A 144,179-nucleotide genomic window follows, 5' to 3' on the forward strand; every position below is an offset into this window, starting at 1 on the left:
AAGAGCTATCTTATGCTGGGCCTCATGGCCTCATTCCAAGCCTGAACTGAGGCTCTGGGACTTACTCTAGGTTTATACAAGCCAGGTACACTGCAGACTGCTTCTCACTGGGACTTGGGCCTCACTGAAGAGTTTCACTAGGGTTTGGAACTTAAAGTGATGGACATGGAGTGCTCTGCTGTTGTCTTAGGTGGGGTCTCAGGGTCTCAAAGTTGCCTTGGGCCCAGGTTCAGAACCTGGACCAGTAGGTGAAATGTAGGTGGCTTTTACTCCTTAGTGTGCAATTTTGCTACAAGGAGCAAATCCCCTCTTATCACAGTGAAATAGACCCTCTCTGCCTACCTTTCAAGCTGATTTTTGCAGGAGAGTTTCTTCACTTTGTCCCACTGTTGGTTCTGTTCTGGTACTGCTACTCCAGTATTCATTTTGAGGTATTATTTTAAGATTGGTTCGAAGGGATTCTCAGAGTGGTTCTATCTTTCCGTGCTACTCTGCCATTTCGGCTCTGCCCCTTCTTACTAATTAACTTATATTGAGATTTAGAGTAAGGTTTATTTCATGTTATCATATTAGCAATAACAGTATGTAGAAACTTATTTAAAAATAATCTTTTTTAGTTCCACTGAAAATATTAAGAAACTATTTCTCTGATCTAAAAACTCAGCTAGTATGACAGACTTTGGAGAAGAGGGAAAGCCTAACTTAGAAATATGAGTTATAGATAAGTCTTTTTCTTAAAGAAATGGTTAAGTTTAGAAACTGAAGCTTTATGAAACAGGACCTCATCTTAAATTCCTTGCTTTCCCCATACATAGAAGTATTGGGCTATGACCCATATTAATTTAGAAAGGCTCAATCCCTGTGGGGAGTTGACCAGAAAGACACTGAGTAGAGATGATTACAGTTTTGGAATGTTAACACAAAGCTATATCTTAAAATACGATCTTATCCTTGTTCAAGATTCCTATAAATGTTACCTCAAATCTTCTCAGGTATTGTGGAACTTGGCCAATTTGGATGTCTCTCTAATAAAGAAAAGGCTTAGGTACTGTTAATAATGGGAAATTAAGTAACTTCTGGATGATGTATTGGGTACAATATTTATGTATTTTTTCCTAGGTGGTAGTTTCATTGAGTCTGGATCCAAGACACTGATATTCATGAGCTTCTTATAATTCCCCCTCTCAGAATTTCCTCTCATTTTAGAGCTTAGGAGACCTTATTCTTTCCTTTTCCGCTCTCCACTTCTACTAGATTAGAGTGATAATACTGCCCAAGCAAATACATAGGTGTGCCAAATTTTGGGAAGAAGTTGTTAACAACAGAATCAGTGGCCATTCTGGTACTTCCTCTATTTTCTAGTTTCTCAAGAAGTTTTGAAATATTAGGGAAATCCTTTAGCAAGAAGGATGAATCACACACAAAAATGGCATTGAAAATATGAATATGGGTCTGTGAGAAAGGAAGGCCCACGATGCAGGTGGTACTGCCTTGTCATGTATTCCCTCCTGTGTCTCTCTAAGCATTTTGCTTTGTTGCTATGGTAGCTCTCCATGGCAAGGCTTTCATTTGCTTTCTGAAGAGTGAGCATGCTCAGTGGGCTCTGTGTGCAGAGACTGGCACTTGTTTTCCTGTTAAGAATCAGCTAGTATGACAGCAACTTGAACACTAGCTCCTGAAGTTTTCATAGGACAGGAACAGCTAGCCATCTGTTCCTCGTGCTTCTCCCTGGGTAGCTGAAATCCACTGCAATCCAAGTTGAGCTATGGAAGATGCCAAGATATCCCAGCCAGGCAAGAGAATGGAATTAGCTGTCCTATTTAGAACTCTAAAGCATCCAAAGCCACTCTTCTGTCTCCACTGATACAGTCCTGTGGCTAATACAGGCCTTCTAAATTTCCTAATTGTTGATCACTTCCTCATCTATGAAAGGGAAGTGGGTGGAAGATACTATCCCAAAGGAAGGAAATAGATCTCTTCAAGGTGACATGTCAGACTTTGCTAAACTATCAGTTTGGGGACACAATTCAGTATGGTGAAATATCCTGAATTATTTTAATAAGAAAATGTACCCTTCAGGTAATGGCAGCCCTCATTTTTGAAGGATAGGCTAGAAAGAACAGCTCCTTGGGAAGTTAATTTTCCTTCCGGACTGAAGAACTCCATTTAAGATTGCTGCAGTCTAAATGAGATTAGGTCATTTTTCTACAGGGGTTGATGGAGGAGCAGCTAATGGTGCCAATAAGGAAACATGTGGATATTTATTTTCTAGTCTCTGATCAATAGGGACAGAGCTAGGAAGCACAAAGGGGGTCAGAGTGAAGACAATTAAGCAGAATTGCTACACTGTACTATAATTTATGTGGAAAGAAGAAAAATAAAAAAAATCAAATCAAAATATTTCTTCAGTGATTCTAAAATGGTTCTAACTGTATTCATCTAGTAAATACATTTAGCAGTCAATCAAGTGCACAATAGAAAATAACATAAGGTTTTTTATTTTCAGTTTTCAGATACAAAGTGAGCCATATTTTTTCTTTCCCCATCTCCTTGCCTCTATAAATGCAATGGGAAGTAATATAGCCAGGAAATCCTAAATGAACTCAAAGGCTTGGTTTCCTTGTTTTCAAAGGTAACAAAAGCACAGATTAGTGCTTTATTATAAATTTAGGAGCTGAATCTGGAATAAAATACTCCACATCAAATCAATGGATTTAACTACTTTCTCTAAACTAAAGATATTCCTGGCTACTTAGTACAAAAACAGTCTCATTCTTCATCTCTTTGACAGGACAAAGAGGGAAGGGAAGAGACAGACAGACAGACAGAGAAACAGAGAGAAAGAAAAAGGAGAGACAGAGAGAGAGAAAGAGGAGACAGAGATAGAGAGGAGACAGAGACAAAGAGAGGAGAGACAGAGACAGAAAGACAGAGATGTATAGGTCATTCAGAGAAAGAGTTAAGTATATTAGTTTGGCACAGTGAATGGAGGTCTGGCCTTGTTGTCAAAAAGACATGATTTCAAATCCTGCCTCTGACACATACAGGCTATGTGACCATATACAAGTCATTTAACAATAGCTCAACATCCCAGGCAACAATCCCAACTAAAACTGTAAATTATAGGTGAGTTGTTGTCAAGATCAACATGATCTTTATGGTAGAAAAAGTTCCAAAGAGAGAGTTTCCTATATTAGTACCATCATTAATCCATATTAAACACACATATTATCATTCACACATTTACCCATACACACCCATACACTCACATAGTTACATACTCACAGATAAACATATACATACATGTACATAAACATATTTACACATTCACATATACAAAAATATATACATATGAGGCAGCTAGTGGCTCAGTGGACAGAGAGCCAAGCCTAGAAAGAGGAGGTCCTGGGTTCAAATGTGACCTCAGACATTACCTAGCTGTATGAGCTTGGTCAAATCACTTAAACCCAATTGCCTAGTCCTTACCACTCTTTTGACTTAGAAGTAGAACTTAGTATGGATTCTAAGAAAGAAGGCAAGGATTAAAAAAAATACATACATACAATCACTTAAATATGTATTATACAGAAAAACATACACGTTCATATACATACACAGCCATATATTAAATCCTTTAATAAAAATTAAGTGGCAATTTCCAGGTCAGGGAATGGAACAAAAGGATATGCAGTGTTTTGTTTTTCTGGGAAATCATGCTAACTTACCTTCATTTCTATCTCCTTTCCAAAGAAGCCTTTTTTTCTGAAATTTCAGCACTAAACATGTACTAAGCTTTGAAAATTATAGGAAGAAAAAAATTAAAATAAGGAAATCATCAGTGGCAGAAGGGAAAAAACATGAGAAAGATTGAGGAGATGTATTTCTTTTCTTTCTCAGCTTTTATGCACTTAAAGCTCAGTTCTGGTATGGATGGGGTTCATTTTTACCATATAGCTAAACAATAAAGTGACTTGCCACTAAGTTTTTTGATACTTGAACTGTGATGTCCACAGTGTCAGAAGACCTTCCTAAATTGAAACTCCTCTAAGTATTTCCAAGTTACATTTTTTTCTTCCATGTTTCAGAATACATGGGAGAAAAAAATTATAGTTTGGTGTCACTAGAGGGTTATATCAAAAAGTACTATTCTATGCCCCCATATTAATAATGGAAATTTATAAGATTATCAGACATTTGTGCTTTGTTTTATAACATTAAAAATCTATGATGGGGGCAGCTGGGTAGCTCAGTGGAGTGAGAGTCAGGTCTAGAGACAGGAGGTCCTAGGTTCAAACCCGTCCTCAGTCACTTCCCAGCTGAGTGACCCTGGGCAAGTCACTTGACCCCCATTGCCCACCCTTACCAATCTTCCACCTATGAGACAATACACTGAAGTACAAGGGTTTAAAAAAAAATCTATGATAATCAGAAAATAAACATTTTAAAATAACAGTCGAAAGAAGAGAATAATTACATATAATTCAAATTAAAGAATTTTGAATTCTACTTAAGTAAAGTAGCACTCAAGAGCTGTTTTCTTGCATTCACAATTAGTCAACATGACATTTTCTGTGTAAAGCACCAGTAATTGAAAATTTCTAATTAAGAATCTCCTCTTTGAAAAAAGAAAAGGGAGTCTGCAGAGTCCCCAGAGAGGACTTATGAGCTATTGTTTTAGAAGGGCGCCCCCCTTAGTTGCATACCACCATCACCATCACCCTCAGTATAAGATTGCCCCTGGAATCCAAGTTAGCATTTAACCTGAGGTAAAGTACAAATTAAATTGGGGAGAATAATCCAACAAGGATGTTGTTGCTCATTAAATGCCTTTTATATATAAGGTCCTTGTTAATAGCCAGTGGTAAGGGCTAGGGATGCCAGAAAAACAGACAGTACCTGCCTTCAAGTCAAGGAGCTTACAGACTAATGGGAGAGAACAATACACAGAAGGAAACTGAAAAAGGGAACAAGATGGCTGCAGTGGGAGCTATGTGGAGTAGAAGACAAACAGAGCTGCTAGTGGGAAATAGATTTACTTGGAAGATTGTGAGCCTCCCCACTACAGACCTCCCTTCAGAAGGGAGAGGCAACTGAAGGTTACTTGAGGTGTTGAGTATCAAAAAAGAAATCAATTCACATGGTGATATGATTTCAGGTAATCAGTTTATACTGGTTTGGGGCATGGTGTTCCAATGGAGTCAAGCCAAGCAGAGATGTTGCTGGAAAACATAATTTTATGAAAAAAAGAAGCATTAAAATTTTTTCTCTCAAACTAAATCAAAGGATAGTATTTAAAGGATGTTGTGTTTTTTTCTGTAGTGAAATTCCCAAGTGTGCTATTCTGAAAAGCAGTCAGAGAAAGGTGAGAAAATTAAGGCAATTGTTTGGATTAGGATGGCAAGGGGTTAATTGTGGGAACTCAGTGAACCATCCTGACTCCAACTTGTAACTCAGTTCTTGGAGCTAGCTTAGTTTCTTTTCAGTTATGACTCTAGTCTAACTTCTATCTCATGAGAAAACGATTTAATTGTGAGAACTGGAAGAAAACCTTCTAGCATTGTTTCAGTCTCATTCTGTGTAGCTGGGAAGCTGGACCACATCTATCTGCTGCTTAGACACTTAACTAAGGACTTACAGTTATGCTGACCAGAAACCCAGTCAGATCCAAATATTAATGCAGATTTTTCTCAGTTGTATACATCTCAAGTAGCCCATATGTCTTATCTGAAAACTAGCCCCATACTGATCAATCAGTTATTCTTTCTATGTTTCTTTAATTGTTTACAGATTCTTGGGCAGGAATGGGATACTTCTTTTTCTGAATTCAGAGAATTATACCTGTTCACTCTCCCCCTCCCAACTTGGAAAGTACCTAATCTTCACTCCAATTAGAAATCAAGATTGCTAGATGTATTATTTTCTTTTAATTAATTAACCTTATTTGATTGTTTTTAATGTACAAAAATTGATCTCCTCCTGTATTTGGGATCCAACCTGAAGTTGAGAAAGGAGCCTGGTACCAATTTGTTGGGTAATTATCAAGCTTTGCTCAATAAATGAATATGCTTATAAGATCAAACCTTTGTTTTCACAGTCATTTCATCTTTCACCTGCCATGAAGGCAACTAGTATGGTGAAGCATTTCAAGATACTGTCATATGAGGACCAGATGAATCAACCATTTATAAATCAATTTAAAAAAAAATAAAAAAACAGGTGAGTGGAACATTAACCCTCCAAAATGGTGCATTTATTAAGCACCTACTATGTGCTTATAGATTAGTTATTACTATATATACACACATATCTCCACACATATACACATATATGTGTGTGTGTATATATATATATGCAAAATAAATGCAAAATAATTTGGGGGTGGGGAAAAGGGAAATAACAACTGGAAAGATATCTTGCAGTACTGACTCATAAAGAGAGCTAAGTATTTCAAGATGTGGAAGTGAAGAGGGAGAGTCTTCCATGTGTGGCTTGTGCTAAGGCATAGGGATGGGATAGGTGGTATGTTCTTTGAAGCAAACAGCTTGGCCAGAACAATGAGTGCATAAGATGTGTTAAGTGTGTAGTCACTCTGGAAATATAAATTGCAGACAGACTATGATGAGTTTTAAGTACTAAACAAGAGTTTTTATTTAATCCTAGGGGCACAAAGACCAAAAAGTTTGTGAACTTCTGTTTTAGGAATATTAGTTTGGTGTCTAGAGAGTGAAGCAGGAAAAGACTGGTTGCAAGGAGACAAATTATCAAACTATTACAGTAATGCAGATTAGGGATGAGAACTTGAAATAAGATGGTTGTGGCAGGGAGGAGAGATACAGGAGATTTTTGTGATGTAAAGGCAGTTCTTGCTTTATATAAATTTTTGCAAATTTGACTGTAGGTATAAATTTCTGAAAGAAATCAGCATTAAAAAAACCTATGGTAACTTTACTATATTGTACTGTGCTCTCTTTCTCTCTGCTCCTGTCCCTCAGTATCCAATGGCCTCCCATCCCACATCCTACCAAAACAAAACAAAAAACTCTCCAAGTGAAAGCAGAAGAAAGAATGCAGAGATGGCTATCATCACTACCTGTCTAGTCTCCAGCTGTGGAGACCTTTGAGCTACTTTGTCCACTGAACCACATAGCTGCAAATGCGTCAGACTTTTCTCTGTCATCACTTGGTGCTGTTTTAGTCCCTGGACCTTGAGTGTCACTTGTCTTTGCCTGTGTCAATGTCAGGCCCCCTGCCCTGACCTTCTGTCCTCTAGATTCGGATCAGGCCTCCATGTGACTGGCCTCACTCCACATGTTCCTCCTCCTGCTCTTAATTCTCTGTCCCTGGCTCCTGTTTCCTTGAACTCAAGTGTCCTCAAACCTTGTGCCAGTCCCCATTTCCTGCTTCCTTCCCTCCCTTCCTGGATTCCTTGGGGCAATAGCTTTAAGTGGAATTCTGAGGAAAGGTCCACTTAAACTAATTTAGGAAGAGATGTCTCTACTGTTGTGTCCATTTCTAGTGATAATGATACAGAAAACCCAAAAAGAACACAAATTAGCTTTCATGGAGATCACTAGAAAGAATTGGCATGTGGAAGTCATCCACTAAGAGAGTTTATATAGAATTTCAAGTAAGAATACAGGAATTAGTAAGATTAGTCTATGAAGTGGGATAATTTTATATTAAATATAAAATAGAATTTTATAACAAAACAAAATATTACCTTTTATCAAAAGTGATTAATTACTTCTAAAAGGTTCATCCATCCAAGGAACTAGGGATATTTAGTGTGGAGAAGAGAAAAATTTAGAGGGAACAACAGTTTTCAAGTATTTAAGGGTTGTCAATTGGAAAAAGGATCAGATTTGTTTAACTTAACCCTAGAGGAGAACTAGGAGTAATGGGCATAAGTTTCAAAAAGACCAATTTAGGTTTGATGGAAGAAAAAGCTTTCAAGCAATTATCTTATCCAAAAGTAGAATAAATTGCCTCAAAAGGTAGTGGATTCCCCTTAATGGGAAGGCTTTAAGCAAAAGTTTCATGACCATTTATTGGATACTTTTTAGAGGGATTCGTTTTTAAGCAATAATTGGAGTAGATTGCCTTTGAGGTCTCTTTCAACTGTAGATAGCTAGGTAGATATGAATATTACTTCACTCCTATTCTTGTCTAATAAGAGAGATCTGTTCCACTCTAGTACAGGTTTCTGGGAAAAACCTGTTTCTGGAACATTTATTTCAATCTTCCAAGTGCCCAAGTCATTCCTTGTTGCTAAATTAAGTCTTTTAGGAAAGCCATTCTCACTTTCCTGCAGTTGGTAGATAGAGGTGGCCAGTCCACAGACTGTAGTAATATCTAGAAACCTGAAATAATACATTTGCCTTTCTAAGCAACTAGAGAGAATAGTATTATCAGTAAAGCAGATCTAATAGTATTTTGCAAATGTAGAGTTTCATGAGCATCTATTACTCTTGTGAAGCAGTAAGCAGTGTCCTTCCTATTTTAAACATAGCACAGAGTCAGTGGTTGGATTAAACACCAGTAGCAGCTATTAGACTCTCCAAAGCTTTTGATAATCAGTTGTGAACCCAAATAAGTCATGGTTGGAGTCCACAACAACATCTGGATGAGGATGAAACCCTGCATACCTGCTCAGGCCATGAGGGTAGATGACTGAAAGGCCAGGTCCTTGCAGAGTGGTTTCAGTCCCAGTAGGGTTAGCAAAATAGGAATGGAGGTAGGTATTGGAAAAGGGTTGATGAAAAGCAGCATTTGCTAGAGACCAGAGCTCCTAATACCAAAATGTTTGCCCCAGTCCTCCATAGGCATCCTCCTATGTATGCTCTTATCATTCCTTCAAAAATGCGTTTCTCTTGGGGTCTCCCAAATAGTACAGAGAAGTGATGTGCCGGTAGTCAGTGGGTGCCATTCTTCCGTGAATCTGCACCCGACCTTTCCTTTTAGCTCCCTCGTCACCACATTCCCATCCATCTTGCGCCCCTCAGCACAGTCTCTTCATTTCTCCCAGTCCCAGCCCGCCATTCTCTCAGCTCCCCCGCCCCCTCTCCCTGCGCTTCTCGGGGCGAAGAGGAGGAAGGGGCGGGCAGGAGCTGCTGCTGCTGCTGCTCCGCTCCTGCTGCTGCCGCCGCTGCTGCTGCTCCCGCCGCCGCCGCCTCTGCCGCTGCCGCTGCTGCCGCTGCATCCACCGCCGCGCCAGGAAGGCAGGCAGGCTGGCAGGCAGGCGGGCGTTTCTCCTCCCACGGCCAGCGCTGTGAGCGTGGAGCTTCGGCCGTGGCCCCTTCGCGGGCTTCATTCTCTTGCACCAAGGCGGGCCAGGACAGGTGCCCCGAGAAGTACGGAGTCCAGACAGGGAGCCCCGGCCCCAAGGGTCAGGACTACCCCTGCCCGCAGCTACAAGCATCCTACCTATCCTACCGGGGCGCCGGCCACGATGCTGCCAGCGCCTGCGGCGGGAGCAGCCCCAGCCGAGCAGGGCTAACCTGATCTCCCTGGCCGGTCCACCCACCCTCTCTTACCCTCCTCCGGCCGCCCTGCAGCCCCCCAGCCCCAGCCATGGCGAAGCAGTACGATGTGCTTTTCAGGCTGCTTCTCATCGGGGATTCCGGGGTCGGCAAGACCTGCCTCCTGTGCCGCTTCACGGACAACGAGTTCCACTCCTCCCACATCTCCACCATCGGTAAGGGGCGGCGGCTGCGGGAGAGCGAGCAAGAGTGGGAGCGTATGGCAGGGGCAGCAGTGCCCCACTTAGGGGAGACGCCCCCCCCCCTAGGAGGGGCGATGAGGGGGCTGCTCCCTCTGCCGGGTAGCCCAGGAAGCGCTTCATCCGAATGAATGGATGGAAAGCTGGGTAGGCTCTTCCTCTCCTCCCCTCTCCCTGTGGTCAACTGTGATCAAACCCTTCTAGGACTGGAAAGCAGGAGGTTGGGTAAATAAATGTTTCAGGAATGGACTTTAGGGGCTGGTGAATCTGACCGTGTCTCCCTAGCTGGGCTCCTATGGAAAAGGAGGCAATGTGAGGAGCCCAAGAAAAATGGAAGGAAGTCAGTCTATAGCTTCCCTTTCCCCACTGATGGCCTGCTTTTAGAGGGCCCAGAACTTTATATTCCCCATAGTGGCTTTCACGGTGTATGTTTTTCTGGAGACCAAAGCAAGGGCGCAAAAGATGCTGCTGCTGCTCAGTTTGAGACTCTGGGTTGTTGGGAAAGTGTGGGATATCCAGTGCTTTGAAAGGTTTACTGAAAATCAATCCAAGGAGCATTAAGTGCCTCTTCTAAACCAAAGCACTTTATGAGGCCCTGGGTATACAAAGGAAAAAACAAAACAGTCTCTGCCCTCAAGGGGCGTTTCAAATTCTTTCAAAAGGGAACATATACACATAAAAGCATATACAAAATATATGCAAAATAAATACAAATAATTTGGGAGGGGCCCTTAACAGTTAGGGGCATTAGGACTGAAGGTCTCATGTAGAAGGTGATACATGCTCTGAGCATTGAAGGAAGCTAGGGATTCTAAAAGGTGAGAAGGAGTGCATTTCAGGCATTGAGGAGAGCCAGTGCAGAAGCAGGAAAATAGGAAATGGAGTACTGTTTGTGAGGAATAGCAGTAGGCAGTTGGTTGGAACAGAGCTTACATGAATGGGGGAGTAATGAGTAATAAGCCTAGAGCCAGATTATAAAGGGGTCTAAATGCCAAACCTAGACATTTGCATTTTAACCTAGAGGCAATTGGGAACTACTGGAGCTTTTCTGAGTAGGGAGATGACGTGGTCACACCTGTGCTGTAGGAATATCATTCTGGCAGCTATGTGGAACGTGGAGGTTGGATTACAGAGGGAAGGAAGGAAAGAAGTATTTATTTAGTACCTACTATGGGCCAGGTACTTTATAAATATTATCTTATTTGATCCTCAAAACAACCCTGGGAGGTAGGTGCTATTATTATCCCCATTTTACAGATGAAGAAATTGAGGCAAGTGACTTGGCCATAGGTCACATTAGTACATAAGGCTGGATTTGAATTCTATTCTTCCTGACTCCAGGTGTAACCCACCACCTAGAGGCTTGAAGCAAGAGACAAATAGTATAGGCAAGAGGTGAAAAATGGCCCCAAATAGAATACAGGTCATGTGAGGAGGGATTAAATTCAAGATATATTGTAGAGGTAGAACTGATAGTAATTGACAACTATTTGAAGGTAGGGCAGAATGAAGAAATGTGAAGAAGCAAGGATGACTGTAAGTTTCAAATGAGAGTGACTAGAAGGTCTGTGGTGTCCTCAACAGAAACAGAGAAATTAGAAAGAGGCATGTGTTTGGGGGAAATATGAATTGCTTTGGACGTGTTGAATTTCATATATCTATAGGATATGCATTTTAAAATGTCTAACAAGCAATGCTAATATTGTTTTGGGATTTTAGAACAAAAGAGAGATTAGTGCTAGACATATAATTTTGGGAGCCATCTGCATAGAGATGATATTTGAATCCACAGAACCTGATGAGATCACTGAGAAGGTACAGAGAAAGAAGAGAAGGTCCAGGACAGAGCTTGGGAGACATTCATGATTATGAAATAAGATAATGTTGATAAAACCAGCAAAGAAAACTGAACATGAGCAGTCAACTAGGCAAGAGATGAGCCAATACAGAAAAATAATCATGAAAACCGAGAAAAGAGAGAGTATGCAGTAGGTAATGGTAGTCACCTGAGTCAGGTAAAGTAGGATAAGAACTAAGAAAAGGTTGCACTTAAAGATATCTTTGGAAACCTGGGAGAGACCAGTTTTGTGTGGTTTAAAACAAGGGGTTGAGGAACAATCTTGGAGAAGTAAAAGCAATGTGACTAGAAAGCTTTTTCTAGACCTTTGAAAGAAAGAAGAGATACTCTTGTACCCTAGCTATAGGGAATTGTAAAGTCAACTAAAGGACTGGGTTGGAAGATTTGTGGAATAAAGATAGGACAAGAGAGAGGATTAGAATTCCCAGGATATACATGTTATTAAATTAAAATTTTTTTTCATTATTCTAAACATGACAAATACCAACAAACATGAAAAAATTCTTATGAAATGAAGAATAGAAAAAACACTGCATATGAGACACTAAATCTCTAAACAACTTTTAAAAAAAGGCTATAATAAATTCAGCATATTAGTTTCAAAACTGTTCAGTTTGTCTGTCCCCTCTGAACTACCTTCCGTTCTCTTCTGTGAATTTTTAAAAAACCTTTACTTTCTGTCTTAGTATTCTAAGAGAAGATTGGCAACCAGGGTTAAGTGATTTGCCCAAAGCTAGGAAGTGTCTATCGCTAAGGTTTCATTGAGAGGTTTCATTGGCCTCTCTTTCTCTCTCAATCTCTCTTCCCCTCCCCCCCATCTCCCTCTCTTCTTTCTCTCTCTTTGGCTTTCTTCTTTTCCCTCCCTCCCCTCCACCCCCAGCTTTTATCAGATAGAAGAGTATGATGTTTGTATCATGGATTGAGAGTTGGCCTTGAAGTCAGGAAGTTCTGCTTCTGACACATAATAACTCCATAAGCAAGTCACTTCAGAGAAGTTACTGGCCTGCATTGGTGCAAGGAGTTGAACTATTTTCTAATTGATGGGCATCTTCAGGTTTTGTTATAACAAAAAGTGTTGCTGTAAATATTGATCTGTTTGGAGAGTATAGATCTAGTAGTGATATGACTGCGTCAAAGTTTAGGGATACTTTAGTGACTTTTTGGATACAGTTCTGAATTACTTTCCAGAATGACTGAATGAGTTCATGGCTCCACCAATGGTGCATTAGCATTGCTTGTCCTCCCACAGCCTTTCCAACAATTGACATTTTCTTTTTTTTGTTATCTTTGCCAATCTGATGGGTGGGAGGTACAACCCTCAGAGCTGTTTTAAATTTGCATTTCATTTATTGGTTATTTGGAATATATTTTTCACATAGGCTGTTGATAGCTTGGATTTCTTTTGATAAGTACAGTTTGGCAGGGATTGTGCCAGGCACTGGGAACATAAGAAAGTTAAAAAACAAAACAGAGACAGTTAGGTAGCACAGTGGATGGAGAATGAGGTCTGGAGTCAGGTGGATCTGGGTTCAAATGTGGCCTCAGGTGCTTCCTAGCTGTGTAACCCTGGGCAAGTCACTTAAACTCCCATTGACTAGCCCTTGTGGCTTTTCTGTTATAGAATACAAACAGAAGGGTTTAAAACAAAACAAAACAAAAAACCAGTCCCTACTCTCAAAGAGTTCACAATCTAATGGAGAAGAAAACATGCAAAGAACTATGTACAAACAAGATATATACAGACTAGATTTGAGATAACCTCAGTGGGAAGGTATTAATATTAAGGAGGACTGAGAAAGACTTCTTGCAGAAGAAGGAAATTAAAATTGAAACTTGATAGAAGCCAGGGAATCCAGAAGGTTGAGATGAGGAGAGAGCATTCCAATTATAGGAGACAGCCAATGAAAACACTTGGAGTAGGGTGATGGGAGTATTGTGTTCTAGGAACAGTTTAGAGGCTAGTGTCACTGGCTTTGCAAGGTACATACGAAGCTGGGAGAAATATTTCTTACCTGGAAAGGTAGGAAGAGGCAAGGTTATAAAGGACTTCAAAGGCAAATAGAGAATTTTATATTTGATTCTAGAAGTGATAGGATATTGAATAGCAGTGATAGGGTCAGACCTATGTTTTAGGAAGTTTGATTTGACAGTTGAATGGAGGATGGACTACAGTGGGGAGAGACTTGAGGCAAAGAAACCAACTAGCAGAATATATTTCAATAGTCTAAAAGTGAGATGATAAAGGTCTACATTATGGTGGTGGTACTGTCAGAGGAGAGAAGAGGGTGTTTGGAACAGATGTTACAAAGGTAGAAACAATGCATCCAATCTAACTGATTGGAAATGGAGGAGAGGCTAATGAGAGATGGAGGAGTTGAGGATGATACTTAGGTTGTGAGTCTGTGTTACGGGCAAGATAGTTGTACCCTTCTCAATAACTGGGAAGAAAAATGAGAGGGATTTTTTTTGGAAAAGATAATGATATAACTGCCTTTTTTATCCAATGACCACATCTATTAGGAAATAGATCTTTTTCTATATTTGAATCTATTCCTCATACGATATGGATATTTAACCTTTATCATAGATAATTGCTAAATATTTTTCTCTAGTTAATTGTGCCTTATTGTTTATACAAAAGCTTTTCAATTCTATGTATTAAAAATCGCCAGCCTAACTGCCTGTGATCCTCTCTATCCATGTTTAGCCAAGAATTCCTTCCCAATTCATAATTGTGAAAGGTATCTTTCTCTTCTTCACTAATTAGTTATTGTTGTTTTTTTAAACCCTTACCTTCTGTCTTGGAGTCAATATTATGTATTGGCTCCAAGGCAGAAGAGTGGTAATTGGGGTTAAGTGACTTGCCCAGGGTCACACAGCTGGGGTGTGTCTCATACAAGTCTGAGGTCAGATTTGAACCTAGGACCTCCCATCTCTAGGCCTGGCTCTCAATCTCTTTCTTGTTCCTCCTACTGACTTTGGTTGGTAATATATAGAAAGAGTGATGATTTCTTTGGATTTCTTTTATATACTAATACTTTAATCAAATTATTTTATATACTATACTTTTATATACTAATTTAATATATACTTTTATATACTAATACTTTAATCAAATTATAATTTTTAGTTGACTCTGGGATTCTAGAACATCTTGTCATCTGCAAAATGCAAAGCCTCAAATTCTTTTTTTTATTGCTATAGCTAGCATTTCTATCACTATGTTCAATAATATTGGAGAGAATAGATCTATCTTTGATCATACTAAAAAGGCCTTTAGCTTATCTCCATTACTTATCATTGGCTTTCTGTTTTAGGTAGTATTTACCATATTAAATTAAGGTTTATTTATTACTATGTATTATTTTGGTATTTTGAACAAAAATGAGTATTGTATTTTATCAAGTCTTTTTTCATTTATTGATATAATCATGGTTTTTTTTTATTATTTTGATTATTAATATAGTACTCTACAGTTTTTAAAAAACTATTGAACCAACTTTGTATTCCTGGTATACATTCTACCTGGTTAAAAGCACAACCTTGCTAATCTCATTTTAAAATTTAACATTTTTCTGTTAATATTTATTAGAATATTGGTTTATAGTTTTCTTTCTTTGATTTGTCTCTACTTGGTTTAAGTATCAAGATCATATTTGGGGGGCAATTAGGTGGCTCAGTGGATTGAGAGTCTAGCCTAGAGACAGGTGGTCTTCAGTTCAAATATGGCCTCAGATATTTCCTTGCTGTGTGACTTGAGCAAGTCACTTAGCCCAATTGCCTACCCCTTAATGCTCTTCTACTTTGGAACTAATACTTAGTATTGCTTCTAAAACAGAAGGTAAGAGTTTAAAAAAGAGAGAGAGAGACTGTATTTGTAGATAGAATTTGATAGGGTCTTTTCTTTTCCTGTTTTTCAAGTTTGTGTAATGTTGGAATGAATTTTTTTTGAATATTTGGTCATATTCATTTGTAAATTCATATGGTTTGGAAGTTTTTTCCTTCAGCAATTCATTTATGTCTTGTTCAACATCTTTTTCTGAAATTGATATTCTGTGTTTGTTATTCGAATAATTGGAGTAGTTTGTGGTTTGTGAGTTTTTTTTTGTAATCTTTATCCCGTTCATTTAAATTGTTAGTTTTGTTGGCATAACATTCAACAAAATAGTAGAGCATGGTGGTGCATGCCTATAATCTATGCTTCTGGAGAGGCTGAAGCTGGAAAGTTGCTTGAACTTTGGCTAAGGCCAGTCAGGTGTCTATACCATATGGTTAACCCCTGGCAAACTGGCCCAGGTCAGGTTAATAACAGAGCTATGATAGAGTCAGGCCCATGAGGGGCCTCTGCTTTTTCCAGCATGGGCAAGATAGAGATTAATCAATCCTCTTCACCTCCCACTCCCCAATTCTGCAAAATATATATCTTCTATTTCTTCTTTAGTTATGGATTGTCCTCTTTAATTTTTAAAATTCACATTTTGATTTTGCTCTTTTAAAATCAGATAAGCTAATCATTTAATTCTTCTATTCTGTTTTATTTTTTGTTTAACTTTTTTTTTCTTTAAACCCCGGTATTTCGGAGTATTGTCTCATAGGTGGAAGATTGGTAAGGGTGGGTAATGGGGGTCAAGTGACTTGCCCAGGGTCACACAGCTGGGAAGTGGCTGAGGTCAGGTTTGAACCCAGGACCTCCTGTCTCTAGCCCAACTCTCACTCCACTGAGCTACCCAGCTGCCCCCTATTCTGTTTTATTTTGTTCTAAAAACCAGCTTCTCATTTTAGTTGTCATTAGTGGTGTTATTTCTTTTCAATTGTGTTAGTTTCATATTTGCTTTTCAGAATTTCTATTTCAGAGTTCTAAAATTTATTGGTTTTCTAGTTTTAAAATTTTTCATGTCCAATCCATTGATTCGTATTCTCTCTCTCTAAATATATGCATTTAGATCTCTAGATATTTTCATCAACAACAGAAACACACATTCATGTATATATTTGCTATTGTTGATGAAAATGTTTTCAGACAACAGATTATACATATACATTATATATACATATGTGTATAATGTTGATGTTCCTTGTATAGATTATACACATATATGTCTCTAGAGATAGATTTTGTATATATATATGTATAATCTGTAGTTGATTAAAATGTTTAGTGACTTCAGTTTTCTCCTCAGGATTACTTTGCATGCTAAAAATTTTGATATGTTATTTCATAGTTGTCATTTGATAAAATTTTTTATTTCTGTAATTTCTTTAATGACCTATGAATTCTTTAAGATTACATTATTTAATGCCCAATAAATTTAATCCTTTGTTTAAAGACCATTTATTGAATATAATTTTTATTACATTGTAGTCAGTATATGATGTTTCTCATTTCTGCTTTTCTTCATTTTTGTGAGGTTTGTGTCTTAACATATATGTATTTCTTTTTGTTACAATTCAGTAATTGTCAGAGATTTATCATATTTCATTTTGTCTAAAATTCCACTTAAGTTTTTAGCTTTTTTTCTGTTTATTTTTTGTTAGATTAATCTTTACCTGAAATAGATACGGTGAGATTCATACATATTGCAGAATAATTATTCATTTCCCCCTGTCTATTTGCTTTTAATTTAAGCTTTTGATGCATATATATTATATTACATGTAATGCATATTACATAAATATATATTAATACGTAACTCTCTAAAGTAATCTTCTAGTAATCAGATTAATATGCCATTGAACATGTAAATTAATCCAAGTAGTATTGTCATTTTCTATTGACATGACCAAACCATGAACAGTTACTATTTCTCCAGTATTATGTTCTTTACAAAAACACATCTGAATCATAAAGATTCACTGAGAGTTAACATGAGGGGCCAGAGAAGCATTTATTATGCTTTGAGTGAATTTAACAAAACAGAGGTAGCAAACATCATCTCGGACAAAGTTACAGGATAAATAGATTAAAATAAATAAAGGAATTGCATTATACTTACAGGCTCAATAGATAACAAAATAAAACAAATTCTCCTGTCTCAGATCATTATTGCTACCACTGCTTTTTTTTTTTTTTTAAACCCTTGTACTTCGGTGTATTGTCTCATAGGTAGAAGATTGGTAAGGGTGGGCAATGGGGGTCAAGTGACTTGCCCAGGGTCGCACAGCTGGGAAGTGGCTGAGGCCGGGTTTGAACCTAGGACCTCCTGTCTCTAGGCCTGACTCTCACTCCACTGAGCTACCCAGCTGCCCCCTTACCACTGCTTTTTTATGTGTGTTTTTTGTAAATAACATAATGTTGGAGAAATAGTAACTATTCATGGTTTGGTCATGCCAATAGAAAATAACAGTACTACTTGAATTAATTTACTTGTTCAATGAAATCAATCTGTACTACTAAAAGATTACTTTAGAGAATTAGAAAAAATAATAAAAATTTATCTGGAGAAACAAAGGATCAAGATTCTTTGTGAAGACCATGAAAAAAGTAGAAAGGATAGAGGCCTAGAAGTACCAGAAGTCAAATTATACTTCAAAGTAGTAATCATTAAAACTGTTTGGTACTGGATTTAAAAAAAACCAGATCAATAGAACATGACATACAGTAGTAACAAATTAACACAATAATTCTGAGTTAAACAAACCCCCAAACCCTAACTATATGAATAAGGACTCACTATTCAACAAAAACTGCTGGGAAACTTAGAAAGCAGTATGATAGTAAATGAGATCCAGACGAATGCATGAGCTAAATCTAAAAGGATCTTATCATAAAAAAAATTATAGGAGCAAGGAGGAATATAACTTTTCATTACTATGGCTAGGGAGTTTATAATCAGACAATTAATAGAGAGAAACATAGGAGATAAATTGGACAATTTCAATTACATGAAATTGAAAATATTTCCACAGACAAAAATCAATGTTTACCTGAGTTTATGCTAACTTTTCTGTCAGAATTCCTTTTCTAATGCCCACAGGATTCTGGCTGTCCTATTGTCCAGTCTTGGGTTGGATGAAGAAGTTTGCTATTGTTTTCTTTTGGATTTTTTTAATATCAAAAATTGATCTAGTAACCTTTTTAGCTTGTTGCTAGAGTATATATGGAAGATCTATAGGGAAAAATTTGAAAGGGCATCTCTATTACCCATCATGGAACCATTTTTTCCAGAAGTACCCAGGGCACCTAAAAATAACTAAATTTTAAACTTTACATTTTTCAAGGCACATTACATATATTATCTAATTTGATTCTCAAAAAAATTAAAAGTTAGGTGCTATTATCCTCATTTTATAGATGAGGAAACTGAGGCTGACAGACTAAAGTGATTTGTCCAAGGCCACACAGCTAATAAATTCTTGAGGAAGGATTCTAGTCTTTCTGACTCCAAGTCCGGCACTGAACTCACTATTCCACCTAGCTGTTTTCATATACTCAAAGGTATACCACAAGTAGGGAGATGGGGAGCAAAACATACACACAAAGTGAGAGAATAAATGAGAATGTGATTGTGAAAGTCGATTTTGAAGGAGAACAAGAAGAATGGTAGAGTCTCAGGAATATTTATCTGGTTTAGAGGATGTGGTGTCATGAAAAAATCTGTCCAATCTGCAAAAACATCACAGAGACAGAACTCTGAGCCAATAATCCTTTATTAAAGGGACCTGGCCCCCTTTAATGAATGGGACCTCAGATCTTCTTCACAATCTGATATACCCTTTTGCTACCCACTACAGATTTTATAACCCTCAGGTCCCAAACAGTCTAGATCAGTAATGGCAAATCTTTTAGAGACTATGTGCCATGCCCCACCCCCAACCCTCCCAAGACCAAGTACCATGCCATGCCCCCCCCAGACCAAGTGCCATATGCATCCGCCCTGCCCCCCATTAACGCACACAGGGGAGGGAGAAAGTGCTCCCATTGGGCTACTGGGCAGAGGTAAGGGTGATATGAAAAAAATGTCACCAGGCACAGTGGAGAGGGGGAAGGAGGCAGCTCTACCTGAATCCCTCTGCCTTTCTAGTAACAAACTCTGGAGGGCAACAGCACATGTGCCCACAAAGAGCTCTCTGCATGCCTTCTCTGGCACCTATGCCATAGTTTCACCTTCATGGGTCTAAATGGTACACCACAAAACACAAATTCTCATTGGTGGTCCTATAGTCACATTGGTGGTCCCAATGCAATGGGCATGCAGATTGCCACCCAAACCCTAGCAAAAGGCATAAGTTGGGCAGATGTCAAAAAGGCAGAATCCCACCCAGTGTTGGGCAATTGAGGGAAATAATAAAAGGTAGAGGGGCTCCTAAATTATGTTGGGGACTTTCCATGAGTGGTCACAAAAGGGGCCCACTCACAGGATGGGAAGGATGTACACCCATCATAGACTAAGGAGCCATAAGAGGCAATGGAATGCTTATCTCCCCAAGATGGGTGAGGGGAAAATGTCAGAAGGCAGAGATCCAGATGATCCTCTTCTTTTTTTTTCTTTAATCCTTCCCTTCCATCTCAGAATCAATACTGTATATTAGTTCCAAGGTAGAGGAGTGGTAAGGGCTAGACAATGGGAGTTAAGTAACTTGCCCAAGGTCATATGGCCAAGAAGTGTTCGAGGCCAGATTTGAACCCAGGAACTCTCCATCTCTAGGCTTGGTTCTCAATCCATTGAGCCACCTAGCTGCCCCTGAAGATCCTCTTCTTCATGTTGAAATTTACTCCTCAGGCCAGATGGGTGGAGGTCCTCTAGCTAAGACATTTTTGTGGTTAGGCAAGTGCACACATGACTTAGTACACAGTCTTCAGGCTTAAGAATGTGTACTGAGTCATGTGTGTACTTGTTTAACAGATTTGTACATATGTGTATGTATATATGTTATAAATTAGAATCCCTTTAACCTAATGTATGACATGGATCAATATCTATATGACCAAACGTGATTGTATATGAATATGGGTATATAGTGAACAATTGCTTATGTAATCACACTAAACTAAATAATGCTGATCAGAAATTAACTAGGGACAGACCACAACAGACTATGGATAGATCATTGGTCAATAAATTAATCAGTACATCAATTATTTTTCACAGTAGGTAGGAAAGATCCATCCCTGAGCTTTGTAAATCTGAGAAGAGGTTGTGTGGGTAGGGTAGAGATGATGATTGAATTTGACTTGACAAAGGATGTTCAGTTTGAAACTTCCAAAAGGTACTTGATAATGAGGGACCATAGCTCAAAGAAAGATTAGGGATCAAGAGCTATATCTATATCATCTGTATTTTTATTGCTATTCAGTGGTTTTCAGTTGAATCTGACTTTTTTTGATCCCATTTAGTGTTTTCTTAGCAAAGAAATGGAGTGGCTTACCATTTCCTCCTCTCACTTATTTTACAGATAAGGAAACTTGGGCAAATAGGGTTAAGTGACTTGCCCAGGGTCACACAGCTAGTATGTGTCTGAGGCCAGATTTGAACTCAGGAAGATGAGTCTTCCTGATTCCAGGCCTGGGCACTTTATTCACTGTACTACCTAACTTGCCCCATCATCCATATATCTATATCTAACATATACATATACATACACATATAGACATATAAATATAGCTGGGAATTCATATGTATAGAGATGATGGATTATTTCATTCTTTTAAACCTTTTAAGGGTATTATTATCCCCATTTTATAAATCATGAAAATGAGGCCAAATAACTTAAGTGAATATGACTAGTATGTACCTCAGATGATATTTGATTCCAGGTCCCTCTTGATTCAAAGACAAGTACTCTTTTCCATATGTCATATTTCTTCTCATCATAGTGAATATATGGACATCTTGAGAAAAGAGACCAAGCAGGCCATTTTGGAGTTGATCATTTCTTTAATCAAAATCCTTCCACCTTAACCTGTAGTTCCTAAACATCTCTCTTAACATTTCTGCTTCCTATCTCATTCTGCATATACCTCCATCCCCACTGCACTCTATCTAAATGTGTAAGTGGTTAGTGATCTTAAATATCACAAGAAAAATTGTAACTAGCTCTGTATATCTCCTCCTCCTTCTCCTTCCTCCATACTTTCTCTCTGACTGATGGATTTCTTCTTCTCCTGGTGTTATTTTCTACAGGAATGGAGAAAGTGAGGGGTAGGGTGAAAGATAATGAGTTCTCTTTTGGACATGAGTAAGATGTCATCCAAATTGAGATGTCTGAAAAGCAGTTGGAAATGTCAGATTGAAGGCCAGGGGAGAGTTTGGAACAGAAGAGATAAATATGAACTGATAGTATTAGTTCTTTCTGTTTTAAAACCCTTATCTTCCATCTTGGAATCAATACTAAATATTAGTTCCAAGGCAAAAGAGCAGTAAGAGTTAGGCAGTTGGGGTTAAGTGATTTGCCCAGGGTCACACAGCTAGGAAATATCTGAAACCAGATTTGAACCTGAATTTCCTGTTTCTAGGCCTGGTTCTCTATCCACTGAACTACCCAGCTTCCCCCTTAGTATCAATTCCAAGTTAGAAGGAAAGGAAAGAAGGCAGGAAGGAGGGAAGAAAGGAAGGAAGGAAGGAAAGAAGGAAGGAAGGAAGGAAGGAAGGAAGGAAGGAAGGAAGGAAGGAAGGAAAGAAGGAAAGAAGGAAAGAAGGAAAGGAAGGAAAGAAGGAAAGAAGGAAAAGAAGGAAAGAAGGAAAGGAAGGAGGGAGGGAGAGAGGGAAGGAAGAAAGAAGTATTTGAATATACAGTATTTGAAGTTTAATATGGTTATTGGTTCCAATCCAATGGAAATATGTAGAGTGAATTTGAATAATGTTGCTACTTCAGGAAAAATTCATTATGTGCACTAATTGGATGTAGCTGTTCAGACTCATATTGGTTTCTAAAACCTGTCACAATCTGGCTGCAGAATAACTTTCCAGGTTATTGCACATACCCTATACATTACATTTTGCCTAACTGTACTTTTTGTTGGCCAACTTATATAATGCCATTTGTCTGAGCCTGACTCACCAGCCTCTGGGGAGTTTCAATCCAAAATTGGAAGGAAATAAGATATTCATAATCTAATAGTTAACAAAAGGTTTACTTAGCCATAACAGGGGAAGGATATTCACTGCAAAGAAAAGATGTCTATCCATGATATCACAGTACAAGAACCAGGATATCACTTTCAAGGTCTCTCTGAAGAACTTTAGTATTGATTGTGAGACATAGGAGATGCTGGCAAAGGACCACCCAGCATTCCACGCCCACATCAAAGAAGGCACCATACTTTATAAGCACAACAGAATCATAATAGCACAAATGAAACATGAGATGGTCAAATCTAGAGACACCTTCATCCCAAATGTTCATATGGATTATTTGTGCCCAACCTCTGGTAGAACTTTCTGAGCTCATAGTGGACTGATCAGCCATCAATACAGACAGCATCATGGATTGATCCTCCTTGAGTAGGAATGATCAACTTCTATCTTGACTCAGGAGAGCTCTATCTACTTATATCTTGGCTGTTTTGTGCCCAAGTGACCAGGAAGTTATGTCAATAGAATGAGTCTTAGTCTCCTGAGTCAATTGAATACCAAGAACAGTGTTAATACCTTTTAAGGAAAAATGAACCTAAGGTTGTGTGGGGAGACACTTAGGGTATTGTGTCTGCCATGCCATATTTCTTGGTGGTAAGGTCCTAAAAGTCTTCTATAGGACTTTCTACCTTTGAAATGACTTTAGGGCTATTACTGGACAAGCTTGGCCTCAAGGGTGCAAGAACCCTGATTTAGATAGTGCTTTTTTAGAAGGAAATGAAAAGCTAAAAGACAGCAAAACCAAAGGAAAAGAAAGAATGAAATGGCCTCTAGCAGAAGCAATTGAATGTGGGAGAAAGAAGACCAGAAATCCTAGGCTTCACTTCCTTTCTTTTGAAAGACTAAATCCTTTATCCAAATGACCTCATCTCTGTGTGTGTGTAATGATGCCAAATCTTTGTATTTCACAATGTTTCTCTCACTCTTTTTTAAACCCTCACTTTCTGCTTTCTAATTGATACTAATGCTATTTTTTTTTTAATCCTGGGACTCCATTCTAGGAGCATAGGGCCACAACCAATAGGCAATGGGTCACTCAGGGTCACCCAGCTGGGAAGTGTCTGAGCCCGGACTTGAACCTAGGACCTTTCGTCTCTAGGCCTGGCTCTCAATCCACTGAGCTAGCCCAGCTGCCCCTACTTTAGGTTGCAGTTTCTTTAGCAGATGTAGTTTTTACAGGGTGGGGTTGCTAGCCCCACACCCAACCCTCCTCCTTTTTCATCCGGGCTAGGGACCATCCTTGGCCCAGGAGTGGTAAGGGTGGGCAATAGGGGTCAAGTGACTTGCCCAAGGTCACACAGCTGGAAGTGTCCGAGGCCGGACTTGAACCTAGGACCTCCAGTCTCTAGGCCTGGCTCTCAATCCACTGAGCCACCCAGCTGCCCCTACTAATGCTATGGATACTAAATATCGACTCTAAGGCAGAATGGTAAGGGCTATGCAATTGGGGCTAACTAACTTGCCCTGGGGTTGCATAGCTAGTAAGTGTCCCCGCTCCAAGATTGGTACTCTAGCCACTGTGTTGCCTAGTTTCCCTTCCCAATGAGTATCTCAATATAAAGAGACACCCATAAGCTAGAACAAACAACACCAGGAATATTGGGTTACAGAGAGGATTATGATACTTCCTATAGTCAGAGATCCTCTTCACAGGTTGGGAGTCTTCTGTAGAAGGATAAAGAAAGGATTCTTTTCCTCTTGTATAGAGACAGGTCCAATGCCAGATCTGAATCTGAAATTGCCTTCCTGATCTCCCTTGATGCCAGTGCCTTTTCTCTACTGATTATTTGTAGTATTTTCTATATAACTTATCTGTACATATCTGTTTGCATGTTGCCTCCCCCATTAACCTGGGAACTTCCTAAGAGTCTTTGCTTTTCTTTGTACCTCCAGCACTTTTAAGAGTGTTATGCACAATGTCGTTGTTTAGCCCTCTTCGATTCTTGGTGACTCCCTGTACCATATCATATTAATACTGTCCACCTGGGGTTTTCTTCAGCAAAGATACTGGAGTGGTTTGCCATTTCCTTCCTTAGTGGATTTAGGTAAACCGAGGCTAAGTCACTGGCCTATGGTCACACAGCTAGTAAGTATCTGAGGTTAAATTTGGTTTTCGGCTTTAATGTTTTGGTTTTCGGCTATAATTTTTTGGTTTTCCTTTTCAATCTGGTCATTTTTGGTCTTCAGTTGTCTTGTCTCACTTTCCAATTGCGAAATTCTGCCTTTTAAACTGTTATTTTCTTGCCAGATTTCTTCCATCTTCCTCAGCATTTCATTTTTAAACTCTTCCATAGCTTGTGACCAACTTTCATTTTGGGGGGAAGGTTTGGATTTTTGTTTTCCCTCCTCTGGTGTCTGGATTTTCTCTGTGTAGAAGTTGCTGAGTGTTCCAGAGTTTCTCTTGATAGTCTTTTTCTTCTGGACTTCCTTATTGCTGGCCATTGTTGGCCCCGCCCCTTTTCAGCTTTGTCTTTGCACTCAGGGTCTGCCTGGGCCTTGCAAGCTCCTTGTCCTCGGGGTCAGGCCTCCTGGTAGTTCCCGGTCTGCCCCTCTGCCGGAGGCTCCTTCAGCAGTCTTTGAGGCTGCTTCCACTGCTGCGCTTTGGTCAGCACCGGGTCCTCACTGGAGGTCCAAGCCTGGGCTGGAGATCGTTATTCAAGCCTAGGGCACTGCCTTTGCCTGCGCTGATGCTCTTAGGGCCCTGCCTTCACCCCCTGCAGAAGGTAGTGAAAGTCCGTGGGCTGGAGATCTTTATTCACACCTGAGGGGATGCCTTCAGGGCTTGGGAAAGGCTGTGTTTTAGGGGCCTTTGTCCCTGCTAGAGGTGGTGCCTTCACCCACGTGGAGGCTCAGGGAAAGTCCCTGCGCCCCCAGCCACCTGGGGTCCCTCCTCTTGCAGCACACAAGTACAAGCTCGGGGGCTGCCAGTGATTATCTGGTTGCCCCAGTCCTGTTTTCCCACTTGTGTGTTGGCGCTGAGCGAGGTGTGCGGTGTGGGGGGTGGGGGTGAGGGAGGGGCTTCTTCCTCTCACGTTTTAGTGAGAGCTGTTTCACCCCTTTATAGCGTGGAAATGCCCCGATTCTGCATACCTTCAATGCTGCACCCTGTTGTGGGGTTCTTTCGTTCCTCTGGACTCGTTTTTATTTCCCCTTGAGGAGTTCTGTATGCTTCGGTCAGGAGAGATCGAGCAGCTGCTCCTTACTCTGCTGCCATCTTAACCCGGAATTCACCTGAGGTTAAATTTGAACTCAGGTTTTCTTGATTCCAGACCTAGCACCCTATCCACTAAGTCATCCAGCTTCCTTCCAGGCAAACACAAATTAAATGACTTGCCCAGGGCCTCACAGCTAGTAAGTATTTGAGTCTGTTTTGAACTTGGGTCTTCCTGACTTCAGTACTCTGTTCACTGAGCCATCTAGGTGCCTTACCTTGCCCATATGTGTTTAATAAATGTTTGTTGACCAACTGAATGACTTAGCATTTCTTGACCCACTTTTCAAATACCATAGGGAATTGAGAAGGACCTTTGGCAGTCTTTGCCCCATTAGAGGCCTTTAAGGAATTCTCCTTATTCTACAGGGGTTAGACATTTTGATCTCTTTTCTTTTTTGATCTCTTTCTTGTCTCCAGAAAGCAAGCATCAAGCCCTCCCTGGGGAAAAGTGGTCCATTGACCACTGTGTACTATGGTGGCAATAAGGTGGGTGGACCAGTCAATTCCAGATTACAGTTAGAAAAGGGCTACCACCAACCTGACTTTATTATTGCCAATTTCTTTGCCAACTCTGCTAGGGCCTATGGCAGTGTTGATGAATCTATGGCACAGATACCAAAGATGGCATGCAGAGCACTCTCTGTGGGCACTCACCTCCCCCCAACCCCAGTTCACTACTAGAAAGGCACCCCCTCTCTACCAAGCCCTGACAACATTTTTTTCACATCCCCCACCCCTCTGCCCAGCAGCCCAATGGGAGTGCACAGAAGGTTCACAGGTGGCAGAGCTGGAGAGGAGTGGAGTGCTTGGGCCATTCCCCTCCCCCTCTTTACACTAGCTGAGGACGTTCCTCACCTCACCCACCCCTCTGTCCAGCAGCCCAATGGGAGAGCTTTTTCTGTGTAGGGTAAAAGGGGGGAAGGACATCAAGGCATATCTAGCATGTGGTGGTAGGGTGGGCATGGCACTTGGTCTGAGGGGAGGTAGGTCCCAGGACTCCATCTCCAAAAGGTTCACCATCATTAGCCTCTGGTAATTGCCTGCTACCATAATCATTGTGTTTCCAGCTAATTGCTCTTACCACCTGCCCACCTCTCCCATATTCAGACCAGTGCCTGAACATCACCCCAGTACACCTCACAAGTTCCTTCACCCTGCTGTGGAGGTGCTACTCTTTTTACCAGTGCTGAACTCCTTACTGCTGGTGCCATGAGCCTGGTATGACTGCCCCTGCCTAGGCCACCACATTCATGAATGACTTAGGGTCCTCCTGTCATTATCTTCTTTTTTGCAGGAACTCTCTCCTGCTGCCAGTTAGCTCCCACTAAGGTACAAAAGAGCTCCTCGCATCTCACATTCACAAGGGAAGAAGGGATAGAAGAATAGAGAGAAGGAGGAGGATGGAAAGATATAGAGATAAAGACAGAGAGAGGAAAGAAGGGAGGGAAGGGAAAGGAAAGTTCTCAATTCCAGAGCAAGAATAGATACTATCTTTAAATTTTTTTTAAATATGGTACAGCTCCATCCCATGTTGGAGACACATTTTTTCATATTGCTAATTTTAGGAAGGTCTAAGGACTGTGTATGCTATATTAAAATAAAACAAAACAAAAAAAAGCTCCAAACAGTTCCTTGAGCAGTTTTTGGACAAACCTAAAATTTAAGGGCCCCAGTTATAGACCACCTCCATAGGCTGAATATGCCCATATAAATAATAGGACAAGTAGGGCTAACCAGTTCGGGGAGGCTCCTAATCATACCATATATCTGTCTTGCTTTTCATTCTCTCATTGTTGGAGTTTTTCATGTCACCCTTCAGTTGAGAAACGCATGTTATTTTTATGCTGGTGCTTCTGGACTTTCTCCTATACAAACACAATCATGTTGGGCTTAGTTTCCTAGAACATTGTTGGGATCTTGAATTATGTTGAGAATAGAATAGGCAGGCAAGCAATGAGCTCAGTCAGTGCCAGACATGATGTTAGGTGTTGGGAATACAAAAAGACAATCTTTATTCTCAAGGACCTAATATTCTAATATGGAAAGACAGTTCACAAAAGGAAACTAAAGTGTATACAGAGGGAGGTATGGGTGGGAGCCCATGTGGTTGGGGGTAAGGAGGAGGTCGGTGAAGTCTGCAGAGTCAGAATGATAGCAAAGAGGGTAAAGGCCTCTTCCCAGAATGAAGACTACATGAAAAAATTCACCAATGGCAAAAAGGCGCTGGAGTCTCCCAGCATGCCATGGGGTGAGGTAGTTTTCTACTAAAAAAGCTTCTGCCATGATAGTTTATGATGATGTCCAGTGGAAAAAGAAGCCTAGGGAAAGGAAGAAGAGCTGATTAAAAAAAAAAAGTTTAGACAACATCTTTCAAGGGGTCATTTGCCCATTTTTTTTTTGTTTGCTTCATCTCCAAGACTAGAACCAGCCTGTTGAGCCTGTGGAGAAGGTGATTCCCATGGTGGGGTTGGAGAGGAGCTAAGTTTGAGGGGAGCATAGCTCACAGCATGGCACATAACTGGAGGGGAACAGAACTGGAAAGGAGCAGAGGACTGGGGCCACTTTCTTCCCCCTTTCCACATGCGCCTCTCATCACCTACTACTCTGCCTAGCAGCCCAAAGGGAGTACTTCCTCCCTCCCTTGTCTGAGGTAAAGGGGGGGCCCCATGGGGCAAGGTGTGTGTGGGGGTCACAGCACTTAGTCTCTAGGGGTGGTAGGGGCAGGGTCTGGTACTCCATCTCTAAAAGGTTCATCATCACTGACCTAGAGGGAAAAGGTAAGAACATTTAAGAATTCCAAATGAAAAGCCATTCTTTTAAACTATCTAGATACAAAGGTATTAAAATTACAATTTAGATAATGCCCTTAATACACTTAGTCTACTTATTCAGTAGGCTTATTCAGATTGACTATTAATGATACTAAGCTTTTGTTGGTTCTGGCTAGGTCTCATTCTTCATCCCTTGTCTTTTTTCTTGTTTATTTGTTTTTTACACAACAAAGGGATCACACAGCTAATAAATATCTGAGGCCAGATTTGTACTCAAGCCTTCCTGACTCCAGGTCTAATGTTCTATCAACTTCACCACCTAGTCCCCCTTGCCTTTTTTAGCCAGGAGAAAAGAAATTCCAAACTTCCTATCCCCCAAATCCAATTCCTATCTGCTGTTTCAAAGGTAAACTGAGTTCAGACTAGAGGGCCCAACACTAATTCAACTAGTTGTCCTAGAGATTACTAGTTTCCAAATAAAAAACTATTAAAAATTCAACCAATAACTGTTTATTGCAACTATCTTCAGAGTACAGTTCTCAAGAATAAAGAATATTAACATTGGTGTCTAGTTACTGAATTGCCACAGTTTAGTCATTAACTTCCTAGAGCAAAGGTAGGGCTACTGTAATGGACCACCGTTGCTGGAGGTAGTAGCAACAGACAAATGGTGGCCTCCTAGGGCTCATTTTCCTACAATGTATCGATCCCCCACCTACAAATGTCATAGGCTAGGCAGATTTTGGTTAGGCCTCTAGTAGTTTAGGTCTAAAATGGAAATGAATAAGAGACATCTGAAAGTTAACAGAATGTTTACCTAGCTAAGCAGGGAAGTGATGTTTGTCCAGTATAGCAATTGGCTTAGTTGTGTGTAGCTCTCCTATGAGGATATTGGTTTTCCTTATTTATATCTTAGTTATCTTATACTCAAGTAATCAGCTAGGTAGGTCAATGACCTGAGGCAATTAAATCTTGAGGACAGTTTCTTTTTTCTTTCTTTCAAATTTTAATTCTTTTGAGGACAGTTTCCAATACTTTTATTTTTAAAGGTGTCAACCTGAAAAAAAAAACCACAAAACTCCCAGTCATTATAATAGAACACATCTTTAATCAAGACAAGGGAGACAATGACCATCACACAGAGCCATCACATACCACAAAGAGCTCTGGGAACACTGTCCCTGGGAAAGACACAAATAATGGGAATTTCTACCCAACTAAAGAACTTTGTGTTATATTTATATCTTAGGGGGCATAATCAAGGAGGAACTAGTGACTGGTTACCTAGAGGCTTGGGAAAGAGGATGTTGCCAGAGGCTAGAATACTTGGGAGCTGCTGAGATACAATAACAAAAACTTAGAAGACAAAAATGGTACTTGGGCCTGTCTACGGTACCCAATGAGTGCTTGATGTTTGTTGTTCAGTCTAGGGGTTCCTTGAAAGCAAGTTCTCATGGAACAAGGGTAAATTTGGGGTTTCCAAAACAAGGTTGTCATTTCCCAATTCTGGTCATAGTGATTTCACCAGTGACCTTAGCAAAGGACAAGGTCACTGTGTCTGTGAGAGCCTAAGAGTTGCCTTCTGTTACCAGTGCTGGAAGGGAGACAAAGGACCCACAAAGACAGTTGATTTTGGGGGGAACTCCCCAGCAGCAGAGACACATTGACAGCCAGAAGTCAGACACTATTGTGGGAGAGCTCGAGATTAAACCCCAGGCTCAGGAAAAGTTGCTCCCTCAAGAATGACAGGCTCCACTGATTATCTTTAAAAATAGAGAAATTTATTAAGTTGAATGTAACTTGAATTTATTGAGTTGAATGACTGGGAGGCAAGTACAGGTAAGGGTCTACCCCCAGAAGAGCTGGGATTTGGGATTCTTGTACCCTTTTGACAACAGGGACTATGTGACCAGACATGGGGTGATGGGATGATGTGTTATGCCTCCAAGACAAGGGGGGTGGTAAACTGTGCAGTTCAGGGGATGATTAGATATCTGAGATATAAACAGATGCTTATCAGAAGAAAACTGGGAGGTGCATATCTGTGCTCCTCAAACAGCTAGGGGAGAGGCCAAAGGGAGTCTCTCTCAGCTCAGAGTCACCTTTCTTTGGCACTGCAGGAATGCAAGGGAAAAAGGAATTCCTTATGTACTTTTTGATCTGGGATATCTCTGGGGTTTGGGTGTCTCCAGGGGAAACCCATACCCTTATATCAACTCCACTTAGGCAAAATCTTAACAGAAAAAGCTACCCCATTTCCGACAGACTATCATGTCTTTCAAGTTGTGGGGAGTCTGAGGTTAACTTCAGTGAACTTTTGTTTCTTCTGTAGATGTCTCCTTTGCCATAGACAAGTTCTTAGGCAGTTTCATCACTGGAAAAAAAAAAACAGAAGTCTATAACCAAATTCTCAAATAGGAACTGACTGACTCTATAGATATTTGCTCATAAATATGTATAGGACTAAATTATGCCATCAGCCACACTAGACATAATTTGTGGACTGATTGAAATGTTCTGATGGTCCTTAAAAATTATTTTGTGCTTAGAACAATATTAAAAGGTAATCTCATTAGCTAGCTTTTAACAACATCTTATTACAATTCTGTTAAAATCCACTTATAGCAAGTAAAAACAGAGAAGCCATACTTACTAAGAAAATAAGTTTGTCCCCCAGATGAAAACTAAATTAGAAATACTAAAAATCAAGGGAGAAATTAATAAAATCAAAAGTAAAAGAACTATTGAATTAATAAATAAGACTAGAAGCTGGTATTTTGAAAAAACAGATAAAATAGACAAAGTACTGGTCAATCTAATAAAAAAAAGGAAAGAAGAAAACCAAATTGACAGTATTAAAGATGAAAAGGGAGACCTCACCTCTAATGAAGGGGAAATTAAGGCAATCATTAAAAACTATTTTGCCCAATTATATGGCAACAAATATAACAATTTAGGAGATATGGATGAATATTTACAAAAATATAAATTGCCTAGATTAACAGCAGAAGAAATAGAATACCTAAATAATCCCATATCAGAAATAGAAATTGAACAAGCCATCAAAGAACTTCCTAAGAAAAAATCACCAGGACCTGATGGATTCACAAGTGAATTCTATCAGACATTCAAAGAGCAGCTAATCCCAATACTATACAAATTATTTGATATGATAAGCAAAGAAGGAGTCCTACCAAATTCCTTTTATGACACAAATATGGTACTGATTCCAAAGCCAGGTAGACCAAAAACAGAGAAAGAAAACTATAGACCAATCTCCCTAATGAACATAGATGCAAAAATCTTAAATAGAATATTAGCAAAGAGACTCCAGCAAGTAATTAAGAAGATCATCCACCATGATCAGGTGGGATTTATACCAGGAATGCAAGGATGGTTCAACATTGGGAAGACCATCCACATAATTGACCACATCAACAGTCTAACAAACAAAAATCACATGATTATCTCAATAGATGCTGAAAAAGCATTTGACAAAATACAGCATCCATTCCTATTGAAAACACTGTAAAGTATAGGAATAGAAGGACCTTTCCTAAAAATAATAAACAGTATATACCTAAAACCACCAACAAGCATTATATGCAATGGGGATAAATTAGAAGCCTTCCCAATAAGATCAGGAGTGAAACAAGGATGCCCATTATCACCTCTATTATTCAACATAGTACTAGAAACACTAGCAGTAGCAATTAGAGAAGAAAAAGAAATTGAAGGTATCAAAATAGGAAAAGAGGAGACTAAGCTATCACTCTTTGCAGATGATATGATGGTCTACTTAAAAATCCTAGAGAATCAACTAGGAAGCTTGTAGAAATAATCAACAACTTTAGCAAAGTTGCAGGATACAAAATGAATGCACATAAATCATCAGCATTTCTATATATTTCCAACACATCACAGCAGCAAGAGGTAGAAAGAGAAACACCATTTAAAATCACCCTAGACAATATAAAATACTTGGGAATCTATCTACCAAAACAAACACAGGAATTATACGAAAACAACTACAAAACACTTTCCAAATAAATAGAACTGGATCTCAACAATTGGAAAGCCATTAATTGTTCATGGGTAGGATGAGCTAACATAATAAAAATGACCATTCTACCCAAATTAATATACCTATTTAGCGCCATACCTATCAAATTACCAAAAAACTTCTTTACTGAATTAGGAAAAACTATAACAAATTTCATTTGGAATAACAAAAGATCAAGAATATCAAGGGAAATAGTGAAAAAAAATGTAAAGGAAGGGGGCCTAGCAGTACCAGATATTAAACTATACTATAAAGCAGCAGTCATTGAAACAATATGGTACTGGCTAAGAGATAGAAGGGAGGATCAGTGGAATAGACTTGGGGTTAATGACATCAGCAAGACAGTGTTTGATAAACCAAAAGAGCCCAACTTTTGGGACATGAATCCACTATTTGACAAAAACTGCTGGGAAATTTGGAAAACAATATGGGAGAGATTAGGTTTAGATCAACATCTCACACCCTACACCAAGATAAATTCAGAATGGGTAAATGACTTGAATATAAAGAGGAAAACTATAAATAAGTTAAGTGAACACAAAATAGTATACCTGTCAGATCTCTGGGAAAGAAAAGATTTTATCTTTATATCGAAAAACTCTGACAGGGGTCTAATTACTCAAATATACAAGGAGTTAAATCAATTATATAAAAAAATCAAGCCATTCCCCAATTGATAAATGGGCAAGAGACATGAATAGGCAATTTTCAGGTAAAGAAATCAAAAGTATTAATAAGCACATGAGAAAGTGTTCTAAATCTCTAATAATTAGAGAAATGCAAATCAAAACAACTCTGAGGTATCACCTCACACCTAGCATATTGGCTAAAATGAAAGAAGGGGAGAGTAATGAATGCTGGAGAGGATGTGGCCAAATTGGAACATTAATGCATTGCTGGTGGAGTTGTGAACTGATCCAACCATTCTGGCTGGCAATTTGAAACTATGCTCAAAGGGCTATAAAAGACTGCCTGCCCTTTGATCCAGCCATAGCATTGTTGGGTTTGTACCCCAAAGAGATCATAAATAAACAGACTTGTATGAAAATATTTATAGCTGCGCTTTTTGTGGTGGCAACAAACTGGAAAAGGAGGGTATGTCCTTCAATTGGGGAATGGCTGAACAAACTGTGGTATATGCTGGTGATGGAATACTATTGTGCTAAAAGGACTAATAAACTAGAGGAGTTCCAGGTGAACTGGAGAGACCTCCAGGAACTGATGCAAACCGAAAGGAGCAGAGCCAGAAGAACATTGTATACAGAGACTGATATACTATGGTAAAATCGAATGTAATGGACTTCTGTACCAGCAGCAATGAGCCAGGACAATTCTGAGGGATTTATGGTAAAGAACGTTACCCACATTCAGAGCAAGAACTGCAGGAGAGGAATCATATATGAAAAACAAATGCTTGAACACATGGGCTGAGGAGGACATGATTGGGGATGTGGACTCAAAAATACCACACCAATGCAACTAACAACAATTTGGAAATAGGTCTTGAACAAGGACACATGATAAAACCAGTGGAAATGTGCATCGGCCATGGTTGGGGGAAGTGCGGGGGGGGGGGGGGAGGAAGGGGAAAGTAGGAGCATGAATCATGTAACCATGTTAAAAGTGAATATTAATAAATGATTAAAAATTTTAAAAAAAGAAAATAAGTTTGTCTAACAATACCATAGAAGTTGCATAGAAAAAGCAACATTTAAAAAATAGATACAAACCAAACTATAGGAATAAACATAAAAGGCTTGCCGAGGTTTATAAACCTGGAAATGATACTGAACACCATTTGTGGAAAGAAATAGAAAGAAATACCTGCTAATACTAAATAAAAATTCTAATTGAGTATTCTGGTATAAAACCAAATCAATATTTTATAAATGCCCACTCAGGTACATACAGATCACTATTGCCAGCTTCAAATGCTAAAATTACTTATGTGAAAATTTTAGTTTCAAAACAATTCAAAGTTAAATTCAAAATTAGTTCAAAAATTAAATTCAAACTTCTCAAACTTGTGGAGAATGATTTGCTAATTCAACATTCTCATTTCCCCCTTCTAGAGAATGAGATGCTGAGAATCTAAAAACAACACCCTTTAATTCACTCTAATTTATTTAACAACCATAACAATGCTCAAATGGATTGGACATTTCACTCACACTAACCACTATTTTAAAAAAAATTTTTTTACTTCAGATTGCTTTGAATTAATTACAAGTAAATATCACATCAAAGTGATTGGATTTCTGTTTGAGGTAACAAGGTCAGAGGTCATTCTTTTCTATTGATTGTTTGAATGCCTAAAATTCTCATGCCTCCATCTTCAATTCCTGTATGTTTCAGCATTGGCCTCTTTAGAACTTTATCACTTATCATGATTATAAAACACTTGCCATAACAGGAGAAAGTAAGGACATAACTAAAATAAGGGAGAAGTGCTTCCCTAATTTGGAGTATTAATTAATGTCAGGTGGAAGTTGGCAATGATACTGAGACATATATAGAACCTACAAGGTATAAAACTGAATTTTCATTGCAGGGAAGCCAGCCAAACACCCTTTCATTCAGCTTTCCCATGAAACAGAATTGAACCTGCAGCCAACAGAAGACATCCCATTGGGCTTCTTGCATCATTGACCAATTTATTCCATGGCATTTCTTCTCATTACATTTCCAGAGGGTAGCTGGGTAGTTTAGTGGGTTGAGAGCCAGGCCTAGAAACAGGAGGTCCTAGGTTCAAATCTAGCCTCAGACACTTCCTAGCTGTGTGACCCTGGGCAAGCCACTTAACCCCCATTGCCTAGCCCTTACCACTCTTCCTCCAACACACAGTATTGGTCCCAAGGCAGAAGATAAGGTTTTTGTGTGTGTGTGTATGTGTGTTTTTAATTGCATTCCCATACAATCTAACCTCAAATGGCAGTTGTATTCAATCATGTTTAGGATTGAATATAACTATCTCCTGTTGCTACAACAAGATCCACAAAAATTATCAGGCTCTACTTTTCTTTCCTAAATTCTTCTAACATCAAATTGAGAAATAATTACATTCTGCAATTCTACAAGGAGACTGAACCTAGGATAATTTATACAAACTTAGAAAAGCATTCTGGACAATTTGTTGTAAATCTCCACATGTGCAGATATTAAGTTATATTAAATTTCATAACAAAATAAAAATAACTGAATTAATCCCTTTTCTACTTTAGTTAACTGTAAGGACTAGCTTTTCTCTTTTCTTACTTCTCTAGTCTCAGGTTAGAATAATTGCCAGTCTTAAAGAGGCCTCATTCAGGGTAGGTACCACTACAATTCCCAGGGGAAAATAGTAAGGCCACATTCTCTAACTGGCCCAGGGACACATGTTGAAAGAAATCTAATGGACAATAAAAGGGAGAGCAAAGAGGATACCTAGGAGGAGAGTGTTGTACCTTAGGTTACTGATGCCAACCCACATGACATTTCATTACCTGGCATTTACTCCTCTTCACCTCTGCTTATTAGAATCTTTTAGCAACATTTTAGCAATATTTTTGAAAAATTAGCACTTTTCAAACTCACTTCCAAAAGAAGCCTATCTTGTCTCCCACAGTTGCTAATACCTTAATCCAAGAAGTTACTTAGTATATATATATTTAATTCATTATATACATAGTTTCCTTCCAGTGGATTGTATATAGCTTTTTAAGGGAAGAGACCACAGTATCTTGTCTCTGTATTTTCAGCACCAACAGTGCCTGCTGCAAAGTAGAAATTTAACTTAAGCCATTAACACCACACCAGTATAACACACGAGATATGCTACCAGTATGATCAATATGGCATGTCACTCCTTTTTTCTCTCTGGGTTGGCTGCACTCAAGCTGGCAGATGTTGGCTGGGATGGGGAGAGTTCTTAGAATTTGGAGCGAGTTTGGCATAAACACAATTTTGTGACTTCTATTCAATTATCGGGATCCTAGGAGTTATGCCAATGTGATGAGTATGGGTTCTAAGCTTCCACCAGTGTGCTTCCCATTTACACACAACTTTCAAAATGACACCACTAATGGGAAACATAAAATATTTACTAAAGGAGAAGGCGGATGCAGGGACAAATAAAACTTAGCTGTCTACTCATAAACTTAGGTCATATCCTTCCACCAATGTACATGGTGAGGAGTAGGTGGCATGCAAAGCCAACTATTTGTGCTAGTTTTTGCTAGCCTGCATAAGATGGTTGTGGAGATGCTCCCTAATCTCATCTCCCCCAGTAAGTTACTAGGGAAATTGAGGCAGCATTAATTTCCTGTCATAATTATGTGTTCCTTTATATGGAAGTTGCTTACTCCTATTTTTAAAAAAGCACTGCACAGTTTGAATTATGAGGCTAGTGTACCCAATGCTTACTGCTTTGCTTTGCTGAATAAAATCCTTTTAAACTTTTCCCAAGGTTGCCTTATTAATTCAAGGCAATTAATTCAGGTCACAGCCTGAACACAGGCATACACATACAGAAACCTATCAAGGAGGTAATAATTAGAGAATTCAACATATCTGGGAAAACTCACATCTCTGGACTTCAGGCTAGATACAATGTTCTCTTTTGAGAAACAATATATACCATGTGCCATCTGCTTCTGAGTCTCTCTGCTTGCTTCTTCTCTGGTTCTTTTAGTTTGCTGGGATAGTGTTAAAATAATTTTACTAAAGGATGTTCAGGAAGCACCTGTGGTGCAAGGACTCGCTGAGCCCTTTCAAGCCTGCTCAAATGAGCTTGGGTAAGCTTGGGCTTACCTTTCACCCAACTCTCATCCATGACTCCAAAAGCTGTAGCATGTACAGCAGACACATAAGCAATAAAACTCTCTTAGGGGAATGTCTGCCCCAAGCATGTGAAGACATCTCCCATCAAATGAGAACAATTTGTTCAACATCCATGAAGGCAGTTGAAGCAGGTATTATGAATGTCATCCAGTGAATCCTGGTTGGCCACTGCCACTCATCCTGACTTTTATCTTACTATTTGACTCTGATGACTTTAGGAGAGAGAGTATGATGACTTTGTGCAATTCTGCCTCATTTAAATCCAAATCTCTCATGATGCCACTGGTCCTCTTCAAAAGAAAGGACAAACAACAAATTTCTTTTAGCAAAACAAAAACAAGCATTACTTTCTTTCAGTGAAACATCTGCGTCAGGCATCAAGTCTGCAACTTTCCAGGTCTACTCTCTTGGCTAAGCCTTGAAAGAGGTGTTAAGGTAAAGTTCAGTGAGCAGAAATTCCCTTAAGCCAGAAAATTACCAACTTCCTTAGACAAGCCCTCTGAACCCTTGAGTTCTTCTCTCTCAAATGGGCAATGCTTTAAGGGGATTTCCTCAAAGAGCAATAAAGCCCAGCCAGCTCTTTAGTGGAAGGATTCTGTTTACTCTGATCAGCTTTCAGCAATTATAGTCTTCTCCTCCAGTTAAGTATCTCTGACTGTTGGCTGTGTACCCAGTTCAGATCTCCTGTCTTCTAGCTTCTTTCTTCTGAAAGCAACTTTTCTGGTTGCTTTCTCTGTATTTCTGTCCTGGCTTTTTCAAACTTTTGATCTTAACCCCTATTTTATTCTATGCTTAGCTTTTGATTGAATTTCCTTCTTTAAAACAGGTTGTTGCTGTTCAGTTGTATCTGACCCTTTCATGATCCCATTTGGGGCTTTCTTGGCAAAGAGCCTGGAGAGCTTGCCATTCCATCTTCAGTTCATTTTACAGTTGATGAAACAGGCAAACAGGGTTAAGAAACTCGCCCAGAGTCACATAGTAAGTATAGAAGGCCAAATCTGAATACACAAAGATGAGCCTTCCTGACTTCAGGCCCACTACTCTAGCCACTGGTGTCATCTAGCTACAGGACCTCCTTTATTTAGTGACTCATTTCTACATTATGATGAGAAATGTAAAAAACCCACCTTTTGAAAACGTATGACCTCAAAAAGTACCTGTCTTATACCTGTCCAGTTATCTCTAAAAAGTTACTGGACTTGTAGTTTCTCAGCTACATCTTCCAAAACTCCCCAAAACAGCCATAGGTAAAAGAACTGATGGACAATAGTATATTGAAGCAATCCTCATCCTCAGTGATCTTTGTTTGAGACTGTTTTCTAACCCCCCTTTTAAAATTAATTAATTAATTACTTCAGTTATATGTAGAAACAAATTTTTGGAAGGATTCTCAGAGTGGTTTCAGCTTTTATTGCTATCAAGCCACCATCTTGGCTCCATCCCTTCTAGAAACAATTTTTGACAATTGTTTTCTGACATTTTAAGATTTAGATTTTCTCTCCTCTTCTCTCCTTTCCCTCCCCTTGCCCCAGGCAGTAAATTTCAGGTAATGCATATTTCCATATTGCTCAAGTCATGATAGAAGTCACACATCACATATACAATAAAAATCTCATGAAGGAAATAAAGTGGAAGATTGCATGCTTTGGTCTGCACTACCAACAGTTTCTTCTTTGTCTATGGACAGCATTTTCATCATGAGTCCCTTTATCTTGGAAACTTGCTTTGCTGATAATGGTTTAGTCCTTCACAACTAATTATCATATAATATTTGTTTAAAGTATACATTATTCTCCTTGTTTTGCTCACATCAATTTGCATGAGTTCATAAAAGTTTTTCCAGGTTTTTCTTAACTCATCCCATTTGTCATTACTTGTGGTACAATACTATTCTACTATAACCATATACCACAACATGTTCATCCAATCCCCAAGTGATAGACAACCCCTCAATTCCCAATTCTTTGCCACTACAAAAAGAGCTGCTAAAAATATTTAGGTACAGATAGGTCCTTTTCTTTTATCTGATTTCTTCAGGATACAGACTTAGTAGTGGTATTTCTGAATTAAAAGACATACATAGTTTTATGAGCCTAGTTCCACATTGCTCTCCAGAATGGCTGCATGTATTTGCAGTTCCACCAGCAATGTATTAGTACCTGTTTGGGGCTGGTTTCAAATAGGTCTCCTTGTTACATTTATCAAAGGGGTAGTATTCTCTTTGGTCCTCTGAATTGTCCTAAGCTGCTTTTCTTACAATTTCATTACAATTTTCTTAAAATTCATTACAGTGAATATCCTTTTTACCCCTTGATCCTTTGGATTGATAAAATGTCCATATGTGAAATGCTTAGTACCCTACAATGCCCTTGGAAGTGGCAACCTAAAAAAAAATCCAGCTACCAAAGTAATAATGATAATGGGTCTTTAATCAAGGCAAGAAGATTATAATCTGGGATGTCACACAGAGCCATAGCACTGGAGTATCCAATGAGATACAGATAGAGAGGTGATTAAATGGTCTTTTAGAGGAAGGGACAACAACAGCCAGTATATATACAGTATATATACAGAACAGTGTGGGTTCACCAAAGCTTGGGCAAGATACAATATTCAGAGGCTAGGGTAGTTGGAAATGGGTTTCTTGTTCTTTAGATTTGATTAAACTCTTTATATTTAGTCTTCAGGCTAATGGGACTAGTTTCTAGGAAAGAGGCAAGACCAATTCATAATTCAGTCATTATCTGTCTTTTGAGTTCTTTTTTTAATAGTCTGGGAAAGATTCAAAAGATTCTCTGCAAATAAGGTTCTTATAAGGTAGATAAGATGAGGAAACTTGGTCTCTACAATTTTAAGGAGTCCTTGGCCTGAAAGCAGTTGTCCTCCAAATTTCCCTTTTGTTTAGTTTCTAGCCTCTGGTCATATGGATTGGGGAAGACCTTTCTTTCAGTCCTAATAAGTCCCCCTTATAAAGCTGCTCAGAGTAAATAATTACTAATTTTATATCCACTGTTCCTAGTCTTGCTCTGCTCAGTTTAGTCCAGGCCAGACCTATACCTTATACCCCACTATAGCCTAGAGTCAGTCCCCATGATGCTTCAGGAAGCATTCTTAGCACTAATACTCTATGACTCAGACCAGGGTCCTTCTCCATGCTTCTCCCTTCCTGGGACCCAGAGCTTCACTAGGGAAACTAGGAGACCCAACAGACAGAGTGCCAGGTCTAGGGTCAGGAAGACTTATCTTCCTGAGTTCATATCTGACTTCCAACACTTGCTAGGTGTGTGACTCTGGGCAGTCACTTAATCCTGTTTGCTTCAGTTTCCTCATCCATAAAATGAACTGGAGAAGGAAATGGCAAACTATTCCAGAATCTCTAAGAAAAGTCCAAATGGGATCACAAAGAGTCAGACATGACTAAAAACAACTGAACAAAAACAGAGCTTCACATGTGTGTGAGTTATGAGGGACTTCCTTGATCCAGAAATATATTTTGCATTTATGAACTTATTCCTATTGATTGCCCTCTATGCTGTTCTTTCACCTAAAGCAGTGTTCTTAGAACCACTGTTAGGTAAAATATGCCTCTGCTCTACCCATCCCTTGAACTTTAATGAGTTTTGGCCTCTGATATGTTTGGGAAAACAAGAAAAACTTCTTTTTCTTTAAATTGATTTTTGCCTTGCTTTTTTGAATGTTCAGAAGCTTCCAGTATGGAAAAGGGCTTGTAATGTTCACTCTCCTTTGGTGTGTTTTCTAAGTTTAAATGAGACTTGGGAGGAAAGCACCTAGAGAGCAAAGCCCAAGTTTTACCCTTTAATGGCAGGAGATTGTATTCCATAGCTGTTATAAAGTAAATTCATAAGAAGTCAGGAGAGACCAGTGGGAAGATAAAAGAAACTAAGGCACAGATTAAGGAGCCAGGGCAATGAATAATAACTATTTATATTCTATTAGGAAAGGGTATTGTAGACAAAGCCTTGAACTTGGGATCAGAAGTCTCTCTTGGTGTGACCTCAGGTAAATTATCACTCTGGACATCCATTTCCTTATTTCATCTGTAAAACAAGGATTATTTTTGCCTTGTTAACCTCACAAGATTATTGTGGAGACCAAATGAGTCAAGGTGTACAAAGAAGAAAAACAAAAACTTTGAACACCAACATGTAATGTACACAATGGACGCTCTCTTTATAATCACTGTCTACAAATATAATCACCTTTCCCAGACTGGGAAGTCGAGGTTTCCCAAAGAGGAATGAGTGTCCTTGCCCTAGAATTGGAATTTTGAACCTTGATATAAGTAAAGATCCTGTGACTCCTGATTTTAGTGCCCTGTGACAAAAACTCCCTCATCACAAGAAAAATCCATTGGAGAGTCAAGACAAGGTTTGGAATTATGCGGACAGCTTTCTAATTCTGACATCTTCATTCTTTTCTATCTCTTATAACCACTTTAGGAACATGAGAAATAATCTAAGTCCAGGCTAACTAGGGTAAGATCTGGCCAGAGATCAGATGATAAGATAGTTCCAGAGAATCCATGGTACTCTTCTTTCTACACTCTTCTCTCCTTTCTGTTCCAGACAGATGACTAGTGTGACTATACAGTCATGGAAGTTTCCAGTGCATTTCTTTTTTGAGATGTCTGAATTAGCCAGGTAGGTGAGGAAGTCCATGGTTGGTGCAAAGATGGTTAGGTTGATGCCCTTGTGTCCTCTGTCCTCTTTCCTGTGCCTTGGACAGTGCTGTTCTAGACCATTCAACAACTATTTGTTGAGTACTGTGGGAAATATAAGTAAAGGTAATGGGGTCACCAGGGATATTATAAATAAACTAAGTGGTTTGTGGGAACACACACACTGGGATTTATGAGAGACTGGACCAGGATGGAAAGACCAGAGTTTACTGGATTCCCACAGGAATGGCAGTTGATCTTAACTGTCACTCAGCTTCCTCTAGGCCAGAGTCTAGAAATAGGCTGACAAAGTAAAAGGGACTTAACAGCTTTAATTATGTTTGACTAAAAGGTGGAAAAGGGATTTCTATGCTTAAAATCTAAAGGATAAGACCACAGGGCAATGGGAGGACTTATTCTACTCTTGTCTAAGTGATCTAAAACTAACAGGGCCCAAGGAGCTGTAAATGGAGTCTCTGGGTGACTGCCTCAGATCTGGAACCTGCCAGGCTTGAGTACAGCTAGGGCTTTTGTGGCTTTGGGATTCTCACTGCAATCCACTGATGATCTCTGGATGTCAGGAGCTAAGGTTATCTTAGGAACCAAGTAGAGAAGGTGTGCTCATGACTCTGTCCACCGGATCTCAAAACTTCCTCCTCTTCCTTGATACAGGACTGTTGATCTTCTCCTTTTACTAGATGCCACCACTCAGGATCCCAGGGGAAAATCAGGAGACAGGATGTCCTTTTACTCTGAGTGCTCCCAGGGCTAACCACAGTTTGTGTTAACCCCAATGGAGTCTCAGAGCACAAGTCACTTCTTCCTGCTCCTTCATTCCAACCTGGAATTCCCAGCTCCAGCTCCTTCCTGCTATGTACAACTTAATTCCTAATCACTAGCTAATCTAATCTTCCTCACAACAGTACCTACAACGTGCAAAGCATTGTATTGTTGCCTTCAATGAGTTTGTAATCTAGTTGGGGAGACATGGTTCAGGAAAAGTTAAATACCACAAGAAATAATAAGAGCACAAGAATTATCTTAGGGTATTGGCTGATAAAGCACTTGGACTTGTGATAGGCTTTGAAAGACAGATAGAGGAGAAGGGGGTGGGTATTATAGATTGGGGAACAGAATGAACAAAGACAAAGATCTGGGAATTAATGTGGCATATTCAGGAGATAAAAATAGATCAGTATGGCTGGGACATTGGTTTTGTGTGGTAGAGTGGGAGGAGATCAAGTTGGAAAGGAAGTTTGAAATCAGAATATGGACAATCTAAAATGGAATTGAGGTTTTATCCTGTAGGGTTGGACTAGATGGTTGTCAAGGTCCCTAATTCCCTTTCATAAGATCAATGTGGCTTCAAACACTGCCCAGCTGTGTGACCCTGGGCAATTCACTTAACTCCAAGTACTAACCCTTACCACTCTTCTGCCTTGGAACCAATACTTACCATCACTTCTAAGATAGTAAGGTAAGGGTTTTTAAAAAAGAAAAGAAAGATTTATGCAGTTTATAGGGATTTTGGTTCTTTTCAATTTTGAAAGAACTGCAATACTTTCCTGAGGAATAGAGAGAATGGCAAAGAACTGGAGCAGCAGCAGAATGATTAACAAATGGGACATTAATGAATGAATAGCAATTAGAAAGGCAATCTGGGAAGAGATGCTTGAAAGATACTACCTGGGGCAGGGAAGAGGAAGTCCTAGGTGTTGGAGGGAACAGAATAACTGAAGGGACCATAATCCTATTGGTCAAAGGACTGAAATGCACAGGAAGAATCTGGATCCAGCATAGGACTAAGTCCTGAGGTCCTTCTTTGTTTGGCCTTCTCAGGGAAATATGTAAGGAGTACATATCTATATGGGATCCTGAGGAGTGAAGCCCACCAGATAGGAGAAAGGAATTGTCCTGACTTTTGCTGGGTTCAAATACAAGTCCTTTCTCTGTTCTTTAACTAGGTACAGCAAACCTCATTGATGCCATGTAAATCTGAGTGCTTAAAAAGGAAACCAATGGACTTCCTTTAAGGGAATGCCCTGTGCTCATATTCCCAAGTGCTTTCTTATAGGAGGAAGAAGAATAAATGAATGAAAATGCATTTATTAAGCACTTACCATGCTAAGTATTAGGGATATGAATTTAAAAGTGATGACCGTTTTTGCCCTAATATATCTTACATTCTAATGGGAGACAAATCACATATAGTAGAGTGGTGATCAGAAAAGGGAATTTGAATAGGACAGTTAGAGATGCTGAATGGAACCATAAGGCAGTAAACTGGCATGTGTTTTTTTTTGTAGCAATGAATTATGGGTTTGATTATGATTCTTGAATAAGAAAGTGGTAGGGTGGTGGGAGACAGAGAGAGGAGCAGAGGCAGCTGGCAAGAATATACCTGAAGAGGCATACCTCAGTGGTTCAGTGGATAGAGTATCAAGCCTAGAGTCAGGAGGACCTAGGTTCAAATTTGGACTCAGACCCTTCCTGATTGTGTGACCCTGCGAAAGTCACACAATACTAATTGTCTAGTTCTTACCATTCTTCTGCCTTGGAACCAATGTAGAGTATTGATTCCAAGATGGAAAGTAAGGGTTTTAAAAAAGAGTTAAAAAAGGAAAGAAAAGAAAGAATATAATTGAGGAGTAAAGTGAAGCATGGCTAAGGCCATTTGGCCATGAAGAAGCATTCAACAATCAGACCACATGGGAGGTAGTTCCAATACTGAGAGGGTTAACTTCTCAGAGCATTGTTGTTGGTGCTGCAAAGTGGCTGCCAAGTCTGGCCCTGCAGGCCAAGTATAGGAATTCCCTTTGGGGAATTCTAGCTACCAATGTACCCATGCTCCACCTGAGTGGAAGCAGAGGATGTGAGAGAGTGCTTGGTCAGCCTCTTTTCTCTTATGACAGGAAGATGCCTCAGACACAGGGGTTACACAGCCTTTGACGCCAGGGTTCGAGGATCACTTAATGCAGTAGATTCTGTTTAAGCAGGAGCCCCAAATTGGTGGAAGACAAAAGAATAAAGTAGGACATGTAAAGACATTTATTTTGTCATCAACAAAAGGAAAGAGGATCCTTTGTGTCTTTTAACTTAAGTTGCTACTGATTCTAGCGAATGGACTCTAGCGTTCTGTTGGAATGACTGAAGTTGTTAAGCTTCTAAATCTGCCAGGTAGTTTTCAGCCTTCCTAAACCAGACTCCTGGGTCTTTGTACCTATTGCTTCTTGCTGATCTTCCAGAAGCCTCCTTGGAGGCTAGAAATACAGAATTGTTCTATAGCCGCACCTGTTTATACTTGTGGTAATGGAAAACCCCAAGGGAATGAATGAAAGCCCCTCTAAGTTTCCTGTAAGACAGGTTTGACTACTAATTTCTCTGGGGCTCTCCTACTGCCAAGTGTACACTGCCATAGTATCACCTTTCACCAACAGCTTTCCATGGAGGGGAGGGAAGGAAATTGGGAGGTCTGGGTAGAAAAGTATCTTTCTCTGTTCCTCAGTCTCTCCTTTGACATAGATATAATAGATCCAGATTTCTATTCTTTTCTTTCCTAGAGATCTAATCGGTAAGAATGAGATAATACCTGTGAACATGCTTTGAGGTCCTTTGAGAAAAGATAAGCATAAAGTGTTATTAAGATTACATAGTTATCAATCAGGCCACTGCTCTGAGTACTCTATATTGGCGGCTCCAGGGACAAGTATTTCCTGCATTCACTTTTCCAAGATAAGATTTCTCCCTCCTTTCCCTCCACTTCCAATACATTATTCTCTAGTCTCTGCTCCTTCCTCCCTTTTCTCTTCCCCTCCTCACCTCCTCTGATGAGCTGTCGATGGGTTTTACAATGTGAAAGTCAATATTTGCCATTATAACCCCTCATATCTCCAGTGGATTGGCTCTTATCTGGAAACACTTTTGCAATCTAATATTTTGAGGCTGTTTCTCCGTGAAACTTGCCAAACTTCTGAAACTCAACTTCATTTAATAAACATTTGTTAAACACCTTTATTATTACATTTTTAAACATTATAACAATAAATAAGTAATAAACTTTACTCAACACCTACTCTCTGCCAGGCACCAGGAGAAAAAGACAAAAATGAATTTCCTCAAGCAGGATACAATCTATCAGAACTAGAGAACTGAGATTAGCTTCTGAACTCTTTGCTTACATATTCTTTCAACTCAGTAGTAGGAATATGTAAGATTTCAAGAATTTTCTAATTGGATAGGACAAAGGTAAGGGTCACCATTAATCCCATTTCCCAGCTGGGAAAATTGAGGCCCAGAGACAGGCAATGACTTACACTAGACAGTTAGATGGCACACTTGATAGAATACTGGACCTGAAGTCAGGAAGACCTGAGTTCAAATCCAACCTCAGACTCTTACTATATATGGCCCTAGGCAAATCACTTAATGGCTTTGCCTCAGTTTCCTCAACTATAGAAAGAAGATAATAATAGTACTTACCTCTCAGGGTTGTTGTGAGGATCAAACAGATATTATAAATTGCTTAATATAATGCCTGGTGGTACATAGTAGGTACTATTTACATGCTTATTTCTGTCCTTCCCCTTCCCACTAAGACTGTTGCAACATGCATGAATGCAGAACCTTAAGCCTTCTTCCTATGAGTTCCAGGCTGACTCTAAGTATGTACTTATACATCCTGTTAAATCTTATTCACAGGAGCAGCAACATGGCTCAATAGAGTCAGGTCTGGAGTGGGAAGATCCCAGGTTTAGATCTGGCTTCAGACACTTCCTAGTTGTGTGACTCTGGGCAAGTCACTTAATCCCCATTGCCTAGCCCTTACCACTCTTCTGCTTTGGAACCAAAACTTAGTATAAATTCTAAGATGAAAGGTAAGAGTTTTTTTTTTTTAATCTTATTCATGACCTACCAAGTCCTCTGTAGATAGGGACAATCAAGATTTTCCCCCCTTTTCTGTAAGGAAGTGAATTGTATGACAATAGAAAAGGATTCTGGGAAGTTGCTTCTGGGGGTTCCCACAATATGGCAGACTGGATCATGTTTACGTTACCACCACTTCTCTCTTCATTATACATTGGGAGGCAGCACAGTCTAATGGAAAGAACATTGAGCTTAAAGTCTTGGATGTGACAGGTTGGATTAGATAATCTCTAAGATCCTTTCTAGTTCTATGTTTATGATCATATGAATCTAGGCACTAACATTTACTGGCTTCATGACCTTTGGAAAAATCACTTCACCTCCTTGAACCTCATCAATCTACAAAATGGAGATGATCATAATTGTTCCATTTACCTAATAGGCTTTTTGTGAGAATAACAAAAATAATATTTAATGGCTTAAAGTGCTATATAAATGTTAATTACAAACCTGAAATTATATTGCTTTGAAGACTCAGTAGGGTTTAGGCAGGAGGAAACAACATGCAAGTTTTCTAGTTTGAACTACAGAATGATTCTCCTTCTCTGGTTTGTCTTTCATTCTTGGAACGTCTTTTGGGTAGCCCTCCTATCCTAAAAACACAAATTGATTCCCCTTTTCTGATCATCACTCCACTATATGTTATGTCTCTCCTATTAGAATATAAGCTTCTTTTGGGCAGAAACTATCTTCACTTTTATATTTGTTTCCTTAATGTTTAGTTAGCATATACAATGTAAGTGCTTAATAAGCACCTTTCCAGTGCGACAGCTAAATGGGAAGTCCTAGATTCAAACCTGGGCTCAACTTCTTCCCAGCTGTGTGATCCTGGGTAAGTCACTTAATCCAATTGCCTAGCCCTTACTACTCTTCTGCCTTGAAACTGTAATGGGAAATTGTAGGATAGATATAAGGTATAAGATGAATATAAGACTTAAGAGAATAGATGACAGCTTGAAGGAATTCAATTCAATTCTATTCTCTTAAGTCTTATATTCATCTTATACCTTATATCTATCCTACAATTCCCCATTACAAAACTAATATTTAGTATTGATTCTTAGAAGGTAAGGGTTAAAATTTTTTTTCAATGCTTTTTCATTCATTTATTCTTCTACCTTGGGAATATGAGCACATGGCATTCCCTTAAAGGGGATCCACTGCCACTCAATATGATCAGTATAGAGCAGTGATGGTGAACCTTTTACAGACCAAGTGCCATGCCCCACTTTTAGAGACCAAGTGCCCCTCACCCTCACCCCAGACAGGAGAGGGAAGAAGCACTCCCATTGGGCTGCTGGGCAGAGGGGTGGGTGATATGAAAATATGTCCTCAGGTGGGGAGGTAGGAGGATAGGGGGAGGGAAACAGCTCAGCCCAAGTCCCTTTGATTTTCTAGTAACAAACTTGTATGTGTGCTGTAGTATAGAGAGAGGAGTCATATAGTTTTTTCAAGCTTTGGCTGAGTTCCAAAAGCTGTTAGGAATTTGGAATCTTGAGGAAAAGACAGTTGATTAGGGTCTCCCGTGGAGGGAGGTTGTCTGATCAGCCGAGCTGCCTCCTTACCTAGCTGTAGTATTGAAATTTAGCCTAGCTTTGATATATTTATTTAAGAAATTATTATTTTGGATAAACCCTTTATATCTTCCTTCCCTAATATTATTTCCTACCTACCCTCCCTTACCTTATATGTCTGTGGAGTTAATAAGGAGAGTAATTAGAGAGGAGTTAAAATCTGTGATGGGTTAATTGTTATTTGACAATATTAGATATAGAGAAACTAGTCAGTCATCATTTATTTTGTAAGCTGAGTTAAAGTCTGGTCCTTACTCAGACTCCATCTTTGCCACCCTTCCCCCACCTGAGGTTCCTGAGACAACTGTTAGGGCTTTCCTTTGATCCACTTTCCTGACAAATCATCCTTTAAAGATAATAAACCCTTTTGTGTTTCAACAGACCTATTAGTATAATTTGTCTGTTAGTTATTAAGAGAGGGAAGAAGAGGGAAAGAACCAACATACTCTGGGCTTGAAGGAAGCCGGGGTATCCATCTTGAAGGAAGGTGTAACTTCAAAACAAGCCCCTTCCTGTGAAATTAAATAAACCCTGTTTGTTAATTTCAGTTTAGTCTATTTCCCTCAGCCTGTGTTTCAGTCTAAGTCCCAGTCTGTAAAGCCTGCTGTTTGTCTGTTTAGTTTAATTTCTCCTCTCCCTGAAGATCTCTGTTTCCCTTCTGTGTTATACTCCTGACTTCAGCCCTATTATATCCTGAATCTCCTTAATCCCAGCCTACCTGTAACCTAGATTACCCATTTAGCAAGTCTCTGACAACCTCCTTTCAAATTCCCTTATCCCACACACCTTTCCTTACAAATTACCTCCATTACAGTGCCCACAAAGAGGACTCTATGTGCCCTCTCTGGCATGTATGCCATAGGTTTGCCACCATGGGTATAGAGTCATCAAATATCAAAATTGACAAAACTGTGCTCAACAAATGGTTAACAATTATTTCTTGTATTTAGATTTTTAGTGATTAATAGTTTGAGGCAGACAGAGCATTTAGGCCTTTAGTGATTGTCTACATTAATAGAGTCCCCAAATGGCATTTCTTACTGGATCATCAAGTTTGTTCATTTAACTTAGTCAGTAATCATTCTACCCTTTCAGCCCTTTTTCAAAGACTGGATTCATAGCAGGAGTTGCTAGGTTTGGGGATATGGCCTATTCCACCAATATTGAGGCAATTCTGGATTAGTCTCTTGCTAAGTATGGCTGCACCAATAATGTCCAGCCTGGCCCATGGCCAGTGGAAACTTCTTTCCTAGGAAACATGTCCCAGTGAGAATCAAAGGTTGGAATGAGCCTCAAAGACCAAGTCTTACCTCCACCTGAGAAAGAAACTCCTCTAAAGTTATATGCCTCAGGGGCAGCTAGGCAGCTCAGTAGATAGAGAACCAGGCCTAGAGATGGGAGGTCTTGGGTATAAATCTGGTCTCTCATACTTCCTAGCTGTGTGATTTAGGGTAAGTCATTGCCTTGCCCTTTCCACTCTTCTACCATGGAATCAATACATAGTATTGATTCTAAGACAGAAGGTAAGGTTTAAGAATAAATAAATCAATAAAGTAATGTGCCTGACAAGTTTCATCTAGTTTTTGTTGAAGACCTTCAGTAAAAGGAATCCCCACTATATTCCAAAGCAGCCCTCACCACTCTTGGACAGCTTTCATTGTGGGAAAGTTTTTCACATTAAATTAATATGTTCTTTGCAACTTTTCACCTGTTACTCCTACTTCCACCCTTAGCTGCTTTTCTTTTATTGTTTTTTCCCCTTTCTGAGGACCCATAGTGCTTAGCATAGTATCTGGCTCAAACTATAAGCTTATTGGTTGACTTGACTTGAAAAATGGACTTGGACACCTTTACAGGGTCTTTAGAATTCTTCAACCTGTGAAGTTCTGGAAACCTAATATGTGTTTTCTTAGTCTCCTTGCCCTACCTCCAATGGGCTGGTGCCCTGGACAGTGGGCCTCTAGCTTCAGATTTGTGTGAGTAAATGTGAACCAGCTGAACCTGGATGAGAATTGAGTTTAAGGCAAATTGTATTGTTCCTCATGGAGGAATCCCATTGCTGAGTCTTTGGATTAGTCCTCTGCTCTTTCTTTGTATTGCTTTGATTATATTTGATCCCCAAAGGGAGCTCCATGGGGTGCTGGTTGAGCCTTGAGAAAGAGAGCGAAGTTTGCTCAGTAATTGGTAAAGACAAGCATGGTGGGAGCAGCTGGGTGGCTCAGTGGATTGAGAGTCAGGCCTAGAGATGGGAGGTCTTGGGTTCAATTTCTGGCCTCAGATACTTCCTAGCTTTGTGACCCTCAGCAAATCACTTAACCCTCATTGCCTATCCATTACTGCTCTTTTGCTTTGGAACCAATATGCAGTATTGATTCTAAGATGGAAGGTAAGGGTTTAAAAAGAAAAAAATAACAGACATGTCAAGAATCTATTTGAATGTACTTCTGCCCTTCTTCCATCCAGCCTTCAGATATTTTTGACCCTTTAGCCAAATGAACTTACTCAGCTCTGTCCCCTTGCTGAACAACAGATCGTCTTCTCCCACCCACTTTAGTGATTTTTTTTAACATGCTTTTGAGAGCTATTTCCATTCTCCTCTTGGGAGGAAGGAAGGGAGCAAGCATTGACATAGTGTCTGCTATATGACAGCACTATGCTAAGTGCTTTTTTATAAATATTATTTTGTTAGATCCTCACAACAACCCTGAAAGGTAGGTGCTATTATTATCCCTATTTTACAGATGGAAAAACTGAGGCAGAGGATGTGACTTCCTCAGGGTCACACAGCTAGTGTCAGGCTGGATTAGAATTCAGATCTTCCTCACTCCAGGTTGAGTACTTTATCCACTGCCCTCTATCCACTACCTACAGGTAGCAGATTTACTTTCTGTGACCTTAGCAGGATGCTGTCCATTATCACTGCTACTTTCTTGTCCATAATCTCTGCCCTCTTAATTTCAAGTTCTATAGGCATGGTAGTCAGAGGACTTTCTTTTGAGGCAGACTATGCTAGGAGGAGGGCAGCTAGGTAGTACAATGGATGGAGCACTAGGCTTAGAAACAGGAAGACTTGTCTTCATGAGTTTGAATCCAACCTCAGTGACTTACTAGCTGGGTGACCCTGGACAAGTCACTTACCCCTGTTTGCTTCAGTTTTTTCATCTGTAAAATGGGCTGGAGAGAAGGAATGGCAAACCATCTCAGTATCTTTGCCCAAAAAACCCCAAATGGGGTCACAAAGAGTTGGACACAGATGAAAAATGCCTGAATAACAACAACAAAAATACTGGGAAGAAGTGGACATTTCCCAGCCCTCCTCTCATCTCAGTGAGTATACCCAATTTCTCCTTTACTTCATACTTTCTTCTGACCTCTAGAAAGAGTCTGGAGTGCTCTTCTCACTTTTCTTCCATAAGTAAGATATCAAGTTCTTGAGAATGGAGCAATGATGGAGCAACCTCATCCCCTGCCTACATCTACCCATGCCTTAGCTCTAGCCCTTTAGCTCCTTGGGATTTTCTCTGTTCTGGTGGGTAGCAGCTGGCACCACTCTCTGGCATTCTTTGCTGTGACACTGATAGCAGTTGGCAGTTAATAAAGGAGGAACGTGGCTCTGAGGAGTAGAGGAGGTCATGGACAAGGGAGTGGCAGCAATAGTGGGAAGGAGGCATTTTGCCAGGGTCACCAAAGGTACGGTTGCTGCCTATGGGCAGTGTCCTGCTGAAAAAGGCTAAAATTTCAAATTGGGGGCAGTTCAACTTACACAGATATATATTACCTTCTAGTGCTTGCCTGATAACTAATTTTTTTTAAGTCTTCAGAACTACAGAGGATAATGGTACATATAAGGGAAATTGAAAAAAAAAGAGTGAGAAGGGCAGAAGATAAATACCTTGCCTTTGACCACAATTATGTAAGTCTTTAGAACTGAGTGTGTGTGTGTGTGTGTGTGTGTGTGTGTGTGTGTGTGTGTGTGTGTGTGTGTGTATTGGGGGGAATAAGAATCAATTTATTCATTCATTAAGTCATTCATTCATGAATCTGCTGAGTGCCTACTATGTGTTGTAGCACTAGACATAGAGGGGCTTTCAAAATGATTAAACACAGTCCCTTCTTTGCATCTAGACTGGGAGATAAGCCAAACAAATATGAAACAGCTTACCCAACAAGTGTCATTGCTTTAGGGTCTTATCTCAGGTCCCACAAATGCCAACCAATTAATCATGTTTATGAATGTCATGACTATCTTATCCCACATATAGCAGGACAGTCCCAATTTCAGGAAAATAAATTATACTTTTAATGAGGTTTTGCAAAAGCAACATTCTCTTTCAGAGCATGTGTCCTAATTTTTGTTTAAAAAATATGGTCACAAAACAAAACAAAAATGTAGGTCACATTATTTAGCAAGTACCAATTTCAGTTAAGGCTTTGTCTCCTTCCTACTGGGTTCTCAGGCAGGCCTCCAAAAAGGAGATTTCCTGAGGACATAGAGAAAATATTGTTATCCTTACTTTGATTATTTTTCCTCTCTTGAGTTCATCTCTGTCCTTGGGAGTAGAAGCATCTGTAGACAGATAGCATCATTCTACTGCCATGATGTTGTAGATTCCATGACATTTCTAAGGACTATGATAGTGTCTCCTGGGCCACTTCCTCATTTGTAAATTAGGGAATTGTTCAAGATCAATGACGGCAAACCTATGGCATGGGTGCAAAAGATGGCATGCAGAGCACTCTCTGTGGGGGCACAGCCACCACCCATCCCCCCTGGTTTCATTACTAGAAAGGCAGAGGGTTTGGGGCAAAAGTGCTTCCTTCTACCTCTCCACTGTGCCTGCTGACATTTTTTCACGCCACCAGCCCCTCTGCCCAGCAGCCCAATGGGAGCTCTTTCTCCCTCCCCTCTGTGGGGTAAGGGGCAGGCAAGGCACACCTGACACTCATTTGGGGAAGGAAACAGTGTGCCATCTGGGGGGAGGTGGGCACCTCTCTAAAAGGTTTGCCATAACTGTGCCAGATGTTCTCTTTAGGTCTTTCTAGATCTAAAATGTTTTGATTCTTGGAAGACCACTTGCTGGCTGAGGAGCCTGGGATGAGGGTCAATCCTTATTTACTAGTTTTGGTTTTCCTACTGACCATGTAACTGGGACAAGCTACTCTGTGCTTTCAAATAATACTACCACCTCTGACATGTTTCACAGGGCTGTTATAATATGGGCAAATGCAGAGATGTTTGAAAGTTTTCTGAATTAAAGATTTCATAAATATAAGGGCAGGAGCAGCTGGGTCAGTCAGTGGATAGAAAGCCAGACCTGGAGGTGGAAGATCCTGGGTTCAAATTTGGCCTCAGACACTTCCTAGCTGCGTGACTCTGGGCAAGTCACTTAATCCCAATTGCTCAGCCCTTACCACGCTACTGCCTTGGAACTAATACTTAGTATTGATTCTAAGACAACAGGTAAGGGTTTTAAAATAAATAAATGGGCAGCTAGGTAGTACATAGAGCACTGTGCTTGGAATCAGGAAGACTCTACTTCCCAAGTTCAAATCTGAACTCAGACCTGTGTGACCCTGGGTAAGTCACTTAATCCTATTTGCCTCAGTTTCCTCATTTTCAAAATGAATTGAAGAAGGAAGTAGCAAATAACTCCTTCATCTTTGCCAAGAAAACCCCAAATGGAGTCACAAAGAGTTGGACATTAATGAAATAATTGAACAATAACAACAATAAATTTAAGGTATCATTATCTTTTTTTCCCTGAAGACAAGGGGTAGGACAACTCACTTTCAGGCTCAAGGATTCATAACTCTTGGTTTTCATGTCTGCTTTTTCTTCGGCAAATGAATGTGCTTAGTTTCCATGTGCAAACCATTTGTCCCAATAGGATAAGAATTTGAGTTTTGAGAGGATGATAGAAAGATGAGGACATCTGTATTCTTAGAAAAGCTGTGACTCCAGGCTGAGATGAGAGTTTGAAAGATTATTTCTTTTGGGAAAGATTAAGTAGGAATGTGGGAGAGGTGGTGATGACAAGTAGATTATATGGGAAATGATTCTTGTTTACTCTCAACCTCTTTCTCTACCTGAAACACACAGTGTGTGGGCTGCTAAATGTAAATAGCATTCTTCTTGGACCATAGTGTCCTGTGTTCCTTGGAAGCACATGGCCATCATATCCTGTTACACACTTACCCTTCCTTAGTCTGAGAGTGCTTCACTCCCCGTGAAGAAGGAAGCCTTTTTATCTTTGGCCAAAGTTGAACCAGATAGTGCTGGAAATGAAGGGATTGGGGTATTCAATCATGCATGCATACATTCAGCAAATGTCTGTTGAGTTCCAGTTTTGTACAAGATACTGTGCTAGGTGCTGCCAGGCATTTGAGGACAAATAAGATATGATCTTTACAATTTATCTGGGGAGGCAAGACACTCACACAAATACAAATATAACAAGGCATTTTGCAATCATCCCTGTAATAGAGATACAGATTAAGTACAATAGGAGAACAGAAGGGAGGGATCGCTTCTAGAGGGAGTAACAAGGGGATAGTTCATTGAAGAGGTAGCATTTGAGCTGGCCTTTGAAAAAATGGGGAGAATTTCAATAGATATTAGAGGGAGAATAGTCTGAGAGGAAGGAATTACATAAACAAAAGCAGAGGGAAAAATAAAAGATATCTTGGGAAACAGTAAAGACTCAAGTTTTCTAGAACCCCGGTAAAGGGAATCAAGTCAAATCAACAACCATTTATTATGTACTTAATACATGCCAGCCATTGTGCTGTGTTGGAAATACAAATTCAAGCAGAAAGACAGGCCTGGCCCACACAAGTGCTTACATTCTAATAGGGGAAGATAACACAGAAAAGAAAGCTGAAAATGAATAGAGGTGGGTTGAAGAAGGGATTAAGGGTCATGGTGGAGAAAGTTCAGAGCATCAGGAGTGAAGCTTTAGAGGAATGAAGATATGCCTAACCTAGACCCTTTCCTTAAAACTGAGGTTCCAGGAAGAGAGAATTGATTAGCAAAGGGGCAAGAAACCAAGTAAGCAGGAAGGAAAGGAAAGGGATGCTATCTTAGAACTCTTAGATTGTTTTGCTATTATTATCAATAATATTTCATATTTATATAGTGCTTTAAGATAAATAATGGGGAAGCCATGTGGTGCCAAGAATAGAGCACTGGGCTCAGAATCAAGAAGACTCATTATCATGAGTTCAAATCTGCCCTCAGGTACTTAGAAGTGTGACCTTGAGCACATCACTTAACCATGTTTGCTTCAGTTTCCTCATCTGTAAAAATGAGCCAGAGAAGGAAATTCCAGCATCTGCTCCAAATGGAGTCACAAAGAGTCTAATATGCTTGAAGCAACTGAACAAAATTAAGGTAAATTCCTTAAAATAGCCATACAAAATAGGATTTATCATTCCTATTTTACAGAAGAGTTTGAAGTTCAGAAAAATGAAGTGATTTATCCACCATCGCATAATGTTAGTCAGGATTTGAACCTAATGCACTCTCCATTACACTGAGGAATGGAACATCACCTGGAACATAAAGAATTGAGCTGGTGGCAGCTGGGTAGCTCAGTGGATTGAGAGCCAGCCCTAGAGATGAGAAGTCCTAGGTTCAAATCTGACCTCAGACACTTCCTAGCTATGTGACCCTGGACAAGTCACTTAACCTCCCCTTGCCTAGCCCTTATTGTTCTTCTGTCTTGGAACCAGTACATAGTATTGATTCTAAGGTGGAAGGTTTTAAAAAAAAAAAGAATTAACCCAGTCTACTCAGTTGTCTTTTTGACACTTTCATTTGTTTTTAAATGACATATTTCATTAAGAAATATTAAGGCAAATGTTGGCAGGTGATAGGTTAAGTATTATCCAGGCTAGGGAATTCCAAGAATAAGAAGAATAATGGGGAAGAATAATATTTCATATTTATATAGTGCTTTAAGATAAATAATGGGGAAGCCACATGGTGCCAAGAATAGAGCACTGGGCTCAGAATCAAGAAGACTCATCATCATGAGTTCAAATCTGCCCTCAGATACTTACTAGTGTGACCCTGAGCTCAAGAATATATAGACATGATCCTGGTCCAAAAGCCTACAGTGATACATATAGGGACTTAGGGGTAGAGTTAAGATGCCTGAGCTGTATCTGAGCTGCTGACCAATGCACATGCCAGCTCATTCTCCTAAGGGTCACTCACCTCACTCTTTCTGTTCCCTTCTACGATAGGTTTGGGGGAAGCATATCTATAAGCATATCTATATCTCTATATCTATATCTATATATTTGAGCAGTGTTGTGGGGCAGGGGAAAAGAACATCTTTATTCAGAACTAGAAGTACCTTTCTCAGCTGAGATCGATACCTTCATCAAATGACTCCCCAAGGATCAAGTATCTACATGGAAATAAAAAAAAAAAGTTAATGCCACCTCCACCTGTGAGGTAGAACTTCCCTATCTTGTCTACAAGAAACAGCCTGACTTCACCTGACTTTGCGATGCACAAGGCATTAAATTCTCTGGGCCTCAGTCTTCCAATTTGTATTGTAGATGGTAATTCTTGTACACACCATGGTTTCACATACTAAATTTTTTTAAAAGGCTTTCATAAGCCTTTACTATATTATAAATACATTATTAGTAGTAGTTAATAGATCAGTATGAAAATATTTGTTTTTATTCTATACATATATACATATCTTGTTCAGTCATGTTTCACTCTTCATGACCTCATTTGCAGTTTTCTTGGCAAAGATACTGGAGTTTTTTGCCATTTCCTCCTCTAGCTTATTTTACAGATGACAAGACTAAGGCAAAAAAAGGGGGTGGGAGGGCAGCTGGGTAGCTCAGTGGAGTGAGAGTCAGGCCTAGAGACAGGAGGTCCAAGGTTCAAACCCGGCCTCAGCCACTTCCCAGCTGTGTGACCCTGGGCAAGTCACTTGACCCCCTTTGCCCACCCTTACCACTCTTCCACCTATGAGACAATACACCAAAGTATAAGGGTTTAAAAAAAAAAGGGGGGGGTGGGAGTGTTTAATGACTTGCCCAGGGTCACATAGATAGTATCTGAGGCTAGATTTGAAATCAGTTCTTCCTGACTCCAGGCCTAGTCCACTATACCACTTAACTTCCCTTATGTATACATCTATTCACATCTGTATCTATATCTATATCTGTATCTGTATCTGTATCTGTATCTGTATCTATATCTCTATCTGTATCTATATTTTTATCCTTGCTGTTTCCTCCATTAGAATATAAGCTCTTTGGATAAAAAAAATGGGGAAGGTTCTGTTTGTTCAAAAATATTTATAGCTACACTTTTTGTGGTGTTAAAAAATTGGAAATTGAGGGGATATCCCTCAACTGGGGAATGGCTGATTTGTGATATATGGTGGTAATGGAATACTACTGTACTACAAGGAATGATGAACAGATAATTTAAAAAAACCTGAAAAGATCTATATGAACTAATGCAGAGTGAAATAAGCAGAACCAGAAGAACATCATATATAGTAACTGAAATATTGCAGATGATCAAAAGTAATTGATTTTGCTATTAACAGTGATACAGTGATCCAGAACAATTCTGAGGGACTTATGAAAAAGAACGCTATCTACCTCCAGAGAAAGAACTATTGGAATAGGATTGCAGATGAAAGTGTGTGATTTATCACTTGTTTATATGGGTATATGATTTGGGGTTTTGGTTTTAAAAGATTATTCTATTACAAAAATGAATAATATAGAAATAGGTTTTGAGAGATTATATATATATATGTGTGTGTGTGTGTGTATGTGTGTGTGTGTGTGTGTGTGTGTATACATATATGTCTCCCAGTGAAATTGCTTATGAACTCCAGGAGTGGGGAGGGAAGAGGGGAGGGAGACAACAAGAATCAGCTAACAATGGGGAAAATTTTTTTTTAATTATAATCTTTGAAAATAGGGATTGTTGGAGACCTCTAGATGGCTCAGTGGATTGAAAGCCAGACTTAGAGCTGGGCAGTCCTCGATTCAAATCTGGTCTCAGAGGCTTCTTAGCTGTGTGACCCTGGGCAAGTCATTTAACCTCTATTGCTTAGCCCTTACCGTTCTTCTGCATTGGGACCAATACATAGTATTGATTCTAAAATGGAAGGTAAGGATTTTAGAAAAAAAAACAAACTGGGATTTCATTTCTTCTTGTATCTATCCCTAGGGCCTGGCACATAGTAGATGCTTAATATATGCTTGCTAATTGATAGCAATTTTTGAGTAGCTACTCAACCCTATGCTGATCCTGCAAGGGAACTGCTCAGGGATGTGAATTTACCACAGTAACTGTTCATCCTGGGGAAAGCGAACAAGCCTGAACATCCCATCCTGGCCCACATCCAATATCACCCTTGAATGTGTTTTCTCTTGCTCTTCTTGGCTGCTGGGCATTGCCCACTTGGAAAAGTACAGCTCAATAGATATGAGTCAGCCCTGGCTGGTGAAAAATGAATCATGTCTGACCAGCTTGATTTGGTTCAGGTTGTTTGGTTTTCTTTCTAATTAAATAATTATTGGTCTGGATGGCTAGAAGGAGAGAAAATGGATTTCATCTGTCTAGCTTTTTAGAAAGCTTGCAACACATTCCAATGATGGATTAGTGGGCAAACCCTCTTATGTGGGAGAATGATGTAAAGATCATAGATTTAGAACTGGAAGGGGGTATAAAATTGGATAGCTCCTTTGACTCCATGTACAGTTTTTTCCTTTGCCCCTACACTGCCTCTTCAGCAACTAGCAATAAAGTGAAGCCAAAAAGCTAAAGACCCTCTGATCAAAATATCTGTATTCTCAGAGGCAGAGTCTGAGTTAGTGGAGAGAGTAGAAAAGACCATCCTCTCATATTGATCTCTGAAGTCCCCTCCATCTTTAAATCACATTAGCCCTTGAGAAGGTCTATGGAAGAGGGAAAGGGCCATTAATGTAAGTGCAAGGCTCTATTGCAAATATTAATAATATGGAAATAGGTTTTGATCAATGATACATGTAAAACCCAGTGGAATTGCACGTTGGCTATGGGAGAGGGGTGGGAGAAGGGGAGGGAAAGAACATGAATCATGTAACCATGGAAAAATATTCCAAAATAAATAAATAAATAAATAAATGTTTTTTGAAAAGTAGGTGAAAGGAGGCTTGGCTTGGTAATGTTGAAATTTGAACTTTAAATGATCCTTCTGAATTGTTATGAGTAAATGCAATAAAGGTAGACTGAAGTACATACTCTGAGCAAAATCAGTTTATTAACAGCAAAGCATATAACTATTAACAAAATGGGTCAGAATGTCCACCTCTTTAAGGCCATCTATCCCAGTAGGTGGAAGAAACCTTCTTTATTGGAAACACAGGAAAAGAAGGCAGTCTAGTTGGTTTTGGAACCTTACAATTATTTATACTAGGAAAAATGGATTAGTATTCAGGTGTGGCTAATCATACTCCCATCTGACAATTAAGGAACGATCACATTGCTTTATGGAATTCATCTGCCTCTTAATAATCTTGGCTAGGAAATCAGAAATCAGGTTTGTTGTCTCCTTGAGGGAGATCAAATATCTGCTAATTACACAAGGACAAGTGTTTTGCCTTTTGAGAGGATAGCACCAGGTTAAACTGGTTGGAGCTTACAGAAAACAAATGAATGTCCCAGAGACCAAGTGCCTAAGTGAAAATAATGTTCTTTTTCAACCACACCTTTAAAAATTAACTCAGAGAGAATCAAAACTGAATTTCTAATCAAGATAAGTTGAAGCAGATACTAACTAAATTATAAAAATCAATACAGCATAAAATTAATTACACTGTAAAATCAATAGAGTAGAAATCAGAGGTAAAATTAATTTTTATCTTTTTACAGAGCGAACATTGAAGGCTGGCACTTTTGGGGTAATGAAAGAAGCTAGAATCATTAACACAGAGCAAGGTCCAATACTGAGGTTGGGGTAGAAGAAAAATGAATCAAATACATGAGGTTTAAGTCTGGGTGGATATATTGGGAAGAGGGTTCTCAGTTGGGAGAAAGAGTAACTGGGTATGGTGGCAACGAGGTGGCTCAGTGGATTGAGAGGTAGGCCTCAGAGACAGGAGATCCTGGGTTCAAATCTGGCCTCATATACTTCCTAGCCATGTGACCCTGGGCAAATCACTTAACCCACATTGCCTAGCCCTTATAGTTCTTTTGCCATGGAACTAATATACACTATTGATTCTAAGACAGAAGGTAAGGCTTTAATTTAAAAAAAACAAACAATAATTGAGTGTGAGAGTAAAAACAAAGGGAAGTGGTTTCCTAAGGAGCAAGCCCTAAATGGGGAGAGACAAAGGTTGGGTAGAGTCAAGTCAACAGCAAGTCAATAAGCATTTATTAACTGCCTACTGTGCACCAGGTACCATGCCAACTGCCATCTCTACAAATTGGATGCCATATCCACTTTCTTTTTTTCTTTTATTAATTTTAAACCCTTACCTTCTGTCTTGGAGTCAATACTGTGTATTAGCTCCAAGGCAGAAGAGTAGTAAAGGCTAGGCAATGGGGGTTAAGTGACTTGCCCAGGGTCACACAGCTGGGAAGTGTCTAAGGCCAGATTTGAACCCAGGACCTCCCATCTCTAGGTCTGGCTCTCAATCCACTGAGCTACCCAGCTGCCCTCTCCACTTTCTTACCATGAATTGTTCCCATGATATATTGGTGTTCTTGTTTGGATATCTACTTTTCAGGGTATGAAGGTAAACAGGTACACGGATAATCTGTCTAATACCAAGTCTGTCCCTCTAGCTGATGAAAATCACAGGGCAGTTAGGTGGTACAGTGGAGAAGGGAGGGGGATTAGAGTTAGGAAGACTCATTTTTCTGAGTTCAAATCCAGTCTTAGACTTAGTAGTTGTGTAGCCCTGGACAAGTGATTTAACCCTGTTTGCCTTGGTTTCCTCATCTATAAAATAAGTTGGAAAAAGAAATGGCAAACCATTCCAATATCTTTGCCAAGAAAACCTCAAACGGGGTCAAGAAGAGTTGAATACAAGTGAACAACAACATGGGACACAACCCAAATAAAATGTGAAATGGAGCCCAAAGACTGGCTATGTTTCTGATTGTTTATACTAGTAAACATCACAACATGCTGAGTGTTGTGATCAATTTTCCTGGAGGCATTTGGGAATGGAAAGTACAGTTCTACTCTGCAGTAGAGTCACCTTTGAAGAAGCTCAAAGTATTTCTTGGACTCCTGTCAAATTTACTCCCCATTCCTACTGATGACATATTAGTCTTCATTGCCTCCCCTTGCTGTAAATCTCTCTACACGTGAGCAAATGTTTCTGTTATGGACTGGTTTCAGCATTATTTGGGGCTTGCCTGTGTCATACACCTTAGACACATGTACAGTTCTTAAAGGGCCTGATAATCTTTTGTTTTTTCTTGCCCAGATGCCCAGGAAAAAAACAAGACAAATACAGTTGGTTTGGTTGCTATTTCTAGGGATTAAAACTCAAGGCTGGGTTCTTCCCAAATGTATATATAGGCTTCACACATGAATACAGTAAGACAGATTTTTGATGTTTTAAAGCTGTTAATTGAGGCAACTATGAAAAACTCCCTTATGTTACTTCTGCCTCTTCCTGCTTCCCAAGCAGCCTTCTGTTTCATATAACCTTCAGTCTCCTGACCAGAGTAAGAAAAGGAGTCCTCTAGTCATGCTCCTTATCCCATTATAAATTTTTAGTCTTTCCTGGAGCTTTCTCAAAGCTTATGGCACATCCTCTAACTTGTTCCTTCTTTCCTCTCTCCCGTCAGGAGTTGACTTTAAGATGAAGACTATAGAAGTAGATGGCATCAAAGTTCGGATACAGATTTGGTGAGTTAGATGGGAGAAGAACAAGGAAGCATCAGGCATGTGGGATTGCTTCCTAGCAAAAAGGAGGATGAAGTAGCAGTCCAACTTTAATGCTGGGTTACCCTTAAACTGATCCTGCTTTTGTCTTAGGCTCACCTGAGAAGCCTGAAACATCTCTTGGGGAGGAAAACAACTAAATTTTCTTGTGTACTGTGTTTCAGTTACAGGAATGTGGGTGGAGGAAGAGGGAAAGGAGAGATTGGGGGAGGGGGAAGGAGACCATTGTGTAAAGGCAAGGCACCAGCCAGGACGTCCCAGAGAACTATGGTGTAGTTTCCATATGTGACCGCAAGGAGCCACCATGACTCTCTGTTCCAAAACCTCATGACCACTATTTTAGGGATAGTGTAAGGATTTGTATCTCTACGTTGGAGCAATGTAGGACAGGCTTTCAAGAGATTCCCAGAGAATAGACAGTAGCAGGATAGAAATTGAAGCAGCCCTCTTTCCCATCATCTAGCCATATGCTCTGACTTTCCCAGAGATGCCCAGTTTCATTGCCTTTTCTTGCTCAGCCACATGGTTGCCAGGAGGGCAAGGAGACTATTATGCCTTCCCCTCATGCAAACTCTTCGCCAGATCTAGCTTTTCCTTTTCATATTAGAGTCCCTATTTCCTGCCAAGTACTGAGGTTTAAAGCTCTATTGGTTTGTACATTCAGCTCTCCAGTTGTGAATGTGAATCCTCTATAAAGGATAAAATAATCTTCCCTTTCCTTCTTCCTCCTTCCCTCTGCATCCTTGCTGTACCATGTCTTTACATATCTGGGGAAATTGGTTTTTTGTTTCAGGGATACTGCAGGGCAGGAAAGATATCAGACCATCACCAAGCAGTACTACAGACGAGCCCAGGTAAGTCCCTTGCCTAGAAGTTGGAGGGTAGAGAAGCTTGATTCTGTGGCTTTCTGTGCAAAGGCTGCTGAGAGAAGAACCCTTAGTTTGCATTATAGAGAAGAGTACATAGGCTTCCATATTTCCAGCAAACTCAGCAAACATTTATCAAATGCCTAGTCTAACACTTTTGTGACAGCCTCCTGCTGGGAAGATGGTACAGATTTACCTGTTCTGTCTACATCCTGAAGACAACAAGGAAACAGACAGTATGGGGTTGAGTAGCCTCAGGGGATCAATATAAACTGAGTGGTTTACTTCAATGTTATTATAATATTCCACTAGGAAAGGGACATTTAAGAAGAACCCTGTTGTGCTTTATGGGAAAGATGCAAGAAGTCATGGGCTCTGGGCTTGCAGCCTGTGAGTGTTCAAGACATAGTTACTCATTCTGTTCATTGGATTCCTTCCTTTTTATAATGCTAGGTTCTGGAGGAGAGACAAAATTTAACTAAGACAGCCTCTAACATTTATCTTCAACATTTAACATCATGTCTGGCCCAGAGTGAGTCTCTCACAAATACTTTCTTTTATTAATTTATTTGGTTCATTGATGAAGCTTACAATTTAACAGCAGGTGGGGTTATGATACATTACCATACATCTGATTTTATAACTATGAATATTGATACAGGGTGAAGTCCCTCTATGGTTTAATATATAGCCTTAAAAAAAAAACAAATAAACCCTTACCTTCCAACTTAGAATCAATACTGTGTATTAAATCAAGACAAAAGAGCAGTAAGTACTAGGCAATGGGGATTAAGTGACTTGCCCAGGGTCATACATCTAGGAAGTATCTGAGGCCAGATTTGAATTTAGACCTACCATCTCTAGATCTGGCTCTTACTCCATTGAGCCATCTAGCTGTTCCCTTAATTATGGACTTAGAGAATAGCAATCAATCAACTTAGTAAACATTTAGTAAGTATCTGCTTTGTGTCAGACACTGAACTAAGCCCTGAATAGATACATCTACAGATGACTATAACATAAAATGTAAATGAGGACCTGAGAGAAAAACTCACCAAGGATATCATGAGATCAATTATAAGCAGTTATTAAGTTATATCAAGCAGTTATTAAGGACTTACTATGTGCTACACATTGAATACAAAATGAAATAATCTTTGAAGAAGGTGGCACTTGAAGTAGGGGGTCCCTTGGAGCAACATCCAGTTCACAAACATTTTTCCTACTGTCTGAACACAGTTTTGACAAAAACAAAATTTTTGCTCTTACGGAACTTAGAGTCAGGGGGATATGGCATACACACAAAGAGATACACATAAGTGGATGTGAAAAATTGGGTCACTAAAATATTGTTGATGGAACTGTGAACCAATCCAACCATTTTGGAGAGCAATTTGGAATTATATGAAGAAAGTTATAAAACTGTGTATATCTTGAGACCCCAAAATACCACTATTGGGTCTGTTTTCTAAAGAGATCAGGGAAAAAGGAAAATAACCTATATGTTCCAAAATGTGTATAACAGTTCTCTGTGTGTTGGCAAAGAACTGGAAATTGAGAGGATATCTGTTAACTGGGGAATGGCTGAAAAAGTTGTAGTATATGATTGTGATGCAATACTACTGCACCACAAGAAATGATGAGCATGTTAATTTTTCAAAGATATTTCATTTGGGGGCAGCTGGGTAGCTCAGTGGATTGAGAGCCAGCCTAGAGACGGGAGGTCCTAGGTTCAAATCCGGCCTCAGACACTTCCCAGTTGTGTGACCCTGGGCAAGTCACTTGACCCCCATTGCCTACCCTTACCACTCTTCCACCTATAAGTCAATACACAGAAGTTAAGGGTTTAAAATTAAAAAAAACAAAAAACAAAGATATTTCATTTTACCAATTATATGTAATAATAATTTTCCATATAAGTTTCCTGAAGTTGTAAAATCCAAATTGGCTCCCTCTCTCTCTTTCCGGAGATACACAATTTGATCTGGGTTATACATGTATTATCAGGCAAAACATATTTCCATGTTGTTCATTGTTGTAAGAGAATACTCATATAAAATAAAAACCAAAAAAACTAACATAAAAATAGTATGCTTTAATCTGCATTCTGCTCCAACAATTCTTTCTCTGGAGGTAGACAACACAAGTCCTTCAGGATTGTCCTGGATAATTCATTGTATATAGCTTATAATGTTCTCTGTCTCTTGTTTGGTCATAAATTCTCCCCTTCTTCATAGATCTGACAGAAAAACTATTCTATATTCCCCTAATTGACTTATGGTATTACCCTTTATGTCTAAATCATAAACCTGTTTGGAGCTTATCAAGATAAGATATAGGGTGTAAGATATTGGTCTATACCTAGTTTTTGTCATACTGTTTTCCAGTTTTCCCAGCAGTTTTTGTCAAATAGTGAGTTCTTATCCCCAAAGCTGGGATCTTTGGGTTTATCAAATACTAGATTGCTGAGGTCATTTACCCCTAATCTATTCCATTGATCCACCATTCTGTTTCTTAGCTAGTACCAGATTGTTTTGCTATTATTGCTTTATAGTACAGTTTGAAATCTGGTACAAGCAGGTCAATTAAAAAAAAAAAAACAACTTGGAAAGACCTACATGGAATAATGATGAGTGAAATGAATAAAACCAAGAGAACATTATACATAGCTACAGAATTAATATTTGAAGAATAATTGGTGAATGTCCACCTCCAGAAAAAGAAATGATAAATAGAAGAATGGAAGACATAACTTATATATACATTATTTTTGTTGGGTGATGCCCTCTGTGGTAAAGGGAGAGAGAGGGTGAAAACATCTGGAAATTTTAATGTAAACAACAAACTAATTAATAAAAAGAAGAAAAAGATATAAAAGTGGCTTAATTGAGGATAGAAATTCATTTCCCCAAGGTCAAAGACAATTTTATCATAAGCCAAAGAGGCTTGGACATTAAAATTAAGAGCTGGGGTTGGGCTAAAAAGGGTTAGGTTATATATAACCTATAGGGAAGAAGGGAGATTTGGACCCAGTAGTCATGATACTGACTTCCTAGTTCTCAAGGTGTTTTTCTGTGCATGTCTGTCTATGTGTATCCCTCATTCTCTCTCTCTCTCTTTATCTCAGGGAATATTTTTAGTCTATGATATCAGCAGTGAGCGATCTTACCAGCACATTATGAAGTGGGTCAGTGATGTGGATGAGGTAAGACAAATAGCTTCTCTCTCTTATGTGAAGTAGGAGACCTCAAAGGGTATAGGTGAGATGGGAGAGCTTAGAGCTCAGAGACTTAAGAGAAAATTCTAAGCCCTGGTTCCCATGGATTGAGGACCAAAGCAAGACCACCAGGAAGATCTCAAAGTTATCACATCCTATATCTCCTCCACTGACTTAGTGTGGGGAAAGATTTGCCACAGCTCTCATCCTCATCCATGAACCACTTTTTTTCATAGGCCTCTAGGGCTAGATAGAATAGAATCAAATGGGAATCCGTAGACTTGAGCTCCCCTAACTTTATGACTTTGGACAAACCATCTCACATCTTTGATATTTGTTTTTCTCACTATGAAATGAGGGCTATGAACCTATAATAGAGGGTTCTTATCTATGGGTCCATGCATTGATATCAAGGGGTCCATAAATATGGATATGGGAAATCATTCCATCTTTATTTTCACTAACTTTTAGTTTTATTTTTAATCCTATGTAATTTATTTTATGGGCAGCTTATAGATAAAGTGCCAGGCCTGGAGTCGGGAAGATGAATCTTCCTGAATTCAAATCAAATCATTTAATCCTATTTTGCCTCAATTTCCTCATCTTTATTTTTATTTTTTACTATTCCATTTTCCCCAATTACATGTAATAACAATCTTTAACATGTTTTCTAAAATTTTTGAGATCCATATTCTCTCTCTCTCTCTCTCCCCCCCCTTCCCTAAGATGGTAAGCAATTTGATCTGGGTTATACATGTGTGATCACATATTTTCATTTTGGTCATGTTGTGAAAGAAGATTCATATAGATAAAAACCAAACAAACAGAAAACACACAAATAAGGTAAAAGTTTCCTCATCTGTAAAATGAGCTGGAAAAGGAAATAGCAGATCACTCCAGTGTCGGCCAAGAAAACCTGAAGTGTAGTCATGAAGAGTTAGACAGTACTGAAACGACTGAACAACAACAACAAAATTTTAAAATACATTTAATAGTATTATTCTGAGAAGAGGTCCGACAGGTTTCTCTAGACTCTCAAATAGATCCATGATACATAAATGGTAAAGAGCCTGGTTGATGGGAACCCTTCCAAATATAAAAGTCCCATAAGTCTTAGGAGTATCTGTAAAATGAGAAGGTTTGGCCCAGATCGTGTCTAAGGTCTCTTCTGCCTCTAATATTCTGAGCTCTAAATGTCCAAAGCACCTATCCTAAGCTGCCATAATGGCAATCCTTCTGAGATACTTAAGTTGAACCAGGCTATTGCTAGAGGAAACATATAGATGAGCAGCTTTCTATGCCTCATTGGTTCTTGATCTTATGGATAGTTTTGTGGCAGAACTCTGGGAACAGTGATACTATACAGAAATGGGGAGGAGCTGGAAGAGAGGCAGTAGGCAATAGTGGACTTTTCTTTGTTTCTAGTATGCACCAGAGGGAGTCCAGAAAATTCTTATTGGGAACAAGGCTGATGAGGAACAGAAAAGGCAAGTGGGAAAAGAACAAGGCCAACAGGTAAGTAGGGGGAAGCTTGAGGTATAGAGGACCTGGAGTCAGGAAGGTATGGGTTTAAATCCTAGCTTCAGTCAGGAACTAGCTGTGTGATCCAGGGCAAAACTTGCCTCAGTTTCCTCACCTGTGTAATAGGGATAATAATAACACTTCTTTGGGATGTTTTGAGGTTTAAATGAGAAAGTATTTGTAAAATGCTTTGCAAACCTTAAACAAAGTGCTATATTGGTGTTAGCTATTATTATTATTATTGTAATCCCCTTCCCACTCCATATCCCTTGCAACACCATGGGTGTAAATAAGCTAATCGAGGGGCTCTGATGAAGAATGAAGCTCTATTTTTGAAACACCACTTCACTGAGAATTTTGTCATCATCACTAGTCAACAAGTATGTTAAATATCTACCATGTTATGTAAAGGATGGCAGCATGGAATCCCTGCAAAATACAGGGTCAGCCTCACCCAGAATTCCAGTGCCATCCTTTACATAACACCATGAACTAGACCCGGTAGTAGTTTTTAGAGCCACAAATAAAAAAAAATGAAACCATCTTTGCCTAGAAAGAGCTTATATTCTTTTTGAAAATTCCATTTTTTTCATCTTTGATTTTTTTCTCTTTTCATCTCCCCACTAAAAAAGCAAGAAAAATAAAACCTTTTATAAACATGTATAGTTAAGCAAATAATCACATGTCCCCCCAAAATATGCCTTACTCTGTACTTCGAATCCACCTCTCTATCTAGAAATGGGTGAGGTTCTGGTCTAATAGGGAAGACAACACCCTATAAGGAAGTGGTAGCTAAGGAAGGGAGTTGTGGTCTAGGTAATTACAAGAATTTGAATAGAGTCATAGGATAAGAGAAAGGAAGGAAGCAGGGTGAGGTGCAAAGGTGTATCAGGAGTGGAGGGGCAGTTCAGCTGAATAGGATGTGAAGCATGGTATAGGATGTCACAATATAGTAGATAAGTAAATTCCCAGTAATTCCACTATCCAGAACAGGTTAATCCCAGGGCATAGTCCTAAAAATGAGTAGAATAATTAGGGGAAGGGGCATTTGAGATGAGAGTAGATGTGGTCTCTGGTGGGTTAGATTTTCTAATGGGACAAAGAGCAGACTGGGTGGCAAAATGTCCATGTTTGCCAAGTCCTAGTAGCCTGGTAAATGGCTGCATGGGATGTTGAGTAAGATTTGAAATCATGTCAGTTCCACCTTTCCCACCTTCTCCTCCTTATACCACAATTACTCTAGCCTAAGGCCTCATCACTAATTTTGTCTGGAGCCTCCTAATCAGTCTTCCTGCCTCATCTAACTCCCTGTCCAGTCCATCTTCCACATAGCTACCAGATTGGTGCTCCTAAAGCATAGGTCTGGTCATGTCACTCCATTGCTCAGCAAGTTCCATTGGCTCCCCAGTGCCTCTAATATAAAATATAAATTCCTCTATTTGATGTTTAAAGCCTTTCACAATCGAATTTAAGCCTATCTTTCCAATCTAATTTCTCTCTCTCTTTTTAAAACCCTTACATTCTGTCTTAGAATTGATACTAAGTATTGATTCCAAGGTAGAAGAGAGGTAAGGGCTAAGCAACAGGGGTTAAATGGTTTGTCTAGGTTCACACAGTTAGAAAAAGGCCAGGTTTGAACCTGTCTTCAGGCCTGGTTCTCTGTCCACTGAGCCACCTAGCTGCCTCTTTCTAATCTAATTTCTCATTACTTCCCTTTCCTAAGAAAGTAGAAGAAATGGATAATTCTAATGTAAGTATGCTCCTCCTTGCAGACAGGGACCATTTTTGATTCTCTCTTTGTGCTTGTTGAACTGAACTGAATTGAACTTCCCTCTCTTCACTCAAAGCACATAATGCTGCAGTCAAACTCACCTAATGTTCTTTTTTAAATTAAGAACAAAATGTTTTAATTACATGTAGAAACATTTTTAGCCATCATTATCTGACATTTTGTGACCCCCTTCCCCCAATTTATCCTTCTTTCTTTCTCTCCGTTCAGCCTTTCCCTGTTCATAAATATCACCTGTTGGTCTTCATACATGATGTCCATCCCCCTCCATACTTTTGTATGCTGTCTGTATCCCTGAAAATACTCTGCCTTCTTACTTATTGGAACCTCTAGCTTCATTCAGTGTAGGGCAGGAACTGAGGGCAGGAAATTTTTCAGTAAAAACAATGCCTCTGGCTAGGGCAACCTAGTTGGAGGAGCTTGGTGGAACTCTCTGATAATCAGGAAACTAAGACCCCCTGCCCTCCCTTCTCCAACTTTCTATCATTATCCTCCTCCTCAAGCCAGAGAAGGGGCAGAGATAGGATAAAGAGTAAAAACTTATCCCCTGGAAATGAAGTTAGAAATTATCATGGGAAAACTGGGGGTTGGGAGGCCAGGGATAGAGTTAAGGAGTTGTCTAGGGGACAAAGGGAGAATATCCTCAGGAAGTTGAAAAGATGTGTAATTCCAAGGAAGGGCTGATTTATCCACCAGCTTTTAGTGATGCTCAGGGGCAACTTTCCATCCTTCCTCTCTTGCCAACCCCCTCTCAGGGGTTTTCTTCTCCTTGCAGCTGGCTAAGGAGTATGGCATGGACTTCTTTGAAACAAGTGCCTGCACCAACCTCAACATAAAGGAGGTGAGTGAGCTGAGCTAAGGGTTGGGTTAGGGTGGGGCAGTGGCAAGTGCTTTACTTGAGGAGAAAGCCATAGTGGGGAATTGAGGGAAGGAAAATGGAAAAGGAAATAACTCATAGATCCAAGAATTAACCCTCATACCCTGCCCCTGCCCAGCAGATGATTATGAGGAAGGGAAGAGTCTAGGTGAGAGTGGGAAGATCAGGGCTAACTCATATCTTTTTATCCCTCAGTCCTTCACTCGTCTGACAGAGCTGGTTCTGCAGGCACACAAGAAAGAACTTGATGGTCTACGAGCACATGCCAAGGAAGAGTTGGCACTGGCTGAATTGGAAGAGAAAGACAACAAAACTGAGGGCACAGGGAACTCTTCGAAAAATTGTTGGTGTTGAGGAACCCATGTGGGGCATCCCCTGCCCCATGCCACATTTTCTCCTCCACAGACCAGGGGACAGTAAAGGGCTCTGGGTCTCATTCCCCTACTGCTATTTCCTTCCCTGATAACTTCATTGAATGTCAGTAGGTATCATTGTCCAGCCCCTGAAGCAAGGGTCCTATCCTCTGTTAGTGACCTTTTCTTCCACTCCAGGCACTGGTGTCCTCAAATGTTTTCCCTGAGCCTCAGGCTTCCTGTGTTCCCAAGATGTATAGTGATAAGCATCTACAATCTCTATCCCTTTACTCCCCCATCTTGATCTTTTGAGTCCCTACCTCCTTAGAGAGCCTGAGACCATAGCCACATCCGTTCTTTTGCCTCTCTGACTCACAACCTCACACAACCCATGAACCCATGCTCCTCTACTCTTTGTTATTATCAGTGCTGTCAACTCCTCCATTCCTTTCTTTCCTCTATTCCCTCTGCCTCAACTAGGGGCTAGTTTTAGGAACTGGAGCTAAATTCACACATCTTTTTTTATTTCTGTGCTCTCTGCCACAGGTAGTAATACCACGTATGGAGTTTATTCCTATGCCCCATCTTTTGGTACTACATTTGCCTGTGTTGTGAGGAAACCATAAAGGAGCAGGGCAGAGGGAATGAGCACCCTCTAGACAGTACCTTAGTATGTGGTAAAGCCTACCCTACCTTTCCTACCCCCCAACTCTGATGTCTGACCCTGCTTCTGGCATTTTGGGATCAGTTTCTGCTGCTTCCCAACTTCGACTGAAACCCTCTTCCTACTAGAGAGTTAAACATGGAGGCAGAAAAAATATATCAATAGGAGGCTGGGTAAGGGAAAGGGGTAGCTCAGGAAAAGGAGTCTGGGTAGAGGGATAGAAACTCTCTTATTTGGGAGGAAACTGACTTCTTTGTCAAGTTGGTCTCATTTCCCTCACTTCTATCCTCTCCCTACTCATAAGCACATGCATTTTTCCTGTTCCTGGACTCCTATATTTGAAGTAAATAGATCAGGGAGATGATGTCCTACTGTGGGGAAGACTTTGGGACCAATATTACCAGTAGACAAACTCTTAAGTGGTAGGATGGGGGGCCAAGACCACAAAATCCATGAAAGAGTAGGGTAGTCTGTGAGATGATAACAACAATTTGCTCTTGGACTGCACCCTCAAGGAAAGGTAAAGCTTTTTGCATTCACTTTCTGAGAAAAGCATTTTCCCCATTATCCTTGGGACCAAGGAGGGAAGTTGTACCTTTTCAATACCCTTTTCTTGAACTCAACTTCCTTCTAACCAATCCATGGATTTGCTTGACAAAGAATTAGTGAGGCCATAGACTTTAGGTCTCAGACATACATTCTACCTTTGTCTCAAGAATAAAGTTGAAGAGTACAAGAGGTGGCAGATCCTAGGTGAGAAGCTCTTAGTGATATTCTGGGTGCCCTTGAGGATGAAGTGTACACTGTTTGCTCCTATAGCAGGTTGATGGTGGTGGAATGTTTCTAGCTGAAAATTCATTATACTATGACTGCCAACAGGAAAGAGGGAGCCTGAGATGTTTATTTACAGCCTCTAGTTTAGGAAGATGCCTCCTTTCCCCTGTGTTCTTGAGGCTCCACATGTCCTAGACTGGACCCAATTTGCCTTCAAGTACAAAGAGACTGAAAGTATGCTTCTCTCTTGGGAGAGTAAGCGTCAAAGATTTAGGATCATCAACTTCCATTTGGGGTCATCCCACCCTGGTATTGCAGTGTAAGAGCAGCTTAGAGGAGAGGTCAATTATCCAGCTGCCTCATGATACCTCAAGTAGGGGTCCTAACACGACTACTGAGAATTCAATAACTTAGAGGTAAAAGTAATTGAGTACCATGGCAAGGAGTAAAGGGTATGTGTGACAATGCCTTTCAACACACCATCTAAATAGTTTAATTTGGTCTCTTTCCCAGAACTCAGGTAATGGAAAGGCCAGGAAAGGTAAGAATGGGAATAGGATGATGCTGGGAGGAGAAAGAGGAGCATAGGGACTTCTACCCCATGGGAGACTTAAGATTAAGGGAGAGGAGAAGAGGAGATGGGACTCCATTTAAATCAGCTAAATTTATTAAACCTTTACTAGGTGCTTAATTGACAAAAAATAAGCATTTATTAAGTGCCTATTATGTGCCAGGCATTCTTCTAAGTCCTGGGGATACATAGAAAGGATCCATTTTAATGGGGGAAATAATTAACTGAGGGGAAGGTACTAGAATTAATTAGGAGTTGGGGAGTTCCTATAGAAGGTGGGATTTTAGTTGGGACCTGAAGGAAACCAGGGAATCTAGGAGATAAGAAGTAAGAAAGACCATTCCAGGCACTGGGGACAGCCAGAGAAAATGCTCAGAGCTGAGAGATGGAGTGTCTTGTTCATAGAATAGCAAGCAAGAAGACCAGTGCCACTGTATCTAAAAGTATGTGTGTGTCTATATGGGGCAGTGATGTGAGGGATAAGAAGACTGAGGTGAGGTAGAAGGACTAGGAGAGACTAAATTTAAAAGGCTTTGAATGTTAAACGGGATTTTATATTTGATCCTGGGAGGCATCACTAGAATTTATTAAGTATGGGGATGTCATGTTTGGACCTGTGTTTTAGAAAATCACAATGAGCTAAAGTGGTGGGCAGACCAAGCAACAGCCTATTGCAATAGTTCAGCTATGAAGGGATGAGAGCCTGCACTATAGTAAATGGTTGAAGCCATCTAGAGTTTACATAAAACACTGGAATCCTGCCCTCATGTGCCTCACGTGGTGGTGGTATAATCTAGCAGAAAGATAAAATACAAGTAGAGTAATGTTCCATTAGCGTGATATAGAAGTACAAAATTAATTCCATGTGAGGGGGAAAATCATCACCAATAAGAGGAATCACAGCATCTCAGTAAAAATAAAGCCAGACTTCATCTTGCCTTCTAACAAGGAAGTCCCACAGGATTAGAGCAAGGAAGTGTTATCTTGGGCACAGGAGGTACATTCTAACTTATGCACCAAGGTGGCCTCCAACTCAATTCACATATTTATTAAGTACTCCCTATATGCACAGAAGTGTGATAGGTATTACTTCCCTGCAAAATGGGCAGAGATCTACATTTCTCTAAGGAGAATGGGGCCAGATTCTATCCTGGAAATATATCTAGGGGTCCTAGAAAGAAGGTCTCATCACCAACTGGCTTGCTGGGGGAGGTAGCTGCTGGTAGAAGGTAGGATTTTGTTTTAAAGGAGAAGCCTAGTTTTGGAGGGGGGTAACAGTATTGGTGTCTCATAACCCTCCCATGGCATGAAGCCCAGGCCATTACAGTTCTCCCCTTGCCTATTAGCTTATTTCTGCCACCTCTGCCCCTGCTGTCTTAGCACACAGCCTTGCTCTAGAAATGCCACTGGTTTCTGAGCCCCTGCCTATCTCTGTGACTTGTGAACATTGCTGTCCTGTGTCTGGGGTTCATTGTATGAACTGTGAACAGGGGCTCATCTATTTTAAACACAGATGTTTACAGAATAAAGGAAATTTCAAATCACAGCTAGGCTGCAACACAGCAGTCCTGGGATAGAAAGTCTCAGTGACAGGGGAATGGGGATTTGGGATTATTGGTGTGAGAAGGGGTCTATGGTGCTGTAAGTCACAGCACTGTGATTTGTGCTATAGTTTCTCTGATGCCACCTGCAAGGAAGTCCATTTTGGAGGCTGCTACATCTCTTTTTCCCATCCTGGGAAATGCACTTACAACTCCAGGATTTGGGTGAGACACAAGGAAGAACTTCCCAACATTTATTTGCTAAAATAGATTGGCGGGAGGGAGTTTCATCATTATCACTATCATCATTTCTAGAAGATCTTTTAAAACTAGCATTATATTTTTAATTGTTTGGGAGTATAAGTGTATCTGCATCAAATGCAGAGAAGAAACTATATGACTTTTCAAAGTTCATTTCGACCTTCTAATGGATACTCCAGTAAAGCTGAGGCAGAGGCAAGCATTCTTTTTTTTTTTTAAATCCCTTCCATTTCTCGTCACCCAACAGAAAAGAAAAAAGAATTTTTGTATCATATAACCAAGTAAAACATTCCCATGTTGGTTACAACCAAAAATGCATTTCTCCTTTTGCATAATTAGTCCATCATCTCTCTATCTGAATAGCAGCATTCTTCTTTACTCTGGAAAGTGATTTATTGGTTAAAGAATCCTCAAGTCTTTCAAAATTGTTTGCTTTTATAATAATAATGCTATGGCATAAATTCTTCTTCTCTGCTCACTGCCCTCTGCATTAGTTCATACAAGACTTTGTATGTCTCTTTGAAACCAGCTTTTCCCATATTTCTTACAGCATGTTAGCATTTGTTTACATCCGGCATCATCTTCATTTTTCTTTCTTTCTTTCTTTTTTTTTTTTTTGCTCCACAAAAAAAGCTGCTATAAATACTTCAATAAGCTAAAGAAACTAGATGTTTGGAGTTGATATTAGGAGGAGTGAGACAGAAATAGAGGTGGAATTGCTTAGTGGAAAAAGCACTGGATTTGGGATGCTAGGATCTGAACTTGAATGATAGCTATGTGTGACCCTTGGTTTAACCACTTCATCTCTCAAGGTCTCAGTCTCATCACCTTTAAATGAGAGGTTGGGACTAGATGATTTCTAAAGTCCCTTCACATGCTAAGACACAAGCCTGAGCACTGATAGAATGATACTGACATGTCTATAGAACATAAGTATATGAGTATAGAATAGACATTTGCATTATTTACATATAGCATAGACATTTTCCACATATCTAATATTTTATTTGCACAAAAATTCTATGAGGTAGGCAGGATAAGTAGCATCTACAGATAAGAAAACTAAAACTTAGAAAGGTTAAGTTGCCCAAGGTCTGAAAGATAGTAAGTATAATAGCTAGAATTTTTGTATTCTGACATATCCCATACAATGCTTTTTCTGTTAAACCAAAAAAGAAAAGTCCGGTGAATTATCTTGCCATGTAAGTTTAGTGGCATAAATTCACCCTTAGACACTTCTCGAGATCAATTTATCATCTCTGATAATCTCATAAGGACAGTTTAGTTGATAAGGAAATAACAGGACACAGGAGTTATCTTTTAGCTCATGCTTCCAGCTCTATCTCCAGGAGCATGGAGTTTATTATATATATTTCAAGACTCATTTCATACAAAAGAACCCCCACCCAAAACTTTGCAGATGTGCAGAAGTTACAAATTATGTCATATCAAAACACAAAAAATCTCATTTGACTTCAGAATAGAACAAGGCCAAGGCTGAATTTTGACTGGGTTCTTATCAGAAAGCCAAGCCGGGGAATATTTTTCTCAGGGTTGAATTGCCCCTGCTAAAGTTTTGGCCTTGGCTATACCAGGCAGCTGCATTCCTGGCCAAAGGGGAACAGTGTTAATCCTTTTAACTGCTGGTTAGCTAGAAACTTAAAGCTTTTCAATAAGGCCACAATAATTTTCAACAAGAAATCACAAGGATCACAAAAGGGGTCAAAAGAGGAGTCTCAGATTTGTATCTATTCTCTTATTGGCTTCCCACATATTTCCCCCTTTTCTTTAAATTAAAATGATTTATTACACAGGAAAACTTTTAATAACAAAAGGAGTCATCAATTAGTTATAATCATTAGCTATAGCTGGATCTGATAGGATTTGCAGATTAAACTGTTTATTTATGGCTCTCTATAGACACTGCCACCAAAAAAAACCTGCTTTTCCTGAAAAGTGGGAGGGGACTAGTATGGGGCAGGGCAGGACTCAGGATGAAGAGGAGACCTAAGGAGAGATAGTGGGATTCAGGTTCCCCAGTCTAAAAACTCAAGTTGTCATGGGGAATTTTAAGGGTGTGGCCCTAGGAAGATTCAAGAAAACCTAGGGAGTACTGGAAACACATGGAAACAAGTGCAGGGCATGTTGGCAGCATTATAGTTTTGCCCATCATCACTGCCAATAGGCTTGGTTGCCTGGTAGACAGATTTATTAGGAAATTCCAGAGACCCACCCTTCCCAGCCTCAACAGGGAACACAGTTTACCTCCAATTCTTGCTAGCCCTACTTGTTAAGAAAAAAGTCTATAGTACTTTAGGGAGTCCTTTTGTCCCTGCACACATGTGTCTAGCAGGTGTGTGCCAGATCCAGTTTGTAAGAGAGAAGAGGCTAGACTCTTTCTTAGAAGTCAGAAGTCCCTAAGGGTTCAAGCAGGGAGGGAACACCTTCCAGGGTATTTTCCCTCAGACACTTTCCAGAATTGTAAACAATTTTTAATTCTCTTAATTTCATTTCAATACTTATTAAAAACCTGTGTTTGGCAGGATTTTTTTAACTCTTGGTAAGGAACTTTCTCTGACGATGCAAATGATAAAATCCACCACTTATAGATTCACTGGGACACTAATAGGTTAAAATCATAAGACCATAGGATCACAAATACAGAGCTGGTAGGAGTCTGAGAAGTCATTAAGTTCAAGCCCATCTTTTTACAGAAGTATCTGAGCTCCAGAGAGAGAAAGGTTAAGTGATTTGCCTAAAGCCACACAGCTTTTAAGGGTCTGAGACAGAATTAGAACATCACTCAGACAATCAACTATTTCTAAAAAGACAAGCAGAGGAATTTCCCAATGAGGAACCCAAACCTTGGTTTCCCCTGATATAAGGGTATACTCAGTTCTATACTTACAAAGAGGGGCAAAGGCTAGATTTGAACCTAGGTCTTCTGACTCTAATGTCTGGCTTCTAGCCATTAGGCCAGGATAGAAAAGAAAAAATGAAAAGCAGTTACTACTCAAGCATCTTACTTTCCATGACCTTTGCAAGTGTTGGAACTGGTCCACAGACCTTTGGATTCAAGGATCCCAAAGCCACTGATGTTTGACAAAAGTTTGGCTACCTCTAACAGATGAAGAAATTGAGGCATAGGAAAAAAATGGAAGTACTCTGCCAAGTTATTGAGCACTTTATAACACTGGCAGTTATAGACTATCCTGTGTTCTCATCTTTTAACCTTGAACATTTTCTCTTTCCTATTTTTAATGTCTTTTTAAAAAATTATACTTTCTGATATATTCCTCTGTCTTCTCTCAAAAAAATAAAAATTTAACCTTGGTACATATTAAAGCAGTTAAACATAACCAATCAAAAAAGCAATCAGGTACTGCAATTTATGCTACACTTTGAATTCATTATACCTCACCTCTGAACCAAGGAGGCATGTCTATCACTTATGTTCTTTGGAACCAAGGTTGCTCATTGCAATTAATCAGAGTTTAGCTGTCATTTACTGATGTTTTCATTTACATTATTGCAGACTGTTTTCTTGTGAGCCTTGAACTCTTAAAAGAAAAATGTTATTCAAATCCAAGACATTCCAGTAAGAGAATCACATGTGGTCATTTAGCTGTGGATTACACCAGAAATCTTACAAATGAAGTTGCTGAATCTAGAACATGGCACTCTGGATCCTATATAGACTGTTTCTTCTTGGGAGGACAAGTTCCCTTATGAGTAGAGCACCTTTAGAACTGACCCTTTAACTGAGAGATAATGGATTCTGTTTATACACCAATTTATGTGTTCATTTTACCCTGTTTGCATTTACCACATGTCTAATATGTGCAAAAGCACTGTGCTAGATCCTGCAAGAGACATGATATGAAGTCAGATATACTCTGCCTCCAAAGAGCTTACAATGGGAGGGAAAGCACTTCACAGATTCTCATAGCTGAAAGGCACTCAGAGATAATTTATTCCAATCTGAGCTGAACAGAAATCTTCCCTACAACATTTCCATAAGTGGTGGTCATCCATCCTCCACCTGAAGGCTTCTAATGAAAAGGAACTCACTACCTCCTATGACTGGGCAGCTCTGATTAGGAATTTTTTCCTTATATCAAACTGAAATCTGTCCATCCCAAAACCAAGTCTAATTCATCTGCCATTTAACAGTCCTTCAAATTCTATGGTAGCTACATGTTACCACTAAATTTTCTCCCCCAAGCACCCTCAATTCCTTCAAACAATTCTTTTGTAAAGGAAAGTTAATCCTAATAACTCTTTCCTACTTAAGACCTTTGTCAATAGGAAATACATCTCACTGAATCCATCAGAATTTGAACTAAGTGGGAAAACAGTTGGTATCAATCAATTAATCAAAAGGAATTTTAACAAGGTGTAATAGGAAGTAGATTTGGATTAGTCACACTGAGTCTTCTACAAAATAATAGGTCAGCTAAAAACCTAAGAGATTTGAGTATCTGGCAGTGGAGAGAATCTCCCAGTCAAACCCCTGAGATAGAATAATTTGTAGGCCTGTGAGTGAGAGAACACCCACACTGCTTCAGTTTCCTCCCCTCCCTACCTTGACTGGAGACAGACCTAATGAACTTCAGAGGACAGAAGGATTTTGACTATCAAATACATCCTAGCAGTATTCCAAGACAGTCATAGCTGGTGGGAATGTCTACACGGGGAACCAAGGATGAACTGGATGTGATGAGGAAAGCCAGATTCAAGGCTCCACAAGGAGCCTAGCAGAAAAGCTATGCCATATCTTAGAAAAACTTCATGAGAACCCCACAAAAAATAGGAAAGGATTTCCTACAAACAGGGGATCTCTGCTACATCGCTTTCTAAGTCTGAGCCTACTTTCTCCTGGATTCTGTAGATGCTGGTGGAAGAATGTGTCACAAATTGCTAGGGGGATATTTTGTATAAACTGTTTTTTAATATAGCAACTTAGTAAATAACTCTTTCTAAAAGATATTTAAGTGTAGCTAATTGAGATCAACTGAAAGTCATATAGGAAAGTACCTTGAGCATAATGCCCTTGAGCATTAGGAAAGCCATGACTAGCCCTTTAGGCTAACTCTGTAACTGAGTATTATGTAGTAGCCCTGATCTGAGGGCCTAGCCTTCTAGTGCAAATGGGAATTGGGAGAGTAGCATTCACTACACTTCTATGGCAAGATTTCCATTCTGGTCATGCTCCACTTTTGGGGGAGGGGGGGTCTTTTTAAGAGTGAAGAGCTGAACTCACTACTCAGATATCAGGAGAGAAGAGTAGATGAGACAATCACTTTTTTCCTTCAAAGTATTATGCCTCCCTTAATGCAACCTAAAGCTACACCATAATGTTCTATGAGAAGCCATCATATGGCATGATAATTAATCTTCAGAGAATCAAAATTGAAGATAGCCCATAGGACAAAGGAGAGGTATTCAGTGGGCATAAAGGAAATGTAGGTTAAGAAAAGGATGTAGGTTGGTCATGAAAATGAGAGCAATGGATAACATGGACAACTGGAGTGCCGTAGTGGTTCTCTCACTATGTTAAATAATCTAGAGAAAGGCCTCCATCAAGTTAGGTAGATCTTTTCTGTAAGGTTTTTGGAAGGATATGGTTCAAAATCAGACAAAATGAGAATATATGGGTGGTATAGTGGTCTAGGTCTCTTACTAGGTCAGTCTGGTCCTTCAGGTTTGAGATTAGGGCCAAAATAAGACATTCACAAAACATTCTGAAGCTAACAAAGGGGAGACTTGCTTCATCATAACAGAAGAAAGATATTCAAAGGGAAAAGACAGTTATTGAGAATATAGTCTTGATTAAGTTGCTTAAGGCTTCCCTCCTTGTGTTGCCCATGATAAGAAACATAAGGGAGCAGTTGGAGCTCCTCATGCCCTGGTTCTTTGGGACCAGGTGACCAGAGAACTGTAGTCAATGAGTTGAGCCTGCAGTATTCTAAACCAATTAAGTCTTTTTTTTTAAAATAATTTTTTATTTTTTAGAAAAGTTATCCATGATTACATGATTCATGTTCTTACTTTCCCCTTCACCCCCTGACCTCCCCACCCTACCCACCCCATAGCTGATATGCATTTCCACTGTAAACCAATTAAGTCCTAAGGACTGTTTCAATACTTTTTTTTTTTTAAACCCTTAACTTCTGTGTATTGGCTCCTTGGTGGAAGAGTGGTAAGGGTGGGCAATGGGGGTCAAGTGACTTGCCCAGGGTCACACAAACTTGAACCTAGGACCTCTCGTCTCTAGACCTGACTCTCAATCCACTGAGCTACCCAGCTGCCTCTGTTTCAATACTTTTTAGAGAGATGACTACCCTAGCCTACAGGAAAAAGGACTGGTTGATATTCCACTTGCCACAGATGAGTTGTGATCTGAACCTTGGGAAGGTATACTCACATTTCTTATCAGCATGGATCCTTCTAAGGGAAGACCCCCTTCATTTTCTTGCTGTCATGTCATGAAGACTCATATAGAGCATGCAGTCCACTAAAACCTCCCAGCTTTTTTTTCACACAAACATCCAGTTCCGTTTCTCCCATACTTTAGTTGTGCAGCTGATTTTTTAACAGAGTCACAGTATAGGACTTTACATTTGTTCCTATTACATTTTCTCCTATAAGATTCAGCCCAATATTCAGCATATCAAGATCTTTTGAGATACTGATTCTTTTGTCTAATGTTAGGTATTCCTCCTAAATTTGTGTCATCTGAAAATTTGATAAACCAACCAAAAATATTGAATGAGGCACTCCTACATAATCAAGGAGAGATCTTTGGGGTACCCCACTAAAGACTCCCATGTAAATGTTGTTCATTATTCTTCAGATTTGCTAAGTCAAACAGTTCCAGAATCTGCTATTTGCACTATCATTTGGCATTTAGCATTCATTCTTCTTGCCCACAACATTTTCAATTCATTGCTTCCTTCCCCCCATACTATATTTATGACCACATTAAAATCTTCAAAGAATTCAAACACAGGGAGTGACATATGGCCAATAAAAAGGAAATGAATGATAAGAAAAGGACATGGGTGTGTATGAAGCATTAGATTTACCAGTTGAATAACTGGGTTAAACAAGAAACTAGTTTGGTGTGACTGATCTTGATAAGCGCATGCTGGCTCTGAGTGATCAACTGTTCCCTTCCTAAATAATTAAAAAATATCCCCTTAGTAATATGTTCTAGATAAGCTTGGCCCCAAAAGAAAAGATATGAGAAAACACATCCTCTCTCTCCTTTTAAAAATTCATTTAAAAAATTCAATTTTATTTTCAGTTCCATATTTTCTTCTTCAGTCATTGAGAGGGCAAGAAATACAAAATACATTAAAATATGAAGCCGAAATGTAATTCTGTATTAGCCATGTTCTGGGGAGGGGAGGGGAACAAGAAAAGGAAGAAAGATTTTAAAAATATATACTTCAATCTGCATTATATTCCATCAGTTCTATCTCTGGAGGCAGATAGCATTTTTCATCATGAATCCTTTGAAGCTGTGGTGGGCCATGGTGTTGATCAGAGTTATTAAGTTTTTCACAGTTGATTTTCTTTACAGAATTGCTGTTACTGTGTTAATTATTCTCCTGGTTCATTTCACTTTGCATCAGTTCATGTCTTCCCTGGGTTCTTCTGAAACCATCACCTTCATATTATATAGCACAATAGCATTCCATCATATATACCATAATTCATTCAGACATTCCCCAATTGATAGGCATCCCCTCAAACAAAAAGAGCTTCTATAAATACTTTTTGTACATATGGGCCCTCTTCCTTTTTATTTGATTTCTTTGGAATATAGAAGTAATGATGATATTTCTGGTTCAAATGGTATGCAATTTGATAGCTTTTTTGGGCATAGTTCCAAATTGCTTTCCAGAACAGTTAGACTAGTTCATAGCTCTACCAAAAGAGCAGTAACTACTTTTGTACACTCCTTTTGGTATTTATCATTTTCCTTTATTATCATTTTAGCCAATCTGATGGGTGTAGGGTGATTCCTCAAAGTTATTTTAATTTGCATTTCTCTAATTATTAGTGATTTAGACTTTTTTTAAAATAAAGCTATTGATAACTTTGATTTCTTTTTCTGAAAACTGCCTGTTTATATCCCTTGGCCGCTTATCACCTGGAGAATGGATATTATTCTTATAAATTTGGCTTAACTATCTTATATATTTGAGAAATTAGACTTTTTTCAGAGAAACAATATTTTTTCCCCTCAGTTCCTTGCTTTTCTTCTCATTTTAGCTACTTGAGTTTTGGGAAAGCAAGTATTCCAATTTGTTTGGAAAGATAGGAATAGTGTTATATAAGGGTAGAAAAGTGAATTAGAACCATAATATGGACAGCCTCAAATGTCAGATGTCATTTGGATTTCATTTGGTAAACAATGGAGATTTTCTGAAGATATTTGAGCAATGGAGTTATATGATCAGTTATGCATAAAATATTAAAGTATAGCTATTCTATGATTATTTCCCATTATATTCATGGTTATTTGGGGGTAAAGGTTGGAGAATGGGAAGCTGGAGTTTCCCAACCATTTATCTTCCTTTATAGAATAAGGGCAATCCCAAGGAATGTACTATGAGAAGAGCAGGGTAGGTCTTCTAAAAGGGGACCTGCTTGCTAATAGCTGCACAGTCTTCTTAGATTAAGAGGACAGGGATGGAAAGCCCTTTGGTGAATGATAGCCAGAGTATTAGTAATTACAACTTCTAGGGTTAGAATACATGGTGTACAAATTCATTTTGAAGCAAGAGATTCTGATTCTATAAATTGAGTTTACTGCTCCTTGATCAGAGATAAACCACAGTCTTGGTCTTGATGATTATTCCTTTCTCTTAGATCCTGATCTTAATATTTCCAATCCATTTTATTTCAGTCATAACTAAGATTTTTTAAACTGAGGCAAAAACTGTTGGGAGATCAGGGTGTGGTGTTTTCATAGATGGCTGATCACAGGTATAGTCAGGCCAAGAGAGGGCATGGCCCATCTCCCAGATGCTTTCTTTCTCAAGGTAGACTTTAGGAAAAGGGCCCTATGAGGAGATTCTGGGAGTGGCAGCTTGGATATGGTTGACCTATACCAGCAGAGTACTGCAAGGAAAAGTGTAAGAGGGGTGATCATTGTGGTATGGAATTATGCCCCATCCCCAATGTTGATTCCCAGAGGCAAATCTGTGATTACCACTCCCACTCCCCACCCTCACATGCACATTATGTAATTATAATTAGTAATTATGGCTTTTTTTTTTGCTTTAAACCATCAAAGTTTGAACAGAGACTTAGAATTCCTTCATTTTCATTTACTCAAACACTTCTTCCCCATGGATAAAATGGGGTGCAACCAATTCATTCCATTTTGTGATATGATGGTTTCTTATATTAGCTACATTCCTTCATTCCAGTGTACTGAACCCAAGTGAGCAAAAGTCAAGAACTACAAGCTACTAATATACTCTTTGAAAGACTGTAATCTACATAGTCATTATATGACAAATTGGTCATTTTGCTTTTGGATGGCTCAGTTATAGATTTTTTTTTGTTCCTTTTTCTTTCTACTTTTCTCATTCTTCTGACCTTCACTATATTTATTTCTCTCTCTGCTCCTGCCTGGCTTTACAAAACATTCCCATATCAAAAACAAGGTGCTTAATTCTGTTTTCCTGACTATTAATCCATTTGAATATTTAAAATGTGTGTGTGTGTGCGCACACCTGCACGCGCAAAAGGGTGGGAATCAATTGAATCAATAAATTATCCCTTCATTTTAGAATTAGTATGCTATGACCTTGTGCCTTTGTCTGGTAAGGAAAAACAAATCATTAATTCATTCAAAGGAATGAACAAGGTATAGACATCAACCAATCAATCATAGACTTTAGTCTATGTGCAGAAAAATCTTTGACCAGTTTAGATGTCCTTGAAAGCTAGGAGATAAATTGAAATGATGTTACACAGGAATCGTGTTCAGATTGGTTGAGGAAATTTGGTCACATCTTGTTGGTTTTGTATAAATAGCAGAACACTTTGGAAACTAGGAATTTGAGCAACTAGCAGCTTGGTGGTAGAAGACCCTAGCTATGTTCCTGAGAAGGAATTTTTTGAAGTGGAGGGAAAGATAGGAAGGAGAACAGAAGAGTCCTGATCTTGGACCCTGACTCTTCCCCTGCCCCTTCCCAGGAGAGAATAACTCATGAATTTCAGTTGGCTGGAAAATTTGAACTTTTTTCATTGGCTTCCTAGTCCTCATGGTATCCCCAGAACAGCTGGTACAATTTCTATATTAAGAGAGGAAAATATACACAACACACTGAGGAAAGGCAGTTTCAAGACTCTACAAGAAGCTCAGCAGAAATCTACCACCATATCTAAGGAAAATGTGTTGAGGACTCCTACAAAAGGACCTCCAGAAGCTTTGAGTTGTAACATTTGCCACACGTGCTCCATGCCCTACTCCATTTTCCTTAGATTCTATATAGACATGGGGGGGGGGGTTTGTACCAATTATACTTCCATAATAAATATCCCATTCTCAAAGCTAATTATGTCTAGGTGATTGATATCACTGATAATCATGGAAAACATACTAGTCAAGACTTATGACTTATAGCATTAGAAAACTACTTTGAAACCTCCCCGGCTATGCCTAGATCTTGAAGGGAAATGTAGCAGTTGAGCCAGGTTTCCGGGTTGGGATAGTAGTTCCAGGGTCACCCCCTTTCTGTGTATGTATGTATGTATATATGTGTGTACACTTGTGTGTATATATAATCAATGCTATATGCATTGTATTCTTTGAATGATGATAACTGTAATGATGATGGCAGTGTTCCCTACCTGGAGTCCCCTTGTGAAGATGAGAGAACAAGTGACAATGTGGGTCCTGAAGACTGGCTTCCCCAATTCATTAGAAGTTCCCAATAAAGAGAAACAGATTGGTGCAAAAAGAAGGAAGTTGTGGGACCATTGGACCATTATACAGTATCCCAGCATTCCTCCAGTTCCTTTTCTTTGACTTTGTGTCTGCTGCTGCTTTGGGGGTAAGGACTCCAAAGAGATGCTGCCTACTTTTTTGCTGCTTTGCTTTTACAATGAGAACCTACAGAAAGGTCATGTGGGTGATGGCCATGGATTGCTGTCACTGTGAAGCCACGGAGAAGCTGAGGTCAGACTGGGGATTCACAGCAGCCAGTCAAGGACCAGAATGTGAACATAATGGAGAGGTAAGTCTAGACCAGGTGGCAGGCTAGGACAGCTTCCACAATCCTCAGTGAATGGTGAGGTCAGAAAACTGATCTGACTTCGAAAATTCCCTCTGATTTTTCCCTTAATTTCACTGTTCTAGTCCATAACCTTAGATTTGCATCTTGGGCACCAGCATCAATCCCCTTCTTCTCTTTCCACAATCTATGAGAAGAATCTGATATAAGATCAAACGAAGGGTCCCTATAGGAACACAGTCTACTTATTTTTCATTTTCTTCTGTTAAATAAACTAGGTATCTAAAGAAAGCTGAGTGCCTATGTAGCAGAGGCTCATACCTAGCTCAAACTAAGCTAGGAAATTTCCCAGATGTGAAGATGGGGGCTCTAGAGCTACAGATATTCCTATCATTTTTTATCTCAAGTAATATTTTATATCAGCCCCTAGGCTAGAATTGGGAGCCCTGTTAATGAGAGTTTCTTTCCTGTTCATTTAAACCTATGTGATCTGTTTAGGGTAGGAGGCTTCTGTATACATACAGGAAGGCATCTCTTTTACATGTCCAGTCAAATCAACTAATATTTATTAAGCTCCTACTATGTGCTAGGCACCCAGCTAGAGATAATGAAGAAAGGCAAAAAACCTAACACAAAAACCAGTCCTTGCTCTCAAGGAATTCAGTCTAGTGGGAGAGACAACATTCAGACAATGATCATAAACAAGACATAAATATGAAAGGCAGCTAGGTAGCAGAGTAGGGAGAGTGATAGGCTTGGAGACAGGAAGTTCTGGCTTCAAACCTGACCTCAGACACTTCCTAGATGTGTGACCCTGAGCAAGTCACTTAACCTCCATTGTCTAGCCCTTACCACTCTTGTGCTTTGGAATAGATATTTTGTATCAATTCTAAGAGAGAAGATAAGGTTTTTATTTTTTTTTTAAGACATACAGTTCACTTTGGTGATAGTAGTAATATACCCTTCCAGAAGTTCTCTACTCCAAGATGTGAATCTCTAGGCTTCCTGCCTTAAAAACCAGAAGGCAACAGGGAATTGTGAAGAACTTCCCCAAAAATAACTCCCCCAAGCCCCACTAGCTCACAGACTTCCCTTCTTGTAAAAACAATATGAACCACACTGTTCTGGAAGTGGACAGTTTGGCTCTAAGGTGAAGAAGAAAGAAGTGGGCAAGACAGACACGATTGTGGAAATGCTCCACCATGATCCTCATGGGGATCATGGACTACATATGCACTTAGAGTCTCCATACATTCAAAACTATTCTTCCTATCAGTGATTAGTTTGGAAGAGGTAGTTGTACAAGAATTAGCACAAATTCTTCACCAGATACTGTAAGAAATGGCAGGACAGGGGCAGCTAGGTGTGTCACAGTGGATAGAGTCAGGTGGACTTGGATTCAAATTTGACCTCAGATACTTTCTAGCTGTGACCCTGAGAAAGTCACTTAACCCCAATTGCCTAGTCATTACTGTTCTTCTGCCTTAGAATAGATACTTCTATCGATTCTAAGACACAAGGTAAGGATTTTTTTTTTTTAATGGTAGGATAGTGATAGCAAGAAACAGCTAGACAAAACCTTCAGGTTTCTGAGTTATTCCCTATACTCAGAGTTACCTCCTCCATTCAAGGAAGAATTCTTATCTAATGAAAATCCAGGTAAATGGTGACAATATGGTGGAGAAACCAAAACATCAAGTACAAGTATTTTGTTTGGGCAGGATGAGGTGACTGATGCCATTGGGGTGACCAAGCACAAGGGTTACAAAGTCATCACCAGCTGCTGACACACCAAGAGGCCGCTCCATTAAACCCACCCAGTCCTGCAAAAAATGGCTTGTATTTGGAGCTTGGTTCCTGCCTGTGTGGCATCCTCTGTGGATTGGGCTGGTCAGGAGTATTTTTACCACACTGACATCAACAAGATCTACAAGATTGGCCAAGGCTAATATCAGGGATGGTGAACCAATTTAAAAAAATAATGCACCCACCAATTCTGCTCTCTCTGATAAGAGCATTGACTCTCTGGGAAAATTTGTTCACTATGATAGACTATCATGCTTAAAGGTTTGGAGTCAAGAAGTTTGTTCTATCTAATGGTAGTTCCTGCTAGTACAGAAAAAATGTCATGAGATTTTCATTTTTTATTTTTTCAGTTGCATATAGAAATAATTTTTGACAACCTTTTCCCTGACATTTAAGATTTCAGATTTTCTCCCTCCCTTCCTCTGCCTCCTTGAGGTGGTATATAGTCTGATAAAGGTTATGTTGGTACTTTCATGCAATACATATTACTGTATTGCTCATATTGTGATAGAAGACACATATTATACATACAATAAAAATCTCATGAAGAAAATAAAGTGGGTGATGCATGCCCTAGAGATTTGACTTGAAGTTCATCAATACCACTTCCAAATTTGGCCATGGCTGCTTTCATATCATAGTGAAGAGTAAAAAATTAATGAGACTACTCAAGAACTGAGCTGTCAAAGGAAAGACTGTTTCCAGGCTAACTTGGAGCTAGTGAACTCTCAGTAAAATTTGAATTTTTTTCTTTAAAGGATGAGAAAAAGGGTACTAGAGGTTAAGTGATTTGCCCATGATTACACAGCTACCATGTATTAGAGGCTTAATTTTATAGCTGAGGAAACTTTCCAAGAGAGTTCACCTCTCTTTGTTCTTTGCTCAAGGGCATACAACCAATTTAATGTCATTTCTCCTAACATCCATTTTCATGGAATCAATTAACTTTGTGAAGGGGAGTATCCTTGCATATTTTGTTATATGCTTTGATTCATTCAAGAACTATTTGAGGACATTTTGGAACTTATAGGATATTTTGATGATTTATAAGGCCATGGGGTAGAATAGTTGACATGGGAAGTTACCCAACTTTTCAGTTAAAAGTGGCAGAGTATCTCAGTAGATAGAGTGTGGAGCTAGAAAGATCTAAGTTCCATTCCAGCCTCAGACACTTTGCAAACTGAATGACCTTGGGCAAGTCACTTAACCTCTTTTTGCATCAGTTTCCTCAACAGTAAAGATAATGATAATCCCAGGACTGTCATGAGTATCAAATGAGATAATATTTGTAAAGTGGTTAATAAGTACTTATTTCCTCTCTTTCTAAAGTCTGATTCCAACATCTAATAACGACACAGAGCCCCTTGATTCCTAAAGGCTCAGACAGCTGTACATTAGGTATGGTGAATAACCAACCTAGAAAGGCTTAGTGGTAGCCTATATGAGTGAGGACTGACCAGCCTAGAGAGGAATGGACAAAGCCCATAGATTTGTGAACTTTGGGGCCTCAGAAATTCTCAGTTATAAAACGATCTAATTTTGCATTGGCTAAGAGAGTACTAATACAATAGTAATAACTGATCTTTGCAGTGAAGTAATATTCATTACGATGTGATGGGCTCTCAGTTAATGCCCTTGGAAATTGTTGTACCCCACGAATACAGGTGGGAGTCAATGCTTCAGCAATGCCATCGCTTTCATCCCTCTTTCTTCCTCATTAGACCTTGGGGGCTCTGGTTTCCCAAGGCAGGACAGAGACTGAATTATTCACGTAGACCTAGAGATAACAAATCAACCCAGTCCAGGTTGCCAAGCAGGGCAGGGTGGGGCAGGTGCTTTGTTTAGAGGCTATAAATAGCTGGCACTTACTCAGATTACTCCTACAGGTATAAGATTATTTGTGCTAAGTCATTCTGAGAACATTCAGAAGTTCAAACCAGACAGACGCTCCCTTTTTTCTTGCTCCTCCTCCCCTTCTGCCTTTCTGCCCTCCCTACCCTCCATAGGCCCTTAAGTAGGCTCCATACTCACCCAGGAGCCATTCTGCTCTCTCACCATGGCTCACATCGCCAAATCTTTCTATGACCTCAGTGCTACCAGCCTGGAAGGGGAGAGGATTGATTTCAACACTTTCCGGGGTCGGGCAGTGCTTATCGAGAATGTGGCATCCCTCTGAGGCACGACCACCCGGGACTACACCCAGCTCAATGAGTTGCAGTGCCGCTTCCCAAGGCGCCTTGTGATACTTGGCTTCCCCTGCAACCAGTTTGGGCATCAGGTGAGGGCTACCTGGCAGGATGCCCATGAAGTGGGACTCGCCTCCTGCTTCCTTTCTCCAGGGAAATGATATGTGTGTGTGTTTGGGGAGGGGGTCTGGCAGCTTGGGATGGGAGGATTGAGATGAATTAGTGAGGCATGTTCCACAACCTTAATCATATTGATGTCTCTGGGTAACTGGGTTGGTGTACCAAAAAAGCCCAGGGCACTAAAAGGTAGTTTATGGAGTCACTGACTACGTCCTCAATGACTACTCAATGGATGACTGAAAATGGGAAGAAAACTGAATTGGACTGATCGGTTTCTGGAATCTTATGTTAGATTTACCTTTATCTAGCTGTGTGACATTGAACTTGGTCACAAGCTTTTTGAGTCTCAATTTCTTCATCTATAAAATGGGAAACAATAATAGCGGAGTTTTTATGATAATGTATGTAAACTCAGCTTGAAAAATATCAAGTACTATACAAAAGCCAGTTACGATCATTTATACTGAATGCTTGTCAATAGCCAGGTCTACAGTGGGTCAAGGGGCCATGTGTGGAGTGTACAAACTCATCTAAGGACATTGCATTCTCTGTCTCTGCAAGTGAGCCAGTTGGAGATGATCTGGCCTCTGTTTTAGCTGTCTTTTAAGGGTTTCTATTATTTTTTATGCATGTTTCTCCGAGGGAAAGTAGCCAAGACCTTCAGCAATTCCAGATGTAGTGATGTAAAAGGCAAGGAAGCCAGAGGGGCAAGTCAAAGAGGATTGGCTCAGGCCAACAGTCAACATCTATGCCATGTTAACAACTGTAGCTTTCCTCTCCAGACTGACCATTGTAGCAGGAATAAGCCAGAGCCAAATGCTGCTGCTTCCTTCAGTGCCACTCCATCATTCCTCTGGAGTGAGCAGCTGGAAGGAGCCCATGACAGGGAAGCAATTAATTAGACATTAACATAAGAGATAAGAGGTCTCATGGTAATTAACTTGGGATAAATGATGGGGATATGGTTCTGATCTAACTGTACTAATTGGCTCTAGTGGGGCAGAGAAAAGGGCTTTTTCTAATAGCGTGGCTCCTAGGCTAGTGAGAAGGAGAAACAAGATGTTTATGCTTTGATGGGAAGAATACATCCCAAGATTCCATAGTATCATTGACTCAGGGCTTTATAATATTGGCTGAGGATGAGGATGGTGTCTGTGTGAGCATAGGCATACTAAGATACATCTGTAGCTAAACTCGGGGGTGATGAACCCTAGATGGCTGCTATTCTCCAAAGTTGGGGTCACAGCTAACATTTAATCAGAAAGGGTCATACGATATCCATATTATTTCACTTTCTACTTGCTCTCTCCATCCAACACACATTTAGTTAAGTATCTTCTGTCTCATTAACCCATCCCATCTCTGGTGGAAAATAAACAAATCAGTTTGGAGGTGACTCATTCATTCCCTTTGTCCTACTATTACTTTGTGAAGAGTGAGACATGAGAAAAGCCCTTTCATGTAAGATTTGTTCCCATCAGAGTTTTCTTCTCTCAGTTCAGTTTTAGAACAGAGGGTTGGAGCAAGAAACTAGAAATCCTATTTCTTGAAAATCCTCTTCCTGTCAGCATGTAGAGATTATTGGGGCAGGGGAAGAGCCTTACTTACAAATGAAAGGCCACAGTAGTAGGAGGGGACGGGGAAGGCAATATCAAGATCTTTTGTGTAGTTCCTGAGCCACAGACTGATCTGAAACCTCCTTTCCCTCTTCTCCCCTCCTTTTCTTAAGCATAAAGTCCCAGCAGCTGCTCAGGGTAGACTATACACCCAGGTGTAGCTAAAGAGTTGCCTCATTCAGTGAAGGGTCAGTCAAGACAGGATTTGTAAAAGTTCAAAGGATTAAAAAAAAATAATGGGTTTAAAGAAAGGTATAGTACTAATGTGAGGCAAAAATCCCAAATTAAGGGTGGGAAGAAGGGAGAAGGTAGGGAGGATGAAAATACAAAGGTAGGGGCAAAGATGAGAGAAGGAAGAAAGGTAAAAGGAGAAGAGAGAATATGATTGGTAAGCACAAGATGATTTGAAATGTTGACATGATCTTTTTCCTCCGATCCTCCTTTCCATTTCCACCTTTTTCTTTTTCCTTCCCCTAGGAAAATTGTCAGAATGAAGAGATCCTGAACAGTCTCAAGTATGTCCGCCCTGGGTCTGGCTTCCAGCCCAACTTTGTTCTTGTCCAAAAGTGTGAGGTGAATGGACAGAATGAGCATCCCGTCTTTGCCTACCTAAAGGATAAACTCCCCTACCCTGATGATGACCCATTCTCCCTCATGACAGACCCCAAGCACATCATATGGAGTCCTGTGCGGCGCTCAGATATTGCCTGGAACTTTGAGAAGTTCCTCGTGGGGCCTGAGGGTGAGCCCTTTCGCCGATATAGCCGATCTTTCCAAACCATCAATATTGAACCCGACATCAAGCGTCTCCTCAAAGTTGCCATATAGATGAGTTTTTCAGTATGTACCCCCAGGTCCCATTTATTCCAATCTTAAGAGTTCCTTTTTTCCAGGGTCTAGCATCTCTCCAAGATCTGCTAGACTCAGAAGATGCTCAAGATCAATACCATTCATTGAACATTCTTTTCTTATCCACCTGTCTCCTTATGGCTCCCCAATACTTCTGTTGTCGATGTGAGTCAGGGCTCCAAAGTCTGGGTTGGCTCTTCACAGGATGATGGTATCTTCTTAAACCCTTGAGGGGGAATGAGATGCTTGAGAGTCGTGAAGAGCCTAATTCTAGCCTATGTGAATCCAATAAAGGTCAGGTGTGAAAAATTGTTGCATTTCCTGTCTTTTTCCTTAATAGCAAGGAAAAGCTGTAGGGAAATTGCAAGTAAGGTAGAAAACCTAGTGGTCCTGATAAGGACTTTGCCTTGAAGTACACAACCCTGTGACTTAAGAGGTGGGCATTGGTTAAGGGTTTGATTTGATACTGGAGGAATGCCAACAGCTTAATCACTTTACAGTTCTTTCTCAGAACTGGGGAGGAGGAAACAAAGGGACAAAGATACATCTGAGTCACTAGGCCAAGGTCACTAGAGCTATATAGTTAGAAACACATCTTTATTTATTTAGTGACAATTAACTACTCTTAATCTCCAGAGATATACCTAGGAATAATTCGAGTTAACTATTACTAATTTTTCTGAAAATGGGAGGGAGGGCAAGGTGCCTGAGAAAACAAAAAGCCTTTTATCCTCTTAATGGCCTGAGAGAAAAGCTGGTGACTGCCTCTTTGCCAGGCTTCTCCTTAGAATACTAAATTCACATTCCAGGACCAGCCTCAAACTCATGATAATCTAGTAGTTTTAAGTTTGAATGACTATGCCATCATTTCTTCCATTAGGGTAGAAGAGGGGGGTTCCCACAATAGGATCATCTGTATAAGGCTTGCCAACTAAATGGCTTATCACATGGGCTACAGCAAGTTAGATTCCTCTTTAAGTCTCATTTGGGAAATTCCACTGCTGTGGGCTAGGTGGTTAGAATGCTAGGCTACAAGGCGCCATTTTGTTTTTCTCTCTATTGATTACTTACTTTTAATGTACTAATTCCCTTCTTTGGCCAAGATGATTTGTGGCAAACCACATTTTCATTCTTTCCTAATTGGGAAGTCGATATCCTTCCCAGTGTAGTTATCACCATTTGAATGGACATAATAACTTAAGACTTCTGTGTTATGAAGCAAAGTCTTTGCCTTCTATATTTTCTAGTAGTATGGGGCTAGTAATAGTACTTTTTAATCCTTTTAATGTGAGGATTAAAGGAAACATTTGTAAAATGCTTTGTAAACCTTAAGATAATATGCAGGGTATATAAATATTAGTTACTACAATCAGTGATAATTTATCTGGAGTAAGTAAAGCTGAGGAGGTAAACACCCACCTCTGCCTTATGGATTGGGAAAATGAAGCCCAAAGATTATGCCCAGAGCTGAGAACACTCAGCTTCAAGAGCATTATCCTCCTTGAGACATGATCCCCCTAGTTGTTTGTGCTTTTTCCAGCCTCCTCAAATAGTCATGTATCCTGTATCATACTTATCTGTTTACATGTAGTAGTATCTAGCTCTTCTCCTTTTCTACTTCCCCATGGAAGCTCCTGAAGGGCAGGAATTGTCTTTTGTCTCTGTATCCACTGAGACTAGTCATGTTTTACAAGTAGTAAGTGCTTAATAAATGTTTGTTGGCCTAGAACCAGTCTCATCTGCCAGTCTACAACAGAGACCCATGATAAGACCCAAGTCCTAGCTTTCACTAAAACATCTACTATGGCGTATAATTCAGGAGGACATTCAATTTCTGGGCAACACGGGGTCCAAAAGTGTCAGGGGTAGAAGAAAGATCACTATGCCAATCTGTAAACCCCCAATTCAGACAATCCTTCAGACAAACCTGTAAAACCCCAATTCAGACAATCCTGCTTGAGTATAAGTTGATTATCCTTCTTTTGCCTCACACCCTCCCCCCCAAACAGCTTTCTGACGACTGGCATGACTCCAGTTTCGAGCTCTCAGCTAATAAAAATGACCTCTATGTACACCCACAACCCTAACCCGCAGCAACAAATCTCCAAGCTAAGTGTCTAGAACAGCCACAGCTAGAATGGTGTGCTCTATGCCAGTTTAAAGTAGCTATTAGTTGCTTGAACAGGAAAAGGCCACTTAGAAGGCAATGTCTGCTACTGAAACCTCAAAACCCCCTTAACTACCTAGTGTTATAAAGAAGGTATCTTTAGCCACTATTCTAGTTATTATAGGGTATCAGGGAAGCTGTGCTTTGGATTCCCTTGATAGCTGATGCAGGGACACCCGAGTCCTGTCACTCAGCTGGATGTTATAATAACTACCCCTTCTTGATAACAGCACCCAGACAGGATCCCTAAAGGTCAGTGGATGGGTAACCCTTTCAGGTCCCACCTAGGGTTGGATCGATTTTTAATATTGGGCTCTATTAGCCTTGGATAACGTTTTCATCTGACTGCGTTGCTCCCTCCCCAAGGGTTGTGATGTAATAACCACTTCGGGAAGATATTTAATAAACTTTATCTATAGATGTTAATAAGGGAAAGGAATAATCAGGAATGGATTGGGGATAGGAGACCCTGTCACTAATGGCTATGATCACTAATCCCACAGGACTGTAGGCTGTTTCAGTAATGCTGGAGCTCTTGTTCTTCACCTCCAAAACAAAAACCAGAGAAAGCAATCTGCTTGGTTGATACAGATATCGATGATCCCTCTCAGCTTCTTATTGCCAGTTGTTATGTCAGTCCTACAGCTGTCAGGAAATATCTCCCTTACCTCCCTCTGCTTCGGCCCGGATACCTGAATATCTAATGATGGTTCAGATGTCTAAATATCTAGGGGGAATTCAGAGAGAACCAGAGGACCCATGGTCAGATCCACAGGTCAATGCTCCAAGATCAGATCAATGTCCAAGGCCAAGGGTTCCGGGCCAAGGGGTCCAAAACCAAAGGGTCCTTGTCAGATGGCTGTCCTCTTGTCCTCATGGCATCCGGGAACATTCTGATGTCTCCAACTGTCTTCACCTGTCAATCAAGGTGAGACTCACAACTCCCAGAGTTTGAATATGACACTAGCCAGAGTAAGACCAGCAGTAAAAACCCAAAGATTCTTTCCCATATCAATTACCTACTAACTCTCCAAGAGTCTCTCCTTCCCCCACCCTCAACTAGTATGAATTAGTGCCAGTTCCCAGGTCCAGGTCCACTCTTTGGTCTTGCCAGATAAAAACCTTCTAAAAACCCAAGAGACTTCACTCCTTGGGAGAAAGGTACTCCATTCCCCTTAGGAGATCAGGAAGATGCATAGCCTTATCCAGGACCCTAGCAGATGTGGCCTGTTTCCATCATTCCCCTTGACTGTTCTTCATTTTGTGAGTATCAGTAAAACTAGTTTACTTTGCAGTCTTGTTGGGAGCTCCAGGTTTCCTTGTATGAGGCTTTGGTCTGTATTAAGGCAAGCTCTCCATACAGTGGCAGTATAGACAGTGATTAGATTATGAAAACAGTATGTCTTCTGGGGAATACCAAGGAGAGTTTGGAATTCAATAGAATTGTCAATGGAGTCTCCCAACATTCTAGTTCAGAATTCTCAGGAACAAACATCTTCCTTTAATCTTTCCCTAAGGTTTGGAGCTGATAGAATAGCTTTCCACCCCCAGTAGCACCTGAGGCTCAAATCCAAAGAACTAAGGTGCTTTGAAATCTTGTGCACATTGTTTGGGCCCATGGACACACCATGAGATGCTGCCCTTCCTCAATCTCTGTAACAATAAAGAGAACCAATAACCGATGTTTGATTGAAGGGAGAGAGAGAGAGAGAGAGAGAGAGAGAGAGAGAGAGGGTGTTTATATGGTGAGTCTCTCTTCCAGATCTCCCCTGGGGCTGAATATACACTGGGAGAATTTAAGAGGGTGTCACCCTGAAACTGGGTGACCTGGATGATCATGCTGCCCCACAGGAGTTGGGGGCGGGTTTCCCTATAAGATGAGGTATGTGGTATTCTAATCCAATTCTGAATAAGGATGGGGTTCACACAAACCCCTGCAATCAGTTAAATTCACTGCAGGTGGTCTGGCTTCAAGAGAGGCACCCAGACCAAGCTGTGGTTCCCCTCTCCCTTGTTGTATCTCAGGTACTCTGGAACACTATCTAACTGATGAATGGCTTTTATTATTTGCAAATCAGGGAATGAGGAAAGGGGTAAAGGGCTTAGGGAATTTGGGATGCCCTCTTGGCTATTGCTATGGGGTCTGTCACTCGGGTGGGAACCCCAGTGGTTCCCACACCTAAGCTCCTCTCCTCGCTCCTTCTTCTTCTGTTTCTCTATTTCTGTCCTTTCCTATAATTGTAAGGTTTGACTGAAAAAGGGTCTCTCTGCAAGGTTGGGAATAGGTGAAGGAGACTAAGAGAATTGCTCCCAAAATGGAATCCAAACTTAGCTGACTCGATAGTTGAAGTCTTAATGGGGGAGATGTGATGGAAGGGCTTTGATCAGGGAATCAGGGTTTCAATTTCCAAAAGAAGATCCTTAGGAAGCCCTCAGGTTTGGATCCAAGCTGGGATGTCCTCCTCCTCTCTCCTCCCAGTCCTTCCGCCAGAAGACTTCTCCTCTCCTCTCTTCCTCTGGAAAATCTCCCAGAATTCTCCTTGTCTCAACTGTCAACAACTGTCAGCAACTCCTTCTCTGGCTCCTTTTGTCCCATCCCCCTAGCACAAATCCCATCCTTACATCTCTAATTATGAATGAGCACTCTGACTTATTCAGTAGTGCAGAGAATGCTGTGGTGTGAGCATGCTTCCAAAGGGTTAGAGAGTAACAATTGTTTCCTCCATTTTTGCCTTTCTCTGGGCATTTTACCCACTAACCAACCACAAAGTAACAATGGAAAACCTGCCTTTAGCTTTCCTCAGCAAAAGGCTGCATAACCATACCTGAATTCTTAGCTTCCACTTCTGATGAGTCTACCCACCTGAAAATTTTTTATGCTCAGGGACCTAAATTATATCACATGAACTGGGAAAGCATCAGTCTGTTCTTGGGTGGAAAAACCCCCCACTAAAATCTTTTTTGGACATCTCAAATAGGTAAAAAAGATTAAATGATGGAAGACTACATAGCACAGTAGAGAGCTAGATTTGAGAGTTGAAAAGACCTAGGTCTAAATATTGCATCTGAGACTAATTAACTGACTCAATTTCTTAGCCCTTCAGTTTCTTTATCAGTTGAGAGGTTAATAGAACTTTTCCTCATTGGGTTGTTTTTAGATTCAAATGAGGTAATATACTTAAAGTGATTTGCAAATTTACATATAATGGTTAGCTATATAGAATAGATTTTCACCTCAAATCAATACTGTCTAAACCATGATTCTGGGGAATAGTGCCACTTTCTCAATTACTTTGCTCCCCAAACTCTTTTTCTGAGCTTGATCCAGTTGAGGTAGATAGAGGTGAATTTGGTCCTTCTGACCAGTTTATAAGTCTGTCTGTATAATTACTGTTTCATTTCGTAAAACACCCTAAGAAATCTAAGCATACTAAATTGGAGAATGAAAGCTCTAGTATCTCTCCCTACTCCTTTTTGGAAAACTCTGGCTACTTCTGGGTCTACAGTATCTTTTACTCTATTCTTAATCCCACCAGAGTAGCTTCTCAATATGAATTCCTTCCTTTCTCCCATTCCCAACTTTCTTTTCTCGAAGAACCAAGTCTTAGGATAATTGTTCTTAACATCAATAGGTAGTTTACTTAGCTTCACCTGAAACCATATCAGGCCAAGACCAAGGGTCTCATTCTTAATGAAAGGAAATTTAGAAGATTAAATCTGATCTGTTTTTTTTTTTTATCTCAGTAGTGCTTAGCATAGTGTTAGACCTACCAACAGAGCCAGTATCACTAACAGAGCCAGTATCACCTGATGTTGGCATTATGCCCCAGGCAATTTAGTTCTTGGACTGCTAGTACAATGTGGAGGGCCTTTTCCATCAGGTTCAGGCTGAATGAATTATTTGGGGTTTCTCATAAGCATAAATTATAGCTATAGTGGTCTTTGTTGAGAGTAAGGAAAGTGCCTTGTACTTGGGGAGGGGAACTATCCTGGGTAGGAAATTGCTACTTGCCTTGAATAGTGACAAAAGTAAATGTTTTATGAGAATTTTTAACTTTATTAGACTTCTAATGGGTCCACTGCTAAAGTCCTACCTTTATTTTTTATCTAGTTCACTTCCTTTCTAACCTTAGAAATAGTAACTAATGGATATAAACAAAGCAAACCCTAACATAACCAGATTTCCCAGAAATCAGGGTTTAGATAGTATTGATTTAGGGAGGTTTCTTAGATAAACAAAATCTTTGAGCCAAATCTACTTAAGGTAAAAGGAAGTAAGGAAGTTTATTCACAGTGTGATTTGTCATCAACAAATTCCTGCAGGTGTGGTCCATCAATGTTCAACTTAGGGAGGTCACAGAGATATCAACTTTTTTATAGGCTCCTATTAAAAAACAAACAAAAAAAAAAACCCAAACCATGGTTGAGCCATGTAGTCCAAGAATCTGGTTTCAAACCCTGTCTTAGATGCTTACTACCTGTGAAACCCTGGGCAAGTCCTTTAACCTTCCTGATTTTGTCTCCCAACTCTAGATCAGTGATTCCCAAAGTGGGTGCCACTACCCCCTGTTGGGTGCTGCAGCAATCCAGGAGAGCGGTGATGGCCACACTTTTTTTTGTATTACATTCTATTCTGAGTTCAATAAATAGTTTCATAATTTCCAGGGGATGCTAAGTAATATTTTTTCTGGAAAGGGGGTGGTAGGCCAAAAAAGTTTGGGAACCACTGCTCTAAATCTATAATCCCATCATGATAACTTAGGGGTAAGGGAAAATAGAGGATCATGGATCCTTGAGGGAAATAGACTGTGCTGACATGATTTTAGAGAAGACAAGGGTAGACATTTTAGAGAAGACACTTTACTTAGTGCTTTGAGAGGAGAGGGATGTGGACTGAAATGAACCACTTCCTGTTCCTATAACCCTGGCTCAATAGAAAGAAAATGTTGGTCTTAAAAGTCAGAAAGACCTTGGTTCAGATCTGCCTCTGGCATCTACTAGTTGCACGATCTTGTGAAAATCACTTAATCTCTATAAGACTCAGTTACATAATTTATTTTATTGGGAAAATAATATCTATAGTACTCATGTCACAAGGTTATTGTGAGGCTCACATGAAATAATATGTACAAAGCATTTCATAAAGTACAAAGTGTTTTATAAAGGTTTATTATTATCATTATTATTGTTAAACCCCAAACAGCTTTTTAAAAAATGTTTTATTGATGCCTTTTGCCTTAAGTCATTTTGGAGGGAAAAAATCCTTCCCTTCCTGTCCAAGAGTGACTCCTCCTTTGTAAACAAGGAAAAAAAGTTAATCAAAAAACACTCTGCCCAACTTTGACAGTGTATTCTGCTCTAACTCTTAATTCCAGTAACTTCTCTGTTAATTATTTGTTTGCATAGATATTTTCCTGAAGACTGTTCCCAGAATCCCAGGGCTCTGTGTGGTGTATGTTTGACTCTGTGTGGGGTCATTTGAACTCTGTCTCCCTTGTCCTGATTAAAGACTTGTTCTTTGTACTTATTTTAGTGGTTCTGTGTTTTTCCAGGTTGACAGCATGTTGTCTCCCACATTAGATAGTAAGCTCTTTTAGGGCAGGAACTGGCTTTCTTCTTTTTGTATCTCCAATGCTTAGGACAGTTCTTGGTTAGTAAGTGCTTAAAAATGTTTATTGATTTAAGTCTTTCTCTTCTCTATCATAAAAACCATAGGATCATAGATGTAGAGCTGAAATATACCTCAGAGGTCATTCGGCCTAATTCTCTAATTTTATAAGTGAGGAAATTGAGGCACACAGTGGTTAAGTGACTTGCCAAGGTAAATAATGTACTAAGTAGCAGAGGTGAAATTTGAACCCAAGTCCTCTGACTCTAGAGTAAGTGTTCTTCATTTTCTGCTCTCTAGGACTTAGTTAACTTGGAGTTCAATTCATTCATTCATTCATTCATTCATTCATTCATTCATTCATTTTAAACCCTTAACTTCTGTGTATTGGCTCCTTGGTGGAAGAGTCCTAAGGGTGGGCAATGGGGGTCAAGTGACTTGCCCAGGGTCACACTGCTGGGAAGTGTCTGAGGCCGGATTTGAACCTAGGACCTCCTGTCTCTAGGCCTGACTCTCAATCCACTGAGCTACCCAGCCTGTCCCAGTTCAATTTATTTTTTTTATTATTTTTTTTTTAACCCTTGTACTTCGGTGTATTGTCTCATAGGTGGAAGATTGGTAAGGGTGGGCAATGGGGGTCAAGTGACTTGCCCAGGGTCACACAGCTGGGAAGTGGCTGAGGCCGGGTTTGAACCTAGGACCTCCTGTCTCTAGGCCTGACTCTCACTCCACTGAGCTACCCAGCTGCCCCAGTTCAATTTATTTTTAGTGATACTTTCATTTACATTGTTGTAGTCATTATACATATACTGACCTTTTTGATCCTAATTATTTAACTTTGCATTCATTCATACAATTCCCATTTTAAGAAAAAAATTATAGAACTTTTATCTCAGATCTCCATTTACAAATAATCTCATCATTCTGAGAAACAAAGAATAAATGATTTATCTTAATTCACAAAGTAAGATTGAGAATGGGAGTGAAACTGAAGCCCTAAATGTATATTCTACTTTATAGCTACATAAAACTTGCATGATAAAGTACATTTGAACCTCCAAGGCTAGAAATTTGCTACTTTCCCACTTTCCTTTCATTCTTAAGTCCCATAAAGCAAGACAAAACCCAGAGATTTTTAGCTCAATTATCCCTCACCTTGGTGGAAGACAAAGCAAACTACAGAATATTGAGAGCTGGGAATGTGAGACATGAGAGATTAACAAGATGGCAGACTCCTCTCATGGGTCCCCTGCACTGGAGTAGAAATGGGAGGCGATAGGTCCGCATCCCATCAGGAGGACCCGAGGAAGAACACAATGATAGGTTATTCCTTTAAGAAGCTAACAGGTGAAGTTGATTGGTTTAAACTCATATGGATAATTAGGATAATGAGGCATTCCAATTAGCTGGCTATAGGTTGTAACTCTAGTAACTGACCAATGGTGAACAAGGGGAGGGAGGGATTCGTGTTGGGGACTAAGATAGAAGAAACCTGCATGCTCCCATACTTAGACTTGTTTGTGGGCTGTAACACTGCTAACGCTGGCTTGAAGAACACCCATTCTTGGGAGGATGAAATTAAATAGCCTTTGCCACATTAATGCTGAGTTCAAGGCTCTTTTGAGCAGATGGTCTTCCTCTCAGAAGGAATTTTAGAAGTCATCTAATGTAATCTTTTCATTTTAGAGAAGCTGAGGCTCAGAAGATAAGGGACTTGTCCAAGGCCACACAATTTCTAAATGGTAGAGCTAAGACAAGAATTCAAGTCTCTGGATTTTGACTCCAATGCTATTTTCTTTATAACAAGATTCTATTAAAAAGGCTTGGGACCGCCGTTGCCTCCCTTCCTGCCATGGGCCGCTTCCGCTGGGGCTGACCCTTGCCTGGACCTGACAGGTACCTGGGGTCTCTGCTGCCTGGCTCCCTAGGGGGCTTCCGGGCCCCCGAGGAAGTGTCGGCTGGGAGCTCCGGCGCCTGGCTCTGCTTTTGCCCCGGTGGCGGACTCCAGGGAGCCCGGGGCCCAGCAGAGCTGGGCTGGCCAAGCTTGAGGACCCCTCAAAAGGATGCCCATCCTGAAATAGCTGGGCCCAACTGGGCCCAAGAAGAGCTTGGACCGAGATGCCATCTCCGCCCCTTTGGGCGACTTTCGGCACACCATGCACATGGGCGGGGGAGGTGGGGCGATGCCTTCGGGGACACGTCCTTCCTGAGCCCCCACGGCTGTGTGTGTGTGTGGGGGCCGGGCCCGTTCCCCGGCCTCTCCCCAGCGCCTTCTGCCGCTCCATCCCCCACACCCCCCAGCCCCCGAGGCCCTCAGACAGCTAGCCTGAGACCCACCGGCCCGACACCCCCTTCCTGTCCTTCCATCTGGACCTGGGGCTCTCCCTTCTGAACAAGGTGCTGGGGGTGATGGATCCGGGCCCAGGCCTCAGCCGCTCTGGCGCTGAGGGCGCCCAGAAGCGCCTGCCTTTGGCTCAGTGGAGGACCTGGACGAAGTGATCAGGCTGTAGCGGCCCCAGAAGAGAACTGTGGCCCTGCCTTGTACCTTGTTGCCCAAGTTTTTCTACGATGCCCCTGAATAGCGCCCTTCTCCCGCCCCACACCCCACCCAGCCTGCCCCCATTTATATATATATGTATATATATAAATAGCAACCCCTCCTCCCCCCCAAAAAAAGGCTTGGTTCAAGTGGCTCAATGGATAGGGGAGACAGGTCTAGAGATGGGAGATCCTGGGTTCAAATATGGCCTCAAATATGGACTCAGACAGGTCCTAGTTGTGTGACCCTGGGTAAGTCACTTGATCCAAACTGTCTTGCCCTTTCCATTCTTCTGTCTTGGAACCAATACTTAGTATTGTGTTGTTTAAAATTATTCTAAGCCCTGCTACAACCTCCCCTACATCTCCCACTTCCTTTGTGGGAGGTGTCAGAGAAAGTATAAAAGAGTTTTGGTGCCTTTGGGGACTCTCCAGACCCGGGAAGCTCTCCATCCTGGAGAGAGAAGTACCTACCGGAGGATACCCTCTTTCCCTACCTAACTTTTCCCTTTCCAAATCTAAACAAAACCTAGTTATTCTAACAATAAGTGCTACCTGATCTTTATTGAGCTCCAAGAACTCAGGTTTCCCCTCCTGGGCTTGGGGGCTACCCTGGCTTCCCTACCTTCCTTTCCCTTCCTTCTCCTATCACCCACCTCACAGTATTGATTCTAAGACAGAGGGAAAGGCTTTTTTAAAAAAAAGTCTTGGTTCAATAGGTTTTCTTTCTAACAAACCCACCACATAAAATAATGTTGAATTAATGTGTTAAACACAGATACCTATTCTCTTGATAAAAATGCATTTTGTATAATTCTAGAAGCATACAAAAGGGAGAATGAAATACTGTAGCACGACTGACCTAATGATGGAGAAATATAAAAAGGGGCTCATGCTTCAATTTTAAAAATACATATAATGCAGAACAAAAAAATGCATTATAAGGACAAAGCTGAAGTACCGAACAGCTGGAAGTGAAGAACATCTTCCCCCTAAAATCTGAATGACTAATGTGGGTACATTGGAAAATTCTAAACATCCAGGATCTAGCAATTTTTTTTAATGCCTTGCTGGGTTTTTAATGGAGAACTTTTTTTACTACCAAGGATGAATGTTACCAAGTGGCTGTAATACTGAGGTCAGATATAAGTATGCAGCAAACTGCAAGAATATAACAACAGCTGGTTACTATCTAGTTACAGGATTCCCATGAGTGATATCACTAATAATTGAAACCTCTTCCCAAACTCACCAGAGATTTAAACTTCATGCTTATAAAGAGGATGGTTGAAAGGGAGTTAAACTATTCATGGCAAAATTCGAAGTTTTTTTAAAAGAGCACAAGAGATCATACAATCACAGATTTAGAAAGGATTTCATTTTACAGATGAGGGAAGCAGGACCGAGTGATGGATTAACTTGCCCATGGTCATACAGCAAGCAAAGTAACAACTAGATTCAGACCCAAGATCCTTGAATTCGAACCCATGATCTGGACACCAAGTTGCTTTTATAGTTTTCAAAGTATTGATATATTTATAATTTCACAATAATTTTCATAATCCTGTAACATTGGTAGAACAAGAGATATAATTTGTTTTACAGATAAAAAAACTTGGATCCAGAGAAATGACTCAAGTTCCCAAAGAACAAATGTATAGGCCTAGAACACATCTTCTGATTTGTAGACCAGCATTTATTTTGCTTAACAAGGAGAGACACTTAATTCCTCCTCTAAAGATATACTTGTTGGGGCAATTTAAGTTGTTCCATTCCTCCCTGAGACATGCAGCTGCTAGTACCATTCTGATTCTAGTGATGTCAACAGAAGGCTGTGCTAGGAGGCTCAACTCTAGGGAAAGACAACTCCTTAGAATATTTTTTTTTTCCTTTAAGCATAATCAATTCCAAACTTTGAAAAGCAAGCAAACCATCTGAACTGAAAACAGAATGTGATGTGATACTATCACTCTAAGCCAACACAGTGACGTAGTCACAGTAAAACGGTGGCAGGATGTTCAGAACAATGGAGCCATTTGACGGGGGTCGTCAGGGAGGACACTGATAGAATCTTCTGCTTTGCCACATAACAGACACAGCATGGTGTATTCCTAGAACAAGACAAAGTGCATATTTACCCTTGGGAAACCCAGAGACTCGCTTTATGGCTTTGATTCTGTTTTGTAAAAGCTTTACCCACAAACTGGCATAAATGTGCTTTCTGTATGTTTCCTCCAAAAACATCAGCACTGCCTTAGTTTTATGCTATACCTTATATCTCCTGAGGCCTTCATATAAAGAAAACAAACAGTCTGAGGCTCCACTCATCACTGCAAAGTATAAGCCTTTATCTTGGACTCAATAAATTATATATGTTATCAAATTTGGGATGAGTGGTGGGAGTTTGAGTGGAGAATTTTAATTCAGATGTAAGTTCAGGTTACTAGGATAAACTCCTATTCTTACCTTTGACAATCCTTTCAGTTTTTCAATTCAATTTATAAAGAATGATCATTTACTATAGACAAAGAACATGGTGCTAAGAAAGCTATGAAGATGAATAAGAATTCTTGATTTCATGAAATTTGAGGTATAGTAAGAGAAATAAAACATATACATAAAACTAGAATACAAAATAGAAATGATAGAATATGACAAATGTTTAAGAAGAGATGTAAAGCAAAGTCAAGCTAAGAAGAATTTATTAAGTACTTGCTATATGTCAAGCACTGTGGTAAGTGCTGGGGATATAAGGAAAAGCAAAAACAGCCCCTGCCTAGAAGGAGCTCACAGTCTAATAAGGGAAATGAATTTAAACAATTATGCACAGAAGTAAGCTATGTATAGGAAAGACTGAGCATAATCTTCGAAGGAAGGCACTAGCATTAAAGAGGGGATAGGAAAGACTTTTTGCAGAAGGCAGACTTTTAATTGAGACTTGAAAGAAGTCAGGAAAGCCAGGAAGCAGATGCTTGTTGACTAACATGAGGTAAGAGGAAGGAAAATACTTTTTGAGTGAGAGGGCAGAGAACAAAAAACACTTTATAGAGGATGTAATATTTTAGCTGAATCTTAAAGGATTTCTTAAATGAATCTTAAAGGGATTTCAAAAGGCTGAGATAGGAACAGTTAAGGCATTCTATATGTTACAAAGAACAGGATAAACAAGGCCATGAAGGCAAAAAACATGACACATATATGCAAAACAATGAGTAATCTAGTTTGGCTAATGCATGTAGAAGAAAAGGTGGAAAGGGAGATTGGATTGTGAAGGGCCTTTAATTCAAAGCTTTCTTTAGGAAGGATCCATTGTAGGGTTTTGAGCACAAGATGGACAGTATAACCGTGTGTATGTGTGTGTGTGTGTGTGTGTGTGTGTATGTGTGTGTGTGTATGTTTCTAAGGTAAGAGATGAAACAGGGCTTGCCTCTCATTTTTTTTTTTAAACCCTTAGCTTCCATCTTGGAGTCAATACTGTGTATTGGCTCCAAGGCAGAAGAGTGGGAAGGGCAAGGCAATGGGGGTCAAGTAACTTGCCCAGGGTCACACAGCTGGAAAGTGTCTGAGGCCAGATTTGAACTTAGGACCTCCTGTCTCTAGGCCTGGCTCTCAATCCAATGAGCTACCCTGCTGCCCCCACATAATATTCTTCTTATGTAGCACAAAGATAGCATTCTTGGCTCATGAGCAGTAGCGCATACCCTTTACTTGTTTTTCCAGTGGGAATGGCTTTATATAGATCCATCCACATCCAAGGTTCCCCTATCAACTTATTAAGATGCGGGTAGGAAGAGTCTTTTTTAAAAAAAAGTTTATAACAGGAGGTAGTTAAGTGGCAAAGTGGATAGAGCACCAGGCCTGGAGTCAGAAGGACCTGGGGTCTCTGACACTTCCTAGCAGAGTGATCTTGCAAATTACTTAACATAGATTGCCCTTCTGTCTTAGAGTTGTTACTAAGACAAAAGGGTTAAAAAAAAAGTTTCTATGAGAATTGGAAATCTGATGAAGCCTATGTACTCTTTCTGAGAATAATATTGTTAAGCTGAAGAGTATCCAGAGAAGGGTGACCAGGACATTGGGAAGAATAAAAATGAAGTTTTAAAAGGATAAGCTGAAGAGACAGACTTCACTGTGGAGAAGATTCAAGGAAGACATCATAGTTATTTTCAAGCAACTGAAGAGATACTATATTGGAAAGAGACTGGACGGTTTTGCCTGGCCCTAGAAGTCAGAAACAGAATAATTGGTGGGAACTGTGGAGAATTATTTTAAATGATTAAAAATCAGAGCTATCCAGAAGTATAATGGGCTGCCTCAGAAGGTAATGAATCTTTAATAGTTTAGGTCTTCAAGTGAAGGCTATACAATCACTTTTGGGGATTTTAATAGTAGAGATTTCCACTCAGGAATGAGTGGGACTATGTGTTTTCTGAGGTCCTCTCCAATTCTGTAATTTTATGAATCTGTTCTTGATTTGTAAGTATCATACCTAGACTTTTGTAGAATACTAAAAACTTTTTTCCCCTCAAAGTCTTATGATATTTACCTGATATTCATCCATGACACTGAAAGTATACTCATGTCTGGCCACTATGTGATGACAATTCTTACATATATCTGCAAGACAAATGGGAAGATGGCATTTTATTTGTCTTAGAATAATAACAGTTTTCTCTTTTACTTTAAGAACCTTAAGGCTCTATTTTATAAAACACAAAAGGAAATTTGTTATATCTACCTTTGTTAAAAAACCAAAATATATACCATTGTATCATATTACAATTAAAGAACTGAAATTGTGGCCTAAAAGTATATACAATTCCTACTCAAAGCCATAAGGCAGTCAAGTGACACACAATTTAAGGGCTACTTTCAAACTCACAGTACTAGAACCAATATACAAAAGATATTTTATTTTCAAAAATGAGATGGTAACTATACCTCTATAATAAACTACAAAACAGAATAGATTGAGTAAATGTTATTTACTTTAGACCAGTGATTCCCAAAGTGGGCGCCACCGCCCCCTAGTAGGTGTTGCAGCGATGGGGGGGGGGGCACAGTGATGGCCACAGGTGCATTTATCTTTCTTATTAATTGCTATTAAAATTAAAAAAAAATAATTTCCAGGGAGCTAAGTAATATTTTTTCTGGAAAGGGGGTGGTAGGCCAAAAAAGTTTGGGAACCACTGCTTTAGACCTTTAAAGTGAATTTAATGGTTAAAAAAAGTTAAAAGTATATACAAAAGAAAGGAGAACTTTAAAAAAATTATACTACTTTGCCAATTGCCTACGTCTATTCTAAAAGGTTGCTATCCATTCCTCCCCCATTCCCAAATCCTTTATTTAGAGTAATGCTTCCCTTATTCCAATTATCTGTTCCCCTGAAAATCTAGGAAAACTAAAAACTTGGAAATAAGCCTCTCCAAAAGGCCTTTCAATAGGCAGAGTTGTCACAAATCCATGCAATAAATTCACACTTGTCTCAGATGAGAGGCACTATCATCCTCATCTGAAGGCTATTTTTACAAATAGTTATAATAAACTAGGTTATTTGGATTTCTTTAAAATTTTGTTTCTCCAAATACAAAATATTTGTGAGAAACACGACCAGAAGGGAATGATGAGATCCTACTAGAAGCAGGCCCACTGACAGGTTAGGGAGAAGTGAGGAAGGTAACAGGAAAAATTAAGGACTCAGAACAAGAAATCAAAAAGCATAGCAATCTGGGGCCATTTAATTATAAGGGCCATCAGTTCTATAATATAGCACCATAACTAGCTAAAGAGCACCTGAGGCCAGATATGCCCCTCTATTCTAAAGACATAGTGTGCTTGGAACAGTAAATGTATATTTAAATATTTTCTGCCTTCTCAACTTTGACCCTGGAGACAAATGCCTCATCTGCTTCATCCCTGCAAAGGCTTCAATCATCCAGAAAATCCCTGCATGAAGAATCAATCAAATAAGTATTTATTAAAGTACCTACTAAATCCCAGGTGCTGTGCTACATGCTGGAGATATAAACATAAAAAAAAAATGAAACAATTCTTATTCTGCAGAGGTTTCTAATCTATTGAATAATAATAGTAGCTCACACCTATAGTTTTTTTTATAGTTCTCAAAGTGCTTTCTTTACAACAACTCTGGAGGTGCACACCTATTTTAGAGATGAGAAACTGAGATCCATGGAAGTTAAATGAGTTGCATATGGTCACAGTCAGAACTCAAATAAAATTCTTCTGTCCTGTGTTCTTTCCACTTTATCTCCTATTGCCTTTCCCTAACAATTTTTTTAAAAATGAGGCTTTAGCTATTTTCCTCTTAAAGCTTAACAAAGTACTTCATATAATACAAACACTTAAATCTAGTTATATTTGCATGCAAATTATAATAGATTAGCTTAACAAAATAAATAATTAAATAAATGAATAAATGATTTTAATTAAATAAATAATATTTAATTAAATAAGTGATTGTAATAGATTAGCTTAATTAAATAAAAATCTATTAATAATCACTGATTAAGAAATTAAAGCCTAGGTTGAAATCTGGCTTCAGACACTTCCCAGCTGTGTGACCCTGGGCAAGTCACTTAACCCCCAATGCCTAGCTCTTACCACTCTTCTGCCTTGGAGCCAATACACAGTATTGAATGCAAAACGGAAGGTAAGGGTTAAAAAAACAAATTAAAGCCTGCTTACGATCGTAGGTAACTATTTCTTCTCCATCTTCCTCTTTCATGGACTTGTTTGCAATCAGCATAAAATCTCGTTTATTGCACATTGCACAGCCTACATAGTTCAGCAAGAAAGATCCATTTTCAAGGCAGGTATTACCCTAAAATATTAGAAATTAAAACAAAAATAAACTCTATTGTATCTGCAGCATTACAATATTTAAATATCACAATATTTAAAATAAGAGTGAGACATTTTTATTTCAAAATTCTGGTGAAAAAGTTTCCAACAGCTTTTGGGATAAGGCTTTTAGATAAAATCATCACCCTAAATTTGCTCATTTGAAGACTGTACCAAACAACATTCCAAAAAGTGCAAGAACCCTCCATATCAAAGTGGAGATCAGAGACTTAGCTTTCTAAATATCTAAAGGCTGCAGTTCTGCATGTGTGAGGAACCCAATTGTACCTTGTCACTTCAAATATAATTATCTTTAATAGTAATTACCTTTAAAAATATCACTAAATCTTTCTGAGCCTCAATTTCCTAATTTGATAAAATGAGAAGGCTGGCCTATGATGCAATCTCTTATGGTCCTTTCCAGCCCTGAATGCTTGATCCTATATAAGCAATATGCTAAAAAAAGTCATGAAAAATTGAACATGTAGTTAATACTTAGCACTATTAACTGAGCTACAATTAGAAGTAGCCAGGGCATTTATGTGGTGCTTTAAGGTTTGCAGTGTTTTACACACATTGTTCCATGTGATCCTCACAACTATGTGAGCTTAAATGCAATTTTTATTCCCTTTTTAGAATCTTTCTTCTTTATACTCCATTTCTTCCTTCAAGAGGCCACTGAAATGCCACATTCTACACAAAGCCCTTGCTGATTTTTCTAACTGCTAGTACTTTGATTTTATTTTGTCTTTATTCTTTATATGCATATATACATTTTCTCCCTCAATAGAAGCCTTAAGAACAGGGACTGTGGTGTTTGGTTGTTTTTTTTGTTTGTTTGTTTTTTTGTCTAGTACATTTTCTGATACATAGAAGGTGATTGATAAATGCTCACTGAATGATTTTAGAGATGAGGAAACTGAGGCTGATAGAGGCACAGTGATTTATCTAGGATTACAAAGTCTGACCTAGATCTAATATAGTATTCAAAGTCTAGACTCCCTGACTCTCAAATGCGAGAGTTTATACACTCTGCCAAGCTGCCTACTTGCTGTTCTCTTAGTTCTTAATAACACAACTTGGAAAAATATGATTCTTGAACCAAAAAAAAGTTCCCAGTTATAGGTGATGATTTGTAGGGAAGAGAAAGCAGGAGATCTATAATCCATGAGATAGGACACAAATAGAAGAAATTTCGCTTACTCTCCTTAACACTATTTTCGGTAATCCTGCATAAAAATAATTTAGGCATTTGGCTCAAGGGAAGTTTTCCCTAAAGGCCTTTTAATAATTAAAAGTTTATACTTTTCATCATTTCCTAGATAACAACCTCAAGAAACTTTAATCATGTCAACAGCCCTGTGAATTATGTTATATAAAATTGTATTTTATAAAAAGGGGCTCACATTCAATCACAGGCCTATTGAGTTATTGCTTTGGAGCAAAGGACACACTTTCAGTTGGTAATAACGCATGTACTTTAAGTTTGATTCAAATTTCATATCATAATAAAACAGGGAAGGAAAAACTAGATAGAAAATGCCCACTGGTGAATCTACGAAAGAACGAATGGGAATGGGATAGTGAGCAGTTACCTCTCTAGGTTTGGGAAGCAACATGGTGTAATGGAAAGAACACTTAACTCCTAAGTGGAACTGGGTTCTAATCCCAGCTTTGCCATTAGCTGTATAATGTCAGGCCAATCAAATCCTCTTCTGGGCTTGTTTCCACAATTATAAAATTAGGATTGGTAGAGCAAATAATATCTAAGGTCCCTTCTACTTCTGAGTCTCTAAAAATAACCAAAACTATATACAGATTGATAACTATAAGAATACTATCTTACATTTGTAAGAACTAAAGATTCAACTTTCATGACTCCTCCAGTTCATTATTCCTTTGAGCACAATAGTATTCCATCACCAACAGATACCACAATTTGTTCAGCCATTTCCCAATCAAAGGGCATCCTCTCATTTTCCAAATTTTTGCCACCACAAAGAGTGCAGCTATAAATATTTTTGTACATGTCTTTTTCCTTATTATCCCAGAAGTGGATCAAAGGGCAGACAGGATGACAAGAACTTATAAAGAAAATCTGTTAAGGAATGGGAGGGCTGTGTTCCACATAAGTGGAACCAATAAAATCATAAATCTTTTGAAGTATATTTATACAGTGGTTTCATGTATATTATTTTATTTGAATCTCAAAACAGCCCTGGGAAGGAGGTAAGAATAATTATCTTGATTTAACAGATAAAGTTATATAACATGGCCATGTGATTTTAAGTGAGCATACCAGTCCTCCAACCAAGGTCTTCTTATTCCCAGTTCAATACTATTTCCAACACATGGTTCTTCTCACAGTGCAGTGCAGTGACAAAGGTGTCTGTGATCTTATCACAACATGTGATCTGTTTATAAAATGTAAACTGGAATAGCTGAATAAGAGATATACAATATAACTTTTGTGTTATGAAGAAATGAGTGTTTAGAATAGCTGAATATAAATACACCATACAGATTCCACATCATTGAAAGCAGTGAAGATAAGCTACAAGGGACCTTTGTTGATGAGTCTTCCATATGAGGAATAGTTGCAATCACTGAACTTCTGAAAATGTGGATTTAAGCATGCAATATTACAGTTTATTTGTAATGGGAGGAAAAAAGAATACATTCCACAATCCCAGAATAATATATAGCCTACTACAACAGCTTAAAATATTACCACAAACAAGTAAATATGGTTTAAAAATAAATTTCAACATGTTAATAAGTACCCAGGGGAAATATAGTTCAGTTATGACTGAGCATTTGAAAAAATACATATAGGTATTTGTTCTGAGGAATGTCTGCCCCTCACTCTTGAACCAGAAAAAATGTTGTGCTAAGAATTGATCCCAATTCACAATACATTAGGGCAGCTAGAAGACTCAGTGGATAAAAAGCCAGGCCTGGAGACAGGACATCTTGTGTTCAAATCTGGCCCTACACACTTTCTAATTGTGTAACCCTGGGCAAGTCACTTAATCCCAATTGCTTACTGATTTTTTGCCTTGTAATCAACACTTAGTATCGATTCGAAGACAAGAAGGCAAAGGTTTAAAAAAAATTCACAATATATTACAGCAAAGTTAATTTCAGGAATTTGAGGGTAATTCTGAAAGGATTTGTACTGAATTTACTTGGTTGAGCAAATGTTTCTGCATATGCAATGCAAATTACAACACTGTAAACAAGAATGATGTGAATGTTTAAAATATTTAAGAAAATAAACTTTTAAAAAGTATACAAAGATCCTATATTGTGCTTATTGTTTATTGACTGCCAAAAAGTAGTTGAATAAAATGTCACCTTACAAATTCTCTCTTCTATATATTATAATCACTCAGTAATCCTTTGAAGAATAGAAATAATTCTGTTCGGTAATCCTTTGATAATAAACTTGAAGCAAAACATTTGAGCATTAAAATATTGAATCATTTAGGTATTTAGCCTATGGTTTGAATGAGGAAGCACTGTTTGCCTAATGTGATTTACTGTATATGAAGAATATGAAAATAATAAAACTATTTATTTAAAATATTTTTTTACCTGTAAAGTCACTTTTCATTAACTAAGGCTATTTAGTTAAAATTAATGAGATTTTGGGGAATGATATTTTACCTTGATTGTAAAATCCTTGGGTTGTAAAAGGAGAATGCTCCCAATGGCTCTTTGTCAAAGTACTTATCAATCTTTTTTAATATGTGAAGACATACCCAAAGGGAGTTAGACTCTCAATGAAATGTATATCTTTGGGCCCTTGTGCACACTGATGAGACAATCCTAAAATGTATGGATTTTATATATGGAATGATTAATTGAGGAGACCAACATGCTAATCTCCCAAAGAATCAGAGTGGGGGATTGTGTAAATTTAATATAAATTGTACTCCTCTTTGATTTTAGAAAGGACAATTTTGAAAATCCATTTCAGTCCCAGTTCTACACTATGGGAAACCTCATGGCTCCCTGGAGCCCAGAGGATGCTTGCCTCTTGTCCCAGGTGACCAGCCTCTGACCTGGACTGAGGCCAAGTTTGTCCAACCAGGGAGACCCCAGAAGGAGTGGTGCCACTGGGGTTATAAGTTAGGGATGGGAGAGGAAGCAGCAAGTCTCTTGGTCTGAGAACTTGCCTGGTAGGGCAGATCATGTTTGGATTTTGCTAGGAAGCATTACACTGGTCATTTGATTTATCCTGATGTGGTCTTTCTTAGCTAACTAACAGAGACAGGAGGTGAGCAGCAAACTCAAATTATCTATGCCTGGCCATGTAATAATGTGTCTTTCTTTCTCTCCAACTTTCACTACCTAATAAATATAAATTTATATAGCCTCCAGGGAATTTTATTCTTAACACACTAAATGGTTCAGATCAAATATTGGGCATGATTGACATGCTGGTTTCAATTCTGGGTTATTTTGGAAAATATTTTATAATCTCAAATTATGTACCAACAACAGTTTGAGAAAATAGCACAATTAGATTCAGTTCTTTTTTGAGCTAGTTCACAAGTAATTTCTGGAGGAAGAAAGGTTTGTTTTTGAGTTCAATTTTTTAAGAATTGGGTTCAGTAAATTAATGCTGTCCATTTTCATGTTTGGTTCATAGTTCTGTTCAAGAACTCATTGTAAATACATCACCATCACCATCTGCACTGAACACAGGCCTATTTGTTGCTTATCTGTGAAATGCACCCACTACAATCCTCCAGACATCTGTACATATCCAAAAGAGAAACATCTAAATATTGTACATATTGGCAATCTGAACTAGCTACTACCTACACATTCCAAATTTAGAACTCACCATTAGACTAACCCATTATCTCCCCTAGCTAATATTTTTAGTCTCTCCCTATTGATTCCTTCCCCTCAGCTTTTACATCACAGCCAAGTCTTTTTTATCTTAATAGCATTTCCCTTGATAACTCCCCATTCCCATCATCAAGTCTTTCCTTTCTCCCCTCTTTCTTTCCTCTAAATATATGAGTAATTGCCTCTATTTTCTTAATATGCTGGCCTTCTTTAACCTCCTTCAATCTGGCTTCATTACTCTTCTCAAACTATGCTATTGAAAGTCTTGTACAACCATTTCTAGCTATGGAGATCTGATTCTTTGAAACTCACCATAGCCTCCAATCTTTCTACTTCTTGACTCTGACATTATGGGACAAGGCAACATACTCTTCTCACCAGACTAACTTCTATATAGAGATATTAGTGGCTATGTCTAACCTGAACCAGTGCTCTCTCTTTGCCAAGTATCTTTTCTCTGCTATTGTTAGGTAAGCATTTTTTATTTTTTGATTAAGTGTTAGAGTGCCTACAAGTGTCTTGTTTTGTTCCAGACCTTAGCTTAACACAGTTCCTGGCACATGGGTGTTTAATGTTTACTGATTGACTGATGAAATCCTGATCCTGAACCATCAGACCTCCTTGAGGCAATTCTAACACAGAACAGGTATCAATTTACTGTTAACCATAATTTGCTGTTCTTTCCAGTCTCAAAATTATTCTCCGTGGCAGAGAAAATTATCCCTGCTTTTATGGAACACAATCTAGTAGGGAGCTATGATACATACATAAATAACTAGAGCACAAAATAATACATGGTAAGTGCACAAGAAAAGAATTCTAAATGCTTTGTGAGATCTGAAAGATTATTATCAACAGGGGTTTAAAATAATGCTTCATGGAGGAAGTAGTTAGCATTTGAGCAGAACATTAAAGTGTAGCTAGGATTTCAACAGGTAAGTGCTGACAGGAATTTTCTGAGTACAGACATGAGAAAAGTCACAAGTGAAGAAAGCCCAGGGTAGATACACAATAAGAGAATGTATATTTTTCTTTAACTCTTTCTTTCTGTCTTAATAACAATTCTAAGACAGTAGGGCAAGGGTTACGCAAATGTGGTTAAGTGACTTGCCCTGGGTCACACGGCTAGGAAGTGTCTGAGGCTAGATTTGAACCCAGGTCCTCCTGACTCCAGGCCTGATGCTCTATTCAACATGTCACCTGGCTACTCCAAAAGTCCTTTCCTTGGAGCATGAAGAAAGCACTTTATGAACCTCAATGCACTGATAAATTGTTAATAGTAATTAAGAGATGGAAAACATAAAGTTAGAAAAACAGTATCACAGCTAGGGGCAGCTAGGTAATTCACTGGATAGGATGCCAGGCGTGTAGGCAGAAGGTCCTAGGTTCAAATTTGGCCTCTGACATTTCTTAGCTGTGTGACCCTGGGCAAGTCATTTAATTTCCATTGCCTAGCCCTTACTGCTCTTCTGCCTTGGAACCAATATTGGTACACTACCTACATCCAAAGAAAGACTTGTGGGAGTAGAAACACAGAAGAAAAAAACATTTCCTTGATCACATGGTTCGATGGGGATATGATTGGGGATGTTGACTCTAAATGATCACTCAATTGCAAATATTAATAATATGGAAATAGATCTAAGAAAAAAGTATAAGGCTGAAAAAATCCATTAAAGAAGTCAGTAATGAAGATGGAGGAATAACTAGGGCAGCAGCTCGCCATTTCACCAAGAAAATCCTCTCTGACCGAGAGTAAAATATTGCCACAAAATGAATACAGGAATGAAAGAACCAACAGAGACAGAGGGAAATGACCTTCAAAAAAAAAAAAAAAAAAAGAAAGAAAGAAAAAAGAAAAGCCCAAAAGGTAGGCAGGGATCATCTGAGAAACTGAGGTGAGAGAAAAGTAGAGCTGGCAGGAGGCATAGCAGTAAGTGAAGAACAAGCCAAGAGCAAACCACATACTCTCACACATCTGCTCTCACGGGTTCCGGAACTTAAGCCCAAGCTAAATTAGACCCTGAGAGTCTGCTGGGCAATTAGTAGTCCAAGCCAACTAACACCCCTTGAAATTACAAACCTGTGGAGAAGTACAGAATCATAGCCCAAGACAATCTGGGATGAAGGGGGCCAGAGTGAAGCCAGGAGTCCCAGTCTGGGCTTGGGGTGAGGACATAGTTCTCAGGTGAAGCCTCTCTGGGATCTTTTTGCCAAAAAGTAGGGGTGGAGCTCCAGGACAGGGTAATCAAGAGAGTACCTGATTGAATCAAGAACACCTAGAGACCCCCCAAAAAAAAAACAAAAAAAAAAACCAACAACACACACACAACTGTGAGCCTAAGCCTGGGGCTAGAATCTGGTCAGCAACTGACCTGATCAAGTTCAAACTGAGATCAAAAGCTTCACCAAAACCTGAGGAAAGTCTTCAAGGTATCAGCATCTCAAGGGTCAACTGAATCAGCAGGGAGAGGGAACTCTCAGAGCTCTCAGCCCTCAGACCAGGGGTTGGCAACATATGGCTCTCAAGCCATATCTGGCTCCACCTCCCAACCTGCCAGTCCGGGCAGAGCCCCAGGATGTGCCCAAGGGGGGGCCTTCAGCCCCCGCCCCATATTCCAGTGCCTTCCGCATGCATTTATGGCTCTCACGGACAAAAAGGTTGCTGACCCCCTGCCTCAGACCATCCGGTAAACCAGTAACAACCTAGAAAATAAGCTGAAAATAACATCAAATAGGGACTGAAGTTTAAGAGGGTATCCCAACTCCCTAGAAAACAGAGCCTACCTATAATTAGATAGGAAAAATGAGCAAACAATAAAAAAGTACCTAACTCTAAAGACTTTTTTATGGAGACAAAAAAAAAAAAAAAAGCAAAGTGCAGACACAGAAGGGGGCAGCAAAAGCAAAGGAAACACACCCAGAGTCCAAAAGAAAAATATGAATTGGACACAGATTCTGGAAGAGCTCATAAAAGGTATTAGAGGTAGAGGTAAAGTGGGGAAGAGAAATAAAAGTGATGCAAAAAGAAAGGAACGTGATGCAAGAAGAAAGGAAAGTGGCACAAGGAGAAATGAAAATGATGCACAAAGAAATGGGCCAATTAAAAACGGAGAACCAAAAACTGACAGGAAAACCAGGCCTTAATAATTAGAATTGACCAACTAATGGTTTCATAAGAAATCAAGAAACAATAAAGCAGAATTAAAGGAATGAAAAAACAAAGGAAAATGTCAAATATCTTATTGAAAAAAACAAATGACCTAGAAAACAGGTCTAGAAGAGACAATCTGAGAATTACTGGATTACCGGAAAGTCATGATGAAAAAAAAAAAAAAAAAAAAACCTTGGCTATCATATTACAAGAAATTATTAGAGAAAACTGCCCAGAGATCCTTGAACAAGAAAATAAAATTGAAATCAAAAGAATTCACAGATTTCCTCGAGAAAGAAATCCTCAATTGACAACTTCCAGGAATGTAATAGCCAAATTCAAGAGCCACCAAGCCAAGAAAAAAATACTTAGGCAGCCAGAAAGAAACCATTCAAATACCATGGAGCCACAATCATGATCACTCAGGACCTAGCAACTTCTACATTAAAGGATCGGAAGGCATGGTATAAGATATTGGGAAAGGCAAAAGATTTGGGTTTACAACCCAGAATCACCTGCCAGCAAAACTGAGTATACTCTTTCAAGGGAAAAAATGGTCATTCAATAAGATAGAAGATTTCCAAGTATTCCTGAGGAAAAAGCCAGACCTAAACAAAAAAATTTGAAGGCCAAATATGAGACACAAGAGAAGCCCAGAAAGGTTAATGAGAAAGAGAAAATTTAAGGGACTCATTAAGGTAAAAATGTTCATATGTCTACATGGAAAGAGGATTTCCATAATTCTCAAAAATTACTCTCAGTAGTAGAGAAGATAGAAGGAATTTACTCAGAAAGAGGGTGGAAAAATAACCTGATTATGATAACATGATGTATATGATGATATGATATAATTGTAAATGTGATGCTATGGAATAATATGTATGTATGATATGATATGTATGCAAAGGAATGACATGTAAAAATCAATCAAGGGCTGAAAGAGAGAGTTCCATTGAGAGAAAAAGGAAGGGAGACAGAATGGGTCTATCTTACCCTACAGAGAAGTAGAAGGGGAATGAGACAAAGGAAGCAGGGGGTAATTGAAGGGAGGGGGAACTGGGAGGATGACAAAAAGCAAAATACTAGTGAGGAGAACTAGAGTGAAAGGGAATAGAGCAGGATCCAAAGGGGATAATACAATGGAGGGCAATACACCAGAATCATAATGCTTAATGTGGATGGGATGAACTCATACATTAAATAGAAGTGGATAGCAGAGTGGATTAAAAACCAGAAGCCTACTATATATTGTTTACAAGAAACACATCTGTGGCAGGGGGACACACAGAGATTCAAGGTAAAAGGCTGGAGCAGAATATATTATGCATTTTCTAAAGTAAAAAAAAAGCAGTAGCAGTAATCATGATACCAGAGAAAGCCAAAGTAGAAATTGATCTGATTAAAAGAGATAAGGAAGGAAATGACATTTTGCTAAAAGGTATTATAAACAATGAAGTAATATCAGTACTAAGTGCATCAAATGGTATATAACATCTAGATTTCTAAAGGAAAAATTGAAGGAGTTCAAGGAGGAAACAGATAGCAAGACCATACTAGTGAGGGATCTTAACCTTTCCCTTTCAGAACTAGATAAATTGAACCAAAAAATAAACAAGAAAGAATTAAGGGAAGTAAATGAAATGCTAGAAAAATCAGAGTTCATAGATACCTGGAGAAACTGAACAGGGATAAAAAGGAATATACTTTCTCAGCAGTACATATACAAAGACCAACCATGTACTAGGGCATAGAAATGTTGCAAACAAATGCAGAAAAGCAGAAACAATAAATGCCACTTTTTCAGATCATAATGTGTTAAAATGATAATTAACAAGGGTCCATGGGAAAAAAATTTAAAGTTATTTGGAAACTAAACAATCTAATCCTTCAAAACAGATGAGTCAAAGAAGAAATCATAGAAACAATTACAGAATTCATTAAAGAGAATGACAATGAGGAGACATCATATCAAAACCTATGAGCTACAGCAAAAGCAGTACTCAGGAAAATTTATATCACTGAGTGTTTAACCAACAAAATAGAAGAGGGCAGAGATCAATGAATTGAGCTTTCAACTTAAAAATTAGAAAAAGAACAAATTTAAATAAAAACTAAATTGGAAAGCCTAAAAATGAAAGGAGAAATTAATCAAATTAAAAGTAAAAGAACTACTGAACTAAAATAAGACTAGAAGCTGGTGCTTTGAAAAAACAAATAAAATTATAAAATACTAGTCAATCTAATAAAAAAAGAAAGAAGAAAACCAAATTAACAGTATCAAAGATGAAAGGGGCAATCTCACATCTAATGAAGAGGAAACTAAGGCAATTATTAAGAACTACTTTGCTCAATTATGTGGCAATAAATACTACAATCTAGGTGAAATGGGTGAATATTTACAAAAACATAAATTGCCCAGATTAACAAAAGAGGAAATAAAATTCTTAAACAATCCCATCTCAGAAAAAAAATTGAACAAGCCATCAAGGAACTTCCTAAGAAAAAATCCTCAGGGCCAGATGGATTCACACTTGAATTCTATCAAACATTTACAGAACAACTAATCCCAATACTACACAAATTATTTGACAAAATAAACTAAGAAGGAATTTTGCTAAATTCCTTTTATGACACAAATATGGTACTGATTCCAAAGCCAGGAAGACCAAAAACTGAGAAAGAAAACTAGAGACCACTCTCCTTAATGAATATAGATGCAAAAATCTTAAATAGAATACTAGCAAAAAGACTCCAGCAAATTATCACGAATATCACAAGATATTCACTATGATCAAGTGGGATTTATACCAGGAATGCAAAGATGGTTTAATATTAGGAAAACCATCCACATAATTGACCATATCAATAATCATACCAACAGAAATCACATGATTATCTCAATAGATGCTGAAAAAGCCTTTGACAAAATATAACACCCATTCCTATTGAAAACACAAGAAGGGTCATTCCTCTAAATAATAAACAGTACATATTTAAAACCATCAGCAAGTATCATCTGCAATGGGGACAAGTTAGAAGCCTTCCCAATAAGATCAGGAGTAAAGCAAGGATGCCCATTATCAACTCTTTTATTCAATATTGTACTAGAAATGCTAGCAGTAGCAATTAGAGAAGAAAAAGAAATTGAAGGGATTAAAGTAGGCAGTGAGGAGACTAAACTATCTTTCTTTGCAGAAGATATGATGGTATACTTAAAGAACCCCAGAAAGTCAACTAAAAGGCTAGTGGAAATAATTAACAACTTTAATAAAGTTGCAGGGTACAAAATAAACCCACACAAATCATCAGCATTTCTATATATTTTCTACAAAACTCAGCAGCATGAGTTAAAAAGAGAAATTCTATTTCCATTTAAAATCACTCTAGACAATATAAAATATTTAGGACTCTTTCTGTCAAAACAAACACAGGAATTATATGAACACAACTACAAAACACTTTTCACACAATTAAACTAGATCTAAACAATTGGAAAAACATTAACTGCTCCTGGGTAGGACAAGCTAGTATAATATAAATGGCAATCTTACCCAAATTAATCTACTTATTTAGTGCCATACCTATTAAACTACCAAAAAGAGTTTTTATAGAATTAGAAAAAGTTATAACAAAGTTCATCTGGAAGAATAAAGGATCAAGAATATCAAGGGAAAGAATGAAAAAAAAAAATGTAAAGGATGGTGGCCTAGCAGTACCAGATCTTAAACTGTATTATAAAGCAGTGGTCATCAAAATAATATGGTACTGGCTAAGAGACAGAAGGGTGAATCAATGGAATAGAATAGGGGTAAATTACCTCAGTAAGCTAGTGTTCAATAAATCCCCAAACCCCAGCTTTTGGAACAAGAACAAAATTTAACAAAACTGCTGGAAAAATTGAAAAACAGTATGGGGAAAATTAGGTTTAGATCAACATCTTACACCCTATACCAAGATAAATTCAAAGTGGGTAAATGACTTAAACATAAGAGTGAAATCATAAATAAATTAGGTGAACATAGATTAGCATACCTGTCAGATCTGTTGGAAAAGAAGGAATTTAAGATCAAGCAAGAGATAGAGAACATTGCAAAATGTAAAATGAATGACTTTGATTATATCAAATTTAAAAGGTTTTGTACAAACAAGGTCAATGCAACCAAAATTAGAAGGAAAACAACAAACTGGGAAAACATTTTTATAACAAAACACTCTGATGAAGGTTTAATTTCCCAAACATATAAGGAACTAAGTCAAATCTACAAAAAAATCAAGCCATTCCCCCCAATCAACAAATGGTCAAGGGACAAGAATAGGCAGTTTTCACAGGATGAAATCAAAACTATCAATAAGCACATGAAAAAGTGTTCTAAATCTCTCCTGTTTAGAGAAATGCAAATTAAAACAACTCTCAGGTACTACCTCACACCTAGAAGACTGGCCAATATGACAGCAAAGGAAAGTGATAAATGTTGGAGGGGGTGCAGCAAAATGGTGACACTTATACACTGCTGGTGGAGTTGTGAATTGATTCAACCATTCTGGAGGGCAATTTGGAATATGCACAAAAGTCTTTAAATGAATGCTTACCCTTTGATCCAGCCACACCACTGCTGGGTTTATATCCCAAAGAGATAAGGAAAAAGACCTGTACAAAAATATTCATAGCCACGCTCTTTGTGATGGCAAAAAATTGGAAAATGGGGGGGTTGCCATTGAATAGGGAATGGCTGAATAAATTGTGGTATATGTTGGTGATGGGATATTATTGTGCTGAAAGGTATAAAGAAATGGAGGAATTCCATGTGAACTGGAACGACCTCCAGGAATTGATGCAGAGAAAAAGGAGCAGAACCAGGAGAACACTGTAAGAGAGACTGATACATTATGGCACAATCGACTGTAATGGACTTTTCTACCAGTAGCTATGCAATGACCCAGGACAATCCAGAGGAACTTATGAGAAAGAACATTATCCACATCCAGAGAAAGAACTGTGGAACCAGAAATTCATTAGAAAAATATATGATGAATCACATAGTGCGATAGGGATGTTTTGATGTTAAAGAACTGCTCTACTGCAAATATGAATAACATGGAAATGGGTTTTGAACAATGATACATATATAACCCAGTGGAACTGCTTGTTGGCTTTGGGAGGAGGGAGGAGAAAGCGGGGGTTGGGGAGATCATGAATCTTGTAACTATGGAAAAATATTCTAAATAAAATTTTTAAAAAGAGAGAGAGAAGTGGGTAGTAAGGAAGTTGAAGCATTTGGGCATGACTATCTTTTTCAAGAAGTTTCACACTGGAAAGGCATCTTTTTTTTTTTTTAAAAGAAGTCAGGGAAAATAATCCAGGAATACAGACAGATAAGAATGTGCCAGTGATTAAAGATGCAAAAGAGAAAAAGGATGACTGCTGATGCAAGGTTATGGAAGAGAGAGAAGGGAATGGGAGAATGGATGTAGGTAAAATTACTCTTAAGTATTGGGCAAATTTCTTTGTGATCAGATGGAAGGATGAAGAAAAAGAATGAATTAATTAATGAAGTATTGATTAAGTGCTCTGTGTAAAACACTGTCTTTAGGAATAAAAAGGAACTTGAAAGGAAGAAAATGTAGTTCATATTTACTATAAACCAGTGAGCTTGGCTTTAATTCCTGGCAAATTTCTAGGGCATATTATTAAAAGGATACTTAATCTCCAAAAAGGAAGCAATGAACACAAGGGCCAACATGGCTTTATTGATAGTAAGTCATACTAAACTTTTATTTCTTTTTTGACAGAGTGGTACATCAGGAAACTGCTATTGATAGCTTACTTAGATTTTAGCAAAGCATTTGATAAAGTCTTTCATATTATCTTGTGGAAAAGACATGAATTATAAGATAATATAATCATCTGGATATAGAACTGGTTGAACAGCTTAACACAAAGAGCAGATCAGCTTGGAAAAGTAGAGTGTCCTAGAGATCTATGCTTGGTCTTGTGCTGTTTTAAAATTGTTAGTGACTAAGATAATGTTATAACTGAAAGTTAACCTGATGAATGACAGAGCCAGAATTCAAAGATTTTGACAGAAAATGAATAGAATGAAATCTGTAAAAGAAAAAATGTAAAATTTATTTACACTAAGGTTCTAGAAACTAACTTTGTAAGGACAAGATGTGAGAAACAGGGACAGAAAGGAGCTTATCTGGAAAAAAAATCTGTAGGTTTAATGGACTTCAAGGTTACTCAATAATGTGATATGAAGCCAACAAAGCTGCTACTTTAAAAACATTTTCAGAATTAAGGAGACAACGGTCCCAATGTACTCTGCCCTAGTCAAATTAAATCTGGAAATGCATTCATTCTGGATGCCATATTTTAGGAAGGATATTGAGAAGCTAGAATGTTTCTAGAGAAAGGAAACCCTGCTTAATGAAGGGCCCTGAGTTCATGCCATATGAGGATTGTTTGAAGGAATTGGGAATGTTGAACCTGGAGAAGACAGGGGGAACATGATAACTGTTATGTATCTGAATTGTAAAGTAGAAGAACACATAAGTACAAGCAATGGGTTGCCTTCAGGATGAAATATAACTGGCTTTTTAGGATCTTCACCACCTGGCCCCAAATCAGCCTTTTTAACCCTAATATGCATTACTCCTTCTTGCACACTATGGCACATGCAAATTGTCCTTACTGTTGCTTACATACAGCACACCCCATATCTTATTTCTATGCCCCTGAACTAGCTGACTCTCATGTCTGGCATGAACTTATTAATATCTACACCTCTTAGAATCATTGGTTTCCTTTGAAATCCTACCTGAGTACCACCTGCTATGTGAAGTCTTTCCTGATCTTCCCAGTGCATTCCATCCTGCAAATTTGCTTTGTGTTTATTTTGCATATACTTATTTATATGTTTCTCTAATGGAAGGTAATCCTTGAGGGCAGAGACTTTCATTTTTTTCTTTGTGTCTCCAGAGTCTCCAGAGTTCCTAACACATACTAGATTCTTAATAAATTCCTGTTGGCTTTCTAAGTTGCAAAAAAACATATTTTGGATCAGTATAAGGAAAAATATTGAAAGTTAAAACTAACCAAAAGTAAAACGGGCTTCTAAAGGAGGAAGTAGGCTCTCCTTTAGTAGAGTTCTTCAAAGCAAAGGCTGGATGAATTTGTCAGATATGTTGGAGAGAGGATTCTTTTTCAGGTATGAGTTGGCCTAGATGGTGCATATTGAGGTCCTTTCCAAATCTGAAATTCCTTGTCCCATCTAAACTTTATATCTCCCCTAGAACCTAACAGTGCTCTGCACATACTATGTGTTTAATAGTTATCAAAATGAACGATTCAATTTAACAAGTATTTGTTAAATACTTACTGTGATTAACATACTTTGCTAGATATCAGTGATACAAAGTAGCTGGGAAGGGGTCAGAATCAGAAAAGGCTTTGAAAGATGAATCTTGAAAGCAATTAACAATCCCAAGGCTTAGGAGGAAGTGGGGCATTTTAAGCATGGGGGACAGCAGAAGTGAAGAATGGAATATATCATGTATAAGGCACAGCACACAGACCAGTTTGGCTAGGACAAAGAGTAGTTGAGAAAAAGTACCATGAAATGTCTTTGCCCATCTCCTTGATTTCTGTTCATGTTTTATAAGGCCAAAGAATAATTTATTTAAAGCTAGAAGGCTCCTTCTGGGGCAGCTAGGCAGTGTAATAGAGAGTGCTGGGTCTGGAGTCAGGAAGACCCAAGTTTAAATCTACCTTCAAATACTAGTCCTGTTACTCTGGCCAAGTCACTTAACATTGTTTACCTCAATTCCCTCATCTGTAAAATGAGATGGAAAAGGAAATGACAAATCATTCTAGTATCTCTGCCAAAAAAAACTTCAAATAGATTCATGAAGAGCCAGCACAATTGAAAAAAAAGACAAAACAATAAGATTTGTTGAGGTAATTCACTACATATTACAGATCAGGAAACTAAACAGTCAAGATATGAACCCATTTCCGATAGCTCCAAACTCAGCACATTTTCCACTATCATGTTGCCTCATGTCCTCCTTGTCCTAGAATACTTTCCCAACTATCTAAAAATATATAAGATCAAGCTTAAATGTCATCTTTTCCAAAAGATTATAAGAGGGGGGCCCACATAGCTCGAGCTTTCTGAACTCCTAAGGCATATATTAACTGTGGCTGTATAAGGCCATAGTACTATTTTCTGACATAATCATATACTGCCTTAGGCCAACAGTAAGTTGTTTTTAATATGTCTGTTCCCCAGGAGGGCAAACTCTCATTTTATAATATCAGAAACTGAAGCCTAGGGAAGTTTATATTCCTGTTGTATAAATTTCTCATTTGTAGTTTAGAAGGGATTTTCCTATACATTATTCCATCTTATTCTCATAATGAAACAGCTGGTAGGCAGACTACATATTATCCCATTGTATATATTTAAAAATTGAGACTGGCAGATTTGGCTAAATTCACATGTACTAAAAGTAGAGATGGGCCTGGAATACAGGTCTTGGGAATCCTTTTTTGATGTTCTTTGCACTAAGCATGCAGCTATCGGACTCTTGCCCAAGTCACTTAACACTGTTTACCTTGTTTAAATGGTAAGACATTTAAAGACATATAAGTGATGGACTTAAAATATTTTTCAATTCAAATAAAGTGCTTAAAATTTTTTTCCCACCACTATCTTTAAGAATTCATACTTCTAAAGTGCTTTAATGTTTATAAAGCATTTTCCTTTCAATTAACCAGCGAAGTAAACAATGAAAGTATTACTATCGTTAATATTACTAATTACTATGGCTATTTTCCCTCATAGAGGAAAAGGAAAGACATAAACATTTGTATACTGCCTACTATATGCCAGGCACATATGTCTCAATCTGGAATCCAGAGGTCTTATGGTCAAACATGCTATTCACATCTTGACAGATAGGTAATGAACTCTGAATGCAGATTTTAGACATGTTTTTTGGACCTGACCAATGAAGGGGATTTATTTGTTTGCCTATACATGTTTGTAACAGAGGTTTTATTTATTTTTTCTTTCTCAAAAAAGGTGGGGAGGTGAATTTTTGCTGATGAAAAGAGAAATTAAGGGGAGCGTGCTGAAAATCTGTTTTATTCCTTCAAATGAGCAAGGAGGAAAAAACTGTATGAATAAGTTGTCTGAACTGACTGGTTAGAAGGGGCAACTACACTACTAGTTTAATGGAAATGGGGATGTAAAGGGACAAGAGAAGCCCACAGGAACTTTATCCGATCCGTCAACCGACCCTGGGCGTCCTTACTCAGCTCCAGGAGCCGGACTGCGCCAGCTGGCCACCGCCTGGGTAAAGGGTCAGGGGACCAAAGATACCGACACCAGCTCGCCAAAGGCCTGGCCAGTAGGAAAAATTGCATCTGCCAGGAAGCAGAGGCATACACATTTTCCTTCCTCCCAGAGGCCGGAGCGAGTCTGTTTCTGCCCTCGTACCTCAAGAAGCCCTTCCTTCCCCATCTACCGAGCCGCAGGTATAGGGGTTCCAAGCCAGAAGGCGAGGGGAAGCTCCAAAAACCCTGTAGCTCACCCGGTTCGGGTATTCTTTCTCCACACAGTCCCCACACATCGCGATGTCAGCAGTGTCTTCAGTCACATCTACTTCCGGGACGTCGTAACCTCGCGAGATCTGAGCGAGGTCGGCCGTAGGCGCCTCTTAGTACTTGTTCCTCCGCGACCCGAAACAGGGAGAGGCGAAAATCCCGCCCCCTAGCGACCGTCTCTAGGGTAGAGCCTGAGAACAGAAAGTTATGAACTTGGGTCTCTGGGAAATGATGGGGGGCCAGGAAAGGGAAGACAGGCAGATGGACGGATGGATAGGCAGACAGATGGAAAAATAGATAAATGGAAGGATAAATGGATAGATTATAGATGACAGACTGATAATGGTTAGGTATTTGAATAGATCATAAGTAGATAAACGTTAGATATATAGAAAGGAGATAAATGCATGGATAATAGATGACAGATAGATGAAGCAGAGAAATTGAGCAAACGTTTAGTATGCATTTACTATGTGTCAGGCAGTGGGCTCAACACCAAAGATAAAAATATCAGAAAACTAGACAATCCCTTTTTTCAAAGAGCTCCTACCCTTAAAAAAAACTTATGTTCTAATCAAGGAAGATGACTCTTAGGGCAAGGCTACTAGTGAATTGGTAAAATTCAAAGTTCATGGAGTGAGTGGAGCTAGAAGTAAATGAAGTATGTCCTGGGCCCCTTATGAAATCTGATAGGGACTCTTCAATCAGGAGAGTAGGGCTTTAAGATAAAAGCATTTTTATGCAGCACTGAAAATGACTGACCTCCTGGCCTAGGCCTGATAAATCACTTTACCATACAAGACAAGGGCAAATAATTCCTTCTTACCTCAGTTTCTGCTATTTGTAAAGGGGAATAAAGATGATAATCCTATAAACATCATAATATAATAGATATAGGACTGGGAGGGACCTTAGAGGTAATCTAGTTCAATTCCCTATTTACAGATGAGGAAACCAAGGTATAGGAAAGTTAAATGAGTTGCCCAGGTCAATGAAGTCATAAATATCAAATAGGATTTTAATCCCTTGCTCTTAAGATGCATCTCATAGGACAGTGATAAGGTTAATGAGGGGCCAGATTTTTTCTCAGCAAATGAATAAAAAGTTTGGAGTACTTGTATGTTCTAAAGAATACCTTACATCATAGGCCCTATGGGAGTAGGCTAGTAGCCTCCTTCAAGGCTCAGCTGAGGTGCCACCTCTTCCCAAACAAGTCCTTTGCTGACCTAGGTGGTAGTAGTGGTGCTCTTTTCTCACCAAATTACTTTGTGTATATTTTGTATTTATTCATCTGTGGGTATATCACCAACAGTATACAAGCTTCTGGAGGACTGGAATTTTAATTTTTTTTTGTTTTGGTGAAGACACAGTATCTTGCACACAGGTGTTTTTCAAAAGCTCCTAAAGTTATGGTATTATTAATGAACAGTAGGGTGTTGGTTCCTGATCAACTGATTTCCTCCAGCTCAGGATGAAATCACAAATAATGAGATGGTAAGGGAAGATATAAATATAAAGAAAGGTGTAATCTCAGGGAAAAAGGGGTTGGTAAACCATATGTTTTATAGCGGAACTACTTATCCAGTAGGAAAAACTGCATGTGCCAGAAAGCAGAAGCATACACATTTTCTGGACAGACATGGACCCAGAGAGAGAGTGGAGTTGAGCAACTTGAGGCAAGTGACACTTAACAGAAAACAGAACTGAATGCCGACTCAATAAAGAGCTAGTCTGGCTATCAAGAGTCAAGCTCTTGACTCTGGGAGCACAGCTGAGTGACCTGACCAAGAAAGATATTGTGCTTTTGGTAAAGCAACATTAGGATTCTGTGAGGAAAGAGGAAATCAAGACTCTATGAAACCTAGGACATGAATTACCATGGTTATATGTGCCTCATTACCATTGCATTCTGTCTGTGTTCACTCTTCTGATAGACACTTTGTATATTTGTGCAAGGGTACTCCCTAGATTTGTGAGGAAAATGTTTTGTAGCTATCTACTGTGCCATCTTAGAAAATGTCTTTGCTGTGAGCTAATTGTGCCTACTACTTAATTGTTAGTGGGAAGCAAATTTGGAGAACTGCTCCCACAGGGCACCTTTACTACTTGACAGTAGTGGTAGACTCTGGGGATCCATCCCAAGAGAACAAAGTGTAAAAGGGGATTTCTTTATCTTAACTTAATCAAGTACTTTGGAGTGCTCCACCCTTTTAACTCAATCAGTCAGGAATTGTGAATCCTTTTGATAAGAGTTTACACCCTCAGAGGACAGAAAGTAGATCCCACAGACACTGCCCCCTGGGCAGTGCTAGGCAATTTGGAAGCTGTGATTGGTTCCCATGAAATGGGAGAAAGACAGGAAGTGAGGTAGAAAAATGACTATGAAAGGTGAGACTGAGGAGAAGAGTAATTCATTCATTCCTTGGCTCTTCAAAGAGGAGACTTTCTTGAGTAAGGAAGATTCTGCATGATTCTGCACTGGAGGCTTTCTGGGTGGATCACTGGAACTGAAGGAAGAGGTTTACACTAATGAGACCCATATTGAAGAGGTTATTGAACTTGCATGTGGAGATTGGGACCTGAGGGAGCTTTTGTCAGAGTTGAGCTGAATTTCTTTGGATTGGCAATTATAGGGTATTTAGCTAGGATATTTAGCTAGGAAATATTTTCTACTTCCCTCTTACATTTCTCTCTTTTGCTGTGTTTATATTAAATTATTAAGAGCTACTAATGGATTTTTTTAACTTAAGAAGTTAATTATTTTTATAAACGGCAACCACAACAACTCTTTTTAAAATTCTTATATTTGTCAAACCTAATTTTAAATATTACAAAAGTCAATAAAGAGGAGGACCTCAAGAAAAAAGTGCTACTTTAGATCATAGATTAGAGTTCAATCCACTTCTTTTATAGTTGAGAAAATAAATCCAGCTAGGGGAAGTAATTTGTCTAAGGTTACACAAATAACTTGCTTTTTCTCTTCTATATTCTTTGACCTTTTTACTGTACCAGATTAACAAATAACCTTCGTCTAACAGTAATTTAAACTGAAGGAAAATGTTCTATTAATTTCATTATGGATTCCATGCTTCCATAGCACCTCAATCCTATGTTCAGTAAATAACTATGATGTCAAGATAGATTGATTACACTTAGCATTAAATCCTTTGGTGCTCTCAAAGGTAATAGCCTGGGTTAGAAAGAATATTGGATTTGGAAGACCTGGAATTAAGCCTTGGTTCTTCTATTAATGTCTTTAAGTTTTGATTTATTTATCTGTAAATGAAAAGAGTTAGCTAGATGATTTATTTCTTTTTTCTTTTAATAATATTTTATTTTTCCCTGATTACCAGTAAAAACAAATTTTAACATTCATTTTTTAAAATGTTAAGTTCCAGGGGACAGCTGGGTAGCTCAATGGATTGAGAGCCAGACCTAGAGATGGGAGGTCCTAGGTTCAAATCTGACCTCAGACAGGTGTGTGACCCTGGGCAAGTAACTTAACTCCCATTGCCTAATTTTTACCACTCTTCTGCCTTGTCACCAAAACAAAATATTGATTCTAAGATGGAAGATAAGGGTTTAAAAAATTTTTTTTAATTCCAAATTTTCTCCTTCCTCCTCATCCTCCCTTCCTCCCATCCCTTCCCTCCTCCCTAAGATGGTAAGCAATTGATATAGATTTTACATGTACAATCACTTAAAACTATTTTTCCATATTAGTCATTTTGTAGAAGAGATCTCAAACAAAAAAAGGAAAAAAAAAATGAGGAAAGAAAGTAAAATGCAGTATGCTTCAGACTATACTCAGACTCCATCAGTTCTTTCTCTGAAGGCAGATGGCATCTTTCTTTCTTTCTTTCTTTCTTTCTTTCTTTCTTTCTTTCTTTCTTAAAAATCTTTACCTTCTGCCTTGGAACCAATACAGTGTATTGGTTCCAAGGCAGAAGAGCAGTAAGGACTAGGCAGTGGGGGTTAATTGATTTGCCCAGGGTCATATAGCTAGGAAGCGTCTGAGGCCAGATATGAACCTAGGACCTACTGTCTCTAGGCCTGGTTCTCAATCCATTCTATTCGGCTGCCCCCTATAGATGGCATTTTTCATCATAAATCTTTGGGATTGTTTTGGATCACTGAGTTGCTAAGAATAACTAGATCACTCATAATTGTTCATAAAAAATATTACTGTTACTGTGTATAGTATTCTAGTTCTGCCCACTTCACTTTGCATCAGTTCATATAAATCTTTCCAGATTTTTCTGAAGTCATCTTGCTTGTTATTTCTGATAGCACAATAGTATTCCATTCCAATTATATACCACAACTTGTTTTAGCTATGCTCCAGTTAATAGTCAATTGCTAAATTTCCAATTTTTTGCTACTAAAAAAGAGTTGCAATAAATATATTTTTATACAAATAGGCTCTTTTAAAAAAAATAATCTCTTTGGGTTATAGACCTAGTAGTAGTATTGCTGGATCAGTGGGTATGCATGGTTTTAGAGTTCTTTGGGTATGGACTCGATTTCTAAGGGTCTTTCTGGTCTAACTTGTATGATTTACCTTTCTTCCTTTCTTTATTTCTGACAGCCTTATCTTTATTACATATGAGTCATTAAAATAGATATTAAAAGAGGACACAGGAGCCCTCCTCTAGGTCTATTTCACAGTCATAATGTGAATAAAGAGAAATTGAAGAGCAAATGAGACTGAACTAGAAATTAGAAGCCATAATAACCAATCCTGAAACACGGGTGTTTAATTGGGTTTGCTAAAAATAGAATACTGTGTACCAACAGGAGCATTAAAGTTGTAACATTTTGTATATAGCCTCTCATGTAGAGCTGCAGCTGTTATAAAGTCACAAGTACATACCAATGGCACCATAGGTCACAATACTTTTTTTGTTAGATGAATAGGTTTATCATAGCAAATGTTTATATGGCACATTTAACTTTTTAAAATGCTTGCATTCTGGTTTCTCATTTATTCTTCCAAGAAATCCTGGAAGGTAAGTGAAGCAAGTATTATTATGTCAAGTTTTTGTGAAAAAGAAATTGAGGCGCATGTAAGCCTCAGCTAAGATTAAATTAAAGCACAGTTTATTAGCGGTAAGGCCAGGACTAGCTGGCTAAAAAAGACCCAATCTTTTTCCTCTTAGCTTTTTCTGCTAGAATTTATACTTTTCTGCTTAATGGAGCATCTGCCTATATTCCTTTGGAACATATCTCCAAACGCCGCTACTCTTTCTCCATCTTCTCTTTTCTATTTCTTTAGTAATTACCTCCATTAAAAGTAATATGAAACACAGATGGCAGTAACAACCACAAGGGGGAATTATATAGTTTCCAGCCTCTACCTGTGTCAGGAAGAGTAGAATGTCAAAGAAAATGGAGAAACTATTAGAGATCACACAAAGAGAATGCCCTTGGGAGCTAAATGATTTTAGATTCTGAGGGATCAAAGTTGATCTTGTTAACAGGAGTCTTTATGTCTTCTAAAGAGATAGAATAGGAAGATCATTCAAATAAGCACATGAACAAGAATGAGGCCATCATCTTATTCATAATCATTGACTTTACACAAAGTTACTCAAACCATTAGCCAACTAAACTTTCTCCTGAGCTTTTTTTGTAAGAGAAGGAATCATGGCAAAACAGTGGAAAATGAGGGGTTGTTCCTCAATTGGGGATTAGCTGAACAAATTGTGGTATATGATGGTGATAGAATATTATTGTGCTATAAGGAATGACAAACTGCTTGATTTCTATAAAAACTGGGAAGACTCCCATGAAATGATGTGGAGTGAAATGAGCAGAACTAGGAGAACATTGCATACAGTAACTGAAACATTATGGGATGATCAAATGTAATAGACTTTATTATTAACAGCATTGCAATGATCCAGGACAATCCCAAGGGACTTATGAGAAAAGAATGCTATCCACATTGAGAGAAAGAACTGTGGGAGTAGAAATGCAAAAGAAAAACATATGATTTATCACTTGTTTATATGGGTATATGATTTGGAGATTTGGTTTTAAAAGGTTACTCTGTTACAAAAATGAATAATATGGAAATAGGATTTGAGTGATAATACATGTAAAACCCAGTGGAATTGCTTGTCAGCTCCAGGATGGGGGAGGAAAGAGAGGAGGGAGAGAACATGAATCATGTAACCATGGAAAAATACTTTTAAAATGAATAAATATTTTTATAAGAGAAGGAAACAGATGTTAATTTTTGAAAATTATATATACAGATATAATGATATAAAATAAATAAATCATTTCTTCTCCTTTTCTCCTCTAGGTGTTCATATTTTAAAACTAAGTTTCTGATGGATGGTGACAAGGTTTTATATTAGAATTGTCCTCAAAAAAGTGTTGTCCAGGGCAGAACAATGCTTGCATGGATGATTCCTAGACATTATTTGACAACATAGAGATATATGAAGGGATCTTTTTGTGAGAGTGAGAGAGGGAAAGTGTTTCTTTTGATCAGCACTCTTTCCCCCAGCCCCACCATTAACCCAATAAGATTGTTTTATCATAACTTCAAAGATGATAGTTTTAGAGCTAGCCATCTAGATGTCATCCAAACCATATGAATCAACAAGCATTTATTAAGTACCTATTGCATGCCAGAGACACTACGTTAAGTGCTTGAGATACAAACAGCTTATGCTCTTAAAACATTAACATGGGGGAAGGAGCGGGAAGGGGCAGGGAGAAGCAATGAAGAAAATATTAAAACAAGCACTAGATGTCACTGTTTCACCATATACATTTATAACACTAAATGTCATGGGGATGGGGGATGGGGTGGGGGACCAGGGTCTGTGTTCTTTGTTTTTACCCTTCTAACAAAAAAGGTGTAGAAACAAAATACTCGCTGACCATCCTTACTGGGCCATCTTGGAGCTAAGATTTTTCTCTTCTAGTTTTAGTTCCCTTTCCCCCCAATCCAACTTAAGGAGCAAAGTTTTGCCTCTCAGACCTTCATACCAAGGGACACCATGGCTCCAATGTCTCATATTCCAGGGGAAATCTATGTAAGCCACTAGTTCAAGTTTGAGAGTTCTTCTTAGTGAAATGGCAAGCTCATTCAAAGAATTAAATTGTAACTCTATTGTTCTCCCCTGAGGTCTTTTAGCTTCCCATATCAGACCTTGATTTTAGTGTAGATTATCTGTGAAATACAAAATCTTTTCAAAGTTGCACCCCACCCCAACTCCAATCTCAAGCAATGAAAGGCCCCAAAATAACTGGTACAAATTTACAGGAAAAAGAGAATCAGGATGTGGAGGGTTAGAAAAATTAGAAAGCACTGGGTTTGTTTGTTTTTAGCTGTGCCTAAATAGAGAGAGAAAAGGAGCGGGAGCATAGGAGGAAAAGATCCCCTTCAATCACTTAGCTTTGTTGTAGGAGAAATACACCCAAGTTTATAGCAGGGACTCGCCCCCGCAAAAGAGGAGACTCAAACTCCGTTCAATCCAGAAGAAAAAAGTTATTTGAAGAGGAATAAGGTGGTATAATAATAGCCTAATAGTTGGTGGTATAGCCTAGGGGTTAACCGGATAGCCTTGGGACTAATGGGTTAGCCTGGGAGTTAATAGAGTACCCTAATGAGTGATGGAATGGCAGCCCCATGTGTGGAGTAGTAACTCCATAGCCCTGAGCTAATGGATTAGCCTCTGAGCTGGTGGAGTAGCAGCTCTGGAGTTGATGGAATAGCAATTCCATAACCTTGGGTCAATGGAGCACCAGCCCTAGAGCTAATGGAGTAGCAGCTCTCACTTGGGGCTCCACCAATGGATTAGGTAATTAGGATTAGCAGCCCCAGGTATGGAGTTACAACCAGAGATGTGGATCAGGATATGCATATTTATTAGGGTCTGGGGCCTGGCTAGTCATCTCCCCTTCCAGGGAAGTCTCCACCTTTCCCAAAAACCCTTGGAAAATGGGCATGGCCAAATCCAGATGGAGGTATGTTTGGGGGCACACATCACCAGAAAGGGAATAAGGAGCATGTGTAGGTTTGGCAGATCCTCCTGGAATGCCAGAGTCCTTAGTGCACATGTCCCATGTTCTTCCCATTGTCCACCTTGTCAACATTTGTCAATGTGGGAAAGGTCTTGATACTCTTCTGGAATAGGAACATGGGGGTGAGAAAAACAGTACATTCCTAACAGTTCAGAACTAAGGTAAATAAAGAACAATGTGAGTAATTTAAAAAATAAATCTGCACAAAGATGATGCCCTCTATAGAACATTACAGATCATTACATTATATGGGTCAACAATACAAATTCTGCAATTCATGCTTAACTAATGCTGAAACTACAGATTTTGCAGTTGCTGTTTAACTAGTGCTAACTGGTGAGAAATACAGGATTTCAGTGTATGAGGGTCCTTACTGCCCACTGCCAGACTATCAGCTTCACAGTCAAAGGAGGAAAAGTGGGTAAATTTGCCTCATCTCAGCATTTTCCTTGAGTTATGTAGGCACATTCAGGCAAACAGCAAATTATATAAAGACAAATGACACCTTAAATAGATCATCAAGCTATACAAGAATCCAACTTTTTATGATTATAGTCAGTTTTATGGTCCATCAATGGTAATGGTAGTAGCGCATTTCAGTTGCCATTGACTCTGACTCTGAATGTGTCCTTACTGTCTTTCTTTTTTCCCTGCATAGTTTGGGCTTCTCACAGTCTTTCTGACCCCTTTCAGAAAGGAAAACTACATTTCCCAGCAGCCTTCACTGCCAATACATAAACTGAAGGCAATAAGAGGCTCTTCTCTTTCCCCAGCTGATACAAGGGAGGAACCACTCTTCCAAACATTGTCTACCTCCTTCCCGAGGCTGCCTGGGTTCCAACAATGAGTCACATACCTAGGTTACATCAACAGTGAAAGTTAAGCTCTTTTTCTTCTAAGGAAGTGAATGGTGCTAAGTTCCCCCTTTAAAGTTCTGATTTTAGAAGCTTATCACATTATAAAGAAATACAGAATACATGATTCATAAATTATACCCTTAAAGAGAGGGAGAGAGAGAGAGAAAATGAGAAAGACTCACCAATAGGATAGAGTCTCTGCATCGGAAAGAATATTTCCATGTCAATTTCTTGAATTGCTAGTATTGACCTACTATTCACCCTTATTCTAAACCAGTAGACAGAAGAAAATACACAATACTATCCGGATCCAGCCGGATACAACCGCGAGAGACCCGTGAGTCAGCCACCTGGAAGAACCATAGGGGGAGAGAAGGGAGACCGAGGCGCAATAAAGACAAATCAGTCTTAATTGTGACAAGGCTCGTTTATTGTGTGCAGGGAGTGGGTTTATATGCTTCTAGGGCTGGGGTAAGGAATTTTCCAATGGTTTCAGGCCATTGGTCTCGCCACGCCTATCCCGGATGAAGCTGGATAAGTTTCTATTCCTAACATAAGTTTCGTTTCTTGGGAAACCCTTCACTAAGTTTTGTTTCTATGGTCTCTATGGTTTTTAGGTTTCGATCCTTGGTCTCTGACACAATACATACTTTTATAGAAAGAAAGGAGGAAAATCAGTATAAAAGAAACAGTTCCAACATGAAATCTAATTGCTACCCAATATAATGAATGAGCAATTAAAGAAGGAAAGGGAATTGGATAGAGACAGTCCAGTTCTTTTACATTCCCTGCAATAGATCTACCCTGATGAGAAGTACTACCATAGAAGTGAGTTGAGATGGCATAAGACAGCATTGGCAAAGACGTGGCACGGGTGCAGAGCCGGTGCTCAGGGAGCTGCTCTGTTCCCCCTCTTCCCAGTGCCTGAGGAGATTTTTTGCATGCCTCACCCTTCTGTCCATCTGCCCAAAGCAAGCACTTTCTCCTTCAACTCTCTCTGGTAATCCCCAGGCTCACAGACAGCTTGAATTTGCCCTCTGGACACTCATGCTTAGAAAAGGTTCACCAACAAGGGTATAAAACATCTTTTGTACCTTCCCATCAGTTTTCTGTGTCTTTCCTTGTTTTTCCTATTGCCTTTGAAAGGAAGCAGCCTCTTAAATGCTACTGTTAAAAAATTATCTCTATCTGCCTCATGTTCCAAGTGATCACCACCTCAGTTGAATGCCACAACCACTGGGAAACCACCTGTTCTGATTCTCTATAGTCAGTTTATCTCTCCTTTTCAGTCCACATTGCTCTGAGCAATCATTCCATTAAGAACCCAAACCACATATCCCTGGGGACTGTTGCATTTAAGTGTTGGAATTTTGACCTAGCCCACAGAAGTCTTCCAGGTGCTACATGTACATTGTTATGATTAAAAATGATAAAGGTAGATATTAAAAGGGAAAATAGTATTTTAATAAAAGCCATTGATGATAGAGATAAATTGACCACACACCTGTAAGAAATCTCTGGCACCTCCACCATTTTCTTCCATACCTTCCCTACTACTCCTCTCTGTCCTCCCAGGAGCCCGCTCAGTTAACCAAGAGGCATCTCCCGGCCACCCTTGCTACGTAGCCAAGAGAGAGCCAGTATCAAGCCCGACCTCCGAATTTAAGCTGCCCTATACGTGGGGATGTCTGATGTCCCCATGCCCAAAACCAGAAACCGGAAACCCATTGTATCATGGGGAATATAGTCTCAAAGTCCTCACGTATCCACAGGAAGTTTGTAAGATACTTTTAAATGGCACCACCCTGAATTCCAAACACACATTTCCCACTGAGATCCAGCAAAAAAATGGTTGGCCCTTTTTCTTCGCTGGATCTGTAAACATAGTCAACTTCTAAATTTCGGGAATTTGGGGGATAAAACAAATGGATAAAACTAGCCACATTGACAAAAAACCAATTTGGGGGCAGTCCCCTATTGGCATAAGAGTGCACATTCAAAACAAATGCATTCAACTCATTCAACTCCCCATAGTTCAAATCAACTGCACCCAAAGTTCAATTTTGATCTTCATGGTCCAGTGAAGGGTCTTTAGGCATCTTTTTGGTGCCTCCACCAAACAGGTTCGTTGTCTGGATTCTGGGGAGATGGCAAGATCCTTATCCTGAAATTATTCTCAAAAGAATTTAAACTTTACATTATAGATTATAAAACATACATTTCCTTCTAAGAATTATACATTTCCCCCTGAAATTACTCCTAAAAGAGTTAAATATACATATATTTTTTACATTATTGAATTTTAAAAAACTTAACACACATCCCCCTGAGGAAAATTCTAAACATACATTTCTCCCCTGAAAAAGGTACCTCAGGTCAGCTAAGGATACATGGCTGAGTCACAGGGATTGTATGAAATCAATTAGCAAAAGAAATAATAAAAAGAATAAAATTCAAAAAAAAAAAGGAGAAAAAATTAACTTGCAAATGAAATGTAAGATGTGCAAAAAATGTAGGGAAAATAAACTTATAACAGCCCTTTGAATCAAGGCCCAATTCAAGTGATTTAAGCAGTTTGCTATTACCCATTCAGGGCCAGGACTATAGAAAATTGCCATTCTCTCTCTATATAGAGAGAAATAAGGGAAATGTCTCTCTCTGGTCTGATTTGCCTTTAACTTCTCAGGGAATGAGCCAATAAATAACCAATCTTAGGTGCTTCATTAGGAATTTAAGTTGAGGGGGACTGAGCCTCTAAGCATTAGAAAAGCTGACTCCAAAACTCAAACCCCAGTTTCAAGCTCTTCAGTATTGGCATAGAACTTCTGCAATCCATGCAGATTCTCAGTCAAGTCTCCATGACCATGTGGCTCTTGTTAGCATTTCTCCTGGAATCAGACAAAGAGGAATTAATCACAGTCCCATAGTCTCAGTCTCTTCAGGTATGCATCATTATAGCAAATATATATTTGCTTAAAGCTTATATCACTGTGCCCTCGCTACGTAGCCAAGAGAGAGCCAGTCTCAAGCTGCCCTATATGTGGGGACGTCAGACGTCCCCACGTCCAAAACCGGAAACCGGAAACCCATTGGATCATGGGGAATGTAGTCTCAAAGTCCCCACATGTCCACAGGAAGTTTGTAAGATACTTTTAAATGGCACCTCCCTGAATTCCAAACACACAACATACATAATAATAAATAACTGTTTTGGGGCCCAGGTTTCTGGGACACTGTACATTCTCCCTCTCCATTGAGGTGTCTCAGTCTCTAAATAAATCCATGCAAAACATGTTCATACATGGGGAGATTCTAACCTTCAAAGAAAGGGTTCAAAAATCTTGTTTTATCATTTTTTCTTTTTATGATCCTACCCTAGAATTCTGGGGGAAATTACTTAAAAGTTTAGGTTTGGCACAAATCAAATTGCTTGCTAGCTCTGGGATGAAGAGGGAAACAATTTGGATAGTATAACTTTGGAAAACTTACTTGGAAATTTGTTATTACATGTAGTTGGTAAAATAAAATACCTTTATAATAAAAATTTAAAAACCATTCAACACAAAAAAATTTAGGTTTTGGTTCATTTCTAGAATCTACCTAAAAAAGTGGTAAGTAGAAAGGGCATTTAATGAACACTGTAGAAAGGTAGAGGACAGCTATTTATTTTCTCTATACAAAAGAAATGTTTAATATAATGCAAGACTCACAAGCTTGAATTTTCAGGAAAAAAGGTAAATTCAATAAGCAGCAGTAAGTAAACAATAATAATGACTGTTTACTCTTCTGGTAGATTGATACTTAAGACATTAAGATATCATACAGTTTTCAGGATTGTTATGGGTGTTTTACATTTCATCCTACCTCTATATTCTCTATAGAATTCCTTTTATGTAGGTGTCTTCTGGCTTGCCTGGCAAGAAATTGGACTCCTCTTCCTTCTATTGATCCTTTTTTCTTCAAATAAATGCACACTATAGCTGAGTGGCTCAGTGGATTGAGAGCCAGACCTAGAGACTGGAGGTCCTAGGTTCAAGTCTGGCCTCGGACACTTCCAGCTGCGTGACCTTGGGCAAGTCACTTGACCCCTACTGCCCACCCTTACCACTCCTGGGCCAAGGACGGTCCCTAGCCCGGATGAAAAAAGGAGGAGGGTTGGGCGTGGGGCTAGCAACCCCACCCTATAAAAACTACATCTGCTAAAGAAACTGCAACCTAAAGTAGGGGCAGCTGGGCTAGCTCAGTGGATTGAGAGCCAGGCCTAGAGACGAAAGGTCCTAGGTTCAAGTCCGGGCTCAGACACTTCCCAGCTGGGTGACCCTGAGCGACTGTGTGTCTCATTGCCTACTGGTTGTGGCCCTATGCTCCTAGAATGGAGTCCCAGGATAAAAAAAAAATAGTGGAGATAGAGAAGATACCTCCTACATTCACCGAGGACCTAGATCTTTTATTTTCCCATTTAAAAGTGTAAGAAATTAAATTTAGGTTATATGTTAAATATGAGAATTCTATAGTAATATTGTGCTCTCTGACTTAAAGATATTATAACTTAAGCCAAAAATGACTTTTAAGTAGCTTTATTTACAAAGAGGTAGAAAGAGTGAAAATGGAAAAGGTAATTAAAGAGACAGGTTTTAATAAGCCTATTATTAGTCCTTCTCTGGTGAAGTGAGGCTCAGCTCCGCAGGGGCTTCCCCACATCTGGTGGTGTCTTCAGCTGAGTTCCATCAATGCAGCCTCCTCCAAAGCCAAAACAGGGATCTCTGGAACCAATCTCTCCAGAAGCCAGGAAAAGAAGGTCAGCTACTCACCCACCCAAGAAGAACTCCAAAGGAGAAGACTGAAGGCCAAGTCCCAAGGTGAAGTCCTCCAATACTAAAGTCCAAAGGAGAAGATCCAGGAGCAGTCCTCCAAGAAGCAGTACAAGAGCCAAAGACCCAGGTCCAAGGTCCCCTCAACAGGAAGTTCAGGACTTTTTATAGTCCTTTTTCCATATCACTTCCTGTCTCTTCCTCCACTTTACGGGAACCAATTGCAGTCTTACAATTTGCCTAGCACTCCCCAGGCATCTGGAGTTGTCACCCACTTTAGTAAGTCACCTGCTGAACTCTCTTAGTGTTAAGTAGGGGTATTTAAGTTTTTTGACTGATTAATTTAAAATTGCTGATTGATAGACAAAAAAAGTATGATTCACTCTTCACACAAGCTAGGGTATGTCCATATTTATATTCATTAGTTACCTATGCTCAGGGAAACAATACAAAAGAGGCAGCCAAGGATTTGATATCCAGTTTCAGGTTTGTCTAGGCAAAACATTAAAGCTATCATGAAGCCAGGATGTGGATAGATCACCATTCCCCTGCTCTATTCCTCTAGGGAAGTGATGGTGAAACTTTTAGAGATTGTGTGCAATGCCTTGTCCCCCACCCCCTACCAAGTTCTGCGTGTGCCCTGTCCCCATCCCCATTACCCCACACAGGGGAGGGAGAAAGTATTCCCACTGGGTTGCTGGGTAGAGGGGAAGATGATGTGAAAAAATGTTAGCCATGGAGAAGAGTGGGAAGGGAGAAGCTCTGCCCAAGTCCCTCTAGAAGAACTCTGGAGGGGGGTGGTGGCAAGGGCAGCACATTTCCATAAAGAGTGCTCTGCATGCCATCTTTAGTACCCATGCCATAGGTTCACCATCACTGCTCTAGGGAGAGGGTCAAATAGTTTTAACACAATTTGAAGGATGGAAGAGAAGAAAGTAGCCAAAGAACATTTGAGTCATTAGCTCTTCTTAGTGACCAAAAAAGAAATTGCATCCTTATCTCAAAGCTGAAGTCCTTCTGTGCCAAGTCTCACGTATCACTAGAAGTTGTTGGAAGAGCTCCAGTTCATACTCCATTGTGTAAGGGTTAAAAAAATTAAGATTGGACTAAATATAAGAGAAATGTGGTCACCAAAATTATTACTCAAGTCAAATGACTTTTTAGCAGCTTTATTTATAAAATAGAGAGAAAGAGTGAAAATAGAGAAATGAGAGAGAAGGTAGAGAAGTATCTATCCTATCACAATAGATAATTACTCTGGCCTGGTTCAAACCAGGCAGAGCTCATTAACTCTCCACTGGAGGCCCATGGGTCAGAGGGGCTGGTGGTGAATAAAGCAACGGTTCCAGGCACAAGGACTCCTCCAAGACAGGAGGCCTCTCTGGAAGTTAGTCCTTTCAGAAGACAGGAAAAGAGTCAGCCCTTTTCACTCACCCACGTGGTAGTCGAAAGAGAAGATCCAAGAGCAGTCTTACCAGAAACAGTCCAAGGTCCCAAGCTGGAGCTCCTCTAAGGCCAAGTTCAAAGGAGAAAGACCTGGTCACAGGAAGCTGCAACTACTTTTAAAGACCCTTCTTTGCATCACTTCCTGTGCCTTCCTTCCTCTTTACATGGACCAATTGCAATTTTAGAATTTTCTTAAGACTGCCCAGTCATTTCTGAGTTGTCACCCACTCTAGAGCATGGATTGCAGACCTCTCCTCACTTAAGGAAATGTGGGGGTGTATAAACTTCTGGTGATTAAATATAAAAGTGGGCAAAGGGAGAGATATTTAATCCCATCTTCACAATGGGAAGGCACCTATAGGCTCACTCTTGCTCATGCTCCATATAAGTACACCTATGTATTACACTTATTTAAGTATAATTAGAATACATACAAAATTAATTCAAAGTCATTTTGGGAGAGAAGGCACAAATAACTGGAAAATCAGGAAAAGCTTTGCTTAGAAGGTGAGTTTTGAAGGAAATCAAAGATTCCATCCTCTCTCTCATTTTCTTCTACTTCATCACTCTTGATTTTTGTAATGCCCAAAGTAAAAGAGTACACTGATGATCAAGTGTATCCTCTTAAGCTTTTGTATAAAGAGATTAGGAAGCATCTTGGAACTTTATGGTGTAATTATAATTCTAATTACATATCTCAATCAATAACCATTCGTAAGTATCTACTATGATCCCATATTATATTAAGTGCTGGGGATACAGAGACAAAAGTAAAACAATTCTTGCCCCCAACGCTACATTCTAACAAGGGAGACATGAGGAAAAGTAGAGCATATTTAAAAGATATATACAAGCATATAACAAGGGCCATCCCATGGAGAATACTCAGAGTTGTTTTTTTTGGTATTAGCCAACTTTGTGTTGGTTCAGCACTTGGCCTTTTGGGCTGCTTCTGGCCTTGTGGTGTCTTATTGATGAAAATATTTGTCACTTTTGTATAACAGAAAATCAAGAGTGATCCCTTAGTTCTCAAACCAAGACAGAAGATGTAGAAAGAATACTTTGGAAAGTCATTTGTAGTTATGTTTGTATAATTCCTGTGTTTGTTTTGGTAGATAGATTCCCAAGTATGTTATATTGTCTAGAATGATTTTAAATGGTGTTTCTCTTTCTACCTCTTGCTGTTATGATGTGTTGGAAATATATAGAAATGCTGATGATTTATGTGCATTTATTTTGTATCCTGCAACTTTGCTAAAGTTATTAATTATTTCTATTAGCTTTTTAGTTGATTCTCTAGGATTTTTTAAGTATATCATCATA

General features: G+C 39.2%; 3 protein-coding genes across 3 annotated transcripts; 2 read left to right on the forward strand and 1 right to left on the reverse strand.

The window, feature by feature from the left end:
• Window positions 1–9,570: 9,570 nt before the first annotated feature.
• On the forward strand, window positions 9,571–71,250 carry RAB15 (RAB15, member RAS oncogene family). Its single transcript, XM_044664846.1, has 7 exons — window positions 9,571–9,694; window positions 62,530–62,590; window positions 63,420–63,480; window positions 66,620–66,697; window positions 68,135–68,224; window positions 70,795–70,860; window positions 71,092–71,250. The coding sequence occupies exons 1-7, from the start codon at window positions 9,571–9,573 to the stop codon at window positions 71,248–71,250; spliced, it is 639 nt and encodes a 212-aa protein (XP_044520781.1).
• An 18,933-nt stretch (window positions 71,251–90,183) lies between these two features.
• On the forward strand, window positions 90,184–93,197 carry GPX2 (glutathione peroxidase 2). The gene is made up of 2 exons (XM_044664845.1): window positions 90,184–90,405; window positions 92,527–93,197. Exons 1-2 carry the CDS (start codon window positions 90,184–90,186, stop codon window positions 92,875–92,877), a joined length of 573 nt encoding a protein of 190 aa, XP_044520780.1. The 3' UTR covers window positions 92,878–93,197.
• An 11,692-nt stretch (window positions 93,198–104,889) lies between these two features.
• Window positions 104,890–127,746, reverse strand: CHURC1 (churchill domain containing 1). Its single transcript, XM_044664847.1, has 4 exons — window positions 127,687–127,746; window positions 109,917–110,052; window positions 107,758–107,828; window positions 104,890–105,322 (listed from the first exon to the last, which is right to left on the reverse strand). Exons 1-4 carry the CDS (start codon window positions 127,723–127,725, stop codon window positions 105,230–105,232), a joined length of 339 nt encoding a protein of 112 aa, XP_044520782.1. The 5' UTR covers window positions 127,726–127,746; the 3' UTR covers window positions 104,890–105,229.
• Between the last annotated feature and the right edge of the window lie 16,433 nt (window positions 127,747–144,179).

Source organism: Gracilinanus agilis, chromosome 2, assembly GCF_016433145.1.
Source record: "Gracilinanus agilis isolate LMUSP501 chromosome 2, AgileGrace, whole genome shotgun sequence".
Taxonomy (NCBI): domain Eukaryota; kingdom Metazoa; phylum Chordata; class Mammalia; order Didelphimorphia; family Didelphidae; genus Gracilinanus; species Gracilinanus agilis.

Excerpts from the sequence above, each read along its gene's own strand:
- RAB15 (XM_044664846.1), top strand. The coding sequence starts at position 9,571 with ATGGCGAAGCAGTACGATGTGCTTTTCAGGCTGCTTCTCATCGGGGAT. Across the intron at positions 9,695-62,529 it reads CTCCCACATCTCCACCATCG|GAGTTGACTTTAAGATGAAG; the intron begins GTAAGGGGCGGC and ends CTCTCCCGTCAG. Across the intron at positions 63,481-66,619 it reads AGTACTACAGACGAGCCCAG|GGAATATTTTTAGTCTATGA; the intron begins GTAAGTCCCTTG and ends TCTTTATCTCAG.
- CHURC1 (XM_044664847.1), bottom strand. The coding sequence starts at position 127,725 with ATGTGTGGGGACTGTGTGGAGAAAGAATACCCGAACCGG. Across the intron at positions 107,829-109,916 it reads AGAAATAGTTACCTACGATC|ATATATGTAAGAATTGTCAT; the intron begins GTAAGCAGGCTT and ends TTTGTCTTGCAG. Across the intron at positions 105,323-107,757 it reads GTGTCATGGATGAATATCAG|GAATACACCATGCTGTGTCT; the intron begins GTAAATATCATA and ends GTCTTGTTCTAG.